This window comes from Typopeltis vanoorti, chromosome 20, assembly GCF_054136105.1.
Source record: "Typopeltis vanoorti isolate ZY-2024b chromosome 20, IOZ_Tvanoo_1.0, whole genome shotgun sequence".
Taxonomy (NCBI): domain Eukaryota; kingdom Metazoa; phylum Arthropoda; class Arachnida; order Uropygi; family Thelyphonidae; genus Typopeltis; species Typopeltis vanoorti.
Window position 1 is genome coordinate 58,497,183 of NC_143568.1, and position 144,179 is coordinate 58,641,361.

Below are 144,179 nucleotides of genomic sequence, written 5' to 3' on the forward strand. Positions count from 1 at the left end.
TGAAACTCAGGCTGTTGTTGATATGAGAGGAATCTAGAGATATTTCCCTAGATTCGACAATCTTTCACACATGGATGTTAGAAGTTTGAGTCCAGTTCACAATGTGTTGGCAGCCTTTGTCTGAGTTAGCTGAAAAGAGAACGTGGCTAGAGAGAGCGCTAGCTCTAGTCCTGTTATAGGAGATATCTCTACGGTGTTCTTCCAAACGTAAAATATGTGTGTGTGTGTGTATATATATATATATATCGGGGAACAGCCTTCAGATATGGAGGTTAGCTGCGATATAAGCAGAGCAATCTGGCGAATAAGCAGCCGTGGACCAACAGCGACTGAGCTATCAGGGCGTGGGGGAGCAGAAGTAGCAACTCTGTCTCACTTAAAACCTCACAAAGCCCAATGACAACTCGGTGACATGGCGAGTAGTGCCGCCATTAAATAAGTACCTGTTGGGGCCACCGCCCCTGACATTGGGAAGCAGCATTGTCAGTACTGACACAAGGTTGAAGCCAAATGATGACGGAAAAGCTTGTGATCAGAGATTTGCAGATGGCAATATGATTATATTGTGTACGTCTGTAATACTGCGGAGCAGAAAGCAAACGGAGAAACTACTGCTCTACCTTATCTCCAGAACAACCACCATGGCGAGCAAACCCTTACAATATATATATATATATAAGAAAACGATTGAATAGATTCCTCAAAAGATAAGTATCTTTTAGAAGCCTTGAAATCATGAAGATATATCCTTACAATCATGCAGACAATCAATATATTATAAAAGAAAGTAACTAACCATTTCAACCACACTATATTCTTCTACATTCGAGGTATAGAACCGGGCGGCACTCGGTCAGGAATAATGTATCAGAATATAGATTAGCAAAATAAAAATAGTATACTTATGAAGAGTAGGCAAATACTCCAGAAGAAACCAAATACTGAAACCTCACACACAACGATGACGTCATATTTACAGTAAGAAACAATGAAATGAAAGAGATTTATGAAACACAGAATGTACGCATATTTGAGATTTACGAAGGGGGGAGCTGAAAAGTTCTGATAATCACCTAGAACAAAAATTATATTAAAGCAACTCTTCTTATATATCCTAAAAGAAAAACAACAAATTATTACAATTTAATGAAACATGGGGGGTTAAAGGGTTTTAAGATATGTTCTTTCTTGTGAGTGTATCAATTGCTTTAATATAATTTTTGTTCTTGGTGTTTATCAGAACTTTTCACCCTCCTCGTTCTTAATTGCCTGGATGGTGGCAATTACTTCACAGATTCTCCTTCTACGTTTATATAATGTGTTGTACATGGAAAATACAGGCATTCCATGTATTGGAAAAATGTTTATTTATGACTCTGAATCTTTTCAAATTAAGCGAAAGGCAAATAGTTTTTCGCATGACAATATCCATTTTTTAAGAACATGAACGACATAATTTAAAGTCTAATAGTTATAATAGAGAATTGATATGATCGCCTTTACAAGATTTTGAAAACAAAAAAAATTCCCATAACTAAGCAGCATTTGTTCTGTTAACTCGGTGTATTAACAGATTCCAACCGCTTGGCCTCTTTTTCTTGGATGAAAAACCTTGATTCCTACGTATGAGACCAAACTCTACCTGAAAAGTGAAGGAGAGTTAACCGAAAAAGTTCGAATCTCTAAGTACACAAAAACCTTTTAAAGGTTTCTGTGACCCTAGAGATTCTAATAATTTGTCTGTCAAATCGAAAAGAAAACGTCACTGGGGAGACTATGAAAACTGATAAAACAAATATGGAAATAGCAAAGTGTGACGGTGAAAGTGGGATTGCACGTCAGTATTGCAGTGGAGATACATTTAAAGGAGCCAATGTACATACAATTGGGAAAATTACAACAGGTGCTCAAAATTTTGCATTTGAACATAGCTTAATATGGATTTTATAGAACATTTGGCAGTCATAGTTTCAACGATAGAAAGATATTAGTCTTTATATATGACATTTTCCCTCTCTATCTTTGGATTGTTTTCTACGATCTTCACGAATACATACAGATTTTTAATACTCTATTTGAATGCAAAAGTTAATTAATGAAGAGTGTTTAGCAGATTCACTTGAATATTTTCAACACATTTCAGATTATTTTGTTTCGTTAACAGCCAGTTACTGCTAATGGAGCAGATATTTTTGAAATCCATCCCTTTGCTAATGATTTGTAACAGGGGAATCAGATAGAATCACTGAGAAATATAATGCAATACATCACATCTATTTTTTTAAATTACTTATTATTTAATATAAAATTTTTCCCTCGAATTTTTCATCGTGGCAAGTTCCCCATTCCCTGTCTAGAATTGCTCTAGTCTGAAGGCATGCAAGGTGCGTAGAGCACAATGAAAAGCTTGATCAACAGCAAAAATTAGTTGTGAAAATGGATGTTACTTTAAACACGATTTTAATTTTAACACCATTGTGTCATTGCAATTAAACAATGCAATGAAGCAACAAATGCAGATTGAGTAAAGGACACCCAGTTTAACACTGTCTGCCCCTCCGCTTCAAATCCTACCGACTTGTTAGTATATACGCAGTTCAATTGATGAGAAAACTGTATTCAGTCATTAGGTACTCAATTTGTTCTTAAATATATTCTTCAATACGTTTTTAACGTTTCAATAACGTTTTCAATATGTTCTTAAATGGGGCTCAGTTGTCTAATCTCAGCAGGGATGGTTCACAGGCTATTTCTCAGAGAAAGAGTGTTACTCTGAGAGAAACTAGTCAAGAGCACACCACGCAACTGGCCATGATGTGTATACACGTCAAGGTTAGCATTGATGCGAAGTATTGATGCCTTATTAAAAATTGTAATGATGGATACGAAGTGTATGAGGCGCGATGTATTTTATCCATATTGACGTCGTGTGGTTAAAGACTGCACTGATATTTCAATTTCTTGGGCTTGTTTATCTTGAGGCGAATCACCAATCATATCTAATTTCTAACTGAAAAAAAATCATCACAATTTACTGTTTTATTCCACCCTTTGAAAATATGTTGAAAATTGGTTTTAAAGACATCTTAGAATATATACAGTTATATAATCCTGCCACTACAGAATTGCTCGATACATTTACTTTTAGTTCTAATTTCTATCGCGTCTTAGAGACACATCTACGAGCAAACCTTTTTCATGCAAGTAAACAAACCTAAAATAGAAATACAATATACAGTTATCAGTGTTCATTGTAATTGCTGTAGTGTCTTTAAAGCTCATTTTAAATTCTATCTGAAATATAATCAAATATATAATCCCGAATATCCCATTGATAATTGATATATGTATATTTTACCACATAACAGTAGTAAGCAGTTGCTATATACACCATGTAGCCCTCCTTTTTCTGAAATCACACTTCACCTCCTTCCAGACATGCTCTCCACCACTTTGTGATGACATGAATCATGCACTTCGAACCATATTTCTTCCAGACCGACTACCAGTCCATGTACTAATGGTGGACCCACTCGCCTGCATAAAATATTCCAATTCTCGAAAGCGTTCGGTTAAGAATAGCACCTGCATGATGGCTGATTGTCATGTCAACAGAGACATGGTTCTGTTCAAATTGCCATAATGTATACATTTTAGGAAGCATTGTACTATTCAGAAGTGTTACTTATTCATCGGTGTTTTTTCAGGCACTTTAACTACAGATTGGACTAGAAGAAATAGTTCCACCACCATAACATCTCTGCCACAAAATTTTACATTTCACTTTTTTCTATTATCGGAAGGGTGGGCAATTTTGAATTGCTTGTTTGCTTCTGGCCAGTTCGTCTGTTTTGCGGAATAAAAAACGTAATTTTCAAGAAGAAAAATCTTGCCACCGCTTATGAGATTTGCTAACTACTCACCTTCAGTTAAGAAGCCCTTATAAAGGTTCTTTATCCTAGACGGGATTCGCAACCAGATGCTTTCAAAGGCATCTTCGATGCAGACTCAACTACTGAGTTTCTTTTGACTGGGCTACAATCCATACTTTTCCATTAGCTTATAACGTTGAGTAAGTTTTTTGAGACAATGCCGTCTTAAAAAGTTTGCCATTTCAGGGAGGCGCTACTGTTACCTCACAGCTAATTCCAATTGCAAGATAGCGGCTACCGTGCGAGTATGCTCTAAAACAGGTGTCCATGAAGTTAAGTTATTCCTTTTTGTAAGCAGAAGGGTGGGTGGGGAGGCTTCGACAAGTGATATTCACCATGAACTGGTTGTTATGTTTGGCGAAGATGTGATGTCAAAGAGGCAGGTGCGTTTTTGGTGCAATGAATTTAAGCTAGCTGTGGCGACATTGAAGAGAAACTTCAATGTCACCACAGCTAGCTTAAATTCAGGTCTTCATCGAAACAAGTCTTCTCGATGAAGACATTTCGCTCATTAAGTTCATCACTTGTGCGTGAAATTGCACAAGTGATGAACTTGAGTAAGTCCAGTGTTTACGAAATTATTCACGACGTCCTCGGCTTTCGAAAGGTGTGCCTCACTGGTGTCACTGGTTCCTCACTCCGTCACTAGCAATTGACAGAGGAGAACAAGGCAACACAGTAAGGATGTGTCAGGAGAATCTGTTGCGATACAGTGACAAAGGCAAGGGTTTTCTCACTTGTAGTCACAGGAGATAAAACATGGGTTCATCACTTTGCACCAGAAAGCATACAAGGCTCCATGACCCGGAAACATCCACAGTCTCCTACGAAAAAAAATTAAAAACTGTTCCCACTTTCCGAAAAGTCATGGCTTTCTGTTGGTGGACTTCTTGCCGAAGGGGGGAACAATCAATGCAGAGCTCTACTGTGCAACGTTGGACAAACTAAAAACAACATTCGACGCAAATGACCAGGACTCTTGACAAGCGGGCTGATTTTGTTTGCACGACAACGCTTTTTTGTTTGCTCTACATTCTGCGCACGCCACTCGTGAGTGGTTGCGCTGTAATTGTTGGGAAACTCTGCCACATCCTCCCTCCCCAGCACAGACTTAGTGCCTTCAGACTTCCATTTGTTCGACCCTCCTCAAGAAATACCTTTCCAGAAGGCATTTCACTACTGATGAGGAAGTTCACCAGGCGGTGCGATGTTGGTTACTGGTGTGGGAACTGACGTCTTCAGAACTGGTATTGATAAATTGATCTATTGTTAGGACAAGTGCATCAATAAATTTGGAGATATTGAGGGGGAAATAGTGCATGTTTACTTATTTCTTGGTGTATAATTTCAACTTGCTATTATTAAATATCCTCGAGAAAAAACAAACAAAATATGTTACCTTACTTTTCGGAAACCCCTCGTTTCAGTGTCAAGACCAGAAACGCCACTTGGGACAATGCCCAAGAAGAGGTGTAAACGGTTTTAAAACAGTTTTAGAAGTGTAAACAGTTTTAAACTTCAAATTTACACTATACAGATGTAGTCAGTTCTAGGAATATATATTAATTCCTTTATACAAGCATGCATCGCGTCTGATGATTGAAGATACATATCAATATATTTCAGTCTAAAAGTATTACTTCATATCTTGTAGTTTAATTTTGAACTTTTAATAAGAGGTTTAGTTAATCAAATAATGTGTTGGTTTTCATAAATCTGTGTGATATTATTGTCAGCTCTCATAGTTCATTTCTGATATTCTTCTTATCTCTCTAATTCTGAATATATATATGTGACTTGGTACCTTGTCACATTTCAGTTTAAATTCTGATTTCATAGATGAAAAGTGTGGATATCACTAACTTACAAGCCATCTCATCTATTTTGGCCAATTCTTCCACCAAAGTGACAATCGATTTCGCTACTGGAGTTTAGTTTCTTAGTGTTACCTCAAATGACATTTGAAAATCTTCTCCAAGATGTCTATATGACCTTTGCATTCCCATATACTGAAATAATATTACAGTAGCATGCGCAGTATTTTAATGTTTCACCCGAGAGAATCATTTTTAAGAATCACGTAGCGTTGGCAGATCATTGTTTCAAAATGCATTGAAGCATTCGGTGTTCATATATATATTTTTTTGCACAATGACAAAGGATCCTAGTCCAGATCAGGAGGCATCTCCTCACCATAAGACCGCTATCACCATACTTAGCAGATGGGAATATATACTCTAGTACATAATGTTCATATGGCTTCCCCTGTATTCCAACATTGCCATGTTATGTGGTTCAAAGAATGTGCACCGCGATCGATTATTTTCTATCAAAAAAAAAAAAAAAAAAAAAACAGCTAACGCCTTTTTTTTCCCGTATATACGGGAGTAGGCGAGGCCATTTAGCCCTATCTAACTTTTGGAGACTGAGTGGGCAGTTCAATCTCCACTGGTACCCAATCAGGGACAGATGGCCCAAGGCTATCACTAATTAAGCGGTACGCAGTGAAGAGAGACGGCTCAAATGTGCCGCCATCTCGTGGTCTCTAACCCTAACACAATATATTTAATGTCTGAAATAATGTGGGTTCTACGGTCGATTTTCTTGAGTTTACAGGACGAAAAACCCGAGTTTCCGGGAGGAAAAACCTGCTTGCCCGTGCCAGAGATCGACTAACTCGGGAACCGGTCGAAAAAAGGCTTAGAAAAATTTCCTCTAGTCGCCGACTAGACTCGAAACCAAGACTTCCTTCGTGCGGCCTAGCGCGGTGGTGTGCAAACGCCACATCCACTGAGCTACACAGGCTCTTTGAGCTACACTTTTTAAAGTTTTATTGTTAAATATGTAGTGAAAAATAGTTTTTTTTTCTATTGGAAGGATTTTTTCATCAAAAATATAAATAAACTTGTCGAGGAATACATGGAACTGTGTAATAATGAACTCAAAGCATGGCCTTAGATTCCTCGGTGGGAATTCTAAATTATCTCCTAATCCGTGAAACAAAAAACGTTACAGTTATAATACTGAGAATGAAAAGGATTCGTATTTGAATTAAACCATTTAGAATTTGTGCAGAATGCCACCGCAGTTTAAATTTAACAACGATGTCGCTTGATTGGAAAGAGTAAGATTCTCGTTCTGGTAAGATAAAAATCTTCATATACGAATTTTCAATCAAAGGTGAAGATCGTGGATTACAAGGGTGGTCCAAAATGTTCTTGGCCTAACAATGAAAAAAAAACCGAATTTATAATTGAAACATTATTTTTATTTTTCAACATAATCTCCCTTAAGACTAATACATTTACTCCAGCGCCATTATTCCATCCCTGTAGTGGTTCTTAGTAAGATCTGCAAAATACCTCTCTACAGCTGCAATCACCTCTTGATTCGAAGAAAAACGCTGACCAGCGAGGAAGAGTTTTAGTTTTGGGAAGAGATAAAAGTCGGAGGGAGCCAAAGCTGAGGAATCGTGTGGATATTCCAACAATTCATAGTTCAGATGCTTAATTTTCCCATTCCCAAAACACTTTTGTGGGCAGGTGCATTGTTCTGATGAAAGATGATTTTTTTTTCTTCTACAAACCGGGTATTTTCTCACGAATTTTTTCATCTAGTCTGGTTAAAAGATCGGAATAATATTCCTCGGTTATAGTTTTACCCTTTTCAAGAAAATTAATAAACAAAATGCTTTTAGCATCCCAAAACACCGATGCTATGATCTTTCCTGCTGATAGAACCGACTTTGTCTACTTTGGCGCTGAACAACCGGCTTCTGTCCACTGTTTTGATTGCTGTTTGGATTCTGGTTTGTAATGGTGAATCTACGTTTCATCCATAGTAATATATCGACGCACAAAATCAGTTTCATTCTTGTTAGAAAGCTCCAAGCACTGTTCATAGAGTTTCATGCGAGTGCGTTTTTGTTCTGCTGTGAGCAAGTGCCACACCCATCTTGCACAAAGCTTTTTCCTTTGCAATTCTTCATGCAAAATATATCCTACACGTTCTTTTGAAATACCTATAGTGTCAGCAATTCCACTCACTTTGACTCGCCGGTCATCCAATACCATATCATGCACTTCATGAATGATTTCTGGTGTTGTCAGACTTTATGGATGTCCTTCTCGTGGATCATCTTCAATGCTGGTACGACCACATTTAGACTCGGCAGCCCATTTCTTAATTATCGAAAACGAAGGAAAAGAGTGCCCGTAAACTTTCATGAACTTCGAATGAATTTCTTTTGGCGTTAAATCTGTCTTTTACAAAGACTTTTATAACCACAAGGTACTCAATTTCATCCATTTCAAGGGATGCAGACAACACGTTTGCTTCAGACAGCTGTATAAAACAAACTACTTGATAGAATGACTTGCAATTTCAACTGGATGCTTATGAGAGGGGTGCCAACTTATAAAAAAAAAATCGTGCTGATAGTGTTGCAATCTATGGTCGAGGCCGAGAATTTTTCAGACCATCCTGGTATATGGATCGGACAAGACACCTTTTTTATTTTTCCAGAAACTGGGAAATTTCTTCTCTAATAAAGAAAACTGTTGCCTTCACACACACGCACCCACACACCCGTATCCACACCCACGCACGCACGCACGCACGCACACACACACACACACACACACACACACACACACACACACACACACACACACACACACACACACACACACACACACACACACACACACACACACACACACACACACGTGAATAGAATTATTAATGTATGCCAACCTTATTTTACATTAACTAATACTCCTTGAAGAACTGAGAGAAGAAATGAAAAGAAAGAAAGAAGTTGAAGCAGAGAAAGGAAGAGAAGGAGAATTTATATGTATTTTCATCAAATACAGGAAAACCTCGCTTAACGCGATTAATTAATCCATCAATTAATGCGCGATAAGCGAAATCGCTTTAAGCGAATACAATATATAACAGGAATAATTATAATTCATCCATCAGTTAGCGTAAATTTGAGAAAAAAAAGCTATATTAAAGGATAAAATCATCAAAGTTAACAAAAATCAAATGCTTAAATTTTCATTTGATGTATGAACATTTGAATGAGTTACCTTTTTACAAAAAAAAAATAAATAAAGATATTTGAATAGTGCTCGACTTTTTCATCTTGTCATGCAATTTGCGATAGTTGGCGATTCCTTTATCAAGATTTCGGAGGACCTCGAAGCTTCCTTCCATATCAGGATCAGCATCAAACAAAATTTCTTCAGCATACTCAATGTGATTGAAAACTAGCTGAAGTTCTTCTGCAGTTAGCTTCTTAGTCGTAACCTTTTCTTCTTCTTTGTACTCCTTATCTTCTTCTTTTTGATATGCACGTTATTCTTCTAGTTGAAGGAGATTATTCTCGCTTAACTGTTCTGAATGGGAATCGAGCAATTTTCTCACATCTTCATTATCCAGTTCATTAAATTTAAGTTCTTTTCCAGTTGTGCTGATTTCTTCAATAATGTTATTAGCTGAGTTATTAAGGCCAATGAAATTTCGCATATCATAAAAAAAATCGAATTAACTGATTAATCACTCGCTTGACGCGGGAAATAGTATCATTTCATTCAATCGCGCTAGCTAATTATCGCGCATAACGAAATCGCGTTAAGCGAGGTTTTCCTGTAATGGAAAATGATACCGCATTCTACTAAGTCTGTCTTTGAATTTCTGCCTTGTGATGATCAGTTATCTTTTTCATGAATTTCAGTACTGAATCACGCTATTAGGACACCCTCATATTGCTATATGACAAGAAGTAGAAAATTTCACTCTTACGCAGCATTAGCTACTTATGCAGACACTTTAAAATGATAATTTTCATTAGGCCAAGTTTTTCACTCTATTGTTATCAATGTGCGACTAACAGGTGCACCATGTATAACTTTTTACTGACAGTGATTCATCCATTTTGGCTCATATCGAGTTTAGTCTGTGGTCTTGTTCGCCGGAACATCACCAAACATTGAATTGCTGTTTTGCATAATGCTTAATTCGCAACAGTATATCTTGACAACCCCTGTGGAAGAGGTGTTTTGCTCTGCTATGAAAATACCTAGTTACACTACTGTCTTCAGGTATCGAACTCATAGTAATAAATAACATTTACGGCATCAGTACTGGATTTGCATAATAACATCTAAATTCAAGAAATTCTGATCTCAAAAATTGAGGGATTTTGAAAAATTTAAAAATAGTAAAAATTTTGAAGTTCTTAAAAATATTAAGAATTTTCTACTTTGCGTTTTTTACTCTCATCTCAATGAATTATGTTTTCAGGATTCCTGCACCAAAATTTCGTTTGAATTGTCTTTTAAATTTGAATTTATGAAATTTATAGCATGTCTGGTAAGCTCATGAATAAGCAACGTTAAAAATATCTAACTCTATTTTTTCTCCATTCATTTATGACGGAAATAAGTACGCAGCTTCTAATCACTTAGTTGTGATTCTCCAGTTAGTGTGTTAGTTTGAGAATTGCAGTTAATGAAATTAATGAAAGAATTGATGAAAACTATTATATCTGTGTAAATAACAAAAATAATAGTTTTCATTAAAATTGACAAATTAATAAAATATTTCACTTTCTACAGTGCAGTTTCTTTTTAAGAGTATCTGTGAAACATTTTCTCTCCTGGTCATCTCAAAAACTTCCTTTACAAATAGTTTGGCAACCCTGTACATCGCTATTTTAACGTTTATCGACACGTCTCGCAAAAGTAACATTCCATTTAAAAAAATACACGAACACATTTCTTTTCATGGCCGACTCTCGTGTACCTGTCAAATTACACTACATCGAGTTCATGAGCAAGCATGATCCTATCATAATCCTCCAGCTATTTCTTTTTCCTCTTTTAACAATGGAGTAGTCGTTATTCATAGCGCAGTACAAAGCAACTCGTAGAACTGGCAGTAACGTGAGTTTGGATTACTAAAATGAGTAAGGACTAGAAATTTTTACTGGAATCTCATATTTAGCGCATATTTATAATAATAATAATAAGACAAAATGATATTAATTACTCATGATTCATTAGCTCTGTTACCAAGATTTTAGCTGTACATGCTTGTGTAGCAACAGACATTAAATTCAGATGTGCTAATTCTTCCAGGAGGAACTTCTCAGCAGTGCATTTAGAATGATTTGCATTATTTAGTTGAAAGACCCGAGTTCAAATTTCGTATTGAAAGCAAGGAGGAGCTTTTATAAGACCTTTTCAAATGAAGAGGAATTGGTCGATTTTAAGTGGAAGGGTTCCTTTCTAGAAATGTGGGGTACTTTGCCCAAGCAAAACAGACACGCTCCCTGGAAAATACCCGCAGTTATCAGAGATAACACACGATTCATATTATTAGTTGCCGTTGTATAATACCAGAAACAACTTCCAAGAGAGAGATGAACATATGCACATAAGATTCAGTATTCTAATAAAATATGGCTTTAATTCAGGGCGTTTTTTTTTCAATATTCAATGCAGGCAAATTCGATATATCAGCAAAAATTTACAAAAGAGGCTAAGTGACTACTTTCTTTTAAATGCATGATTTTGTAAATTAATATATAATTTTTTATTAAATATAATAATTTAAAACTCACGATTATTCTTCAGTTTACGGGACGAAAAATCCAAAATCCTCCAGTCGGCGACTAGACTTGAACTTAAGTCTAATAACAAATAAAGCAAGCCTTATACTCTTCTTCCTTCTTGAGATATCACTTTCCTTTTTCTGAGACAGGAATCAGATCCAAATCAGCAATAGCATTATTTCATTACTAAATCACTTCCGGCTTACTCACCTAGTTATTTTTTCAGTAAGTTTACTAATTTATTAGGAAAATTGATTACATTTCTAATAAATTTTTTCCTCTCTTTTTTTTTTTTTTTGGATGCAGACAGAACCAGAAATGAATTAAAGAAAGCTTTAATTCCTCCAATATTTCGTCTCTGTCACAGAGACGCACTCTAAGCGGGATATTTCAGAAGAATTAAACACACACACACACACACACACACACACACACACACACACACACACACACACACACACACACACACACACACACACACACACACACACACACACACACACACACACACACACACACACACAAAGAAAGATTATACTAGAAGCCTAAAGTTCTGAAATGGACGCTCTTTGTGGGGTGCTGCAGCACGACCATTGGTTATTAAATAGAAGACTCAGTTATCCATATCATGGGGAGTTTCACACAACCATATTTACTAAGTTGGGTTAGTTTTTAGTATCTGCTGCTGATTTAAAAATTCATCTAACTGAAAGAACACAAGAAAGAAATTGATCTGACACCTCGATTATGGTCAGTCAGGTTCTAGCAGAGCATGCTATTTGCACCCTACGAGAACAAAGTTATTTCATCACAGTAGGAAATAAAAATGTTATTATTATTATTTTGAAACCGCACATCTGATCTTAAAAAGCATCCTGATCTCAATAAATATGATTCAGCGAAACTTCCCCATATGAGAAACTGTAAGACCCTCGTCCACCAATCAAGGCTGCTTTTCGTTCCCCACAGAATGTCTTCCTTATGCTTTCAGTCTAATCTCTTTTACTTTTTTTGTGTGTGGACACGTTACAACTGTTACATTGTATCCTCGATGATATATTTTATTTAATTCGTTCCTAGTGCCGTCTTCGTTCCATGAAATCGGAAATTAAGCTGTAAATGCATAACCAATTTTAATCATAACTCTGTTCAAGTTATGATTAAAATTGGGGTATCTAGCTATTTTTCAGATCAAATTTAAACTAGTTATGTCTTGTTATTTAGTTTCATTGAATGTAAATCAGTTTTTGCGTTTCGTTTGCAGTGTTAATAATTGATGAATAAGTAATTGAAGTTGTTATCTAATCAAATCTCTAAGTGGAAACTGCAGTTTTTCAATTTTATTGACTCCTTGGACTTGACTCCATAGAGGTGTCATGTAATAATAATAAAGATGATAAGAGTTGCAATAATTTCCATACTAATCTAATCAGTATATATATATATATATTAAGTTGGGTTAGTTTTTAGTATCTGCTATATATATATATATATATATATATATATATATATATATATATATATATATATATATATATATATATATATATATATATATATATATATATATGTGTGTGTGTGTGTGTGTGTGTGTGTGTGTGTGTGTGTGTGTGTGAGTTTTCTCCGTATGATCTCGCTGATTCTCACTAGATGGCACTGATTACATTCTGCCTACCTTCAGTTTATTATTTCCTTCCATGTTGACTGATTAGGTGAAACGTAACTAAATTCACACTAGAAAAATATCGGTGATGTTTTAAAAGAGTAAGAATTTATCCCCTTATATGTTGCATTTAAAGAGATTGCCAATAAAAGAATTCTTAGATCAAGCAAAACAATAATGTAATCCCTACACATTAACACAATCAGTCTTAACTTCTCTCGTTTGCTGAGAATTGCATATTGTGCGCTCGTCACGCCCTCACTAGTGACATTGACGAAACAGCTCATAGAAAACTTCAGTGGAATGAATGTATGTATGTAGGTAGGATTCTGTTAATCGTTTGAATTAGAATTCGGCAGAAGTATATATTTATATTTACAGTTTCTAAAATTACGATGCAAATCCCTATACTATGGACGTATTTTTATCTTAGGGATTTACTTTCAGCGTAAAAAGAGACACTTTGACTGCCGCGCTGTGACAAACGCGTACTATTCCGGAACACGCACGCCATCGGCGCTCACGCATCGTACTACGCCTGCTTCCTTTCTTGAGAAACATATTGCTGAGTGCCGAAACATAGCCAAGGAGAAAAAATGGAGTATGCTCTACGCTGATAATACGTCACTGTGCAGTGGTGCAAATATTTCTGAGATTTCACTGTACCCTCTTCCATATCCACTCAAGAAACTTCTCTGAAAGCTGATGTATACTACAGATAGTCAATCAGGTTGGAAACTTGCGACTGCCGCTGGTCTTCTGTTTCTAGTGGTGCATTGTTTTGGTAAGTCTATCTGTTTATATTTTTCTCACAGGTATTGCCTTCCGTTATATTTCGGGTCATATTTGACAGTAGTTAGCGTTATTTCAGAATTCACTTTGGTTTTAATCGTTTGTAATATTCCATATGTAAATATAGAAATTTTCGTGATAAACCAGTGCTGATACCACAGATTTTAATTAACATGTTTTGATTAGCTTGTAATAAATTTTATAGGCTTTCTTCATCCCTCCTATCCGAATTCATAAATACCCAGAACCATCTGCTGATGAGGTATCAGAAATACGCATTTAGTGAATGCAGTCCCAGTTTATGAATACTGCTAGTTTCTTCATCATTAAAAACCTTCATTCATCATCATTTATAAAGTCGTGAGCTTATGCCTCTGCTAAAATGGTAGTATCATTGTAAACACTCTTACTTGGAGATTAAACAATGAAATTAACTTTCATATACGTGCAAGGACCTAGAGAGAGAGAGAGAGAGAGAGATCTTCTAAATTTAATTTTTGTAATCAAAGTTAGAACTCTGCATGCAGAGTACTGTAGTCAATGACCACAATTGTTACAAGAAACATCAAAGCCCAAATTCGATCTTCTGTAACTTCGGTTCCAAGTTACATGTTATTTATGCACCACTTTTTTCAGAGAGAGATATTCACAAAAAGTGAAGCGACAATTATAGTTAATGAAATTACTGAAAGTAGAAAACGATTCCAAGTGTTTTTTTTTTTTTTTGTTGTTTTTGTTTGTTTGTTTACCTTCTCGGCAGACATCTCTACAGGCGGGATTTCCCAACCGATTTCGACGAGATTTGGAATATAACCATTCTTACGTTACTTGAGGTTTCTTTGGATGATTTCAGAAGAGAGGGACCAAAACGGGAAAAGGGACAATTGTAATGAAGAGGTTGAAAAAAGTAAGGTTACCCAGAAACCTCTACAAAATATAGCATCGTTCAACAGATTTTAATCAGTTATTCTTCTGCTGGTTTACCTAATTTTATAAAAATGTCTGGTATCTTCTAAAAGTCATCTCACATAAAGCAACTTTGTGAATAGTAAATTGTACAGTATATAGAAATATATCGCGGCAATTTAGAAGCAGCTGCTTGGCCAACAGTATTGTTTTAAAAATTATTGAAATAAAATGCCTCTGAAATTCCAGCAGCATGATAACAAGAGTAACAATAATACAACAGTAAAATACAATAAAAATAATGTTAGCCTAGCAGCTCAGGAGAAATTTATTATGCCTAGGGATCGCTTGCTTAAACTCGGATTAATCTCTGACTCGCGTTACTGTGGTATGCTTTTAATGGCAGGTAATAAAAAACCGCTGGATTTCGAAATTTCAAACACTGTATTTATTTTTGGGATGACATTAATGATATAATTCTATAATAAGGAATTTTTTAAGTGATCATTCGAGGCAGAATAGTATATGCTAGTGAAATGACAAAAAATTGGAGATAACAGTCACGGCATCTCGAGATACAAATCTCTACTTCGTACTTTTTCTCCTTTCTTTCCCTTCCTTTGATTTCGATTTATTCCAAAAATTGTCTCACTGAAAGGATCAAGAATTTGTTTCCAGTGGAAAAAAGTTAAATTGACTGCTGTTCGATAAATTGCAATAACTACTTCAGGCATTCCCATAGCCTTTCGAATTGACTCTGTACAGTGATGTGGCATCAAGTGGAGAAGAGGTCGCATTCCATACAGACAAATTTTGAACTACTATTTCATCTCTTCAAAATATGTCACGTGTTCAGTAGGAGTCGGTTCACGAAACTATTCCTGGCAGCAACACCTGTTTTAACGCCTTCTCATGCCATGCTCCGAAAATTACTTTCGAAAATTTGCCACTTTTTTTTTTTTTTTTTTTTTTTGGCTTTGGACATTAACGTTCTCATTATTGAATATTTTGTGCAGCCCTATGTAGGGAGTACACGATAGGACTGGAGGTTCAGGTGAATATATGACCATAAAGAAGAACTTCTGTTTTATGCGTCGCTGAACAAAATTTTCCCTACATCATAACAGATCCTTAAGTATGTGGAATCAAAATTCATGTGGTTGTCTCCAGACCCGATTAGCTGTAGTCTGACATATGCGGTTGTCTCCAGACCCGATTAGCTGTAGTCTGACATATCAGACTCTTCAACAAAAATAGTGCATGGAATGCTGTCATTGATCAGCACTCCATTCAGTATTTTTGTTGTAATAAACACTTCTGAACTGTTGAAATCCTTAGTAATAAGGATTTCAACAGTCAATAAGGATTTCAACAGTCAATAAGGATTTCAACAGATTCATGCGAAACATTGATTCCCGATCTTCATCTTTCTCTTTCACCCAGAATTCTTCTTTCTGTTGTAAATTAGTTGTCTTAGTATCCTGGTGAAGACTGCCTTGGACGCCATCTTTGTTGACATACCAGCTAAAGTTAGATATTATTATTATTATTATTATTATTATTCCTGATACCTCCAAGGAGTCCGAAGACTCATCGCGGGAGGACACCTACAACTGTCTCTACACCTAACCTCTACTACGAATCATCTCCATCAACGCCATCTACCGCCCACCTCCAACACCACCACAACTAGTAATTTTTGTCTGTAAATTGCGTGTGTTCTGAAGGGCCGATTTGTATGTATGCGGGATGAAAAACCCGAGTTTCCGGGAGAAAAAACCCTGCAACCTCCGTATGAGATCGGCTAACTCACCTTCGATTGTTTTAAAATTCCACAATCTCTTACCGGTCTTACAGATAAAGATTTCTGGAAGTCATCAGTTAGTATCGCTTGCTGCTCCTCTTCTACTGTTTCTGCAAAATGGACATTGTCGATACAATTTTTTTAAAATCCAGAATTATATATTTTATGCAAATGATCTGTTTATAGCATGTTAAATTGCAAACTATTTCGCTTCTATGAAATCTCCAATTTTCGTGTTGTTCATTTGTTGGATAAAAATGTCAGATAACAAGTCTGTGTGTTTTCTGTAACAAAATTTATTCTAACTTTCTCTACAGTAGACTTTATGTATCTGCTCCAATGTCTTCATCTTTCTAAGAGTTTGCATGTTCAACCTGCTTTTGTGAATTTTTCTGTTTGTTTGTTTCATTATTTAATTAAAAGTATATAATTATTTAAGAAGGTTGGAAAGAAAGTACTGGCATGATTATCATACCTAGGAAGACCGTCACCAGAACACTTCTGTGTGCATGGTACTGATAACTGCTACTCATTGAGGATGTAAACATCCACTTAACAGAACAAATGATGCGCAGAGAGAGGTAGACACGAGACATTAGGGTGGGTGAGCGTCGACTGAGCCGCTGTTAAGCCATGTTTACGATGGTTGAAAAATTCTCATGAATAAAAATCCATTGAAAGAGAACGGAATGTTAGTGACTGCTGGCGTAGTCCACGGTAAGCGTGGGGGACCAAGCTTTGCTGTACAGAATGGACGTACTATGATCTTTACATACATTTTGTCAAGGTCGGAAGAGTCTGCACGATAATGTACGATCAGAACGCCCTTCTATATTTTCAAAGTTGTCACTCTTGTAGTCGGTACCGCACGTGGACAGAAGAACCATCGGGAGAGGTTAGTGGCTGCGCATTATAGTTACACAGAATGCATGAAATCCTTTGAACGCGTAAGAATGGTCCCCCCCACACACACCATCTGACCAGTGCAGTAGTGTCCTCGTTTTAATCCCTTATGTGAATAATCACTTGGAACAATATGCTTGTTAAAATGATGCAGTCCTACAGCACTGTGTCGCATGATGTAGGTGTGATCATAAGAGTCTGAACCAGAAGTCTGCAAACTTTTCCTGAGAAGGGCTATATTTCAGGCTTCGCAGGCCAAGAGGTAAATCGAGTATAGCATATACTCAGATATAAAACAAAATTTACTTAAAAATTTTACATTTTGTTAATAAAAATTAGGTGAAATATTGACAACATATGTATTTCATGTGCACACACACACACACACACACACACACACACACACACACACACACACACACACACACACACACACACACACACACACACACACACACACAATGTTGTCAATATTTTACATAATTTTTATTAACAAATTGTAAAATTTTAATGTAAATTTTGCTTTCTAAGTACATGATATACTCGATTATATACGAATATATACGAAAATTTGGTCGAAATCGGTTACATAATGCGATTTATAGAGGGGGGGTCTGCAAACAGAAGAATTTGGATCATAACTGAATTGGGAATTGTATTTTAGTAGAGATAACCGTTATACACTCAAGCGTTTTAAGAGATGAAAAAGCCATCTCGAACTCGAGCGTTTTCAATTGATACATAGCGGCCATAAGTTGTTCTAATTATTTTCGGCTTTGTTACTAACGAATACATGAAAAAGAAGTGATGTTATTATCTAAAATTTCAAGTTTTTATTCACACTATAGTCCATTATATCCATCTTTCCATCTGTACGTAGATTTCCATCTGGGCCTCTCCAAATAGAAATATCAAATTTCTACCTAAAATAAGCAAGCGCTGTTCTAGAGAATTCAGATTAAAAGCATTTTACTGCCGAAATGAATTGCTCTGAGAAGCTCTCATCTTTAGTACGAAGAATAAGAAACAAAAAGCTGTGGATCTGAAGTTATCAGCTTTGTTAGAAAAATCATGTTATTTGTCTTCTCTCAGAGACCAGGCAAAAGCCTTAAGGGGACAGAGCTCGTGTCTTTTAAGTGGTGCAAGCCCAGACAACTTCAATATCGAGGGTTGTATTCTTATAAACTCTGTGGTCTGTTTCGAAACTTTCCCTCTGTTCATTCGGCTATGAAATAAGGAGGGGTTTATAATAGCCTCTATTACTATTAACATATTTTATTTGCATGTACTCTTGTGTTGATCGTGTGCTTTGGTGGGCAACCAGTTTTAAAAAAATTCGAGTTCCTTTCGAGATGATAACAGATAAATGCAAAGACAACTCTTTAATCGGTGGTTAGAATCAAATCTGTAAGGCCATTCTGACCAAGATTTATGGAACTTACAGAAGTCTATTCAAACGCTCGATACTTTAAAAGTAATCTAAATTCTTTGCTGTTTCGATTGTTGAGAGATACTATTAGGGATCGCAATATGGATAAAAATTACATTCATTTGATCCTGATCAATTAGATCCTGATTGTCCCTCGGGAATGATCTGTTTCATAAGACGAGTTCCCCCCCCCCATCGCTATATGCTTTTTGTACTCCCTTCAAGCGTTACTCATTCCTACAACTCTTCCTTCCCAGTTACGACCTATTTTTATGCTTAAAACCTAATACTAGAAGGTATCATATACGAGTATATGCTGTATATGTATAATATATGTTAATATAAAATATTTAATCTTTCAAGTTAATAGCATATATTTATACATTTTAGTTATAAAGATAAGATATTAACCATAAGTTATAAATAATAATTTATAAATTGTAATAGGTAATTATACTTATTTAGCAACAGTACATCTAGATCTAGTAACCGAATGGAAGAACTTCGGACGTGGCAGGTGGAGATCAACTACCTCTCGATTTCAAGAAAAAGAAAAGAAAAAAAACGTTACGACTAAAAGTCACGAAGTCATTGTTATGAATATCTACGTCCCTCTGTGCCTCCGGAGTATGCTCTCCCAATCTTCACAGTCAAAGACTTTAACCTTTGACTATGGAGAAAAACGCAAAATACTGTACTTATTTGTTGCTTGAAAGAGGATTAAATTATTTTCGGATTGAAACTATAACAAGCTCCAGGAAGTTTAGTGACATCTGCTGTTAACCCAAGTCCTGTTGCGAGTCACTGAATACTCTTATTACAAGAATCATTAGGACAGTGTTCCATCTGCTGTAATCCCTGCTCTCTAAGCTGAAGATTATTTGTCTGCCACTTTTCTTCCATTGAGGTATTATCCCATTCCATTTTCTTTTCGTGTTGGGCTCAGTATCATGTCACGGTTAACTAATTTAGCTTCTTAGAAACAGCTTACTGCTTGTGATAAGGCGGTTAATCCCATCTGCATCATATGTGCTGTGTTTGTAAATTGCTTGTGTTCTTCTGGCAGGTTTGCCTGTTTTACAGGATGAAAAACCCAGTTTCTTGAAAAAGAAACACTGCAACTCCGTATGAGACTGCCTAACTCACCTTCAGTTGAATGCCCTGATAAAGGCTCTTTGTATACCAGAAGACTTTGTATACTTTGTAGACCAGGTTCGATCCATGTCTTTCTCATCAGCATCGACTGAGCTATGGATGTTGCTTTGTTCTATGCATTGTTGTTCTAAACTGAATTGTGATGTTGTCTCTTAGTTAATAAGTTATTTGTCAATGGTTTTATCTACTACATATAAAAAAATAAGTGATGGCTCAAAAATATCGCATTAAAATGTGAGCCAAAGTAATAAAGGAAGCAAGAGGGCGACTGCAATTTCGAAGTGCAATCAGGCATTATAGTTTTAATTGTTGAGAATATAAAATCCTCTCCGAATTCTAGCAGTCCAGTGGCTGTCTTCATGGATATTTCTCCAAATTCGGCTTTCTTGCTTCCTGTTGGTATTTTTTTCTAAATTCATTCTCATTATATGCCCAAACTTCAAACGGGAATTCGCAAGCATTTCTCTGATATCATCATCATCATCATAACGCTAATTACGGATATAGACCATATTGGTCTGTTCCAGTCTCATTATCCATCTAATATCCTCTTTTGAGGTCTACCTGGCCTTCCCTTTCTAATTGGGTTATAGTTTATCAGTTGTTTAGTTTTTCTTCTGTTGATTTTATTTTTAGTTCTTTAAAAATATATTCGCTTTTTTTTGTCTAATAATGCGTATTTTGCAGTTCTGCCCTCTGTCTCCAACATTTAAACAATGTTGGAGACAGAGGGCACTGTTTTACTCCTTGATCTGTACATTGTTTTTCAGCCATTTTTTGATTTATTATTATTTTTATTTCATTATCTTTGTATATATTCAATAGTGCATGTAGTAAAATATTAGATATATTTATTCTTTGTAATATATCAAACAGTATGTATCTTTTTACTTTGTCAAATGCTTTTTCGTAATCTATAAATAAAAGATGAGTTTCCAAATTAAATTCTCTTCTTTTCTCTATAAGTAGTTTAAAACAAAAAGCTGCATCCATTGTAGAGCATCCTTTTCTAAGTCCATTTTAACATTCTAATATTTTTTTCACTGTACATTTTCACATTTTCATTAAGTATTCTACTATATATTTTGCAGCATGTATTCAATAAACTAATACCTCTATAAATAGCAAGTTTTGTTTTATCACCATTTTTAAATATAGGTATTACTGTACTTGTATTCCATTCTGTTGGTATTTGTTCATTCGTATATGTTTTATTTAAAAGTTTTAATAATCTATGATGAAATTTGTTTCCAGCAAATTTATACAGTTCGGAGTTTATCCCACCTTCTCCTGCTGATTTACCATTTTTTATTTTACTTAGGTTGTCTTAATATCCTATTCCTAAAATCCCAATCCTAATATCCTGTTCTTAATATCCATCCTTTTTATTTGTTTTTGCGAACATTGTTCCTGAAAACTGTCTATTGCTTGTACTGTGTTTATGTCTCTATTTGTTAGTTTCCAAAATAGCTGTTTTTATTTGAGTCTCATTTCATATACAGTCTTGACTTTGAGAGAGAGTATTAATATTCCCCACCGCAATAGTTTTCTACTAGTTGAAGGCAGACATTTTCAATACTGATCAACCTGCAGCACTAAAGAAGCCATCTCACAAAAACGTGCATTTTATCTTTTTATTTAGTTATACAGATGTCGCGTTTTCTACTGAAGAGTGCAGCTCTCTTTCCTTCAGACTGCTGTTAAATTTTTTTTAAAAAGTTTTCATCTCAAACATAAAAGTTTACAATTGGGGTTGAATGTCTTTCAGAATTTCCCTACTGTCCATACCTTCTTATCCCTACCAATCGGCGTATTTATGAAGATTAAATCTCTTTTATCGAAAGGAATCCACCGAGAATTTGCCTTTACTTTAGGGTCGTGTGTTCAACATTGCCCCATAGGACCGTAAACAAGATTATGGGCAAGAACTGAAAGGATTTTCATATCGTCGTCAGGGAGACCTTTCCGAAAAGAATGTCCATTAGACATGTGGAGAGGAAATTAGAGAAGTCACCGAAAACCACTGTTTGCACATCCCCACGGCTATTCGTTCGGTAAACATTTCTTTGATGATCTCTCTCTCTCTCTCTCTCTCTCTCTCTGCAGGAGACGAAGATCTTTGGGTGGAGCTGAATTTTATTCTGAGGAAGTGAGAGAGAGAGAAGTGATACGGCACTTTTTTACCGCAACAAACTAAGCAGTTTAATCCTGGTTTGAAACCTTATATTGTTATAAATATTTTTCTGTTAGTAATAATAAAGAATTTCACTAGAAGTGCATTAAAATATACAATGGAACCTTATTTAACTTGATAAAAATTTGATAAAATTTGATTAACTTTTGATAAAAATATTGTTGTTATTATTATTATTATTATTATTATTATTATTATTATAACGTGTGTCTCCATGGAGTAACTCATCGCTTTGTGCCCAGAGAAGTATAAGCAGAAACCTGCAGACGTTAAAAGGCTCCACTAGATGAGCATTCAGTTTCGAACCCGTTTTAAATTAATGAAATAAATTAATATCCAACATCTCACTGGCATCGGTATCACAAGAAAGTTTCTTTTTTCTTCCTTGTGCAGGAAGTAACTTTTAGATTTCCTATCACGTGTAGGATATATATATATATATATATATATATATATGGAAATGCCAACTAGTGAAATCCTTATGTTTTGTTTTCAGTTCTGAATCCTTTGATATTCGATAAACATTATGTGTGTAAATAGAATATATCTTGTTCAGCAGAACATTACAAGGAAGAGAATAAAATTCATTGGCACTTGACTCGAATAAATAGAAGTTGTACTTGGTAAATGACGCATTGCCCTTTGGTTGGAAAGACCTTGATTTGCATTCTATCCAGGATGTGAAAAATAGGAAAACTCATGCCAATCGTCTATTTTAGCGAAAACATAAACAGGTAGGTGGTAAACACTAAGTCTGTGAAAAATTATATTCACAGACTTAGCCGTCTCTCTCTCTTTTTTTTTTTCTTCTAAATAATTGGTAACTCTTTGGAGAAATGTTTAGGAAGGAAGGCAGCTCATAAAACACAAGCGAAAACTAACTCAGTTATTTTAATTTTACTGAATGTGATTGTGACCCGTGTCTTAACAACAGTTTCACGAAATTCCTGAATACAGATGGATAGATCAAAAGCTAAGTAGTTCCACTGAATACAATAAGAGATTTAACTTGCACGGGCCAACTAAACTTTTAAAGAATGTTTGAAAGCATATCCGAATGGGGTGGATTAATGAGGGATAATCAGTAGATGTTGCTGCATTTTTATGTTTTGGGAAAGATGGGGTGATTAAGAATGTTCATTCGGTTGAAGTATATGCATAAAATGTCATGAGAGAGTGTAAGAATAATGGAACGGTTTAAATGAAACACTTGTAATTGAAAATAATTATTAATTTTATGAAGAGGTAAAATCTTGACGTTTTGTTTTATCATTAATTAAAGATAAACCTTGAACCTTAAGGGTTAATTCTCTGTTTTGCTTCAGCAAACTAGTCGCATACTTCTGACAATGCCTCCCTCGAGAAGATTTGCTGGGTTCGTATATTTACGTCGAATTTCATTGCCTCAAAACTACAGCTGACTTCCTGTTTCTCGTAGTAATCCTCTCTTTTTCTCTTTACAAGAATAATAGAGTAGAAAAAATAGACAGAATACATTTTTAAAAATTACATCTACCCTGGCCAGACTGTCTTCAAAAAAATTTGATAGTTACACTGATACTATGCGCCTAATAAAACAGCATGCATGCATGCTTATAGTTGTGTTTGAAAAATTTCCCATTTAACTTCAATGTAGAAATGCACGTTCGTCAGTAATCGATGCATCATTACTCTCTTCGAAGTTTCTGTATTTTAGCTTCGTTTCTGCATTCTAGTTAATTTAAATGTGAATAAATTAATTTAGAGTTTTGCTTACAGTCACTTTTCAAGTGTTCAAAGTTTGCTATTATGCTGGTACGTTTCCTATAGATTCCTACCCGTGAGACGTTCTTTTCGAGGTGGAAGGAGTTTATCAGGATCTGCAGTTAATGAAAGCATATTCAGTATTTATAATTTTTAAAGGAAAACGGAGCGAAAACAATTTTTCCAATTACCTTGTTACAAGAAAGAGAAGTAGACATAACAGTCCAGAAATCATACAAATTGCCTATTTGCGTTCTGTTGGACATAAGTGCTTTCTATGGTTTCATGTTTCTGATAATATTTTCTTCTTCTTCTTCAGCCGCTTTCCATCAGCTGCTCGATATAGGCCTCCCCCCTCAAATTTCCAGTTCTGCCTCTCTTCATTATCCACCATCTCATCATGAGATTCTCATGTCAAACCTTCGTAGATCATCCCTCCATCTTGTTATTTGCCGATCTTTGCTTCTTTTCATTCTCTTGGTATCCACTCAGTGCTTAACTTCGTACATCTTTCGTTTGACAATATACCATGGTCAGTCCATCTTTATTTACATGCTTTCCAATACTTCACAGGATCTTCTTATCCTCCAGTCGTGTCTCTAATTCTAGTATTTCATATTCCATCTCTTTTATTATGCGGAGCATTCTCCTCTCCAGAGTTCTTTGTGCCACACGTAACTTGTCTTCCAGTTTTTAGGTCATTGCCCATGTCTCACTTCCATAGAAAAATACTGGAATAATGCACATATTAAATAGCTTTCTTTTTAAAGCATACTGGTAAATCTCCTAACATATAATTTTCATACAGCCAAAATGCTCTATTTCCGTGTGTGCTTCTTCTACTTATTTCTTTATCTCGTTTATCCTTAAAACTAACTAATTGACCAAGGTAAATATAGTCCTCTGCAATTTCAATAGGATTGTCTGCTAATTTTAGTTCAATTTGATCTGAATTTGTGTTTTAGTTATATTAATCTTTATACCGTTTTTCCTGCTTTCTCTGTCAAGGTCATTTCACATTTCCTGAGCGTCTTTATTTTTCTCTAAAACAGCTATGTTATCTGCAAAACGTAAGTGATCGAGATTCTTTCCATTGACGTTAATTCCATAGTTTTCTCCACGAAATATTCTTAATGACTTCTAGTGTAGCAGAAATTTTCTGCTGCACGGCTTATTACTTATATAACACGTAATAATGGGATGTGACGTACGATTGGAACGACTTCATTGGAACGATTTGCTTTTGGTCATTAATTTTTAGGGGAGAGAGTGATATTTTTTCAAAAGAGGGCATGGGTTAAAAGAAGTTGAGAGTTTGATTTTTATTTCTTAAATTAGCAAAACACTAAACTAGAGACATTGCGACGTATATTCGTCTAAGCATAGAAATAGGCTGAAGAAAATAACTATTTCTTAGTTTGTCCTTACGAATTATTAATACGAAGGTGAGAATTGAAGAATATGAAATAGCATTCGTTTGATGCTGAAAGATAGTATGGAATTCAGCAATATTAAATTGATTTGCAGTAGAAAGTTGCATATTTCGAATTCAAATTTCGAAGTGGTGCAAACGTATAAACAGCTTATTGAATGACGGTCTAGTTAAATTTAAACTGTCTAGAAATTATTGGAGTATATTGGATAACGTGATCAGGAATTTTGGAAATCACACTGCATACCTTTAAATATGTATTCAAAATATTGCAAAAATATCGATTACTTTATTATTTTCATCGTAGAGTTCATTTAAGGAATTTATATGGCCCTTTAAGAAAGTCAGATTGTAATATAACCTAATAAACGGCTCAGATCCGTAGGCTCAGACATGTTGCAAGTTAATCGAGAAGCTAAACATAACCACATAACCTCTTACATCAACAAATGTTGGATAGTCTGTTTCTAATAGAAAGAAGTCAAAGACCTTTTGTTCATTTATGTCACGAAGCACGTTCCTTTCGATTTATATCGCGATTTGCAATGATTGAATATGATGACTTAATAATAAAATATTAATTACGGAAATTATGAGTATAATTAATGAGTAGACCGTGCAACTACCTGTGAATTTATAACTAAAGGTATAGTAGTTTGGGCAAGTACTAGCCTGAAGTCTCCATTAAGAACAAAATCTTAATTCCGAAAGGAATCCCATTCTTCATGACTAGTCTATTCGTTTACAGGAATGCATCGACCGAGGCCGTGATCTCATCGTCTTAGATGAAAATTTTGGTTAACTGTATACTGAACCAGAAATATCGACTTTCGTTGTCTGATATCCGCAAGCCAAAGAAGGCCCAGAGTCATGGCGATGACTTAAATTCCATAACAATACTTTTCCAGAATTTTCCAAGTGATTTTACTGACTATTTTGGCAAATTATGATAAAAATGATACTAATACTGTATTTTATAAATTCTAAATCTTGGGCATAAAACATCTTAAAACGTGATGAGTTTAATTAATTTTCACGACAAATGATCTGACTTCAGGTTACTGATTATACTTGTTTTTTTGCCATTGTGATTCAAATGCTTCTGTCGTTAACGTTCATTAGATTGTAGGGTGCACACAATCAACGAATATTCGCTATTCGGTGATGGAGAAGCATTTTTTATCATTAAATTTCGGATTTGTCAAAACAGATTGTATTCTTCCAAGAGGTACACTTTGGTGCTGTAATCGAATCACAAAAAATAAACCTGAAGTACGATCTCGCGTGAGCTTGTCAAAAGTTAGATGGTGAACGTGGTAGCCTAAATGGAAAGAAGAAAGAGAGAGAGAGAGAGAGAGAGAGAGAGAGAGAATCCCAAGTTATTATCTCTATCACGCAACTAAGGGTACTATTGGATAAAAATTTTACATAACTACACATTTCCTTTAACCATCAGAAAGTAGCTTCATTGTAGAAACAAAAAACTCTCATTCGAAACTTATATGGCATTCGTGGCAGAAGAAAGAAAGAATACAATCATGTTGATGGAGATACGACACACCTACAGAATGATTTACAATGAGTTCAAACAAATCTGAAAAATGCTTCCGAAAAGATTTATGTAACGAAAAGTTCGATTTTATTTCTATTCCGATGGTTACTGCCGATAAATAATATCTGCGAGGAGAAATATTTGTTCAAGTCGCTTCTAATGGGAAATTTGCCTTAAAATTAATCACTGGAAGTATGGATTAATATTTAATTGCAAAAGTTTTAAATATTAATATTTTTATAACTAATATTTACTTATGTAAACATCACCTCCGTGCAATTTCTTGATTCAGAGCAATAATTAGTTATGTGATTTTGATATTTGATAATTACTCCCGATTTCCTTTACCTTATTCGTTATTAGGAAGTATTCCAAACTCCATTGTTTGTCTTTAATAGCGTCTAATGGCTGCAGGTTTCCTCAGAAATGGTCCGGAACTTGGTTTCAGAAAGGAATTCAGTCAGAGATAAGGATAGAAGGCGAAATTTTTTCTATTAAAGGAGTATGCCTTAATTATACAGGTGATATGTTCCTTATAGAAGACAGGTAAGATATATGTACTGATATATTTTTTAGTTTATCATTTTATTTATTTCAAATTTTTAATTTGTATTGTGATTGAAATCAATAAAAAACTTCAGTAAAAACTACAAAAAACTTGGGTAGAACCTGGGTTCAGACCAAATACGAGTTATCAGGAGCAAATTTTCACATCCCGATAGTAAAGGTAAATAATTGAGAAATAATGGATATATAACAAGGACCTGTAAGTTTTGTAGATCTGGAAAGGCATGATAAGCTGCCGATGTGTGTGTGTGTGTGTGTGTGTGTGTGTGTGTGTGTGTGTGTGTGTGTGTGTGTGTGTGTGTGTGTGTGTGTGTGTGTGTGTGTGTGTGTGTGCGTGCGTGCGTGCGCGCGCGCGAGCAGTACTAGTCTTCAAGATTCTTTAAAAAAACTGATTGTACATACGGTGAAGGTATATATGAGGAATTCGATAGTTATTCACAACGATCACTTCTGTTGTCTTAACTCTCTGGATTCACGACAGTTGGGTGATTAACGTTATCTCTGGTGACTTTACAAGTAACGCACACCAAAAAAGTTTTTATAAGCAAAGAAAGTACATTTTTAGATATCTTGCGGTGTCAGGACTCTTCAAAATATTATATGGTTACTTGAAAGACTCTACTATTGAACACAAGAATATTATCTAGCATTGTTAAGATGCTTATCTCGATTAGTTGTTTCTTCAAGAAACAGAAAGATTCACTTATGTAAGAAGGTCTTGCCCAATCAAAATACCCGAGAGAATTTCAGAGGAAGCTAAACGATACTTTTTGGATTAAGTTGATATTTTTTTTTATCTCAAAAGTACCTCACATGCAGTCCAACACGAATACTTGTTGCACGTGCGTTGTCCTAGTGTCTCTTTTCTACTCTAAAGATGGTATGCAACGGAAAAAAAATCGATCTCGACTTCTTTCTCATTAATAGATCTAAACCCGAATGGCTGCCTTTTCTAATAATCCCTTTTCTTTTTCTTTGAAATCCTTGAAAGGACCAAATAATGATATACGACGACAAAAAAAGGCTGAAAGAAGTAGACCACGTAAATCTGTAACGATTTACGTGGTCTACTTCTGCTTCTTCGCTTAATTATGAAAATAAATGGCTTAGCTACCAACTTTGTACTATGAAAAACCAAGTTTCCAATCTTAATTTCTTTTCTTTTCTTTTTTTTACTGCACCTTTAAAATCCATACAGTTATATAACATAGAACAGCCCGTGAGAATCCTCTAGGACACGAAAAACCTTGATTAAGACTTTTCAACTGAAGATGAGTTATCCAGACTCATATGGAAGGAAAGGTTTCCTCAGAAACTCTCTGGTTTCACAAAACAGGAAAACCAGGAGGAGAACAAATGTGAATAATAGACAATATATTGACCTGACAGCATAATAATATCTCATAAGTCCATCTAATCCAATCTAGGATACCTAAACGAAGTACTTTTTTTATTAAGAAAAATATATACAGTAAACCAATCTCAGTTCGAAATTTTCCACGTTATGCAAAACGTATTACGGGCATTTTTTTTAAGAATTAGATTTTACACAGCTTAAAAATATTGATGCATAGTAATTTTTTGCGCCTCCGTGGCTTAGTCGGTGTAGACGAAGCCCTTTGGTTGGGAAGACCTGAGTTCGATTCTCGTCAGTGACGCGATGAATCGTTATCTGGTTTCTTTCGACGAAAGGTGAGTTTTCCAGGTCTCATACGGAGGTAGGTTTTTTCTTTTACCCGAAAACTCGGGTTTTTCGTCCCCCAGAACAGGCAAACCGGCTCCGTGAACACACGAATCTACAGATATAGGACACACCGGGACGCATAGGGTTAACCACCTTATCCTCGATACGGTTGCCAAAGTCTAAGAATAGCCTCGACACCTTAAAAAGGTAGAAGAGGGAGGATTAAGTGAAGTAATTTTTCCATTTTGATGTGCTTTCGTTGAGAAAAAAAAAAGTCGAGAAAGAAAGAGGGGAAAAAGATCATCCTTTACGATTCTAAGTATATCCATAATATAAGTCGAAACCTGTATAAAATGACCCAGTGATTAGAAAAGTATCTACTTAAGAGGAGTCAAAATTTTGAATGAAAACATAAACCATTTCTTCTTTTAGAGCCAAATTTGGTGGCGATCGGTTCAATAGTTCTATGATACAAGCTCAGAAAGTCATAACATGGGGATGGATTAATTATCATCAGGAGTCAAAATTTTGAGTGCTCCTCTGATCTTCCAGTAGTCAAATGCAGCTGCACTTCATAGTTTGCTGGAGGCAATTCCAAGGGTTCTCGACATATAAGCCAAGAACTGCATACAGCGGTACAACCCAAAAGGAGAAAAGTTCAAAATCTTGGGTCTGGTAGGTAGTACAAAATGTATTGGTAGTTTCAGCTGTGCAAGTTTCTAAAGCAGAAACAAAAATTCATTTCGACATAATATAGTAACAATTGTCACAGCATTGACTTTTAAATCATGGGTTTCTTTTTTTAATCTGACTCCCATTCACAAAAGGTTGAAAACTTGTAGTGCATTAACCGTGACTTGGCCAATATTTTTGGTATTTATTTATTTTTATTCTTAATCGCGAAACTCTGGTGCTCTAGAGACCAAACGTGGAACTTTTATAAGTCACGTCATGCCTCCAATAAATGAGTCATTGGTCTGACACCGAATGATAAATTCATCTTCCACCTAAAAACATTCACAAGGATCCATGTCCACTGCGGAATTCGAACCCACGGTCTTTTGGTCGGAGAGATGATATGATGATATGCTGTCCACTCGCCCACAAGCGTATTTTGAAATTTACTCTTATTATTGCAATAGTTAGGACTAAACTTCGACCTACTTTCAAGCTAGTTTGAGGTTCTGGTGAATGTGTACTATAATAATCTCTTCTGCACACGTGTATGTACAAGATCGCATCGTTGAACCAATTTCAAACGAATTTGTTAAATAATCTTTTCTTACATTGTTTATGGCTCGACTGAGAATTACACGTTTATACTGTGTATGTATATATAAATGAAGATATATGATATTTTCTAAAAAAAAAAACACATGGTTTTCATGTTCTGTGTGAATAAGTAATGAAATAATAATAAACATTCATAAAAAATGGCATTTCATGGCTGATGTAAAATTTTGACAGATTTTCAGAAGTAAGTGTAGACATAAAGTTTTTTGTTGACTACTTTTGGCGCTGAAATGATCCGCATGCAAACACACAAACTTTCGTAAACAAAACGGGGATGTGAATCCCCATTTTGTTTACGAAAGTTTGCTTGAGCAAATGAATACAGGACATTTTTTTAAAAATAAATTTTATTTATTTTAAAATAGAAGTTACTCTCAACATCGCAGAAATAAACGCTTTCCAAACAATTCTATGGCAACCGAATTCAACATCACATCGCTGGGCTCGCATTCGAACGTGGTGCCTACAGCATTTCGAAATCTGTGTTGATAACAGTTTTTTGGAAAAATCAGTTTATATCATGATCGAAACAAGCGGAAGAAATTTAACAATAAATTTGCTTTCATCGCTAAATTATATTAGTGAACATAATATCTTAATGTTTCTGTCAATTATACTGAAGTGTATTAAAACTATATATATAAACGCAACTGTAGTCCCGCCGAAAAATTTTCGGCGATATTACCTTTCGAAAACAATGTAAGAATCAATAATCGTTACGCACCAACGTGAAGTAAGACAATATTTTAAACCTTAGGTGGTGTAGTTAGCTAGGTAAATATCGATTTTTGCCAGACTCGTAACGGTTTTCCATAACCACAAAATTGTAGCGATTATTTTGCCCAGTAGTCGGCATCAGTGAGAGTTGAGTATTTCGATATCGCGCTGGATAAAATACGAACCTCTAAACACATTTAGATGTTTTCGCGCAGAATTGTTTCTTTATCTTATTTGGCGTTCGATAGAAGCTGTAAGACTGGCAGATAGAAGGAAATATCTTCTGGAATATGGATTTCCTGTGCAACCAGTTAACGGGGAAAAAAAAAGGAAAGAAGTAAGTGTTGAGCAGCTGCAAAAGATTGTGATGGGGTATTGCACGGTTGGCTTTTCGCTAATGGACTCGTAGCTAGGGAATAAATATTTAACGATATTGTGTAGAGATATCGACAAGCTAAGGATGTATAGCTTAAGTAGGCAAGGAAGCTTCGAAGCTGCTAAAGTGAATTATGGTGGGGAATAGAAAGGACGACTTTTAAAGGTAACACGATTTTTAACTGTAAAAGACTTCGCAGCGGATTAAAAATTAAAAGCCAGTAGTTTCGTTCCCCAAATAAACTGCCTTAATTCGGCTAAACAAATAAATGTTATTAACCGTGTAGTTCTATTTCCGAGCGTTTAATTGTAGAGTGAAAGGTAGTTAAGAATTTTCCCAACTACAAAAGTAAACAGATATGTAATTAAAGCTAATTATCTCGCTAAGAAAGCAAGGTTGAGTAATGAGTTCTGACGCAGCCCATTTCTTGGCACTCTCCTAAACTGCTTCTCTCAAATTAACGTAGCCGACATTATTATCGCGTAATAATCAAGTTCGAATTTATTCAACTAGTCGAGAACTCTGGAATTTTTTTGAACACATTAATTTCTTGGAAATCTTTTCCGGAGTGACTCTGTTAAACGCTATATAGAAAGTTGTTGCGTTTATTATCAGTGGAAGACATTGTTATTACTAATAACTGCGGAATGCCCCGACTCTCTTTAATAGCAATTTTGGAGTTGCGGATTCCAGAAGCTTTTAGATATCTTCATTATGTGGATGTAATAAGAATATTTTTGAGACTCATAAAAGCCTCCAGTAAGCAATATTGTGGAACTAAGTTTGAATTGGCGTGTTTATTCATTCAAAGTAATTTTATTTCGTAAACGGTCTTTTGAGAAGGATAAGGACATCTTGCCGTGTTCGCTTCTTTCGCCATCCAGAAGGGTTAAATTCTTTGCCATGATTACATTTAATGAGAAGTAAGAAGGTCGAAAGAGTGGTTTAACACCCATATACAAACCATATGAAACAGTAAAATTAACACTAATAAAGGCAGCAATTTATTCCTTAAAGTCATATATTTTAGGTAGAGAGAAATGCGTAACACACTTCGTATGTTATCATATTCAGAAACTTAGATTTCTTACCGCAAACGCAACTAATTTCTTATTTGATAGGCAGTCAGACATGTGTATATGCATCTGTGTTTAATAAAGCGAATTAAATATTCATGTTTGAAAAACGAATGTTTTTGATAGGAGCATTTAACCATATTTGCACGTTTATGCCACTCTGAAGTGTGTATACAACAGCAGTTCACACACACACACACACACACACACACACACACACACACACACACACACACACACACACACACACACACACACACACACACACACACACACACACACACACACACACACACACACACACACACACACACACACACACACACACACACACACACACACACACACACACACACACACACACACACACACACACACACAGAACGATAACCATTGGAAAAGTCCAATGTTTCAAATTCTGTCTAAAATACAAATTTTAGGAATGTAAGGAGTTTTCAACCAAGGTTGAATATTCAGTCTCATTATGGAGGTGGAAGGTTGAAAACCGAAATTTTCATCCTGTAAAACGGACATATCAGCTAGAGAAGCACGTGTATTGATACACTGATCAGTATATCAGATCACCACCCGCTACAGGGTGAAGGCCGCTTCCATTGCGGGGAGGGTTGGGTCGACTACTCCCATGCTGACCAACAGTGGTGAGCTATGGAAATTTTAACAAAGGGCTCGCATCGTAGAGCACAAAAAAAGCCGTATTCCTCACAAAAACTTTTATTAATACAGCTTGTGTACAAATGCCAATCAAAAAGTATGAGGGGGACAATCAACCTGTAAAGGCTATGATTTTTAAAGAAATATTTCATGAAATATTTGCACACAATCATCTGTGTTAATTTATCTTACCTAAGAAAAACATTTTTTAACAATCAAAATATAATAAGAATAAAATCTTTTATAATCGCACATATGAAACAGTCCGCATTTTTTATAAACAAAATAAATTTCTTTTGTTTGCGATAGAAATTTTTATGACAAACTATATATAAATAATAAATAAATATTATCTGAATAAAATGCTGTCTTGGTTCGCCGAGTGGTTAGCGTGTTCGCTTTCCAGCCAAGCGGCTTCGGGTTCGAATTCCACCTTGGGCATGGATTTTTGTGATTGTCCTACAAACTTTGTTTGGAAAGGGAATCTGCGAACCTACCACTTATTCTAGAAAAAGACATCATTGCCAAAACCAGGTGAGGTACGTCAAATGTGAATTTTTTTTTTTTTTTAGTGATAATCAACGGTACCAATCAAGAGGAATTATTTTATAGTCCTATTTATTTACATGCGATTACCAAAAGTGAATTCTTATTTGTAAAATGGTAGTAACCGTAACTATAATATTTTATTTAATAAAATCAATTTGTTAGGTTACCGTATGAGTTTGTCGCTTAATATATTTTAAAAAAATGTTTTTTTGTAATTTCGTTTCGAAAAAATAAAAAAGTAAACAAGAAGAACAAGGGGCTCTCAAATTTGAGAAAAATTTAACAAAGTGCCCGGGAGAGCCCTTTATAGCTCACCTTATAGATCAGTAATCGCCAAAGTGGTCGATATAACATTGTTAGGGTCGATTCGGGCTCAGGGGTCTATAGAAAAATATAAGACATCATTGTACTGGTAATATTTAATTCGGTTAACTTGGATTACCTCCATCCTGAATGACAACGCAATTAAGAGTGAATCGTGGGAACAGCGACATGAATAGGACCTGTAAGATGGAGCAAGGTCATGAAAATCGTTATGGAGGCCAATCAAGTAGGCCAAAATGACGTATTTACCATTAAAGGGATGTCGGTGGGTTTATATAGATATATTTTATATATTATTTATCCTTCCTATCAAATATGTAATGTTAAGAAGGACGTCAAAACAAAAACGTATCCCTTTGACGTTAAGCCAATATAATAATATATACTGCATTATGCATACAATAAATACTGTAACTATAAAATAAACAATCTAAAAACTCACATAATCGTCTTTTTTACTTGTCCTATTATAATTACGTAATAGTAAAATAGAGGGGGTCGATAAAAAGTCAAGAAACGCCTGAAGGGGTCGACGGTCAAATAAGTTTGGCTACCCCTGTTATAGATGGACAAGGTCACTGGTGACCTAGTCCAACTTGGAAGAGTGTGTAAATACTTGGATGAATAAGTGTATGAAGGCAATCACAAACATTCATGTCGGGATTCGATCCCGCAGTCTCTTGGCGGGAGAGGGGATACGCTAATCACTCGGTCAACCACGCCAGTATGTTATGTTATATATACAATGTATATATTTAAACATTTAGACACATTATTTGCTTCTTAGTATTGATAAGTGAAAATCTATCTGCCTTAATGCATTTAAGAAAAATTTAGTGTGAGGAGGTATTTGATCCTACGTAGCTTTAATTTCAATTAATTTAATGTTAACAAATAAATTTAACTCATGTAAACGCACTACCTGAATTTATAATATGATTTGATTACAAGAATAGACTGGACTTCAGTTGCCTTCCAGTATGTCTAAATTAAAATAATATTAAAAAAGTAAAAGTTGATAACAGACTTTGTTAGCAGACAATAAATGAATTCCGCAATACTAACAGTCGACTATCCCTTTGTGAAGTAAGTTGAAGTGTAATTATTATATTAACCACTGTCTTATATTAAGCATTCAAAGTTTACATTTATTTCTTGTTAATTTTCAGCTTATTTAAAAATCCTTGAAAACAATTGCTACTAGATTATAATGACATTTCTCAATAAACTGTATTTCAAAACAATATTTTTATTGTAAACCGCTTTTCTGCTCTGTTTTCTCATCTGAAGTAAGCGAGGCGATTTACGAGTTTTGTTTGTTCAGCTTGAGTCTAGCATCAGTTACTTAAAGATTTGGAATAATGATAATTGTTACATTGTGTGCGATTTCGCTCAGCAAGACTTAAAGCATTTCCACTACTTGCTTTATGATACACAGACTGTTCGCTGAAATAGAAAAAAAATGTTAATGAAGATCCAAATCGGTGCGCTTTTAAAACGTTCCATTTAATGGACTAACTCTGTCAAGTCAGATACGACATACGGGGAAGATGAACAGTATTTAAAGTATGCTCGTGCAATCTGCTTCACGAGTAGATCAATACTATTGAATGCCCGTAATGGAGAATCAATAACTATGTAGGAGCTTCATTCGAGACTGCTGAAACACCGAGTAGATGAAGCATTTCCATAGAAATTAGTATTCATCTCAGATTTCGACTTAACGGCTCTCTGCCAAAAGATTAAATTTTAATATCCAATTAAGCCTAATCGCTCAAGCATTCGGTGTTTTGAAAACCTCATTTGCATAGAGTTGCTTTTGTGTTTTTTAATCGACTTGAAATTCTGTAGTCTCTATGGCAACGAGACGCAGGCCGAAGAAGTTAAGCAGTCGCACTAGTAGAGCGAATTCTTTTACTGCTGCAGCAAACGATCCCTGTCCCAGATACAGTCTTATATTACAGTTGAACATCTTGCAGTCGTTACCATTTTGGCATTTATATCTTTTAACTTTCATAATATCTTGTGGAAAGAGATCACTAACTACGTACTTTTCAATTGTTTGCGATTTGTGCCTTGCATTTCTCGTTAAATGAAACAAGTATGGAAATAATCTGAGTAATATAAAAAGAGCACTTTGATACATGTTTCGAAACGTTCATAAGAATGCAGCTATTCAGGCATTCCCAAGAGCTTCTGTAATAATGAACAATCATTATACAAACAGTGACCCTTCATTAGTATAGCAATGGAACCCACAGTCATTTTGGACTTATGTCCTGTAGACGGTTAATTTCTTTGTTACACACAATTACATATTCGCTTGTTCGATTTTACCACTAAAACTAATTAAAAACAAATCAGAGAGGTGAGTGACTTACCAAATTGTAGAAGAGATCTTAAATACCAAATTTCACTAAATTCTCATCTATCCAGAGTTGAATTATTATCAGAAAAAATCAGCTAACACTTTTTTATTCCGTATAGGGAGTAGGCGAGGCCTTAGCCCTATCTAACTTTTGGAGACTGAGTGGGCAGTTCAATCTTCACTGGCAGCCAATCAGAGATAGCTGGCCCAAGGCTATCACTAATTAAGTGGCACGCAGTGAAGAGAGACGGCTCAACAAGTGTCGCCATCTCGTGGTCCCTAACCCCTAACACAATATATGTAATGTCTGAAATAATGTGAGTTCTACGGTGGATTTTCTTGAGTTTACGGGAGAAAAAACCCCCTTGCCCTTGCCAGAGATCGACTAACTCGGGAACCGGTCGAAAAAAGGCTTAGAAAAATTTTCTCTAGTCGACGATTAGATTCGAAACAAAACTTTCCTTCGTGTGGTCAAGCACCCTGGCGTGCAAACGCCACATCCACTGAGCTACACTTTTTTTTTTATGAACAACTTTATTATCAACTTTTGCAATTATTTACATCATAATGAATTATATATACAATATATACAATTGTAATACCATTATTTCAATCGAAGTTTCATGTTATATTATATCATCATCTTATAATGTAACAGTTGTTACATTACTGTTCTCTTAAAATGCCTTGACTTCCTCTACTTATAAACAGGGAATCTCATAACTGGTATTTACATACACATTACTTTCTATTACATCAATTAAGGTATATTTCAGCTTTGTTAGCTGAAATATACCTTATTTTTTTTTATTCTCTCTCTCTCTCTCTCTCTCTCTCTCTCTCTCAGTTGCGTTTAACACTTTTTTTCTTTAAGGAATATACAGTAAATTATATTTACATACCATATATATATATATATATATATATATATATATATATATATATATATATATATATATATATATATATATATATATCACACTTATTATATATTTAGCAAACTATATATTCTACAAGATAAATCATATATACATCTAAAGCGAAATAACATTCATATGCAATCATCTACAGAATTTCTTCTATTATATTACAAGTGGCAGTTATAATCACATACAAAGCTCTCACGTATGTTACATAAAATTCCGCGTCTTGTAATTTTCCTGATAGTATTTTTTTTTCTTCTTCAGTTAAACTTGTAACACTGAGTTCACTATTTGCATTGAAGTAGGAGAGCACGCTTTTTTTCCTGCGGTAGGAGATCTGTTCCAAGTGACTCAGGCGCTGTTTCCTCTGATGGAGATGGAGAGCTGGAGAGTTAGTATCCTTCGATTTTACTTCCGATTTGCCCATGTCGACTAGGAGTGATGAAGGTGTCGTGCTGTTGTTGGTTGGAGGGTTCGCCTGATGGAAGGTTGGAGGTTAAGTGTGCCCATTCTTCTATAGTCATTCTTCTAGACTGGACTGAATTGGTGATCTCCTCCTGGATATAGTGATGTATTTCGATATGGTTCCGGGACTGTCTTCTCTTCCATACACTTGGTCGCACCTGTGAGCCCAAATTGCGTACATCGTTGGGATTAGAACAATTGTTTGCACGCTGTTTATATGTTTTCCTTTTAGCCAGAATAATATTTCTTCATTGAATTATTTGATTTCGGGTCTTTTAACGCTTTCAAAGTTACTTCTGCTTCCTTGCAATATAACATTAGGTGGTATAGTGTTTCCGGTTCCTGGCAAAACTGACATGTTGCTTGCCCTTCAAGGGGTATACCTTTAGCCACTATCCACATCTTGATTGGTAGGCAGGCATGGTGCACTTTAAAGAAGAAGGTTTTATACCTTGGATGTACTGGGAGCTTGAAGACATTGTTTAATACCAAACTGAGTGTGATTTGTCCTCTTCTATGTTGTGGTATGGGAATGATTGTTTTGCTTAGTTTGTAGTATGTTGTTTTTGTTTTTTGACTTATTAAGGTTTCAGTGTTGATGCGTTCTGTCACAAATACGTATTCCTCCGCCATCTCTGTAAACATTCTGGGAACTCTTCCGTGAATCTCTGGCATTGTGCTGATTATTCTGTGTGGAAGGCATTTCTGTAGGAATGCTATTGCATATCCGTGATATGACTTAGTGTTTGCTGTTTCTGCAGTCTTGGCTCTGTTGATAACTATTTTTAAGTGGATATTAAGTAGACCTAGACCTCCGGCTTCTAATTCGTGAAAGAGCGTTGTTCTCCTCATCGGTTCGTACCGAGAGCCCCAGATGTAGGTGGCGCACAGCCTGTGGATCTTGTCTTCCCATTGCCCATGGTACGGGATGTTGTTCACTTTGTACCAGATGCGAGAGGATAAATATATGTTGCATATTCGCGCTTTTCCTCTTACAGATAGTTGTCTCGGGCGCATGGTATTTATTTTCCACGCAACAGCTGCGTGGAGTTCTTTCCACTGTTCTTCATACGTTTCTGGGCCGCCTATTTTAACTCCCAGAACCGGTAAGTATTCCTGAGTTCTTATGCCTTGAGGAATCTCAGGGTTATTTTCCCATTTTCCTATTAGCATGCAATGAGATTTATTCAGGTTTACTTTCAGGGCAGAAGCTCTCGCAAAAACATCCATAGAAGAGTCAATGAAATCTAGTAATTTCATTGACTCTTCTATGGATGTTTCCGTCTCTAGGGTTAATGTGATGTCGTCAGCATATGCCAAGTCAAGCAATATTTTTGCTTGACTCTCCCCGTGAATGTTTGTTCCTTTGATTTCTTTGTTGGAGTTGATCGCTCTGATGATTGGTTCTAGTGCAAGGACGAAGAGGGCCATAGAGAGGGGGTCTCCTTGTCTCACTGAGCATTTCATTTTAAAAAATGCAGATAGCTTCCTGTTCACGATTACTTGACTTTCTGCATTCTCGTAGAAAGTTTGCAGCCGGTTCCTAAATTTTGGGCCAAATCCCATTTCCTCCACAACTTTGAATATATATACACGTGGCTTATGGTGTCAAACGCTTTTTCTATATCCAAGCCTAGTAGGACACAAGGTTTGTCGGTCAGATTGTAGTACTCATATACTGATCTTAAAGGAGTAATTGTTTCTGCTATGTTTCTGCCCTTAATTGCACAAGTCTGTGCGAGAGATATTAATTTCTGTAGGTACTTCTGTATTCTATTGGACAGGAGTTTTGAGATGATCTTGCAATCGTAATCGTAATCGTAATCGCTTTATGTCTTTCAATTTCTCTGTGTCTGAAGTTTTCGGGATAAGTGTGATGTACCCTGTGCTGAATCTGTCTGGCTTTATTTGTGTTTGGTATATTTATTGCGAATATTACATTCTCATAAATAAATGCTCGAATTTTGGAAAGTAGTGCTTGTAAAATTCGTTCGTAAGACCGTCTTCTCCTGGGGATTTCTTGTCTGGTAAATGTACACAGGCTCTCTGAATTATAAGTTCAGTCATTTTGGACTTATGTCCTGTAGACGGTTAATTTCTTTGTTACACACAATTACATATTCACTTGTTGAATTATTATCATTTCGATTTTTTTTGTCGGATTTTGTTACTAAAATAATCCGATGTAGATTAAAGCAGTTTGAGATATTTTAAGAAAAATTCCAAACATCGAATTTCATTAAAATTCTTCCTTTCAGAGGTGAAGATGTGATATGCGTTAGGATGGATAGTGGTGCCGAATAAAAAAAAGTAACGAATAGAGGTAGGTGTTTGGGCCTTTTATAAACCACCTGAGAACTGAAACAGATGAAACTCTCAATCAACATAAACGAGACGGTTTGAAACTGAGACAAGGAATTTTATTTTTCATGAGAACGTCGATAAAGACTTAAGACTGAGGGAACGTATGCGGAAAAGAATGCATTTAATTGTCATAAATGTATCCGTAAGAATACTATGCCAAGATGAAAAAAATGGACAGTACCATTAATAGATTTTTCTGCAATTAGCATATGTCAACTCTGATTATACGTTGATAATTTTAATTTTAAGGTAGCCTCCAGTTAAAATTCCTCGATAAGCTTTAGTTCACATTTTATTCATTTTTATAAAAACTGAAAGTGTATTTTTGATCCTCGATTCATTAGAAAGCTGTCTTTTCTTAATGAGTAGTTTTTAATCCCCATCCTGGTTGGCGGAGTGGATGGCATCTCCACTTTCCATCCCAGAAGATGTAGGTTCGATTGCCACTGCTGGCATACATATTTAAGAGTGCCTTCAAATGAAGGATGAATTTCGTCAAACTATATGACCATGCTGTTCTGAAGCATGCTTGAAACTGGCTTGAAAAAAAGTTTTGCTTAATCTGTTTTTCAGAATTATCTAATAGTTAATCAAGGCACTAAAATATTTTAATAAATATATTTGAAGGAAGGCAAGAAAGGTATTGACAGATGTCATTTATACAGACCTGGCATTTTCATAACTTCTTAAACTGAATCCTGATTATTCATAGGTTGATTAAATGGTTCTAACTTCCATTAAAGTTTCTACATTACTACTGTTTGGCATTGTTCATAATGTTGAAAGAAGCAGTGGTGTAACGCCTGCCATGAACTAGTGGTAGGCAGAACTCAGCATTCATTAAACGACAGTTCGCTAGTATTGTTCAATTTAAAGATAGTAGGTCACGTACATGGATTCTTTCTCTCCTTTGTTTCACGCATCATACTTTTTTCCCATCTGACTTTTGGCTGTTTCCAAGAAGTCATTACGGAATTGACACATCTTTTGGTTTTTGAAAACTTTACTACGCTCTATGGAAATGAGTGGCTAAATAGAAATATGGGAAGAGGAAGAAGAAGAAGAATGAGTTCAATTATATCTGCATATCTGATGGAAAAAGAGAGAAATAAACTCATATTGGGTTATAGTGTATTGTTCTGAGTAATTTGTTTTCTGTCAGCAAAGCTACTTTAGTAGTGTAGTTCACTCAGGTTTATTAAAGTTTCAAAGGGAAAATAACTCAAAAAAAGTGCCTTGCCTTTGTCAAGAAGGTGCCTGCTTTTATCGCCTCTTTAATTAGCAGCTAAGCATGCGATCTTGGAGACCCGACATCGAAAAGGTAAGCTGCCTTTCATACTCTTATTTTCTTTTAGAAGTTTAAAAATTTTAAAATATAGAGTCTAGGCAAATGGGTCTGCTAGAAGCAGTTATGAGAAATCAAAAAAGTTCGTATTTGATTAGATATAATACGAAAAAAATGCAATTACAAAATCAGATTATATCAGGTTAGTTCATTTGTTACGTAAAGGGTATTTTTTACCACGTCTATCAATGGTTAATATAAATGGAAACTGCTGGACTACTGAAGTGTTAGCCAAAGTGAGGATTCAATTATTTGTCGATATATAAAGCTATGAAAGGCTTAAAATAAGCGAACGTACCCTAAGCTTACCTTAATTTTAATGATTTAATGTGTCATTTAAATGATTTTACACGTTAACAAATTCTTATCAGAGAATGGTTAGTAAAGACAAGAAAAAAAGCGACTCAAATTATAAAAATATTATAAAATTAAGGATACGATAAAGAAAATTGGTCAACCATAATTTCAAACATTTTTTAAAAAAATTAATGTAGATTTCAATCTCAGTTTATCGAATCAAAGTTCTTGTTATAATCATTAAATTACAGAGGCAGAATGCAGTTAAATGAGAACTCCCGTGAAGTTAATATCTGCACTCCTGCTTATTATTAAGAAAATGAATGAGGTATTTCCCTCTTCTTAATTTTAAATATCTTTGAACGTACATTTTAAAGCATATACAAATGATTTAAACGAATAAAAATCTAATATTGTTAATATCCGTTAAGAAATATGTTGCGCTCTGATTATTTTAATGCTGTGGATTCGCGACATCACATTATCAATATTTTAGGTAACATATTTATTAAATAAAAGCTTATTTGGAAATAAGTGTCAAAAGTACAACAAAATTTTTATGACGAAGGCGCCAAAATGATTCTTGACCTCACAAGTTATGAGCAGTAAAAGTTTCCGGAGCGAGCCAGGGGTACGCCCTCCCTCGTGGTATTTTTGCTAGTGACAAATGATCTCGTTTTGTTAATAGTTCTGGCTACAAGGGATGGTGACTGAAGCGTGCAAGGATAGACGACATTAAGACCGCAAGAGGGTTTCTTTACTCGTCACGTTGTGTGACTTTTGCGGTCAATGATGCTATTAAACCCCCCAGCAGTTCACTCGCTGTCTGTCCGAACCGTGCTGCTAATGTTGGTGACTGCCAGGAAATAATTTCCGTCTTCACAAGAAAGTTTGTTTGGCTTCATTATTTACAATTTCTACATTAACGATTTCATTACAGGAATAAGTTTGGATGACTTACGATTAGTACAGGAAATAATTTGGTTTGGGGAATGTTATTTAATTTCACGATTTCCTGCATTACAACAATCTCATTAGGCTGAAAGTGGAATAAAAACCTTCATGGATTGCGAATGTACACGACATGATTGCCATTCGGTGGGTAAGCAGACATTAATCAAGTTTAATGTTGCTTGTTGTTTTTTGATATTTTAAAGCATTTTATACGCTGGACTTTTTCTGTCAAGATACTGGAACTTTGGAATATGATCCTTGAAGTGGTCGAGAGATGGTTTTGCTCATGTATTGTTTTTATTGTAATTCTGATACTTCACCTTTGTAATCGGTTTGACAAGTGTCGCTTGGTAGAAATAAATGTTCATGGATAGATAAAAATGTACGCTAGCTTTTTGTTATTGTTATTATTACGTGGTGACACCTCCAAGGAGTCCAAGGACTCATCGCAGGCGGAGGCTCTATTCTATTCTATTCTCTATTTTCATATTCTGTTTTTGCTTTTGAAATGTAAAGCGCACGAGCACGCACGCACAGAATATATATATATATATATATATATATATATATATATATATATATATATATATATATATATATATATATATATATATATATATATATATATATATAAAGACCTCTAGGGAGTCAGGAACTCATCGAGGGAGGCCACATACTACACGCACCAACTATCAATACTTATTCTTGAATTCCTTTATACTGCTTGCACACGCAACATCTAATGGCAATCCATTCCAATCACGCACCACTCGATGAGAGAAAAATCCAGCTTCCATCCCCTTCTTAGTGACATTCATTCTCAGCTTCCAAGGATGCTCTCTTGTACTTTTTCTACTGTTCATAATATGAAAAATTCCATCAACTGAAATCCTGTATGACCTTTCAGAAGTTTGTAAGTCTCAATCATATCACCTCTCTTTCTCCTGTTTGCTAGTTCCTTCAGTCTACAAATTCTCAGTCTGTCTTTATAATCAGTATTCCATAATCCTGATATCATTTTTAACACTCTCCTTTGTACTCTCTCTCTCTCTCTCTCTCTCTCTCTCTCTCTCTCTCCAATTATCAGAAGCACAACGGAAACCAAGAGACCAGACTTGAGCACAGTAGTCCAAGTGAGGTCTTATCAAGGCCTTGTAAAGAGGCAAAATGACATCCTTATCTTTGCATGTAAAAGTTCGTTTCAGCATTGCCATTATTCTCTGAGTTGTATTTACAATTTTTGCTATATGACTTTTGAGCTTCAACTTCCTGTCTACTAAAACTCCAAGATTCCTAACCATATCAGTTTCTTCAAGCATAATTCCATCAATATAATACGACCTTGGATATCTAATCACACCAAAGTGCATGACTTTACATTTATTAACATTGAAATGACAGCCATTTTCCCATGCCCACAATTCAGCCTATTCAAATCATTCTGCAAATACTGCATATCAGCAGCACTCTTGATTACCTTACTTATCTTTGCATCATCAGGAAATAGCTTTATATCACATGTCAAATCCTTCCCACTATCATTAATATACAGATTGATTAACAATAGACCAAGGACTGATCCTTGAGGCACACCACTGGTTACCTTGAATCTTACAGGTTCACATCCCCAATATACCACTTTTTATTATTTGTCAGTCAGCCATCCTTTAACAGAATACAGTATTCCATGCTGTATTCTGTTAAAAGCCTTAGCAAAATCCAAAAGTATCATGGTGTATCCATTCTCCTTGTTCAATGGTAACATTATTATAGATGTGAGTAAGTTGCTAAAACATGACTTTCCCTTAGCAAACCCAAGTTGTTCATTGCAAAGTAGAGATTTTCTGTCAACCAATTTCTGAATGCGAGCGCTAACTAACTTTTCCAAAATCTTCAACACCACTCCTGAGATACTTGTTGGAATTATATATTACATGCAAGAATTATATATTAATTCTTGCATATAACAAGTCGACTCTAGATCCGTGTACCTCAACCTTAGTATTTCAGATCTACACAAACATTTGTTAACTTATCTTAATTTTGGTTTAAACTGCAACGAAAAAACGGGACAAAGGGTATAAAACGTTTCGAAATGATGTAAATATTGAGAATATCTAATGAACTACGTCGAATCGTCTCAATTTTGGTTTAAATCGAGCCAGTTTTGGTGGAAAAATTAAGTACAACGATTCGAAATTATATAAAAATTGTGAATTTTTAATGACAAAGGGAATACTGTCTACAATACATTTTATAAAAAAAAATTCTCTAGGTCCAGGTTTATGACAAGGAATGACATAAGAATACTATTGCGAAAACTTTGCATCCACACAAGAAAGGTTATGAACATATTGTGCGTCACTACCGGTGGTGGTTTAGGATTATATAAACCAGAAACAACTGCCTCTAAAGACCAAAACATGTCATGTTAAAATTCATCTCCACAAAGAGGCATTCAAAAATATCCTTGCCCACGGCGTGATTCGCATGTACAGCGTCTTGGATTTCGAGTGCAGACTTCCACTTGCCTAACCAAGCAAACGAAACTGGGCTCATTTATTTATCTATAATTGGTGCCAAAAGTTAGCACGTAGGTTATTTCGCCTACGTACTAACTTTTTGAAATAACTTTTTTAATTTTTGCAACTTCATGTGCTTCTGTTAAGTTTCAAAAATCAAGCTCAATTTCTTATGTAGGGCTGCCCTCTTGTTCAGTCGGATTTAGATCGGGTCCTGGGATACTAGTTGGTTAAACAAAACTCACTGTTTATAAAAAAAAGATTCCTACACATGCACCCTTCCATCGTGTTTTTTGAAAAAATAAAGGAACAAATAGACTGTTAAAATAATTATTGCCTTTCCTTTTTACTCTGAACTATTAGCCTTCTTAAAATTTGACGGAAACGACTGGTCTTAAATGGCAAATTAAATATCTCGACTATGGATTCCATTATATATTTCTGATATTCCTTTGCACACAATTCAAAGGAATGCATTAAGCAAAGGTTTCCTTAGTTTTAAACTAATTTTCACTTCTAATTTCATATTTGAAAGTGAGGTAAAGACATGGAACTATCAATTCATTGACTAGTGTAATTGACTGGCACTGTAAAGACAGCAAAAATGTTTGCTGTCTCTGACAAAATGATATAGAAAATTTATCAGCTAATGCTTTGCCTTCCTTTATGTCTGTTTCTCTGTCATTTATATCACTAAAGTGTGAAAAGAGTTGCCTCAGGGTACAAAAATTTCACGGGAATATCTTTTCCGATCAAATTATTTTACAAATTTTGTTTAGGCTACCTTGTGATGTATTCGTTGTTCTTTCTATTACCTAATGCAGTACTTCAGTATTTAAAACCGTTTTCATTGTACTGTTTGTGGCATATTTTTAACTTTTTATGTATTTTATATCTAAGTTTTGAGTAGAGTGTTATTTCTTATTGTGCACAAGGCTTTGTTACTTTTTTGTGTATAATTTAGCTGGGACTGGTTTTCTTTCTTAATAATTTATACTTTAATGAATCTATTATGAATCATCGCAATAGATTTTTATCTACTCCCAAGAGTTATCTAGTTGGTCTTAGTTTATGTCTCAGTGTGCACGTACTTTATTTTGGAGAAAAAGAGGTTCTAATTTTTTTTTTGCCATTCGTGCCGTTTGAAAAGTTAATTTAACTACTATTTGGATTCTGTTTATGTTATATTACACATGGTCCAAACACGATGTACTACTTTTGACTTCCTAATTGCAACATTTATATATTTTCGAAGTAATGAATATATACATATATTCAAATGTATCTATAAATATGTTTATTTATAAATATATAAATATGAACATTGGTGAATAGGAAATTTATATTTATAATATAATTTATGATAACATTGTCAACTTTAATGTCATGTATTCTATTTTTAGTTATCTATTAAGTATCGAAAATGTCGATATAAAGTGACATTTTCTTCTGTTTCCATTTTGATGTTACTAACAAGTATAGAATTCAAGCTGTAGATTTCTTATAATCTCTGCAGTAATCACATACTTGAGACCTCCTTAGGACGTTGTGAGAGCATATACCGCCCCTAGGCAAATATTATTTCCTCCCCTCCTCTAATTTCAAGAAAATATATAAAATTTATGATTTTATATATTGCTGGCTTTATGATTTATAACATTTTGCCCATTTTTGCTACTCTTGAAACTTGCTATTCCTAGGCATTTTGCATAGTGAGTTATAACAGCCATAAGCCTTCTAAATGGCAAAATCAATTTCTTCAGCTTTAATCCATATTAATTTTAATATTAAAGCTTCAATTCTACATCTGGAAGAATAAGAACAACAACCCCCAACTTCAGAAGAACTGAAGATAGAAACCATCAAAATGAGTATTAATGGAAAGGAAATCGAACTTGCAGAAGAATCGGAAAAACACCACCTGGACGTAATTGGCATTACTGAGACAAAGAAGACAAAAACATATGAGATCTTATTAAATAATAAGTATAGGATGATATTGTCAGGCAATAAAGGAAAGGAAGGAGTAGCGATAGCATTCAACGCCAAACATGAAGATAAACTTCTTGATTGGAAGGCAGTTTCAAGTAGAGGTATGTAGGCAAACTCCAAAATTGGGACATGGACAATGAAACTTATTTGTGCTCTGGTCAGTACTGTCGACAGGGTGTAGCATAGAGACAGCCTGTCTCACGGCGCGGCTTAATAAAGGCTCTCATTTAGCCATATTGCGGTAGTCGCCGTCGCTACGCTTACAATTCCTGTTAGCTTAGCAAGTGCGGAAAGAAGTTTTTCCAAGCTTAAACTGATTAAAAATTATTTGCGAACAGCAGTGACCCAAGAAAGATTGGTTGGTCTTGGCCGCTTGAAGTTAGACCTAGGTTCTAGTCTAGTCGCCGATTGGAGGAAATTTTTCTAAGCCTATCTTCGACCGGTTCCCGAGTTAGTCGATCTCTGGCACAGGCAAGCTGTTTTTTCCTCCTGGAAACTCGGGTTTTTCGTCCTGTAAACTCAAAAAAATCGACCGTAGTACCCACATTATTTCAGACAGTGATATATCTTGTTAGGGTTAGGTACCAAGAGATGGCAGCACTTGTTTGCCACACTCTTTATCGGCGGCTGCTATAATTAGTGATAGGCATGGGCAAGCTATCTCTGATTGGCTACCGGTGGAGATTGAACTGCCCACTCAGTCTCCAAAAGCTAGATAGGGTATAAAGGCCTCGCCTACTCCCTATTAGGGAATAAAAGGCGTTAGTTGATTTTTTGATCGTTTGCATTAATGTTTCTCTTGTAATAAAAACAAAATAGCCATTGGAGATTTTATTATATTTTTGTCTTATAATCCATCAGGAGCGATATTTAATTGTTTGCCTCAGGGCGCGACCTAATCAAGCGACGGCCCTGACTCTGGTCCACAGAAGGTTCTTCTAAGGAAGAATTGGAGGGACTTTTTGAGTCAATTAGAACAAACAGCTTACATAAAGAAAATGAAAAAGTGGTTCTTGTTGGAGATCCGAACAGTTGGAGTAGGAAATGCATCCCACACAGCAAACGGGAACGTTTGGGAAAATTTGGAGAAAAGGACAAAGTTAATAATAATAGTAAGTATTTGCTGGGCTTCTGATCAGGTCATAGACTAGTCATTACTCGTACCATGTTTCAACATAAAGATTTGCACAAGTTCACGTGGAGAGAAGACTCAAGAAATAAGAAAAGCCTCATTAACTCCGTCATTATTGATAGGGATATGTTCATGCTGGTTCAGTATACAAGAGTGTACAGAGGACAGAGGATTTTAAATTGGAAGTGACCATTACTTAGTGCTAAGTAGGATGAAATGAATATCGCATTGAAAAGAACAGTAGGTAAGAAAGTTTTAAAAAGAATTAGAGGTGAGCAGCTTTTACAAGTAACCGTAGACTCGACTATACAAGCATTATTGAAGAAAAAATGAAACAGATTGAAAACAACAACCAAACCTTAGAGTCTCGGTAGCAAACGCTGCAGAAGACATTGATTCAGCTAGGTAGGTATGTGATGAAGTTGTCTGCAAAGATAGAAAAATTAGAACCCCATAGTGAATACAAGGTTACAGAAAGCGGTCCTGTAAAAGAAGAAAGCATATCAAAAGCTCCTAGCAAATAAGTCAGCAAATGCCCTAAAAGAATACAGAGAAATATGTAAGAGAGCTAAGCTATATGCAAAAGTAGCTAAACAAAAGTCATGGGAAGATGTTGGTAAGAATTTAGAAAATAAATACCAGGATGGTGGCAGAATGTTCTGGAGGCTATTGAAAAAGTTCAGAAATGGATGAAAGAGTATTGTAAAAGGAATCAAAGATGATAAAGGTGACATGAAAACAGAAGATGGGGATATCCTAAATGTCTCGAATAATTACTTTGAAAGACTGTTAAATGAAAAAAAGAAGTGAAAGAACCGTACTAAAATTTTTTCAAGAGGAATGCAAAGAGGAGTACATATCAATATTTGAAGTAGAAAAAGCCATTAAAACTTGAAATAACGAAAGGCAACTGGAGTAGATGAAATTCAACTACAAATACTCAAGTATCGAGGTAAAATTTACATTAACTACATTTCATAATTTAGGGGGCCTGGTCAGAAGGTAAAATTCCAGACTATTGGAGCAGAGCTCTCGTAGTTCCGTTTTTTATAGATGGGAACTATGAGAGCTCTGCTCCAATAAAGATGATTGTGAGAATTACAGAGAATTTCTATACTAAGTATTCCAGGTAAGACATGTAGACATACTTGAAAAGAAATTGAGAAAGATTGTGGAAGAGAAACTTGGAGAAGAACAAACTGGGTTCGTGCCAAATAGAGGTTGTCAAGACCAGATTTTCACTTTATGAGAAATAATTGAGCAATTATGGGAATATGACAAGGATCTGTACTTAAGTTTTGTAGATCTAGAAAAGGCATACGACAAAGTGCCCGGAGAAAATATTTTCAACAATTATATGCGGTAATTGGACATTGTACAGAGCAATACATAGTCTGTATTTAAGTTGTCAATCAGCCGTTAGAATTGAAGTAACAGGAAGATGGTTTGATGTAAAATCAGGGGTAAGACAATGATTCACATTATCTCCACTCTTATTCATCATCTATATTGATCACATTATGAAAGAAAGTGGCATCAAGCCTGATATTACTGCAAGTCTCCATGATTCACTTACTAAATTAAATAACAGCTGTAACAAATTTGGCATGAAAATCAGCAATAAAAGACCAAAACTATGAAAATAGGCAAGAATATAGAAAACTTCAGCTGCATTCTGAATGGAGATCCTATAGAACAAGTAAAATATTTCTGCTATTTAGGCACAATTTTTAGTGAAGACAGCAGGTTAAATCTGGAAATAGACAACAGAATAAGCAAAGTTGGTATGGTGGGTAGTCAGCTGAATAAATTTATATGGAATAAGAAAGAAATTAGCCAAAACACAAAACGAGCAATGCACAAGACAGTGTTCAATCCAGTTTTACGTTATGGATACGAGAGTTGGGCTAGAAATAAAATAATTTATCAAAGACCACAGATATGAGGATTCTGAAAAAAATTAGGAGAGTGACCGGTTAGAAGCAATGTCAAAATCATATTAAAATTATGATATTAGAAACGAACTTGACATTGTTGGCATTCAAGAATGTGTCAGCAGATCTAATCGAAGGTGCTATGGCCACTTAAATAGAATGAGTGAGGAAAGGTTAGCAAAACAGGTGTTTGATGTCAAGTTAGCAGGAAAGAGACCCAGAGGAAGACCAAGATCTAGGTGGATTGATTCAGTCAGAAGTGCCTCAGAAGCATGAAATGTTAGATTATGACAAAGTTAGAGTGCTCGCATATGATAGACTAATTCGAAGGAATTTGTTGATAGGAGATTAATGATAATTAATCTCCTATCAATAAAACCAGTGATTTGAGGGTACCAGGACTTCCTCAGAAGGGGGAGCCCTGGAATCTCCCCACCCCCAAAGAAAAAGAAAAGGAAGTAGAGCTCGGGCGGACCGAGCTCCACTTCCGAGCCGGGCCAGAGGAGATCACGGGTATCATGTATTGGCGATCATTGCAGATGCTTAGTCATAGGTCGTATGCGATGCGTAGTGTGCATTCTCAAATCGTCTACTCACCTTTCCCCCCCTCAAGATTAAATTCTGATTGCGCCACTGATGCTGCCATATTAACCTGAACACCCGTATCAGGAAATTGATGATGATGATGAAATATCCAGTTGACAATGTTAATTGTCTAAGACTGGAAAGTAGAAAAATTCTCCTTAATTCTACTAGATGTGTATATTTATAAAAATGACATCGTAGATATTGCCTAGATTCCACTGGCATTATTATCTGTAAAACAGTTTTGTTTACTATCGGTTTTGTGAAGTTTGAAGTTCTCTGCTCACTTGATTCTCTATCTCCGAGAAGTACCTTCTCTTTTCAAATGGTTTAACATCTTTACCCGCAAAGATATTTATAGTACATTTTCTGTTTACGTTAATTGATTGTTAATAGTAGATATTTCAGGCTTACAGTAAAGTACTCAGTTGCAGTATTTTTACCGGCTTCCCCTTAATATTTTGAAGTCAATACGTTTACAAATAACTTGGCTTCATCTAAACCTAATTAATGCTTTGATAGAACGGTTAATCCAATCTTCATGAACTGTCAAAGCTCTGGCCAGCGTATCTGTTTGGGTGATGAAAAAGCTGAGTTTCTGAGAGGGAAAACCCTACCACCACCATCACACCGTATGGGACTGGATAACATAGTCATCTGAAAAGCAAGTTAGAATGCAGTCTGGACGTTATAAGGTTTCTCTTGTCCCTGACGGGATTCGAACTCATCCTTTTTCAGCCAAAGGGCATTTTCGATACCAACTGAGCAACTGAGTCTCAAGTATATTTTACCATATGTCACATTTTTATCGACATCAATAATATTTGGTTCATAACTAATACGCTAGTAACCTTTTAGCCATATGATTTCAGTCACTTTGCCATTTGGCTTTAGTCACAACTAGCTTAAACGATGCTTTTTATTAAATTTAGATGACTTTTTACTCGACTCCTCAGAAATGCCGCTTCCAGGTTAGTGTGTATTAATGATTAATTCGGTTATCTGCTGTTATGTAAAATAATTCCAGTCGTAGATTCAAACGTGCTTATTCCAGCCCAAATTGTTATTTTTAGTTTTACTTCTTTAATTTCCTGCATTAGGTTGACAGTGACAGGAAATCATCTATTTTGACGGGCATGCATTCAAGGCGAATCATTCCAGTCTCTAAAGACTTTTTTTCTGAGTATTTCATTATGTTCATTAAACGAGCGTTACACATATCCTTTCCGACAGCGATTTCTGCAATATCCAAATCATCCAGCCTGAGTTCATTTCCCGGAGGCCATTGAAATGACGTCGTTGCCGGACACAAAGAAATGACTTCCCCTATAGAACTATTTTCTTCACTGTTTCTAAATTGAACTCTCTCTCTCTCTCACTTTCAGTTAACAAACTTTCGGTGAAAAGATAGGTTAGCCACATTTTCGATGAATATGCGGCTAACTAGCTTCTATAGGATTTGAATTGTTTCCCTCTGAATGATTTGAATGGAACGCTCATATTATGCCATTTATCATTTTTCCATTAATATATTTTGTAAATTACCTAATTATGCCAAATATCACATAATAACGTGATATTAAAATATTAAAGAACTTTATGAACGTAACTGTTATACGACACATGAATTTTGTCGTGTGACGAATCATTTTTTTTTCACTTTCACTTATAATGTTTTCACATGTAATGGCTTAATAATATTTATAAGCAGTCATATATGTGCGTAACTGATGTAACATTTATTTACGTCGGTTATGCAAATGAGCAATTTAGAATATTTTGTAAACTAAAACGTTAGAAACATTGAATGGTAGTAGATCGTGTTTTTTATTTTCTTTTGTGTTTTCTCTATGACAGACATATTGATCTAAAAGATGCCTCGTCCCTAAATTTAATAATTTTAATCTTAGCATAATTAACGTATCGGTTGATTCATGTGAGCGTCATGTCGCTAAATTCGTCGTATAAGCGAATGCGGTATCATATAAATGGGCATTAGTCATAATTGAAAATCGTTGTATGAACGGATCGTTGTGAAGCGAAACGGTACGGCAGGGCTATATATAAAGGAAGAATTTTTTTATATTCAAAAATAACAAAAACGGAATTACTCTTTAAGTTTATTGTATAAATTAAAAATTTTAAATTTTTAAAATTTAAAAACTTTAAAAATTAATGCGAAAATTGTTATTTACAATTACTAAAAAATTGCGATTCTCAGGATTGCAGCCAGTTTATCTCATCTTAACTCAAGAACTTTGGTTGGAAAGAATAGGTTCGGATTCGTCTAAAATGCAAAAATCTGTTATAAAGACTTTTCAACAGAAAGTGTGCCGGTGATGGAAAGGGTTTTACTCTAGGAAACCCAATTTTTCTTCTCGCTAAATTTCTCAAATCTTCCTAAAGAATGCAAGCCAGTAGCAGGCATAATATATTGGCCCATTTCCTTAGTTGCTTGGGGCGTAATTCAAAACATCGCAGCATGTTTACTCTTCTGATTTGTTTGCAATTAAATGGTGATGCAGAAATAGATGTCTGCTTTAAAATGTCTATGCTCAGAATCACGTAACATTAAAACAAATCACCACATGAATATATCTTTTGGTTCTGGAAATAGAAGAAAAGTGGTGATGAGCGAATCTAAAAGTGGTTGGTCTATTCCTAGTTCTAGGAGACGGATGAGGGTCCTTACTCATAGGAACTTTAAAAAAATCGGACAGTATGCATGTTTTCTAGCTGTTTTCATAACATGTCTATCTGATATAGCCTATGCAGATTTTTCATAATCATTATCTGTCGCAGGAACCTACAGGTACAAATCTACTATCAGAATCAAATAGCAGACTCTTTCAGAGATTTGCTTCAGTCATTCAGTTGATGAAATCAATTGTAATGAAATCACTCTTTGTGCAAATTGTTAAATATAAATTTTATTAGATTAATGTTAGTGCTTACGTAAATGGACACAGGAACTATTATCCTTAAAAACGAACTTGAGGGAGAGGGGCATCAGCTCAAGATTTTCACATCTACAACATCTACTGATCTTGGTAAGTGGAATGTTATTGAAAGTGAGGCATGGTCTTTCTTCTGAGAAAGACTTGAGTTTTCCTGAGTCTTAATCCCCCGATACACAGTTTTGCATTACAGTAAATACCGGATTTGGTCAAAATATGGTATACGATCTGTTAGTCTGCTGTTATCAATTCCTGGGCTAGATTTAGGGGTTTAGTTGGGAGAGAGCATCTTTCAGTTCAGGTTTGGAGACGGATGGAAAAATATAATTTGCTGCCGAACTGTGGTAGGTTGGTATAATAGTTTCTATGTAATTCATGAGTGTTGAACCCCGCCAGAATTCTTCCCAGCTGTCTCATACATATAATCAAGTGTTTGTTGCTTACGTTTCTTTTGCTTTGGAATGCAGTTTTGAACAGAATTCATCAACAATTCGTGGAATATCTTTTGTTGTGATCTAAACGTGATGCAAAACAGCAGTTGTGTGTCAATAAGTTAAGAAAGCATTTTTTAAACTGTCATTTGCATAATGTTTCAAGATAAGACAACAGATTTATAATACCTCTTCGAAAATAGTAATTTTATATTAGAGAAAATTTATGAATTAAGTTTCTTCCATAAAAAAAAAAACAAAAAAATTCTGATAATGAGGCTTTCTTTCTTTTGTAGTATAATTAATTGGGCCCATCGTACTGAACGCATCTCTAATAATAAAACAGAAATCTATTGTTACAGAACATGTTATTTCACTCCAAACAAAAAGTTTTCATTCCACGTATAACGCTGAATTAATTTTACAATACATAATTTTATTTTCCAGAGAAGAAAAGTGTTTTCGGTGTGTTGGTATCTATGAGAAGCATACAAATATCTTACAATATAGAGAAAGTAAGTACAATAATTTTCATGCCAATCTTCACAGTTTGATTTATGCACAAACTTATTTATTGGATTTCGGAATATATACTATTTTAAATACTTACATTCCGCTACCATTTATGTACAGGTTGGTCTCGATTAGTGCGGATAATGAATCATATGAAGTGGTCACATTATTCGCACTATTTGAGCTTATAATTATATCTAAAATATGGTAATTGATTCCACCTGAACGCAAATAGGCAACGAAAAATTGTAGATATAACTTTTTATATGTTGTTAATGAAATACTACAGTTAAAGGCTAAAAATTAATATACTTATAATTTAAATTCATTGTGTTTATTTATTATTTAAAGAGAGTAAAATAAAAACAAAACATTCTAAATATGATTCTGAAGATAAGCTTACACTGACGAAAAATCTGTCTTTGGACATATTTTAGCAGGATAGACTGAACTGTTTTTTCTTTCTTAGAAATTTAAGTTTTGGAATGCATCCTTTGCTACAATAAACATTTTCATCGACGTTAAATATTTATTTATTAGTGCATCCACCATTTTCGATTAATTGTTAAAATACTGTATCAGGATATTTAGATACTGCGTTCTCATTTTCACTGGCCGCCTCACCGGTAATTTTAACGTTATTTAGCTGAACTCGATTTTTAATAGATCGAACTAGCATTGCATTAAATGTTTCTTCTATTGCATTAATTTTTTTTTCGCTCTCTTTAACAAATTTCAAGCTTTTGTCTGAGTGGCTCTGCTAAGGAGAATGCAATCCCCAATCCATACAGTTAAAAGACGCTCTGATAAGAATAATATCATTGTAACACTTCTATTCCTTGTAAATGTTTGAAAACCACAAAAAAAGCTGATACAACCTTACTCTTTTCTTTTATTTCCCCCTGCGTGTTTTAAAATACTCTGTACTGTAGATTCAGGCATGTCGACGTCTCGTCCTATTTTCGAGTTGCTATGATCACGCCCATGTCGTTTAACCACATCAAATGTTTGCTCTAATGTAATGACAAAACTCTTTTTTCTTTTGCGTTCAGTGTTTTTTATCCGAAGGAATCTTCCTTTTGTCCATCTTGATAAGGGTACTTCTTAAAAATAATTAAAACAAATCGCGAATGTAACGTGCAGTCTAAAGTAGCAGCGTCTAAAACCCTTACTCGGTAACCTGAACTGTGCATGCGCTAGTTTTGCATTAACTGAATTTTGGTTCGCATTTAATTTGTGTATTTGGCTTATAGAGAGAAAAACCTTAAAAAGCCTCAGAACTTGAATTACTATGAAAGTAATAATTTTTCTTATGTGTCAGATAAGAATAATATGCCGTTATTGTTATTTGATTTCATAATAAAGAGTAATATACACCGATAAAATACAGACTGTTATCTGTGATAACCAGATCTGTAGTATTATATATTATATGCAGTTATGCATTATGTACATGTATTACATTATTCGTCAAGTATAGGAACTTCAGATGATAAAGAATAATATGATAAAGATGATAAATTTTAGGCGGTTTCTCGCCTAAAAGTGTCGCAGCCTGTCGAACTACAGCGGAACTATTAACGCCTTTACCCCCCCCCCTCAACTCCAAGCCCGCGAGGAATTAATCTTGTTGGAGCGCCAGTCGTGTGTAGACATTCTTTTTTCTTGTTTTCCGTATGCTCAAAACTTTTTATACTTTAGTCTTTCAGTTCTGATATCCATAACCCACTCTTGGCTATAACAAAGAATGAGTTTCATTTCAGCCTAGTTTTCAGGTTCCTTTTAGCTCTCAGTTCGTGACCACGCCATGTATGATTTCAGAATAGGTATGTCAGGTCAAAATTCTTGTTTATGTATGTGTGGAGGGGGGATGATGTTTGCAAGCGCGCTTTAGTTATTTTTTCAGGATTTTTTTCAGTTTTACTTCATAATAAAACACATAGCCTATTGGTTTGGATGGAACAAAGTATTCTATTCCACATTACCCCCAGAATGTATTTTTCACAATCTTTGAATAAAAAGAAATAAAGCCGAGATAAAGGAATTTCATAAACAGCAATTGAGGTAAAACATTCTGGGTTATATCAGCACAGAGAGATTTTCCTTTAACAGTTTTCATTTTATCTTGCAAAAACAAAATAGTATTCCGTATTACCCGAAGTTCCTCTATGTATTGTATTATATTCTCGTCCCCTAATCGGCAGCAATATGGTCCTGCAGGCAAGTGGCCAAACCAAACGAGCGGCAACGTATTTGGAAGATCTAGATCTGCTGGTAAATGATCTCTCTCTTTCTCTTTCTGTACTGACTATTTTTATGTCTTCATGGAGAGAGAGAGAGAGAGAGAGAGAGAGAGAGATTCTGAGCAGCAGTATCTTAGGATCAAAACAGTTAAAATCACCATTTATAGCACCCTAGTGTATATCTTAGTATGCCCAATGTTCAGAAAGATTCATAGTTTTTTCCTTTTCCTCCCAACCATGATTTTCTTCCTTTCTGAGACCTTAAGGATACTGATGTAACACACAGTCAAATAAGGAAGAGAACGTCTCTTTTTTCTACTCAACCAGAAACTTTAAGAACTGAAGTGTAGTTTCTTCAGAAGCTGATTTGAAACTAGAATGATTGGCATAAAAAATTAACATGAATAGCATCTGTGCACTTCATTTATGACTTTATTAGTCTCTCTGTCCGTCTCTCTCTCTCTCTCTCTCTCTCTCTCTCACACACACACACACACACACACACACACACACACACACACACACACACACACACACACACACACACACACACACACACACACACACACACACACCACTTAACATAAGCAAACTTGGCAAAAAAAAAAAACAGTTAGTGGTATACGTCAAGATCTTTTCGCATTAAAATTTTTCTTGTTACAGAAACGCAAAAAAAAATTATTTGAAATGTTATCCTTTTGAATGTTTGCATTAGGATATTCTTCTGCTGACCACTGATTGTAGTCAGCAGAAGAATACTTTGAAGAGTGATCTCACTGACTTTTGTTGCGTAAATAAATCTAGGAATTACTGTAAATGTATATATAGATATATAGTTCTCTCCACTAACTACGTTCCCGTAAAATGTAAGTTATCCATTTCTTATTATTAAGAAACGTTTAGAAGTTAAGGTAATTTTTTCATATTATTTTGAAATTTCATTGCAATGTTTTCATCCTTACAAATTAATTGAATTATCTTTCTAGCCTACTGTGACGAACACAAAACGCTACAACAGGCATGTGCACTACTCCACGTGGATGCCCATTTGTATTCTATGTTTAGAGGTATGTCAAATAAATGATGTTTCCAGTAAACGTTACATTATCAAATTTTTCTCTCTGTTTCTCTCTCTCTCTCTCGCACGCACGCACGCACGCACGCACACACACACACACACACACACACACACACACACACACACACACACACACAATGGCATCTTTCGACTTTCTTCTATCTCGTTTCTGAAGGAAAACTTACATGTATTTCCTGTTCATTGAAAAGAAATTCGCAATAACTGCTCATTAAGTTGGTGTTATGCTCTTTACAGTTTCATGTGGATTCAGCGGTTTCTTTTATTAATAAGCGCCTATTGAAAACTTAAAATAACTGTCTTATCTGTCTATTTTTTAATAGACAGATAAATAAAACAGAATTTGAACTTAACAGGACGAAGTCCTTGCACGAGGTTGTTTTTTTATCACGTTGTTTATGATGAACACTTATTATAACGCTCAATTGTAATTTTATTTATTATATTCATTCCATTAGTTTTTACAATTGTTTTTCTTTGTTGAGCCTATATGGATTATCAATAAAAAGCAGTTCTGAAAAAAAAATATAAAGAGATTTTTTAGACAAAGCCTAAAAAATCTCTGTTTAGGCTTTGTCTACAATTTTCTAATTATTGAATTAATGAAAGAAACTATTAGATAGTCCACTGTACCTACCCAGTGCACGCTATCGATAAACTGATGCCGATATATTCTGGAAGGACATCCAATCTATTATGCATGCTAAAAAAAGCCCGTTTGATGGTCTGAAAACGATTAGACTGTCACTAAATTAAACTGTGAGGAAGATACACTGATTAAATACCCCCCCCCGTCATAATTCTCCTACTCCCTTACTCCAAACACTAGTTATTAATGAAAATGAAGCATGACAGTCGGGTATTATGCAAGTGGAAACTTTCCAATTTGGAAACCCAAACACTTAATCGATATTCCCGTATATGTTTATCTCGTGCTAACCTTACATTCATCGTTTTCTGCAGCATGTTTATAAGAACAAATAACTGATTGCAGGGACTAATTTGATAGAAAACTACAAATGTCACTGATATATGATAAAATTCAGCATTATTGCAAACTCGAAATTGATACGTTCGTAGCAGTTAAGAATTATTTTGCATGTATATAGGATTAATATATAGGAATATATGTATGTAGGATACAGTTTTTAATTTGGACTGTGTTTTGTAAAGTATAACTATAGGAAGGTTGGTGGATAACCTTCTTAGGGAAAAAGTAGTCAGTGACGAGAATCGTCTTGCATAGAAACTATAGAGATTCCAATAAAAGGTCTTTGAAACAGCAAGAACAGGTTGATTGCGAGCTGTTTTTCTTTCAGCTGGTTAGAAATTGATATATAAAACATCAGCGTCAACAATAAACAGACCTGCACAATGTCTTTTTAACATGTATATTGTATTTAGTTGGATGTGGAGAAGCTTTTAAGTCAGTTGTTTAGATCAGCGGCTCTCAAAGTGTAGTTTGCGGACAAGTAGTGGGCGCGTGATTTATCCTGGTGGACCGCGAGAGAATTTTATTAGTAAATAATTTGTTTTATCATTGTTTGTAAATTTTTAGAATACGATATGTGAAAATTCCCATTTTTTTTACATATTTCGTTAATTTCAATATAATAATATGCATTATATTTTACCACATGTATAGCTCAACATGTGAGTGCATATTGGTACATGAAATCAGCCATAGCACGCACTCCGAAAAATCCTATCCTAATTTTACTCTGGGTTAATTTTCCGCTAAAAATATTAAGGTTATGTATGTTATACCAGCTATTCCACTATTTTACACTTACGGGAAGTATGCGATAGCTCATATCTGGTGGTAAAATATGACATATCCATAAAGGGTTGGGTTAGTGGGAGACTGACTAAAGTCAGCTGCCCACTAGCCCAGCCTTGCATACTCATACTTGTATGCAAGTATGAGTATGCAAGGAACCCTTGCATACTCATCGAACAAGAATCGAACTGAGATCTTTCTAGAAGCAAAAACCTTTCGTAATACACTCTCATTATATATATATATTTAGTATTATAAACTTTGTAGTATTATTTTTATGTTATTTGTATATTTTAGTGCTAGATTATTATACAGAGTATATATACTCTGGTGAGTAAGCGACGCATTTATTTTTACGTTGATTTTTTTAAAGAAATATTAAGTTTTTGTGTTTGCATTTTATAGTGAATGCTTCACCAGTCTCTTGTCCGTTTAGAGGACCGTTTACGTTTTCGTACACTTGGGAAAATGGAGATTGTAAGTATCCTCTTTCAACACTGGACACATGCAGCGAAGATTTTCGTCTTCTGTTTCGGTTTCAAGCGTGCGCTGATGTTAAGGGATCTGAGAGCAGCGGTAAGGCATTCAACTCTTTTCCTGTTTAGTAATAGCAAACCAACTTCTCTTGTTATACCTTAATAAAATCTATTACGAAACAAGAAATAAGGTGTCTAGAGAACTTTTAGCGAATCTGTCTATCATTGCTTCAAATGGCAGACAAAATTTTGTCTACCATTTGAAGTCTACCAATATTACATTTTTGATGAGATAAAAAAAAAATGTTAGTCACCGATCATGCTTATCTAAGACTTCCTTTTAGATCCATTTCGAATTCTGCATATAGTTGCGTATATTTGCATACGGTTGCATGTATATGCATTTAGCGTTGCACAAATACATGCACATAGTTAAATTTTCGAAGCTGCGAATAATCACACCATTGATTCTCAAGATCACTTTAAATCTACTTTAATATACACTGCTTGGAAAGAAGTCAATTGATCCCATAGTGTGAGGAACAAACAGACATGGCGCTCACCTTAATAAGATATAGGACCTCCTTTCGCTCTGATGACTGCAGCAGTCCTACGGGCTATATTTACCACAAGCGTACGATAGCGGTCAATAGGAATTTTTGTCCGTTCTTCCTGTAGGTATGTAATGAGGTCCTGGGGCGGACGTCCCTAAACCTCACCCGAAGCTTCAGTTCATCCCACAGATGTTCAATAGGGTTGAGATCAGGACTCTGTGGAGGCTAGTCTAGTCCACGAACGACGCAGTTACAGCAGCTTTATGACACGGTACATTGCCTTGCTGAAAGAGACAATGGTCAGTTCCGTACAAACGCCACAAAGTAGTTAGCATTGCATTGTCCAGAATGTTCAGATACCTCTCCAAGGTCGATGTTCATGGCACCACAGAGGTCCGAGGCCAAACCAGGAAAAGCAGCACCATACCATCACCTCCGAATTTCATAGTTCTGGTTACGCACTGTGGTAAGAGAGGCATCCGTCACACATCGATCTGCTCGGTAGAGGGTGTAGCGTGATTCGTCGCTCCATAACATAGTTTTCCAAGCTTCAACTTTTCCACTGCACACGCGCTTTGCACCACCGAAGTCGACGCTGCATATTGGTTCGAGTAATGCGGGACTTGCATACTGCAGTCATACCATGGGGACCCGTGTTGAGTGAGCTTCTGTTCTGAATGCTTTTGTGCAGATTCGTGTTCTAGTCAATGTCCAGAACTCCGCTTTCAACGTGTCGGTGTCGGCCGACGAATGATAGTTTTTACATATTATCCTTCGGGCTGCACTTGCAAACTGCGCAGCAAGGTACAAGGAAACGCTGTTGTATCTTGATGTACCTCCATGAACGCTAAATGATTATAGTTTTGTACCTTGCTTACAGTAGGGCTTGTCTTAGAGTTTGTCGGCTTTCCAGCATAGGCTGTCATTTTGTGCAATCAAATTAGTTAGTATAACTGCAACACAGTAGAACACTCGAGATCATCTGTGACTGAGAGCATTAAATGATGGAAACGCGATGGCGAAAAGAAACCGGATAAACAGCCAGGCACACTACACAAAAATGTGTGCAGAAAGAGACAAAGAATACTAAAATGAGGTGTACTTTTCTCTCGTCTTGCATCAGAAGATTTTCTAAACCAGGACTTTAGAATTTCCACAGCTATAAGATGCATAACTCATCACAATTGGATGGTAAATAGTTGGACACCTATGGTAAGGTTGACAAATTGCTATGCACACTTCTTCAGATGAGATGGACTATTTTGTCATTGCTGCCAGCAGGATTAGGTAAGACTGGTTGGAAATACGGAGAAGAAATTAAGCCAATGATGTCATTGAATTATGTTGATTAATTGCGGCAGGTTTTGCAGGTTTGTTTGTTTCTTACGATGAAAAACTCGAGTTTCCATCTAACTCACGTTTACCTTGATTCTTTGGGTATAAAGCGGAATTCAAAGTAACTTCTCTCAAATCAAAGGACAAATGTTGATGTTCTTGCGACTAACCCACGGAAACTGCTAGAAGAATGATTTACCAGTGATTGTCCTATCTGTTAAATGTGGGGGGGGGAGGGGTTAAGACCACGTGCTGATAATCCTAGTTTCGACTATGATCCTTTTCGTAGTGCCAAGAAACAACGAATGTTATATAGACATCTGGACATTTTACGGTACTTTTTTTTTTGTCTAAGCTGTCGCGATCGCACCTCTATAGAACCCCCTCCCCCAGCTTTGGCAACACATATATTTCTATAATATATCATTTCAGACTACAAGGAGCGTTGAAATATCAATTGAGAGTGCAAATGGGAGTGCAAAGTGGCACTACCCAGCAGAGATCCGATACTACACATCACTTTGGGGAAAAATTAAATATGGAGCTGAGAGCAGACCAACATAATCAACTCGACTATACAAATTATAGTGAAGAAGAGAGATTCGCGGATTGGGCCTTATTTGTCAGAAGTACTGTACTTATATTTTTATGACAACACCAACCACTAAAGGAAAAGTGGAAACCTATAACACCTTAATACCGTGCTAATCCCATATTACCCGAGAGCCCTACTCTAAAGACTAAACAGGTTTTTTCACGCCAATTTACGTCTTCACTAAGCAAGGTATTAGTCTCATCTGTTACCTAAAGATCTCTCAAGCATTCATGTCACAACTGGATTCGGATATGCTTACAAAACTGTCGGTTACAAAACTGAGAAACTATGCACGTAATGTAAATGATTTTTATTTCGAACTAAAGATGCTATTATTAAAAATGATCTACATTGCTAATATAAAAGCATGAAGGGAGGATAAAATGCTGGAAATAATCTAAGGAATGTGATCAGTAGATCCATATACATAACATTAGAAACGGCTAGTTTATCGTTGGATGAGTTAATGTGTATATAACTGTATGTCAATGGTGCAATGGTTCTTCTGCCCTATGCAATCATTATGGCAGAAGTAAATTTATGAGTATATTTATGTCCGTGACTTGGAATTTTTATAGGCCATTTACAAGCTGCTAAGCTAGCCAAAAGTTGATTTTCTTTCCGGAAAGAAAAACAATTGACTTTTGGTAAACCTCTTCAATAACACTTTAATATACATAATGCACAATATTGTTCTTCTGATTTTCCATTTTCGAAATTATTTTTGTACTTTGCTGAGAAACAAGAAAAGGTTATTGCAGTATCGTCTATTACTTAGTATATGATCGAATTTTTGTTCCCTGTAATTCTGAAACCATTTTGTAAAATTCTGCAGATTCTGCGCATAAAATTTATATATATAGCAAAAGAGTGTGTGCTCGCAAAATCTTTTCAAGAAAATTTAATAAGCAGGCATTTTTTTCTAGATTCATTATTTGAGCGTCTTATTTTTATTAAATAAAGTGTTTACATCTTATTTGAACGAAATAAAACGAACATCCCTTTATGGAAAAATTGCCTAAGCTATCTGATTAGTATTTGTTGCCGACTGTTCCTTGTAGTTTCTTCAGTGTTTATCTGAAAAGTAATAAATACGAGTTATTTGTTAGAAAATGTTGTTTGCTTTGATAAAAGCAAACTGTCGGTCTTCAGAGACTGTCGGGCAGAAACAGGAGAAGGCTCATTACTAAATGCATTTTCCTTCAGAGTGGAATTAAATGATGTAGCGAGAAATTTATTTAATTTTTTTTTCAGGTTTATCTTTCAGTTTTCATTTCCAGCTCATTAGCTGGGATAATTTTTTTTTAAAATTTCGTCCCACTTTGCTAGATATTTCGTTTCTCAATATATTATTTGTAAAGCGGTAGTAACAGAAGAAAATAATTGAAAGCACGTCCATCATTTTTTTTTCGTTAAAACAGAAAAGAGAAACGAAATGAGCATTCCTTATGTTGTTCATTATTTTTGCATATTACAAGAGCACATCTTGTGCTTAGAGATATTTGGATCATTAAAACATTTTTTTCTTTCTTTTAGTTCCATTTCGCTGGATATGAAACTGCAGAAAGATATATAATTTGAAAAATGATATAACTGCATGCATTTACGACGTACATTTTTATATGTATATAAGAAATACTTCATTATGAATAGGCATTTATTAATAAAATTATATACTAATAAATGTTAGCGCCAAAGGCTGTTCAAATATATCCGTATATACTTTTTTTTAATTATTTTTTTATAAAAACGTATTCCACATATAACCAGATTTCGATGTTAACCGTCCCTTCATTATTATAGCAGTTCAGAATATGTTTGTGCAAGTTAAGCCAAATGCTTTTGCTAGTCTCATAGATTGTTTGTTTTCATGAAGCAACAAATAACAAGTTTTAATATGCTACGATTTTTATGAGGTTTGAATTTTGTTTTTAAACTGAAAAAACGACAAGAACATAAAAACTCCATAGGAATTATGGAAAACATTATATGGGTCGTTTTTTGTGAGATATCGCAACTTTTTAAGTAGGTTTTGTCAATAAAAAGAGGGCAGAACCTCATTTGAAAATGATCCGTTCTCTGTACAATCATCAATGTCGATGAATTACGAAACTGCAGAGAAAAACGTTCGTAGTTTAGGCGGAATAATCAACAATTATTGTACAGAAATACGGTAAAATTTATATTTTGTGACTAAATTTTCACCGGAAATCTGAATTTAATTCGACTTCACTGTGTTCAGATTTTCGATTAAAAGTTTGAATTTCTTGGGAAAAAATCGAAGATTATATTTCCCCCGCCCCACACAAAGTTTATAGGTTCAACAACATCTCAATCGCTAGGTGTGTGAAGTTCGTCGTTCTCCTTACTCAGAGACCATCTGCCGATGAATACAACTTGGCACTGCAATCTGGATCACAGAATTCACATAACACTTTATTTTTGCTTTGAAGCAGACACTGAGGAGGAGCAGTCATGTTTTAAACATTTCCTTTTATCGGTAGCGCAATAACTGCTTACCGAACAAATCAAGAAAACTGTATTAAGTATTCATCTTTCATTTGTATATTCGGATTCTTATAGTAGTAGTTTGTCTTTAAGGTTTTAAATTAAAATGCTCTTTAATAAAAGGTCATTGTTATCTTAATTAAAGTGAACCTTTATGTCCTAGTGGAAGAGTTAACTTGTCTCGCTATCTGGAAGGAAGGATCATCTCATTATCTCATCGGGAAGATGAAGAAGCAAAAACACACCGACGCGAATGAAGATCATGAACAAAGCTACAGATGTTTCGTAAGTATTGATTTATTGCGTAGCAGAAATTCTATTCACTGGAGGTCATCTTAGGTTTCTGTATTTCAATGTAGTACTTCCTCCTTGAGCTGTTAATGTTTCAATAACAACCTTCTTTACATTCTAAATTTTGCTTATTAAAGGATTTATTTATAATAGCGTATTCTAAGTGTTTGGTGATATTTTCGTTAGGTATTCTTAATTGTTCGGTAGTCAAAATTTTATGCAAACGGAGGTGGTATGAAGATTGTGGATGATAGCATATTTGTGTAGTGACCTCACTACAAGCAATTGAACTTAAAGCCCTTTTCGGCTTATGTATTTGTAATAACACATACTTTTGTTAAGTGTTGAATCACTTTTCTAATTGTGCCACCAGAATTTCTGACTGAAACCAAAAACTGGACGACTCCATACATTTTAGCAACGATTCCAAATACTGCCTGGTTAGCCATTTTTCAACGAACAGCCTTTCAATATTTTCTGCGGGTAAGAAAGTTTATGAACCCCTGTAGGTGGTTGACGAATTTCCTAGCCCAGTTCGAAGCTATTTACCCTTCTTATTAACTTAAATGAAATGACTTAAAACCTCCATGTTATGTCTTTAGAATAAGGAAATAGATGCTTATGTATTTTATGAATTGCGCCTAAAAATGTTGAATTATTCAGTAATATTATTTTGCTACAGAGCTCCTTTTCGGTGCGTTTCATAAAACGTGTAACCATGCAGTTATCCGCATATGATAACGCCGCTCTCATTGAATAGACTTTATTGAAATTTTGTATTTGAATAATCTTTAAAAACTTGCTGTGGCAAATTAGGCAAAACAATAGCAAACAATTATGCAGTCAAAATCTCACCATCTAGAGAAACGTCAAAATGGCTCTAAGTTCAACTGTTGTGATAATTAATCATATCACTATACAAAAATACTATTGCGATACTCACGTGTGTATTATTGCGTCATATAATTTCCAAACTTGTTTGTTGTGTTTTATTCCTTAAGATAAACGAATAATAGGACTATTCCTCAAAGCAGGAAAAATGAAACTATTATTCATATACAATGAAATAAACAATGTCAAACAGATTCCATGAACTGGAAATGAAAAGTAGAATTAATTAATGGCAGTATATAATTTTACTCTTTAGGTGTACGACCATCTTGCCAACAGATCGATCTACCAAGTTTCTCAGTCGGCTGATGCGTCCTGTGATGGTATTGTGTCATCGTGGGAAGGTTCTCGAATTATGACGCTCGTCAAAAGTATGTGAGTGCACCTCTTCTCCTTTGTAATTTGAACGTGCTCTCTCTTGTGTCTTACGCGTAATTAGAATGGAAGAGACGGCTTTTGAAAAGTTCTGTGAGTGAAAGCGCTTTATTTAATGTGGAGAGTGTGGAAAGAGAGAGTGACATTGTTGAATATTCTAGTTGAACTGTTCATTTGAAATAACATTTCACAATGCAATTGTTGTCGTGTAAGTTTGTGCTGGTAGTAGTAGTAGTGAGAAAGGCGTTATAAACTAAATGAATGATTCTTAAACAATGATTAGTTGGCACTCTATCTTAACATTCTGTTATGCACAAATTTTTTTAAACACTGATTCAAGTGCAGTTAATGAAATTAATTGATAAAAGTGGTTATTAAATTGGAAATAAATGCTTAAACCACTAGTGATAAGAAGAGTTTCAAAATGTTTCTATGTCTGCTATGACCATGTGCATGGTATATGTGTAGAGCCTAATTTAAATATTTAAAAAAAAATATATATATATATATATTTGAAAGCTTAAATTTGAAAAATTATATATATATATATATATATATATATATATATATATATATATATATATATATATATATATATATATATATATATATATATATATATATATATATATATATATATTTTTTTTTTTTTTTTTTTACGTTCTTGTTCTGACTGATGGAGAGAACAAAGATTAAAGCTATAGAGTACACAAATAAGGCGTTGAAAAATTCAGTAATAAACTTGTGGATTGAATACAGTAGCTGATATCCTACAAGTGACCAATTCGTCGAAAAGCATATTTCTCTCCATATAATTATAAAAAAAAAATGCAAAATTGCATTATAAAATGGTCTTTATGATATTGGAAAATTCTGATAATTTGCGTAGTACTACGGTCCACCGGCCTGGTTGACCGAGTGGTTGGAGTATCCGCTCTCCAACCAGCATGCTTGCCGGTTCGAATCCCACCGTGGACATGGTTGTTTTCGAATGTCTTTGTATGGGAGATGAATTTCATCCCCCGGTATGAAGCTGCCGTCCTGTGTTATTGGAGGCCTGAAGTGGCTTGCAGAAGTTCCATGTCTGGTTTTTAGAGCAAGGTTTCCGGACAGTGTAAAAATAAATAAAAATACAAAATAAAATAAAATAGAAAAAATATTGCTTGAGAAGTGCGAGATAAAGAGATCGTAGGTTTTCACTAGATCATTTAGAGTCAGTAAAATGAGAAAGTTTAGTCTTTGTGATGTGATCAGATGTGCTGAAATCTGCAATTTTATTTACAACATTAAGTCAGCCTCGCCTACTCCTTATACGGGAATAAAAAGGCATTAGCTGATTTTTTAAGTCGGCAATGAATAATAGTGCTTTAAATTCACTGTTTTTATAAACCTTCTTTTAAAACACAGAAATCTATTTAATACTGTTCCTAAATCATACCCTTTTCATAACATTGTTCTGCATTATATTAATACCTGCGTTATTATTAAAGTCCATTAAACCATCCACATATTGCAATTCGTTTTTTAATTAAAATTATTTTTTTTTAAAAAATAATAAGATGTTTTTTTTTCTCCCGTAATCACTGAATCTTTATTTTTTTTATTCTTTTATTTTTATTCTTGTGAATAAACTTCTTTCATTTTTATTAATATTACTTGTGCATCTCTACATTTGGACTCCGCTTATTACTGGGAGGAAATGAAATCTGCCGTACAAAAAATACGATAAAAATAAAAGCCGTGCGTTTTGAAAATTAAAGTTTATTACTGTTTGAAGTTTGATTGCCGAGATTTCTAATTCGACGAAAATGGATATGTGATATATAAAGGATATGTAAAGACCAAATAACCACTTTAGTTTGCATCGTTGCGTTGGGATAGAATGGTTAATATTATCTTCAATAGTTTATACTGCCTTTATCAATTGATTTCTCTTTTTCTATTTTGTTGTTAAAACAAACACACGCAAGGTTCAGGAATAAAAAATCCTTCTACTTCTGTCTTCCGCACTGTCTAAATCACCTCAGACTTTTATAAATGGTCTTCGATCCTGGGCGAAATTCGAACTCTAGTCTTTATAGCAAACGGATATGTTTGTATTCGGAGCCACTTATGCACACTTTCCACCATGGATTTTATGACTAAAATACAACGTAACTATAGGACACTTCTTGGTATGTTTGGTGAAGAAATAGTTCAAATTACAACCTTCATCTCGAAAAGTGCTACCATACTTTACTGGATCCACAAGGACTAATCCTTGAACCTTATGAAGGAAAGCTCGAAATGCAAACAATAAACAGTGAGATGCCGCTTGATTTGCTAGAACTAGCAATGAGCAAATGGATGATTACTGTCGCAATATTATGTTTCTGCATGACAACGCTTGTCTCCATATTTCGGACTAACCAGTTGAAACCTCCACTTTCAAGTTTGAGTCCTACAACATCCTTAATAGGGCAAAGTCTGAATTCTCACGTCCAGATTTTAATCAGATTATCTGATGAGGTCAGGTAAAAGCACTTTCACACGCCGTCATCATTCAGTCAGTGATGAAGAAATGAAAATAGCGGTACATGCATGGCATGCTTTTTTTAACTGCTGATCTACTTACAAAAACTTGTGCGTCGCTGACCACTGTATATTCAAAACCAAGGGAACCATGTTGAGAAATCATTCACTTGTACGTCGTTATACTAATTTTAATGAATAGATTGAAGATACTTTCTGACTTGGGCTGTATATCTAGATTCCTCCCCCTTCCCCCCAGATAACAGTTATCTATTCTATATTCGCTTATTATTATTATATCACACCTCCAGGGAGTCCAGGGACTCATCGAGGGAGGGCATCAACTCTACAACTCCTCGTCTCACTACTCCACCAACCTTCATCATCTAACACCAACGCCATCTACTGCCGACTACCACCACTAGTGCTTTCACAGACAATCACAAACATCCATGCCCACTACGGGATTCGAACCAGCAGCCTTTTGGTTGGAGAGCAGATACGCTAACCACTCGGCCAACCAGGCCGGCACTTATTCGGACTAATAGTCTGTTACAGCCACCTAATAGAGCTTCTTCTAAACTTACTTTTTGATAACGATAAGGCTATTAATCACAGACAAAGAAGGCCACAGTCTCTTCTGATTTTTGAATTTTTTTACCTATATGAAATATTTCATATTGGTATAAAATTTGAATTTTATACTAATATGAAACTTTGTATGAAAATTATAGTCCTGGTTTTGCTGTTATCGTTTTCTCGAAATGTGTTTTTGTGTAAAATTTATTTAAAATTTTACAAAACGTTTTCTGAAACCATTTAAATCGCTCTCTCCCTTGTTACTTTTTTGTTTGGAATTCACTTTTTGAGATGCCTTTTTATATTACATGGATATTTTACATGGTGCTTTATTGCTACAAGACAGTTCTATACGCATAGTTACACATTGTGTGTAAACTCCTAATCTATAAATGCGAAACTGATTCACAAGTATTTCTGTATGTCGTATTTTCTAACTCTCTTTTTATGTTTTCTGCATTTAAAAAAATTTTTTTCTCGTGTTTGCGTCATTTTCATTACTTTTACACAATGTTAGAATAATTGTAATAATTTTTTTGCTTCATTTTCACTCACTAAAGTAATTATGTTGTCAAGTAGCGTGCGATTTCTTACCTCTCATGATTCTTTAGGCAAGCATCCTAGTTTTAATTGCGAGTTTCCGTCTTGGGTCACCAGTTCTCATCGCTGGCATACTCTGGATAGAGGAAAATCGTACATGTTTACCCACAAGAATAATACTTTAAAAATTATCCACACACATTCGCAGCGCGAGGAGGACATCAAAATGATATGTGCTGAGGAGATAGATGCATCACCTAATTCGACAACTTTGATCGTCTACAGTATGCAGGGATGGTAAGCACTTTTTTTTGATTAATTCAATTTGTGAGTTTTCTTAAATAGATTTAAATTAAAGTGAAATAGTAATAAATGCCTTCATAGAATTTTAAAAGTAAACAATAATGTTAATAAATAGACTCTAAGAATATGATCGTTACAATTTATTTATTTATTTATTATTATTATTAGAGACCTCCAGGGAGTCAGAAACTCATCGAGGGAGGCCACATACTCCACGTATCAATTATCATACTTATTCTTGAATTTATGCACACTGCTTGCACTCACAACACCCAATGGAAATCCATCCAATCACGCACCACCCTAGGAGAGGAAAATCTATCCATTTCTTAGCGACATTAATTCTCAGCTTCCAAGGATGCCCTCTTGTCCTCTCCATAAATTAAAAAATTCCATCAATTGAAATCCTGTATGACCCTTTCAGAAGTTTGCAAGTCTTAATCATATCATCCCTTTTTTCCTGTTTGTCATCAGCCTACAAATTCTCAATCTGTCTTCATAATCAGTATTCCACAATCCTGATATAATTTTCAACACTCTCCTTTGCATCCTCTCCACTGTATCAGAATCACAACGGAAACCAGGAGACCAGACCTTTCATAATAGTCCAAATGAGGTCTTATCAATGCCTTATAAAGAGGCAAAATAACATCCTTATCTTTATAAGTGAAAGTTCATTTCAGCATTGCAATTATCTTTTGAGTTGTATTCGCCATCTTTGCTGCATAATTAGTAAACAATGTTTCTCATGGAAGAATTACATATATATACTGCCAGGGGTACGCGAAAGATTTTACGGATACGAAACGCTTTGTTTTTATTTTTTACTTTTTTGTATTTTTGTCACTATATTATCACTGATTTGTGCATGTCTATTCTATAATGAACTTTTCAATAATTAAAAAATCTAAACCAAGTTTTAAATAAAATGTGTTTCTTGGCATGCATTAATAGACTTCTGCTAGTCTAGTTACAACCACGTGGTTTGAATTGTTTGCATTAGAAGTTTCAATTCAAATGTTTGGAATTACAGGGTTGGAACTCTCTGGTAAATTTCCTTTGTGATCAGTTTTATTATTGAAAATTTAAATTTCATAATTTTTTTTTCTACTGTACGTATATTGGATTCGTATTTAATCATATACACTCGTATTTATAGATTTATTAAATGCCTTTAATAATTTAATAAAACGTTTCATATGTTTGTGAAACAAATGATTATCACAAATATTAATTAGAACGTAAATGCTAAAAATAAATACCGTTAAAATTATCCGTGTGTTTGAATGACATATTATTATAACTTCTCCCAAATTGTCTTTGCTTGAGAGGAAGGGGGTACGTCGGAGTTACTAAAATTTTAAAAGGGATACACGGGTATTAAAAGCTTTGGAAGCAGTGTTCTAAAGTATTCTTGTAGCCAAAATGGTATTTATAAGCAATGCAGAAATAACTTGCATATTTGTGTCACGTGGACATATTCCCGATGCCAACTCTTTTTTCTCATAAGAAAGTTATTTTTGATTTTGGATTCGTTTTCACTATCCATTTATAAGCGTATAATCCCTTAGCTATGGCCGGACAGTGTTTCAGTAAAATTTGCTATTTGTGATCTGTACTAAATGTTGCTGAACATTTCAATTTTGGTTGAACACGAACTATTTTCGAAGACAGTATCAGTTAAAACGATCTCCGGGAAAAAAAATAACAAATGCATTTCGCAATAGCATTATTATTTAGTAATCATTGATTTATTGTAACAGATCAATGTTCATTCGTATTTTTTCCCTTTAAGTACTTGCTGACAACCATTGTCAAATACAATTTTACATCGTTTTACCTACTTGGAGAATAATGACCGGAAGATACATTAACAGATAGGCAAGTTTAATTAATTATAATTAACTGGCGTTATTCTAATTAATATTATTCACAACTGAATTTTATTGGAAATGAATCAACTCTAAATAGTTCGCCAATGCTATTTTATTTGTTTATTTTAATTGTTTTTGTATGTAGTGCGAAGACGTTCATTAATGGCGAATGTATCCACATTACATGATACTATCTTTCATCATTGTGTGTCATTACAACCCTTATATGATATTTCGTGAATTTGGACATTTCATATCTCTTTCCGTTTTCTATACTAATACTTATAACGCTTAAATTTTATGAAATCACTGTAAAAAAAAAAAAAAAAAAAAAAAAAATTCAGACCTGATGTCCAGTAGAACTTGAGATCAACTACATGTTCTCGGGTATATTCATTTTCCATTTGCTTCTGTAAATAAGTAATATATTTGAAAGGAATATTTCAAAAATATGGTTTAAATAATCTAACAAATAAAAAAACCTTGCACTATCTTTTTTAATATTTCACTTTCTTTGGGAATATGCTGTTTATAGAGTTTTTTTTTTAAAATCTAGAATTCTCTTCGTCATCCGAAAGTAATCCGTTGGAAGAGATTACATCCATTGCCGTTCAGTTTTTTTTATTTATTCTTTTTTATGTTATTGTCCTTTTGATCTTTACATTGATCATCCGCTCTTCTCGTCTACGCACTTCTCTTGTCCGTAATATTTTATCATTGAATTATGATGCAACAGTTATTAATGTTATCTACAAGCCAAGAAGAACTGTTTTGGAATTATATGATCTCTTTTAAATTTATTAAAGGGAAACTTTTGTAAAATAATTATAGAACAGTTATTAATAAAATTGTGATTATAAGAGACAAAATATTTTTTATTTTCAGTATAAATGGATTTGTGTGTCTGACTTTCGTCCAGAGGAATAGTCATGTGATAGAATTACAGATGGGTAAGTTTGTTTAAAAAGGAGAAAAACGGCCATTTTTTTCTTTGACTACATTGGATTTTTTTTTTTACTGTTAGTTATTTGAACTTCAGTTACTGATCCGAAATCAACTATTTGCTTCTAACTAAACAGTAAGACAACAACTCTTCATATTAAGTAAAAGTAACAGCATTTAGGATGGGAGCCTCCGTAGCTCAGTCAGTATAGACGAAGCTCCTTGGTCGGAAAGACCAAGGAGCTTGGGCTTGATTCCCGTCCAAGACGTGAGGAATCTGGTCTCTTCCGACTAAAGGTGAGCTAGCCGGTCTCATACGAAGTCAGAGGGTTTTCCTCCTCTGGTTTTTCGTCCCTCGAGAGCATGCAAACCGGCCCCGTGAACACGTGCTGCTACAGTCAAAAATACCCCCCCCTCCCCTCAGCAGCAGGTTCGGCGTCAGGCCCGTTGGGGAATGTACTAACAGTCACATCAATGTAACACGTGGACCCTGCATAAACGCGTAGAAGAAGAAGAAGAAGCATTTCGTTTATTCATCCCAGCTGTGATAGAATAAAAACAAAGATTCACGAAGATTCATTATTTTTAATTTGGAATATTTAATTTTTATTCATAATCCCGCAAGAAATTCTTTGGTGGATTTTATGGTAATTAAACAAGAGTATTAAAAGTCGATAACCATGCCAATGAGAATCGGTAATTCTGTAATACACTACTTCGAAAATGACTTTTTTCATTGCTTTATATATTTTTTGTAACAATAGAAAAAAAAAGCATTATTATTATGATCGAGAGAAATGATTCTGAGCAGTTCAATGAAAAAAAAAAAAAAAGAGTGTGCTCTCAGATCGACGTTTATTTATTTATTTATTTTGTTCAAACAGAAGCAAACTATCGTCGCTATAACATAATAATAAAACTAGCATTTTAAATAAATCACGAGGCCCAAAATAAATAAAAAAATACTTGCAATCTACCCAGAACATTTAACATTTAAAATATGTTAAATAATGGGGAAAATGCCGTCCTGGTTGGCCAAGTGGTTCATGCATCCGCTCTCCAGCCAAGAGGCTGCCGATTCGAATCCCACCTAGGGCATGGTTGTTTGTGATTGTCTTTCACCTTCGCACGTTCATTCATACAAATATGTATGACAAATATCTCCCAGGACGGAGTGGGTCACTGTAGTGGGTGAAAATTGAGGCTGATCGCCAATGAGAAAAATGATACTCTTAAAAAAAAAAGTTGTAAATCTGAGGGTATTGTATAAAAGCAATGTTTAAGAGTTATATAATTTTAATTCTGCAATTGTCCTTACTTGTCATCAAAATTAATGACGTTTTATACAATACGCAAGTATTGTATTTTATTCAAGTAAATGCAATACTCTGAAGCAGTACTGTTTCATACAATATACACGTATTTTTACAAGTGCATACCCTACTCTGCGTAAAGATAGGCTAACAACAACTTATTTTATGTAAACTTAACGTTTCATAACTAACTTTTATTATGATTTTATAAGTAATTCATCATATTATTATTACACATGGGAAAGCCTTTAGGTGGTAGATGATTATCATCTCTCAGTGTGAGACCACCACATTTTAAGCCACCAATGTGGCTTGAAATGCCTTGAAACATTTCCATATTTGTTTGTAGAATAGTTTCCGGATTGTATAACCCTTAGTTCACTTTTGGTGACAAGGTTCTATGGTATTATTATTTTTTTGGATGGATTAATATTAAAAATATACTTTTATATTATACATAACCATAAAATAAATAGTTATATATAAAATATAACCATATATTTTACATATCATATCGCCAACTAGTTATAAAATACATTATAGTATATATCATGTATTTATAAATATATATCTATTTATATATATTATTTCTGGGAAAACTCCCATGTTACTCCTCATTATAAACTATTATAATACAGCTATATCGCCTGCTTCAGTTTAGGAGTACCCCTGTTTAAATGTCATTGGCTATTTACTCATGGGTTCTTAGGGCATTATGAGTGTAGATGTACTAAAAAGTATATGTAGCTTAAGGAATAGAAATTGCACATACCTTTTTCTGGGTGTTGTGGCTTTTCCTCTGTCTGCGATGTCGAGAACTGCAGGGTGTGTGTGTGGGGGGGGGGTAGGCAGTTTGGTAGAATAAGTTAGAAAAACCGGGTTTTTTTTTTTCGTAATATGTAGAAACATATACTTTTTAAAAGTACTTTTTAAAAGTATATGTTTCTACATATTACGAAAAAAAAAAAACCCGGTTTTTCTAACTTATTCTACCAAACTGCCTACCCCCCCCCCACACACACACCCTGCAGTTCTCGACATCGCAGACAGAGGAAAAGCCACAACACCCAGAAAAAGGTATGTGCAATTTCTATTCCTTAAGCTACATATACTTTTTAGTACATCTACACTCATAATGCCCTAAGAACCCATGAGTAAATAGCCAATGACATTTAAACAGGGGTACTCCTAAACTGAAGCAGGCGATATAGCTGTATTATAATAATATCTATTTATATTATATATCTGTGGAGATCTGCAAAAATGACTTTTTTGCAGATGTAAAACCACGAACAATTCCTAGCTCAGAAGGGCTATGAACTTATGTAGCTATTCCTATTGAAATGGCCGGCTGACGTTCAATAGAACGTTTCCTGTACTGAAGTCAACACAGTGACGTTTGAAAAGTCACTGGACCGTCTGGTATGGAGGGTGTTGATTCAAAGGCATGTATGAGAATAAGACTGAATGGCATGGCCTTGAACCGCTGCTTATCGTGATCTTGTGCTGGTATTGTGTTCGCTACTTGGTCACGGCTACCCTAAGGAATGGAGAAAAACATCAGTGATCTGTTGCTGTTTAGAATCACGCGGGGAAAAAAAAATCGCCCATGTAAAACGTGGGAAAAAATGCTGGGAGAGAGAGAGATTGGCAGTAGATTCTTATGTTACTATTAAATGTAATTCTATTTCAAAATGTATATTATCGCCATGAGGTAAAATGTTTCTTAAAAAAAAAAAAAAAAACAATTCAAATCCTTATTTAGTAATCATTTAAATTTCTAATAATGCATATTATTTATTTTGCTAACAATCGTATTCGTTCAAAAATAATGGTTTAAACATGACTTAGAGATTTAATCATATTTATTTTAAATTAAACTAAAATATACATAAACTTTTGTTATTTGAGAGAGAGAGAGAGAGAGAGAGAGAGAGAGAGAGAGAGAGAAAGAAAGAAAGAGAGACAGAAAATCTTCCGAAGTGCAAATTATTTTTCTATAATTTATTATTAAGATTTCATATTTATTGTACTTCTTTTTGTAAGTTAGTCAGTTGATTCACATGCTGTTTTGTCTCGAGTTTTATTATATGACAATATGTCAGCGATAATTCTTAATGAGAATAGTCAAAAAAATTCCGTTTCAAGACTTTTCATTTATTTTCTATGACACGTGTCACAAAGCTGTTTCCCCTTTCTTCCTCCCAAGTCAGAAGTGGCATGTTTCCGAAGAGGAAATGCAAATACGTGATTTTGTTTTTAAAATTTCCAAGTAAATTTACATTAGGAGTAACAATTGAATTTGTTTGTATTCAGCAAATTTTCGAATTTTTAAAAAGTTTTCATATTTCTAATACTAGTTAAGATGCTGTCTTTTTAATCTGAAAATACTGTTCTATGAAAATTCTTAACTGCTTGGTGACATTTTAGTGACGCCACAAAATGTCAAAATTTTTGAAATTTTTTCTTTTTATTCTTCTTTTTATCTTCTGAAGTTAATGATAAGTCAACGATAACTCCCTTAAACTGCACATATTCCACTGATTACAACTAAAAACTGACTTGCTTACATATATCATGACTCCGATATATTAAACAGGTGCTGAATGAGAAATTTGTTGAACATCGAGAAATTTCTGCAGAAATACACGTGTAACCATGAGATTATCTGAAAGCATAGACTACAAATTATGAGAGAATAATAGTTTCCATTGGTCATGGATTGTTTTTTTTTCTGAGTTTATTGCAATGGAAAAGCGACGAATATCAAAATCAATCTTTAAAAATAAAAAGGGTCAACAGTGATTAATTACATTTTGAAATACTTAATTACACCTCTGTATTAATACCCTTTATCTCAATTTTTTTCAATTTCATATTATTTCATGAAGGAAAATATTCTCGAAGACTCCAGGATTCTTGCCTTTCCCCTTACTACGATTCTCTCTCCACGGAATATATAACGTTAGTGAGTAAGTATTCGTTCCTGTTGAGTATTCTTTCTAACTTTCTTAGATTTCCTAAACTATTAAGTATTAAGAAGACTTTAGATAAAATATTTAATTTCTAGAATATCCAGTTTTGGAGGCATAAAGACATTATTATATTGGTCATAAGCAATGGTGCAATTAGAGGCTGGAGATTAGTAGTAAAGCATAGCACAGAATAAGAGTCATTTGGAAAATGGCAGGTGGGCAGATACTGCCTAAATACTTCAACATGATTTAAGGACCTAATGCACTAATGGCTTAAGGACTTATTATAAACTCTAAAGCACAATTTTCGAGTATTACATGGCATTTATTATTTCAATTAATTTTCCTGTTAGATATTTAGTTACCAAGCGACCTGCCATTTCTAGAAAATCTGTACATTTCAGCGGTCTTTCCAACGTTCATTAGATTTTGATAATCAATCAAAGTCCAGTGAACGTTGGAAAGATATTTAAAGATATAACCAACTCTCACTGAAAATGAGCTTGGTTTATTCATTGCGTATAAACCTAAGATTTAAGGTTTAGTGCAGACCTGGAACAAGATTAAATATATGGTTAAATATATGGCTCTGGTTCCATTTCATACTTCGCATTCCCAAGTATGAAATGGAACCAGAACCAAGTAGAACATTCTGTAGAAATATCCTTGCGAAATGGTGGAATGAAGGAATGTTTTTTACAACGAAAAGGCTTCAGCTAGCAGACGAATAATGAAGGACATATCGAAATTATTCACAGAAATCAGAATGTCAAGTGTGGAACCAAGGCTCTTTTACTGTGCAATGATAGGGTTAAAGCAAACAGCGAAAAACTCGGATAAGTGGGGAGAAATAGAAATGTTATATGTTTAGATACCTAAACATGTGCCATTTTGATAAATATTTTAATTTAGCATTCCTAGTTATTGTCTCTTAATTCACTGGTGCACGCATAACACCATTTTCTACTGACCCAATTATTTTATCTTGACCGAAAGTGATGTCTCCTCTTTCTAACCTTATTTCGAATATGCATTATCTTTCGGTTATTAATTAAAATTTTGAATTTTAATTAATATTCAAAATTTTATTCAAATTGATGAATTTGAATAAAATTTTGAATTCAAAATTCAAATTGATGAATTTGAAGCAGATTCTCTAACAGAATGCCTGCTGCAGCATGTAGTTTTGTTTAAAATTACCTCTTCTTTTCATTCTCCAGAAAATTTTATTTAAGCCAACTTATGGAAATCGGTAGGCAGCTGTTATTCACTCTTCATTTCGAGAATTGAGTTGCATAGTGTCGATATTTTAAAGTTGCTGGGTTAAATCAGTTTCTGTTCGGATAATAAACTGATTTATCTGCAAATTTACTTATCTCGATTGCTCAGAACTCTGAAAAAGAAAAAAAAATATTCAAAAATAAAAATGCTTGGTGTTAGTGACTAGAAGAATCGTTCGTAATGGGAAAAATATCTTGCACTATAAGAGTTGCATTCTATACGTCGTATACTTGAATACGTATTGTTCAAAACAATTCGTATTCAATTCATATTCGAAACAATACGTATTGTTCCATTCTAGCCATCTGTATACGATGGCTGGAATGGAACAAACGGAACAATAACTCAGGAATGTTAACATTCCCTGGTTATTGTCAACATTAACTGAATCACGTCGTTAAAGTACAAAAATAAATTATTTCTCACTTTAGCTAGTTAATGTTCACATGAACGGGTAGAGCATAGTATTTGTATGAAAATCCGTTAAAATTTACAAATTAGGGGCAAAAATTGGTGTTGTGAAGCAATTATATAGCCGATCACAGATCTGTGAGGGGCATAAAAATCATTTACTATGCAATTCGAAATGCCCTCAATTGTTAAGTTGTACTAATAAATAACTAATCAAAATTGCCGGAAGGAAGCCTGCAGTTATTTTTATAGTAATTTCAATTTTGAATTTGTTTCCGTTTTAAATGTTTGTACTTTAATTTAAAATTTAAATATGTTAATTTTTTTACTTTTTATTTTCTTTATTTTTCAAATAAAAGTGTCTGATCATCTAACCTAATGGTACACAAATAATATGTAACTTGTTGATAGTAAATTGCATACGTGAAATGCATCACATGAGAGGAAGATAGGTACTCGTTAGGTAATTTTTCTGTGTTTAAAATAAAATTCGAACTTTATGTAACGATATTTAGTTAATGTGTACGTGAACTAGTTAGTTTCCACATTATCCAGTAAAAGTTTTTCTGAAACGAAATTTAAGTGCACAGATTTCGTTTCAGAAAAATAACTCATATTATAGATATGGTTGGCATATATGTTATAGATCCTGAATGCAGAATGCCAAAATATTCCAACTATTAATGTAGCATTACACATTTGACTATTCATAGAGGAAATCGTTTAAATCAAATTCTGAATTTAAACGATACCCAAGTCTTCCTATTTGGGTACTCTTTTAGTTACAGCTCGGTGCAGCTGAAAGGCCTACCAGAACATACAGCACTTTCCGAAAAGAGTGAATAAGAAGTAGAATCCCTTACCTTGGAAATGCAGGCTGTGATGTTTATATATTTTTTTTTTCATGCAAAACGTTTAAGGAAGAACGGCTTATTTTAAGAGAAGGCGAAACTACTCGGAGTTTAAAAACGCTGGTTGGTATGGAAGAGGTCTCAGATATAAGTGCGAAGTTAGAAAAAGATTTTAATATTTGAAATCGATATATTTAGAGAAATTTAATACATTTTTAAGCTATCAAATTACTTACTATGTCAGAATTTCTACTTGGAATAAATCCTTTATTTGTTTTTAGTTGCCATCAATGTTTTAACATCTTTCGCTTAACATTCATATTAAGATATATTTCCATTTCTTTTAATTAACATGACTGTTGATCTGTTTCTTAGCACCGTCCGCTACTGCCTATACATGTCCTCACCTCGCACACACAAATGGCCTTAGAATTGAGGCAGGCAGAGTTCAGCTTCGAACAGATCTGTGCCCAGACAGTTCTGCTACTGTGGTGGGCTGCAGAAGCGAGCAGACGCTGGACTTCCTGGCTGCTTGTTCCAACAGGCGGGAACACATGGGTAAGTGTGCAAATATCTTATTATAATTGGAAGTTATAAAAATACTATTGTCTAAATTACTGTTTATTTTAAGTAAGTTTTTTTTTGAAAAATAATTATTTATTTTAAGATTTTTTTTTTTATTTGTAAAAGCGCTATTTAATTAAGTTTCATAAAAGGGGTTTTACAAATTCGCCATAATTGAAAACCATTAAAAATCGTATAATTTTTCATTTTGAATATTTCAGTTTGCGATGAGCACACACATTAGTCAAGTAGAATTATGAGCTATTCATTCAAACTAACAAAAGTGAAAAATGTTTGCGGTGTTTCTTTATATTAAAAAGGGGTTCTTACACGAAATATGACTTTAGCATACGAAAGATTGTAAACTGTGGATGGTCTGATGCACTTTTAAAATTTAGCTGATTTATTTATTAATATAATCTGAAACCATGCTCAAGGGATTGATGGTCTCACCTTGGGAGATGAAATTAATTTCCCACTTTAAAGACAATAACCGATATTCACGCTCATGGCGAGATTCAAAATGACAGTGTATTGGTTGGAAAGCGAGTATGCGTCCAATCAGACCGGTGAGTGTGCAATTTTTAATTGTTTAGTGCGTGTGTGGGCACTACTGTAAACGGTAGTTTATAGTAATGCCCACACACGCACTGGACTATAATACGCACTGGGTTACACTCCACAAAATCCACTTTTGTGGATTGTATTGTAACCGGATATTCCCCTTCTATAATAGAAAATTCCATTCAAATACGAACACTCATCAAATAATCCCAATTATTCTTCTTAGTCGAACATTAAAAATGCTGTTTGACATAATTAAAATTTAAGATATAGATCACACGAACAAAAATCATTAGGTTTCTTGAGTTCCAGCTACAGGAGTTTGCATAGTATAAAGATATTGTCTATTGCACAGTTGGTGTAAGCCACAGGCCATTACGAGGTATCGTTCAACTTTCAGGAGTTAGTATTTCTGGTTCATACCATTCAGTTCTCCTCCTTCACTAAAAGAGAACGATGTCAATTTCATCACTAAAAGAGAAAGATGTCAAGCACTTGAACAGACAACTCCGACGTACTTCGGCTTTAATTTTTCCTTTGTCATGCGTGAAGAAAATTCACACTAGGCGAGCAGCATACATTGCAATGAGCAAACATGGTTTGATCGATTAGTGTGAATTTTCTTCACGCATGACAAAGGAAAAATTAAAGCTGAAGTACGTCGGAGTTGTCTGTTAAAGTACTTGACATCTTTCTCTTTTAGTTTTTGAAATGCTAGGGACTAAACAAGACTGATCCATCTAACATAGCCGTGATGAAAACAAATAGAATAAACTGTTTATTATAGTATGTTGTTGCTATCATGAAAATAATTTCATTTTCATTTTCAGTTTGCTGATTACAATGTATGCTGCTCGCCTAGTGTGAATTTTCTTCACGCATGACAAAGGAAAAATTAAAGCCGAAGTACGTCGGAGTTGTCTGTTCAAGTGCTTGACATCTTTCTCTTTTAGTGATGAAATTGACATCGTTCTCTTTTAGTGAAGGAGGAGAACTGAATGGTATGAACCAGAAATACTAACTCCTGAAAGTTGAACCATACCTCGTAATGGCCTGTGGCTTACACCAACTGTGCAATAGTCAATATCTTTATACTATGCAAACTCCTGTAGCTGGAACTCAAGAAACCTAATGATTTTTGTTCGTGTGGTCTATATCTTAAATTTTAATTATGCCAAACAGCATTTTTAATGTTCGACTAAGAAGAATAATTGGGATTATTTGATTGAGTGTTCGTATCTGAATGGAGTTTTCTATTATAGAAGGGGAATATCCGGTTACAATACAATCCACAAAAGTTAATTTTTCATGCTTAAATTTAAACTTGCTTTTTGGCACTCACAACATAGACACATACTAGACATCAGATTAGAAACCTTTACGCAGATGTACGTAAACGTCACTTACACAGCGTATATGCAAAATACTTGGTCACGTGGGTCACCATGTGTTCTAGGCAACTATTAAAGAATGATGCTGGCCGGCAATGGTCAATAGTGTTGATGACAATAGAAAAATGGGATCTTTCGGAGTTCGATAAAGGTCTTATTATGGGTGCCCATCTGGCTGGAGCCATGATTTTGAAAACAGCAGAGCTGGCTGATTTATGAAAAGTTGAGATATCTTCCAGGTGTTTAATCAGTGGGAAAATAACCCATATTGCTTATTCAAGAGGCATAACTGTGGTCTTAAGACAGTCTGTCAGGAACGAGATAGTCGTCGTCTGAGAAAGCTTGTACGGACAAAACAGAATTTCCTGTGTGCAGCAATGTATTGGCAGTCGCTAAAGGAAGTCCAACTCAATATCAAATAAAAATTTCTAATTCAGTGACCGGTATGTGTAGTTGAAATGGCTAAGTTGACTGATCGCCGTCATTATAATGCCCCTACAGCAAATTCTAGATCGACGGCAAAATATTATATTAAGGCTGAATAACATGTCATCTTTGATATTCATCGCCATGTATGATTAATGGTGTCATTACACCATTGTTCAATAGTATTGTGATTCACTTCTCGTGCAAATCAGTAATCCGAAATTTCTCCGAAATCATCAGTGACTCACTCGGTAGAATTTCGATTCATCTTTTCCATTTCTCGTGGTATTTCATTACTGGTATTTCATTTCATCACTAACAGACCTCAGAGTTAGAGGTCTGTTAGAGAATCTCCTGAATGTGTGCACATTGCCTTGGTAGATTAATGTACTTTGTGGATTAATTATTCGCAAATGAAATACCTAACTGGTTAAAGTGAAGAGACAAATGGTAGGTGTTCAGTGATGCCAAAGGAATTTGTGACGCAGTACAACTTGTGGGTAATCAGAGCCCACGTTATTCCGAACTGTTTTTATCAAGCATGAACTCCAGGCGACCTCAAGCGTCAGACTGCCATAGTGCGTGTGAACGCTGTCAGTTAGAGACGATGAGAGGTTGTGTTTTATTTTTGTTTGTTACTTGTGAAGTTAAGTGGCGTAACGTAGTGGGGTGTGTATAACAGGCGTGATGCAGTGTGAAAAGAAACAAAGCATTGTCTTCCAACACGAAACGATAAATGTTACGTAGACCAGAAAATGAATAACGTACAGCAAATATGGTTGAAGAATTTGACAATTGCAAATTACAATAAGCGACTTAAAATCGAATTTCTTTCTTGAGGAACGATTCAGAAACATTTGCCTTTAAATGAAGCAAATAATATATGAGATGACGAAGACTTTTATTCCAAAAATGAATTTTTTTTTACTAATTTAGAGTATTTTGTTTCTTTAGCTGTTTTCTAGTCATCCTATTTTAATAAAATATGTCGATTTTTCATTTAGAATCCAGTAATCCGAACATCTGTATAATGCAAGTACACCCTTGCTTTAATCATTTCCGATTCCGTTGTGTTGTTCTTTAATAAAGAGAGACGAGCTCAACACCCAAGCCTTTGGTACGGCACTACTCTCTTTCCACAAGTTGACTTAATAATACCTAAAACCAACCAGTCATATTAAGTTTACGTATGGCACGATTTTTAATCATGATCTATCTGGAAGTTAAAGTCTCTCTTTACTTCAAAGGTGTGACAAAATGCAAAAATAAGTCATAGCACGAACTTCTCTAGTTCAGAAATCGCTGCATCATTCAGAGTGACTACACATTAAAAATTCGGATTTAGTTTACACATTTTGAAGGTGGGGCGGAACCGACGTAGTTCTTTATGTATGGTATAAGTAAACGGAATAATTCTAGTTATCGAAAAAATCATCTTATGAGTTATCATCTAATTTTTATCTGCACATAACAGCCATTCTTTGTTTATTGGGATAAATGGACGTTAGCGAACAGAATAAAAGTTTGAATCACAAATGATTTCACAGGCCCACTCATCGGTTATTTCAACCCATTTCAACTACAGTCCTTTCGGGCTCTCTTGACTCTGAGCTTGTCGTTAAACAAGCTTTGCGGTGAACTTTTTCTTTGATGGTCAGACACCGCACGAGTGTGAAAGTACCGTGCCAAGAAGGAAAACTTGAATCTGGTTCAGTGCTGTTTAACTGCATCAACTGGTAAGATTAACAATCGGCTGTTCAACTTCTGTGAGTTGATGCAATTTGTCTCGTTGCTCTCGTAGTAATGATTTAAAGAAATAATTGTTATTTTCCACTGCTGCTCTTTTGCTCCTACATATTTTAATAAGCCAATGTTCTCTTTTTATGAAAGTATAATCTTTCTTTTCTTTTCTTTTTTTTCGAATTTTGATAAATGAAGATTTTCTTCTCAATGTTTACGTTAAATTTAATCAACTAGACTGTTCTGTTTATTAATTCGCACATGTTTTTATAGAGCCTCGATTGCTCAGTAAGTATCGATGATGCCGCTGCCCTTTGGTCGGAAAGAAGGATTCGAATCTTGTTTACGAAGCAAAAAAATCTTGATCAGGCTTTTTCAAGTGAACGTGAATTAGGTGGGTGAATTTTCCCTCTGGAAAACCTATTCCAAAAAAAAGGAGATAAAACTCCTCCAGCTGCTCACTTCAGTCCTTTCCAAAATAATGAAATTAATGGAGTGGCTAATGATTTCAAGAAATCTCTCTTTATCAGTTAATCAGCGATCACCAGTAAGAATTCCTTCATCTAGATCCACGGCTGATCTCTTAGCCTACATCACCTTCTACTGGACGCCTGCATGGAAAACTACGGAGAAATACGTGCTGTCCCTCTTGATATTTCCAGAGCTTTTGATCATTTTGGCATCGAGGCCTGCTATGAAAATGACCATCCTCTACTTGTCACCCTCTGAAATTGGGTAGCCCAGCTTTCTCTGTATTGTATTGATGTGATTACGCCAGCCTCCCTCCCTGTATAAACACCTTCAATATCTCATCAACAGCGTCCTCCGCCTCTAACAACTAGGAATTCTTTCCCCTCCAAATGCTGATTTTCACCCATCTAGTTATCAACTCTACACAAATCCCAAATATACCCGTCCTTAGAATACATTTCACATGTTTGGGGTGACGCTCCTGCAATCTTATTAAAAATTCTCGATTCTGTGCAGCGAAGAGCAGTTCGGCTCATAGATGACTCCTCCGTCAGACTCACCTTAACCTCCTTCTCCCAAATTGTTTCATCTCTCTATCTTTTCTCCAAGCACTTCCATGTTTGTCCACTTTAAAAAAAAGAGTAGCAGCTTCCCAGCATTATTTTTCAATACAGCTGCAAACACACCACACCGAATGTTTCTATTCCTATTTTATTACATCTGCCTCTCTCTTCAGGAAGAGCCTTCCTCATGAAGTTATCACAAACAACAACTACAAGAAAATTTTTGTGAACTTCTTTCACAACCCTCACCTGTTGCGAAAGAAGTTCATACACGAAACTGTTGTGCTGTTATAGCACCAAAGAGGATTAAACATTAAATACTCCGGAATCCTTACTCTAGGCTTTATCCCTTCAATAAGCGTGGGGGGGGGGTTATATTTGGCTATGAAAATTATCTCCCACTGTCACAAAGTCTGGACAGCCAAACTGGCAAAGTAAAAGTGAAAATAAAGCAACATTATTATTTCTTTATACACGCCATTTTGACGATATCCATTCCAAGTCTGTCTTGTTTTGGATTTAAATTAAACATTCGAATCAGTCTTATTAAGAGTTTTATCATTTTAAGGAGGTTTTTGAAGTTGACCATTTAGTGACTGGCGGGTTTATTAGTAGTGTTGGTCAAACGAGAAATAGCTCTGGAATAGAATGGAATTCCAGATTTTTGAAATGTGGGGTAGATTAGACGCCACATATTTTATGCGAAGATAAACTAGCAGTATTTATCGAGGAAGCGAAACTATCCAGCGCATCCTCAAACAAGAATATTGGAGGTCTAGCGTGATATCGAAAGTAAGATCAGTTGGAATGTTTTTTATTTTATATTTTTTTTGGTGGGGGGGGGGTAAGGGCAGTAAGCAGAAGTCAGCAAAAACAGAATTGCGTTTCCTCATTGGAGAATATAATAGAGTTTGGTATTTACAACGAAAGAATAAGACAGGTTAGGAATTCATAAGTTATGTGACATTTATTTTCATTTAATTATATTTATTTAGATATGCTTGTTTACTATGATTAAGGTACAAATATAGAAACTCCAATTGCTACTGCCGGCTTCGGAGTAACTGGCAAAACTTATAGATTCGCTCCCAAATGTGGGGCTCGAGTCCCCTGAGGTATCGTATTTATGGTGTCTCCAACCATCGCATAGCTGACAATATAGAGCAGTTATTACAAATTTATATTTATTGATTATTTCCTGTAGGACTGGTGTCTGTGTACGTGTGTGTGTTCAATTTGGACCATGCGGCGTGTTCCCGACGGCCGTTCATCTGTTTATGTGTGTTTCAGATAGTAACACTTCATTTATCCTTGAGGTGTTGATGTAATACGAGTATTCTCATTATGTGCATTTTTATTAAAAGGAAGTAGCATTTTGCACAGTATATATTTGTGGTTTTCTGTTTTCTATAGCATTCAGCTGTGAGGGAATGTGGGAAGAAAATGGAAGGAATTATCTTGTTGCTGGTTTAAAAGGATCTAAATCTAACCTCTGTTTTGTAAGTGAAATATCCCTATTAACACTTTTTCTTATATTATACGTTTATTAACTGTTTTATTGTATTTATTCCCTTATTAACTTTGTACTGTATTTATCCCTTAGTAACATTGCGTAATTGATTCATATTCATATTAACATTATTAATACACTGCACATTGCGCCTTTTTAACATAGTTCTGTTAACATTCTTTAATATTCTTCAAAACCAATGCCAAGATAGTAAACGGAAGAATCTGTTCTTGGACGCAATGATGAACGAGAGTTTATGTACAAGAGTCTTCCAGTGATATAATCAGTACAATGCAATTCGGAATAGTTTTCCATCAATCACGTGTCTTTTTATGAATCAGATATTTACCTTATATAATGCTCAGAAAATACTGGCCCAGTCTCTTAAACTAATTTCTTTATTAACCACTCTTCCGATGTTTTTCACGCATCAGAAGCATGTGTTATTAGGATTATATGGTAGTAATCATCATGATGATAATACATCTCTCTCTCTGTCTCTATGTCTTCTAGTATGCTGTATAAGTTATGTTGTGGCCACTCTGATGTCCCTATAACCTTCTTTTTTCTTTTTTTTTTTTGTACTAACTAAAAGAATAATTCAGAAAGATGACAGTTTTGGCAGATGCTCTCGAAATTTCAAAGAGATTCTGAATTCTGAGAACGAAGCACGTTTATCTTTTACTTTTCGTGTCCTTGTCTTTAAAAAAAGGGAAAAAAAGCTCACCGATACTCCAGGTACTGCTGCTCGTGCAATATGTATTTTAAAAATAAGTCTAGTACGGTTATTTCCCCAAGAGCGTGAAAAAGAGCCGAGCAGGATTACATGCACACGAACTGTCTGTATTTTTCTGTATAAAGTTCGATCTGGAGTAGGCCATTTCATATGTATTTTCGTTATTCATCTGATCATATGCTCTTCCTTGGTTCCAGTCGGATCGATTTTATTGAAATTCGGTATTCAAGAGGCAAAATATTAGTCGGATTCCTTTTCATTCAGACAGATTTAATTGAAAATTGAATTTAATTAAATTTGTTATTTAGAATCTCCATCGCTATATGTCCATTGTTCGGTTTGGGTTACATTTAGACAAGTTTTTTTTTTCAGAAATAATTTTAAATGAAAGTGTAATTTTACTCCTGCCGGATGCCGAATTTAATGACATTTCGTATTTGGAATCGTCACTAATTAATTAGGGCTTTTTTTGTGAGTCATATACGTTTCTGGCTTTAATTGGACCATTTTAGTGACAACATGGAGACAATCATAAAATGAAAGATGCATTTCATAACTGCGTTTTTTGTAAAGTGACGCTCTTCAAAAGAAAGAAATAAAGATGGAGAGAGAGAGAGGCGGAATTAGTTGCAAAATGCAGAGATAACAAAAGAGTGAGAACGAAGAAGGTGGATATCTATCTTACATGCCACCAGGCAAGGACAGGTAGTTACTATGACATGTAATATTGCTTTGCTCAGTTTTTGCCAAGAAAATGGCTCAATTTTTCAACAACCAATGAGTTGTTGAAAAAGTTCCATCCAGAACAGAGCTGAGTTGTTTCTTTTATAATTTCGATAGGTTTTTCCAAATTTGGCATCTGCAAATGATCAAATTAAAATGAAAATCAAAAATGTTGGACAACTTTTTCTTATGGATCCCAAATAACTAATTTCAATAAAATCCTTTTAACCAGATCGAAGGAATGACGAAAGAGTGAGAAGGGAACAAATCTAATAGGTGTTTCACATTTTATGAAATATTGTCTCCAACCATTTCATTACTAGATTTTTATTAGTTAGAGGCGAAGACAATGAAATAGGCGTTGCATAAAGCTGACAATGGCATTGTAAGCTGAAGAATATTTTCTCTCTCCCCAGTCTTGTAAGCACATGTTCTAAGATTGCAGATCACCGCATTTTTATTCCTTTCTTTCCTGGTGGAATATTGTAATCCCTAAAAATCTCCAAGAAATAACTGCAATTCCTGTTATAGTGACGGTATTCCTCATATAAAATAAAGAAAACTGAACATCGTAAGCAACTACATGCAAAAGTTTTCTTTGGAGTAGACAAGATAATGAATCATGCCCGTATCCTGTAATTTTTTTAGAGATTTACTTTTGATAATTCTAAACAGTATTTTTATAACTAACATATTTCACATATTTATTTATTTTTTTTGATCGTTAGTAATTTTCCCCCCAGGGATTTTACTCTTTATATGTGAAATATGTTTTTTTTTCACACACTGTTATGCAGACATGAGTAAAATCCTTCAACAAAGAAATAACGAGGAGAGTTGAGTTCTCTGTGGCTAACACAGTTCTTAGGCGAATCCTAGATTGATCTATTTCAAATATTCAGTGAAAGTTTACTTCCTACAATAAATATTTAATAAATTACAGAAATCTGAGTAAATTATCTGGCCATCTTTGACTAAATAGCATGCTTTGATTCATTTAGTGTATTTTGATATATATTTTTGGGATCAACTGAAGTCTGATGTATACAAATGCTTATTCGTAACTTGTAACGGCATAATTAAATAAGCTCATTAATTTCACGCGGGCTTTGCGTTGGTAATTGATTACTTTAAAAAAAAAACACCAGTGTTTCTTATGAACGTGAGGTGCTTCTAAAATTCATATTTTCCCCATCATTTCACGTGAGTTAATTAATTTTTCAAGTTGCAATGAACGTTAATAAGTTTTTCTCTTTCCAGCCCACTTACAGCACTAATACATTACAGGTTGTGGAACCTTTCACGTTCATTATCGACATAAAAATGAGGTTATTGTTTCTTTTTGGTAATCAGCTTAACCTGAAATTTCATTTTTATCAAACAGGTTTATTTTTCAATACCTAAAGTCACAAGCTTGTCAGGATTTTCCGATACTTGTCAACGCAACATCCTTCCAGGCGTTCATGGAAATCTCACCTTTAATATCACCTCCGCAGGTAAGATACGAAGTCAAATAATTTTATTATTATTAATCGCACTTCCATTTTAGCAGCGGTTGCATCGTGTTTGCCTTGAAATAATTCAAGAATAAAAACTTGTGCGGTATCTGAATAATTTTCAGCAAACGACAATTCACCTGCGTCATACTATATTCTAATTTAAAAGAGATGGCGATAATGGATATTCAATTGTTGGCTCATTTATCATTATGGGGTGGGGAGATAACCGTCATTTTGTTAAATATATCGTTATTTTGGAAAACTTTAAATTTTTCAAATTAGTTTACAAATTAATTCTTTTAAAGCTTACAGAATTCCCGTGTGATATTCCCTTGGCGAGAACAGATTTAAGAATAATAAAAACAACAATCAGTAAAGAAATTCTAAAAAAATGAGGAGTTAGAATTCTAGCTACACGCTTTCTCAAGTAAAATTTTAATTATGTGACTTATTTTCATAATTTATTTAAATCAAAGTTAACTTTATTATAAATGTAACTATAAAATTCTAGTTAGAAATTTATTTTACAATTTTAAAAGAAATTTTAATTATTAATAAACAAATGTGGAATTAAGATAACTTGAAAAGGAACTCTAGTTGAGAACGTTACGAACCCAGTTTCAAGTTTGTAAGGGACAATTTTAGTAACTTAAAAACACACGTAATAACCACGGTAATGACTATTTAATTCGTAAATATTTCATCCCAAGTATCTTGGGACATCACCAGTACTAGTCATTACTGTGGTTAGTACGTGTGTTTTTAGTGATGAATTCACCACAGGTTTCGTTATATAAAAATTTTTAATGTATAATGTATAATGTTAATTTCTTCTTAGATGATACACTTATTTATGTATCTTTATTTTATTAATTCCTGTTTCAGTGTCTTGAATTTCGGTTGATCTTTTTTTTTTTTCCTGGTTAGGCGAATGCGAGAAGTTGTTGAATCATGGTGTCATATGTAAGTGTTGGTCTCCAATACTCCCCTTGCTGATGCTGCTCTGGCTGCGGTGACAACACAACGGAGACTGCTCAGTTCAGTGCCTACACGAAGAATCAATTGTGTGACTCAGGTCTATGTTGCAAATACAAGGAAGTGAAATGTTGATTGAAGTTATCATTCATGTAAGGAGCCGGCCAATCCCTGAAGGGTCCTTGGAACTAAGGGACCAGAAGAGTCTTTCATTTTTTCCCCTCTTTGTATTTACAAATGTTGAAATATTTGTGGGATGTACGAAAATTAATGTTTTTCTACTGTAAATAAACCCATCTTTCTCTAGTTCCACTCATTAATTAATCAGTCCACGTTTCAATACCCAATTTTCACGAATAAATGTTTGAAAATATAATTGAATCAGACGGAAACAAACCTTCTGTATTACGCCTAATCCCAGTTTTGTTAGAAAACAGTTCAGCATTCAAGTTATCGAAGTGCCACCGAACTTCGGTAACACGAATGCTGAATTGGCTTATCACAAATGCAAAGCTATAAATTTTTGTTTATCCTTCGGTTGTGTTTTTACTCATCTGCTCTCTCTACTAACAAAATCAAAATCACTTGTTTCTAGATGTAGACTATCGCACTTTTGAGATAGTTGCTAAGTAGGTTTCCTTCTATATGATAAATGCAACATGCGTGTGAATGAAGAGTTATTAATGCGTTACTCATCAAAGACCACAAACTTTTGAGCTATTTTCTTGGACAACTTTAGAATGTTTATAAGATATGTTTATAACATTTATAATGGTTTATTAAGCAATTTTACCAAGACGATTCCTGACTGACCACACGAGGTGCATATGGATGGGGCGGCTAAACCGCTCGCCGTCTCAAAATACTGTTGTATTACTGCATTCTATATTATTTATAACTGAAAAATTGTTTCAGAGACATTTGGTTGGAATATTTTTTTGTAGACCTTCCCATTGGAGACAGCAGGAGAAACTCAGAATTGAAGCAGTTTTGACTAAGTTCGCTAGTAATAGGATGCTAGTTGAGAATTTTAAAGCGTTCACCTTGTCCATCTTCCCAACTTTCGACATTCTCATTAGCCTGACTTAAAGATCGCTATTCATGAACTAATCAGTGTGTTGGGTCTGCTCGTCCACGTGTTTGCGAATTTATACGAAGACTTTAACAAGCAACACCTACTGCGTAGTCTTGGTTTTGAATAAGAATAACACGGCTGTAGTTTCGCATCGTCTCCAGAATGGATCTCTGTGACTTCTTTTTGTTTCACAAGATGAAACTTCAACTGAAATGAAGGCGATTTAAGGTCGCTTCAGAGATCCAAACAGAATTGCTAGCAGTGATGAACGTGTTCTCAACTGAAGACTACTCATGTTGCTATCAGTAATAGATACGCTGAACTCGGTGTATAAATTCGATACTAGAGTCGACTTTAAGGCAACAGCGATCTGTAACTAAGTTAACCCTGTACTTTGTTTTTTGCAACTTTTATTATGCAGTAAAAAGAAAGGGGTCATTAGATTTTAGTTAAAGCCTGTTGTATGTATATTATCAAATGCTGATCATGTTTAGATGTGTGTGAGAGAGAGAGAGAGAGAGAGAGAGATTTTTAATGATGAAATCATTAAAAAATAAACACTTGGTAACTATTGATGGCACTTGAATATCTTGTGACTGGAACTTTTTCTCTTGCTGGACATGTCCATTTTTAATTTTTGACAGAAAACACGATTTCTGGCATATGAAGAGTTTATGAATTTTGTTCCATCATTCTGTAAAACATGCATAAGAAGTCTACATGCCGATTCTTTCATGCGACCTACCATGGCTCTATCAGGATCATGGTAAGTTGTGCATGAAGGAAATAAAAATACAAAATAATTATCAATAAATGAAAAAATGTATTGATAATTATTTATTTAGTGATTTATAAAAATCACTAAATAAATATATCTCTTTGTCCATCCATGATATTAATGTACACGTTTACAAACCTTTTAACATATAAAATATTTTTATTTTACATTTTAAATAGCGTGAATCTTTCTGTAATTGTTGTTGTTACTAGCGAAACCGATTTAACAGAACACGCTGACACAAGTAACACTGTATATATAAAGTATGGCTGTTTTTCTCCCTTCAGCTGATTGATGATGCCCGATAATTATTTAATATAAGGAACTTTGCTACAATACAAATCCATGATTAAATTTTAGTAACGGTTGGACAATGTGATGTATATATATATATATATATATATATATATATTTAAGACAAAACGAAATTCAATTCAAACATTTCGCGAAACAGTCATACTATTATTGACAGAATCATCTTAGCAGAGGACTTATTACTTTTACTTAATTTAGAAAATCACAGATATTATTACGCACGTATAGTATATGCGAGAAGATAAGTTTCCATTGGACAATTTGTAATAATTATACCATATTAATGAAATTAATATTTGGTAACACCAATGACACAATTATCAAAAAAAGTAGTGGACTCAACGTTGAAATAAAATTTTTGTTTTTGTTTGAACGTTGTCTCTGAGGACATACATCGTCGTCGTCTGAGCAATTCAGGTATAGGCTTTATATGTCCTGTTCCTGCTCTGTAGATGACGTTGGTCTTTCCATCTTAGTCTTGGACGTCCGCGGTCTCTTCTTCCTGTAGTTTATATTTATATGCTAGTTTGGGAATCCTATTGTTATTCATCCTTTCTATGTGGTTAGCCAATTTTGCTGATATTCTTCTATTTCTTGTATGATATTTCTTGTATCTAATCGTTCTCTTATTTCTGTGTTTTGCTTTTTATCTAATCTAGTGAGTCCCAGAAGAGGTCTTAAGAAACTTCATCTGTGCTGCTTCCAATCTTTGTCCGTTTCTTTGTTTTAGAATCCCGGTTTCGCTTCCAAATTTGAGAGATGGTTTAGAGGTCATGTTATGTAATCTTAATTGAGTTTCTTTAGTCATTTGTTTTTCAAAATTTCTTTTAATTATGCCATTCATTCTCTTGTAAATTTGTAGTCTTGCTTCCCACTGTGAATCAATATTATATTGTGAGATTATATTTCCCAAGTATTTGAATTCTGTAACTTCTTCAATTATTTTTTGTTAAGCATAATTTTGACTTTTTGAATTGTGTCTCCACACATTTCCATAGTTTTTGTTTTTGTTTTTGAGATTTTCATTTAAATTGTTTTTTGCTATTTCATTTAGATGGTTAGTTGCAATTTGGAGTTTATTTTCTGAATTTGAAATTAGTACTTGATCATCTGCATAAAGTATTGTATTTAGCTGTTTATTATTTGTTAGTTTAACTCCATATTTGACAGTTGTTTTCCATTCTTTTAGGATTCTGTTTATACAAATGTTGAATAGGATTGGGAATAAGCCACAACCTTGTCTTACTTCTTTATTTATAGTTATAGGTTCTGATAATGTTCCATCTGCTAATTTTTGTTTCTCTTTATAGACTTTTTATTGCATTAATTAACTGAGGAGGTATTTTATCGTCTTGTAATATTTTCCACAGTAGATTTCTGTTCAAGTTATCATACGCCTTTTTCGTAGTCAATAAATAGAAGAAAAGTGGGCAGATTAAATTCTTTTCTTTTTTCTATGAACTGTTGCATTGTGTTGCAAAGGGAGAGGATGCACAGATGCTGGAGGCATCTATGCATCCTCTTCCTCTTCTAAAACCACACTATTATTCTTCTAAATAATTTTCTGTATATTTAATTAGCCTGTTCTTTAAAATGTTTGCATATATTTTAGGTGCTGTTATTAAGAGCGTAATGCCTCTGTAATTTCTACATTTGTCCTTGGGATCTTTTTTGTGAATATTTATTACTGCTCCCATTCTTTTGGGATCTTTTGATATTTCCAGATATTATTGAAGAGTTTAAGTAGATTTTATTTTAAGCCATTGTCTGCATATTTAAAGAGCTCAACGCATATTCCATCTAGGCCTGGGCTTTTTCTGTTTCTTGAATTTATAAATTATTTTTCTATTTCTTCTGTACTTTCCTGTATATTGATATCTTCAATTTTATGAGTTTTGTCATTGTTTTGTATTTCTTGTTTTTCATTCCACAATGTTTTATAGTGTTATATCCAATCCGCTTTGGAAATTAGACTATTTCTTAATTGGTCATTTTCTGCTGTTTGTATTTGCCTAAAAATTTTAAAACCTATTCTTTGTGGTCCAGTAATATCATACTCTAATGAGTTAACATATTTACTCCAAGAGGACATACATATATCTAAAATTATGAAATATAAAAATAAACATGCTACAACTCTACGTGCATTCGCGAAGGCAATATGTAGAAAATAAGTGTTAATTCAAGAATTTATAGCCATTACTCTTTTATAGGAATAATCCACGCCTTTAAAAGGTTGTTTCGCAAGCTGAGATACAAATGTCCATTTTGCTTAAAAATATTTCATCCGAATTGCTTTTAATTGCTAATATGATAATTAACGATAATTAAGACAGTGTTAATGTAATAATAGCACTGAGGTAATAAATGATGTTTATCATTTCATATAATTGATTTAATTCTGACTAAATGAAAACGCTGCGATGACTTGTCGCTAATGATTTTCTTATCTGTATTTGATTATGAGAAAAGATTCATTATATTTACGGATTTTTATAATTTGACTTCTTCATATTATTAATACAGAAATGTTTTTTTGCATACGAAGTTTAAGAACCAAAGCCTTAAAAAAGTTTCCCTCGTAGATTAACCCATTAAGGTAAAGAAGTGTAATTTTAGCATTCCTTGCTAAGGCAATAAACCGTCAAAGTCATCGTACAAGAAATTTGGTTTTGCGTTGCTTCTAACCACATACCTCCTCCCCCCAACTTCGCGAGCACCAAGTGTTATTTATTCTAAATTAATCCTCTATGAAGACATGTATATCCGATAATGCTACACAAGAACCACACTTTGTAGCAACCGTAGCTACGATCCATCATCGGAGGGTCATATCGGGAGATGCAATTTTGCTGGCACTTCTAATGAAATTTTTAGTCGACTGCGAGCACGAAGTGTTGTGCCCTAACTGCTCAGAGAAGTGCGCTTTACACGTCCAGGCATCGAATACACCGAAAATTGAAATCATTAATCACACCCGTCAAGTCTTGTGTCACGGCATACCTGAAAGCGGCAACGCACAGCCATGAACTAATTACGGCACCTGCTAGTGTCAACAGAGGGACCTAATGCTTATGCTAACAGAGGAGAAAGTAAGACAAGATAGGGTTTCAGCTCACGAGACATGCTTTCATGTGCATGGAAATTACTGAAGGTCGACCACGTGACACATTGGACCCAAAAACGAGTCTCACATATGAATGAACGAGGGACATGAAGATGCCTAACATTTTTTTTTTATCTTCCATAAAGAAACTGGGATTTTTCATCTTCAAAAGAGACACGCTGACAGGAGGCCATAAGCAACTGACAATCATTAGTAGCCTGTGGTCGTAACTGCGTGTCATCCTATTGGGAAAACGTCTTAAAAATTAAAGCAACATTAATTTTACCCGAAGAATAAAGCAAATTTGCACATAGATCGAGTTAAAGAAGTTTTATGTCATTTTCAGGATAAGGTTCACTACGTTTTCCTTTTCCTGCTATAAAGTCAATCCGCTTAAGATAGTTATGTTTCGTTTGTTAAATTACCTTTGGCCTTCAGTCTTAAAATACAGGATGACAAATTATATGAATTCAAAAATGACAATCATCACTCAGTCGTGATGTATCTTCACGACTAGACTACTTGTATACAGAGGCTGATGATTTTACATCAGTTCCTTAGTATCCCATAATGCAACCAGGCTACGAGTAGCCCAGCTGTGAAGATACTTCAAGTGCAAACTTGTTTCCTTACACTCGGACAAAGGATGGAAGAAAAAAATTTGTTGGCTAGTTTAATTTAATTTGTAGCGAAGTGAAAAAAAAAACTTTCAACAAAAAAAGCAGTATTTTTTTTACTAAGGCGGATATGACACTACGCTTCCCTTTCCATGACAATGAGAGGTTCCGTTTGAGTGCCCAATAGAACTTATGCTACTTGATCAAGAACGAAATAGACGATATTTCACCACATCCAAAACTCTAATTTCAAAACCAACTTTGTGTGTGAGGTGTCGGAGCTGTTATTGTTATTATGATTTGAAAAGCCAGTGGGGAAAATTAATAAATAAAACTGTGCCAAGTGCATAATATGTCTTTTCTTATACGTAGAAGTTTTCAAAGTTGATTTTTGTCGCGTTAAGTGATAAAAACATCTAAAACCATAAGTTTCACCATGAAACTATAAGTTTCACCATAAAACTATCCTATGTATTGCGCGCACACACACACAGCAAGAAGAACGTGAACTTTTTCATGACGAAACTTTAACACCGATAACGATGTTTTAACGTCACTAATACTATTTGTAGTCTATCCTTCAGACTGTTATCTCAATAGCCTGTTTCTTCTTCTTCTTCTTCTTCTGCTTTTTTTTTTTTTCTCTGTGGCATTTGAAACGTATCCAGACGAATTCTAATTTTAGTGTATAAAGATTTTATGATGGCTAATATTGTTGTCCCTTCCTGATATGGTACGTAAAAAAAGTGCATTTAAAAACCATCTTAAGTTGTCTATAAAGAATGGACAGAAGTGAACTTTATTTTCAAAGTTAAATAAAGAAACATGCGTTTGAACACTCAGATTTATTAAATGTTATCAGCGGAATTCGAAATGAGAATTATTTAATGCTAACCCGAATCAGTGAAAATGAAAACTTTGTAAATTTCGATTTTAGTGAATACTTCACTTACAAAGAAATTCAAACTGAATGAGCAGTCATTACAAGTGTATGCGAGGCACGTTACTTGTTCGCATTCATTTAGAAGACTTCGAAAGCATTTCCATTTAAGTACTTTAAATTACACCCTACATGTAGGAAGTCATTTCGCATTTATTTTCTTTGTAATGACTTTTCTAACAAACGATGTAGTATTCGTTAGGCTAAGAATGATTGCGTTTCATGCAGTACTGTGACTTTCCTTTTCTGGTAGTCTCCAGTTGCCATTTACTGGGATCGTTAGCAGACACTGCAGTTAATCCTACAAGTCCTTAAATCACGCGATTAATCCTTGATGTAACTCATATTTTTACATTAAACTCTCATCATTTTCCATATTAGCCTTGCCCATTATGCGCAATCAATATCTTTGGACTGTCCGGTAGAAAAACAACTTGCGACGGTGTGAAGGCGTGAAAATAGGCAGATAATACAAGTTTTCTCAAAATCGGCAAAACATTTTTATTCGTAAAACTTCCGTACTGGGTGGAGTGGACTAGACTGGGGGTTTCGGCGCTCTATTTAATGTGAGAAATGTTCTCATTAGGAATCGAATGAAGCATAAGTTGCTAACCGTAGACATTCCTGAGGCGTTAATCACCTTTTAACTTTCCTCTAATCTCTATAATTTTCATTTAATCAAAGAGACAAGTTCAAGACTCAAATCATAGTTCCAGTGTGACTAGTGGTTCTCGTATGACGTCATGAAGCACGTGTCGGATGCATGCCGTTACTTAATTAGCTCGTTCAGTTTATGCACCAATTTTCAGTACACACGGAGATTAACTCAGTTATCAATCTTAGGAATTGCAGGAGCCCTGAATACATGACAAGAGGTTTCAATTCACAGCAGACGATGCAGGGCATTAGTCGTGGTATTACAGTTCTGGGAAATGATGAATATTATAACCAGCATATAATCAGAACACTCATTTTTTGTCTGTGGTTACGTTTTTGTTTTATTTCCCTTATATTTTCTTTCCACAATGTATTAATTTGGAAACGCACTGATGATTTTTCACTAGTACTACTGCCATCTGTTAATTATTCATTTGTCAGCTTTCTTTTCTTGTGATATCATGTAGACCATTCTTAGCGTGAAGTTTCAGTTTTTAATATTATTATTTTTAGTTCCCCCACAAACACACTCAGGATAATGAATTCGGAATTTTTATAAAGGACGTATGGAACACTTTTAAGGATTTTTTCATTTGAATATGAATTGGTCGGTCTCATATAGCATAGGTAGTTTTTCTCTTGGAGAAAGTTTACCCACCCACCGTTTTTTTCTGAAAAAAAAAGACATATCGCTGGGAGAAATCATACACAATTAATAAATATAATGTACTGACTTCACTGCGTAGTTTCTAATCGAACTCAATATCGGACAAGGCATCCACTAGTAAAATGTGAAAAAAAAAGTCCATTTTCCTATGCACCTTTAATATTCTATCTCCTGTATAACTTTAATCATAGACTTTAATTAATTAGTTTCGGACTCCTAACTTCTCTCAAGCATTTTATTCCATAAAGGGAGTAGATGCAACTCTTTTAGTCCTAACAAACTTTTGGAAATCGATGGGCAGCAAGTCCTACCTTTAGTCGCCACCGATAGCTGAGTTAATGACTACAGATGGTTCTGAAGACTTAGAGACGAGCCATGACTATACCGGACAACTGTCGCCATCTTGTGTTGTTATACCCTAACTAGTATTATTGTGTAAACATGATTCAATTAGCTTTCCTAATAATTTTATATTCTTATTTCTGAGTTGCGGGTTAAGCAGCGGAAGTACTGGAAAAAAAAATCCTACCTGCGTGTCAAAAATCGACAAACTTTGGAACTAACTCTCAGAAGGGCTAGACAAAGTCCTTCCATTTGGCGACTAGAATTGAACCGGTAACTGTCTTTCTTCTATTGATCTAGAACTATGGAAGCAGAAATGTTGCCACATACTACAGAGGCACATATAAATTTCTTATTAGTTTTTAATTTCTTCTCTAGTCTAGTTATTAGCAAATCACTTTTCTTTTGTATTTTTCTCTCAGTCATCTATTCTTTCTGTTTTATTTTTATTTTTATTTTCATTATAATAATCCTACTACGGTATCACCATTTTTTATTTATCGTTTAAGCCAATGGAGAATAGAGTTTGATCGGATAAATCCCAAACTAAGCGCCTCCGTAGCGCAATTGGAAGGACAAAGGTACATTGCACCCTTCGATTAGAAAAGAACTGAGTTTGATTCTCGTCATGATGAGAGGAATCTTTATATGGACTTTTTCAATAGAAGGTGAGTTAGTCGATCTCATATGGAGGTAGCGGGGTTTTTGCTCCTGGAAACTCAGGTTTTTCATTCCGCATACAGAGAAATCGGCCCTTCAGAACACACGCAATTTACAGATAAAAAAATACCAGTTATGGTAGTGGGCGTTGATGTGGATGATTGGTAGTAGAGGTTCGGTGTAGTGGTGAAGACGAGGAGCAGTACAGTTGCTGTCCTCCCGCGATGAGTTCTTCGGAATCTTTCGAGGTGTAACGAATAATAATAATAATGATAATAATAAAAACTATTAGCCCTTCCTCATTCGTTTAGTATCTAGATAGATATCTAATAACAGGGGCACTCCACGAGAAGGTTAGAATTGTGCATCGGATCAGAAATCCTGAATTGCTCTCTTCCTTACATGCTTTGTATAGGTCTCCTCCAACTTATTTAGCATTGACCCTAAAGCAACACTCGACAAGCCTTCATACCAAATCTGCAACAGATTTAGTATGAAAACCAGTAATAAAAATAAAAATAAAATGAAATAAGCAAGAACATGTAAAACATGAACTGCATTCTCAGTGAACAACCTATAAAATAAGTGAAATATATCAGCGCTTTAGGCACATTTTAGTGAAGATGACAATAGATATGGAATAGGTGGAACAGATATAGAATAAATAAATAAATGCTAGAATAAATTGGGAATCAATTGAATAAATAGTTCCGAAACATGAGAGAAAGTAACCAAAACACTAACCTAGTAGTATTCGAGACTTTGTTCAAATCAGTTTTAATTTATGGATGTAACAGTTAAGTTAGAAATAAAAGACTTCATCAAAGACTGCACAAATCAAACAACTACACATATGAGAATTCGGAGGAAAAAAATAGGGGAGTAAACAGATAACGCATAATGGCAGAATTATGTGAAAAGATGGAAGGATTTTAACATTGTTAGCATTCAATCATGTGTGAGCAGAGCTAATCTAAGGCGTCAGGAATATAAGAATGACAGAGAGAGAGAGAGAGAGGGGAAGAAAGTTAATCAAAATAGGTATTTGATGCCATGTTGGCAGGAAATGGCCTAGAGGAAGGCAGATGTATTGACGTAGCTAGCACTTAGAAGGCCGAAATATAGGAGGTAAGAATATAATTTGGAAGAAAGTTGTTGATAGGTAGCGAGTAATAATTTTAGCTTAATCATGAATTACTGTCTCAGTAACTTGTCATATGTCTGTCATATTCCTATATTGCGATATTCCTATATCGCCTTCCTCTATTTTTGAAGATTATCTTATCAGTTTAGTTAGTTTCTGTTTTACTGTTCAAATATTTCAAACATTTTGATCTTATCTTTTCTAATTTATCAGTCTTTTTTGGCTTTTTCTTCTTTTTTTTTTGGGGGGGGGGTTCTCCTGGTTGCATTTTCTCTCTTCTTTATTCATGCAGTTTTCAAATGTTTCTCTCCCTTGTATTGTTTATCATTGAATTCACTTCAGTCAAACTCTTTTACATGCATATTTATTGGTATTTAATACATGGCATGCGGGCATGTAAACAATCGCTTCATCTTATAGGCGGACATCTACAGATGTAAACAATTCCGGGTGAGTAATGTTACTGCATGTGTTTTGAGTAGAGGGAAACGAATTGCTAGAGAGAGAGAGAGAGAATGAGACCGTGCCAAGAAAGAATTAACGATACCCTCAATATATTGCAAAGAATATATTGTGACTGGAATGTGGTTGCCATAGAAACAGTACACAGGGATTGCCATTTTGAAAGATACAGCTCGGATGCCATTGATCATTCCAACAATAAAGTAAAACGAAGGTTGACCCACTCCAGCAACATCGGCAAGAGAAAAAATAGTTTTTACGAACTTCAGAGAAACCTTCCAATCCATCTTTTTTTTTTTTTTAAGATATACTGTGTAGGTCAGTTTGCAAATGTACTGATATGGTTTTTGAGTTATCCACTAATGGACTGCACGTATAAACATGGATGAAGTAAAACATCGTACGAAAGGAAGTGAGGCATAGCGTTCCAACAAATGATTATCAAGATCAACCAGTAAAAATACACTATACAAAAACAGTTCCCATTTATTTATATCAGATCTGCAGAAAAAAGCAAAACTTTTTTCTTTGAAGTTCTTATTTGTAAAACCTACAACAAGGCTCTACACTTTGTAAACCTCATTTACAGTTTCCATTCTTGTCATAAAGTCATTAAAATCCTATTTAGTTAGTAATGAGTTATACGATTTGGATACACATTTCCTTTGTTTAAAAGTTTAAAGATTCAGTACGTATGTATTTAATAGACTAAATTATTTTTGTAAACTAAATAATATTAAAATGCATTTTAATTAATTTTTAGAAATTTCATACGAAGTAGTGTTTGTATCCAATAAATTCCAATAAAATAAGTTACATAAGTTTTTTTTTAAAATAACAATAATAAAATGATTACAAAAATAATATGTAACGCGCAGTCCATAGGGCTGCTACGGTGTGGGCGATTATCTCTATATTAAATAAGTACTTTGTATTATTTTAATTAAACTAAGTTTGAAACTAATGCGAAAGGGAAGATGCGAAATTTAAATCTCATATTTAATAGTCTAATGAAGTGTTTTCTATGGCCTGTCAGGGCCAAGTTACTTGGCCCTTGAAGCCATTGAGCCTAACAGGAAATTGCATGTGTGCTTCAGGCCGCTTTGTCTGCTTTGAAAGATGAGAATCCCTTCTTTCTCCATGTGAGATTGGCTAACTCACTTTCAACTGAAAATTCCTAATTAAGATTTTTCCCGTCTTAGACGGGGATTCGAACCCAAAGCTTTCCAAACAAAACGATTCGGCTTTACTGAGTCAACTACGAAAGTTCCAAAATTTAAATAAAATATTTATATTTATTTTAGTACCTTTGTAAACAATTTATAATATTTTTATAAAAATCAGGATGTTTACATTTAAGACTGTAGGTGATATTGCTTCAACTAGTTTGCAATATAATATTAAAAATGTAAAGAATTTATTTACTTACAATTCCGACTTCGTCAATAGTGGAATTAACGAAAGTATGAATTGTTCTGTATACTGTATTTGTATCAGTAATCTAATGTCTGCCATTTCTGTCACCCCGCATAATGGACAGGTGAATTCTAAAATATTAACTAGCTCCATGCGGTGTAAATTATTATTATAAATTTTTGCCAATGAAACTCTTTATCGATCCCACCCATATCGCCGTTGTCCCTAAGGGATTCAGGACCCCTCACTTTAGGAATCCCTGGATAGTCTAACGGATAACGCTTCTACTCTGGAACCAATAATTGTCAATTCCAATCACAGTGCGAGGATCGTTGTTTTTGTATGTGTTCGGGTTGGTTGTACATGAATTTGTTCACCGGGTGTGAGACCGCCGCTACTTTGCTTATGAAAGGCCTGAAGTAGCTTGGAAAAAAGTTTCGAATTAGTTGCTTAGGCCTTAGGCTAAAGTCAAAAACCAAAAATAAAGAAGTTATATATTCTTACGCTTGAAGACTTTGTTATCCGAAACCTTGTGATCCAAAGTGATGCTAGTGGATGTATTATTAACTACGAAATTAAAATTTTATCTGATGCCCTTTAGTCTATTTATCAGATGAAATGTATTAAGGATTATTCTTAAACTTAATTTATTATTCTTATTCTCATAAATAACCTTGAGATTCGAAAATTCTTTCCCTAGCCGAAGATGGAGATTTCCTCCACAAAACAGACTACCGGGCCGAAACACCCTTTTGGAGGACAAAATGTATTTAATTTTAGTTCCATGAACGCGATTTCAGGTTTAGTGAACGCATTCAATTTTGATTGAATCATGATGACAGAATTAGAATATTGAAACAAAGAAAAAAAAACCCAAAAAAATCAAATGCTGCACCGAATTGATCAGGGAAAGATGTCAGTAGTTGGCTCCAAGTGAAATTCGAAATAAACAAATGAGTTAAGACCGATGCAACACCGATTTGAAAACCTAATTCTCAATTGATGAGTCACATGGTTTTGAGATAATGAATTTATTTATTTATTTTTAAACTGAAGTGCTGAAAGTTCTACACTTTAACTACATCACAGGACTTTTACTTAATGCGCGCTGCTCTTTTTGGAAAATGGGCGGCAGAGAAAGCAGTCGGTGTATCCAGTGAAATGGATGCATATTACTCTAATAACTTAGTTTGACAGAGAATGATTGATTGCCTCCAAGTTAGTATAAAGTTCGTGATGTACTCTTATTTTTCAAATGCACTTTAGTCCGCTCAAGTGAAGACGAAACTTTTCTTTCCACAACTTTATTATCGCCAATAAAGATCGCGGAAAGGTTTTGTTTTTCGTCTTAGAAATAAGTGTTCTTTGTATGAAGGGCATTTGTTGTCCAAACTTCCTTTTTAAAGTGCTATTTTGTTTTCCAAAAATAAACCTGCGGAAAGAACAATCGCAAAAGTACAGAACTTCTGCCTATCATTTACTAAGCGTGACACAAAACGCCTACTTGTATTATTAGTATCTTCCTGGGCAAACTTATGTCTGCTACATATGACTTTGATTTTGCTATGTAAGAAACACGCTTCATACACCACATCCGTATACGCCATCAATAGCGTTTCACTGAGATGCGTGTGCGTACTCACGCAAAATACATGAACATGCGCAATAAAATTTCTGTCGAACGTTTTTCCAGAGATAATGCATTTTTAATATCAAAGGTAATAAAAATTGTTATGACAGTTTAACAACATTGACTTGACTATTTATTCGAAAAAGAAAGCATAAAATTGTAGCAATTTAATCGACGCGAATAGCTCAAAAAATAAATAAACATACAGTGGGAAGAAACTATATTTTATGGTTTCTTCATTATTTATTTTATTTTATTTATTTTTATTTATTTTTTGAGCTATTCGAGTCAGGATCTATTATATTAACTTGGTTGGGGTGTGGTCTCATAGGTCTTATATTTACTTGAGCGCCTATTTTTTTTTTTTTTTTACTTGAATTAATAGAAACAAAGAAACAAGAAACTAAAGATAAAAATTATTTTATATATAAAGTAATTAAATAAAACAATTAAAGTTATGCCATTAATATTAAATAAAAATAAAAGCTAGACAGATTTTAGTGAAATTTGGTACTTAGAAAACGTTTACTACACTTTTTCGATCATTTCAATTTAGTTTTAAATATAACTGCTTTTATGGAAAAAAATAGGAAATGATTTAAAATAACAACAAAACCAACATCATAAATAAGCCAGAAAAACTTCATGTGCAACTGCAGCGATAAACAAAAATGCTCTGCTAATATGAAGAGCCAAAGGCTTCAATTCGGCGACATAACTTGTTTAAGTTAAGAGAAGGGATGTAAGTTCTGTTCGCTACAAACTTGGTATTATTAACTAGGTCTACCCTCACTGATGAGACCTCAATAAAGGTTGAAACCGGTCTGGGTAGTGACCTTCTCTCATAATGTAGAACAGTAATACAGCTCCTAGGAGCTAAGTTCACATTATGGTAAATATCAAGAATAGTGATCGGACCTTGCTCCACCTTTGACATGAGTTGCCTCAGCTTGCACTACCTTCAAGGGTCAGTTGCAGCAATATCCAGGTATTTGCTTACGCTTGGAATCGCCAAACTTTATATAGTTTCTATATTCGGCATGAAACTCTTTGAGTTTCTTATTCGGCTAAGAAACAATATGGGATGTAATATCCCTTAACTTAAACAAAAATGCTCTTACATTCTTATATATATATATCACAGCGCTATACAAGAATGCTAACAGCACAAAGCACCTTTTCATTGACTCAGATCGTTAACATACTTGTCCACTTCTATTTACCCTTTTTACTTCTACTACTACGAACTTAACCACACTTCTGATATTCTGATTGGTAATTACTTCACTAGTATCATTCTGCTAGCGGCATTTTATCAATTTCAGCATGATTAGTAGTGTTCTATCAGGATTAATAGACACACAGAGAGAGAGAGAGAGAGAGAGAGAGAGAGAGAGAGAGAGAGAGAGAGAGAGAGCATGTTTGACCACAAAAATATTTGTCTTTTTTTAAGCGAAATGTTACTTCACCAGAATATCATGAAAGGGAAGACACACACACACACACACACACACACACACACACACACACACACACACACACACACACACACACACACACACACACACACACACACACACAAAGAATAAAATAAATGAATTATGTATTATTGAAAACTATTAATTATTCACTATTACTGATTAATTACTTTTTCACTAACAAATATTTCAGTTATGCTATTAATTCCGTGAAACTGGGATATTTGCTGTGATTTTATCTATTTGATATATCCATTCACGAAAATGTAATTTGCTGTTTTAAATCAACTCTCTGGAGAGGATTTCCTTCCTTCTAAGAGTGAAATGAACTTTAAAAAACTGGAAATTTTCAACACATGTGAGATCCTGCCATACGATTTCTGCTACAAAATATACAAGACCGACAAAAGAAAGATGCAAATAAGTAAACATATTAAAAGTTACGAAATCCAGACTATATAACGCTAGTATTCAAATGAGCGGTTGAATATATTAAGAGTAGAATTATAGACTACACGCAGCCTACTGTGAGTAATTGCAGGGCAAAATGCCAAGTACATCGGCGGAACCATTTTTCATTATTCTACACTTATTCATTGATCCGGCTGAAGACGCTACACATTGGGATCTTGGGGTTGTCTTCAATATTAAGATGTCTTCAAATTCAGATGTCTTCACTTCTTCGTCTTAATATTAAAAACATATTATTAGTGCATAAGAATAATAGTAACAGAACAAAAAAGTATGTCAGCATACTTTTTGAATCGAATATGCAGATCATGTGTGTTACAAGTTGCAAACAGCTATTGTAAAAAACTGATGAAGCCTGAAATGGAGAACTAAAATAAAATTAAAAAAATCCCTAAATGAGCTATGTTGTGTAAACAATTAGAGATTTAGTGAATAATATATTGTACGTTGTATCGTCCATGATACTCAACATATGTTTTATATTGAATATTTCCAGCCCATTCCTTAGAATCACTGATTCTTGAATGTCTCCATATTTAATCTTCCTTATTTGCAAAAGTAACTTACATATCTCGTTTTTTGTGACATTTCAGCAGTTAATTATTATTTTTTATCACTAATTTTTCCTCACCATTGCATCAGTAAGGTAGGAAATGGAATAAACCCTTTTTAAATCAAGATTAAGACTCCTATTTTCTGTCTGACTTCTTGAATTATACACAGCAGGGTTAGCGAGCGATATTATTTGAAGACAATTCATGAGATATTAATTCATGAGATATTAAATCAGCAGGCAAATACTGTTGACAGGATTTATCGTAATACAAGATGAGAACACTGTCAAGGTCAATACGCAAAAAATAGAGTATTCACTTCTTTGTACGTCACAACAGAAAACATCATCACTTTATATACTCCATGATCCTCTCAATCATCAAGATTACGATTTGCCTGAATAAAACTAAAGCTATAGAGCAGCGCAATAAAGCTTTTCAGCCTATTTGTCGAGTAGAAAGTGTCTCCCCCCCCTTCCAACCTGTGGGTTAGAATGCCAGTATGGGCAAGGATGCTGCTAGAGTCTTTAGGTGGAAAACAGTTTCCTTCGCTCAGTGTTAAACCCTGCTTATCGGATTCCTGAAGAGGCTTTACGAAGTTCTGTGTTTCGTCTCTAGAGTAGGATTTCAGGATTTTTGAACCTTCAGTCGGTCTATTATACTACCGTGCTATAGGTTTTCTCTATTCTGCGGTCCGATTCACATTAAAAATAAATAAATTTCATCAAGCTTGAAACGAAACAACAATCACCTTTTATTTTTTCTTTTATATGGTGACTGGATGGATAAAGCAGATCTGAGAGAGAGAGAGAGAGAGAGAGAGAAAGAGAGAGAGAGAGAGAGAGATTTGTTTTTAGGAAATAAAGAAAACATTGCATAGTGTCGTAATAATTCCCATGGATTTTCTAGCAGAGCAAATGACAATTGGTTGCTTCGAAAATACTAAAATCCAGCTTTCCTATTGTAAATTAACGAAAAAAAATCAAACATTAATCTTTAAACGTTGACTATATTGAGTTCATAAGTATAAACTCATCCTCCTTTTTTTTTAATAATGTGAGTTTTTCATGTTAAATCATAAACAACCAATAAAAGTAAAATATAAAATGGTACACGTAATATTAAATGCTGACTATGCTCAATTGGGGTACAAAATTCTCATCCATAACCAATTACTTGGCTTCAAGATTTGCATTTTTTTCAGTCAGCTCACAATTAGACAAATGTTCATCACTCCTGTATAATGCGGAAAAGGGGAGCATTTATGATGGTTTTACAACTGTTGATGAACTAGCAGGGGTCACAGATTTTCTCTCACAAAAGAAATACTCCGACTGGAGAATACACGGAGTTATATTGGCCACACGACTTTACATAACTGTGAAATTAAAACCAAAATACGGATAATTTTTCTCTTTGCATAGATGCTACACACAAGAATTTGTGTGATTTTAGTTCGCAATGATGTTTAATCGTCCATCGCAAAATATTCTCACGTGAAATTTAATTATGCGTAATTTAATCGGGCTAAAGAATATTAAAAAGTCATAAAATACGCATGCACTGTTAACGTTCATTTTCTACTGTCATCTGTTTCTTTTTAGTAATTAAAACGATTTTTTTTCTTCAAAAATGACACTTACCATTACAGTTGGAATATTTGCAGAAGTGATTGGAATCGATAAACTTTTGATAATTTTTCTAGTAAATAAGTTCCGGACGAAATTAATCACTCGAATTTCTGTGTAGAAACCTTTCAAAGTTTTCCGAGTCAATTTTATGAGATGTTTTTCCTGACTCGCGCACTTCTAGTCAGAAAGAAATATGAATTGAAATGCATTCAACTTTTTAGCAATTTGAATTTCATGCTCTGCGAGCAAAATACTCTTCCAATATTTCCGTCATGCTTGCAGAAACCTATAAAAATTATCGTTTTCCATCATTTCTCTCCCCTCCTCCCCTCTACACAGACATAGATGTAATATGAAAAAAATATGACTGTGGGGAAGCGGCTTTCTAAGACAAACTTCGCGGCTGCCTTACAGCAGTTGTTCCTTAATAAAAACGTACCAAGGAATTTCTAATCCTAAGAGCAGGGAAGCGTGAAATGCGAATGTCGGCCACTTGATTAATGACAAGAAAATCCAATTGTTTTTCAACTTTCTTGTCCGAAGTCTATCAGGACCTTGAGAAGTGTCGAAGAACATTTGCACACCCTTGCAATTATGATTACATGCTTAGTGCTTCGTGAAAACTTTCCACTCGAAAGTTTTTAGGTTTTAGGCTTTTTTCTCGGAGTCAAAAAACTCACATCTTACTTCCATTAATACGTGACGGAGTCCTCTCATAAGTGTGTCATAATTTAAAAGTGCTTTTTAGCTGGAAATATTGTGGAAAACTTTCCTGTTCAAAAAAAACAAACAAGAAACAACGTATTATAAAAGTATTCCTATAATCATGAAGTAGCGTTTTCATGAATTGCAGAACAAGATTTCAACAGTGGATGCAAATCTGTTTTATAACGAAGTCAAATGCATAAAAAATAATTTATAGATTTCTTATATTGTATCACGTGTTTGCTTTCATCGGAAATCTCTGCCAGTTAATGCACTCCATCTTAGAATACAAGAAATGGTTAATTACTCCCGTATACCTAGCAATAATTCCCTATTTAAAGCTACCTAAAATAAACTATCAAATGTAGGTAATTATATGGATACAAATGAGGTATAGAACTAAATGACTTTTGGATCTTTCTTCGTAGTACTTTACGGTTTGACTGCTCCAATAGGCTCTCATTTTAATCTTCTATACTAAAAGGAACGAACTTCAATAGCTCAAGTGGTTTTGACGAAGCCCTTTAGTTGGAAAGACCTGGGCTCAAATCCCCTCTATGTTGCGAAGAATCTTTATCTGGGTTTTTCAATCAAAGGTGAGTTTCATATGGAATTTTTCTCCCAAAACTCGGGTTTTTCGTCCCACAAAACTGACCTCGTGAGCGTAAATGTTTACAAAGAATACTATTGGACAAGAAAGGTAACGGAAAAACATTTTGCTCTATAATAATTACCTAGAAAAGTAACATTATTAACCCACCAACCACTAGGTTGAGGGAAGTCCTTTAGTGTCTTTAGTGGTACAATTGTTCCTGTGCGCATTTATGAATGCTGAACAGAGGAGTATAATCGGGAACCATGTTCAAAGAGCTACATCAAAGCAAAGAAATATTCTCTGATTGATTTTATCTGTTAGTAAGCACTAATTATGCAGTAACAAGTTAAACTTGGGTTTGAGAAAGAGGAATAAGAGAAGACTGATACTTGTGAATGCTCTTTTATCAGTCTATAGTGTTGGTTCCTTTCGTTACTGAAAATGAAATAAAATACTAAAAGGAAAACGTATTAACCGGAAAGAAGGGAAACCTCCAGGACAGATGTGACTCTAGGTCATATACTCGTAGAGTGGGTTGGTTCTAGAGCATCATTTCTCAAACTGTGGTACATGTACCACTAATGGTACATTACGTTATTTTTGGTGGTACAATTTTTACACAAAATATTTAAATAAATGTTCAGAAAAATGTATTTTAATATTGTAACGAGTAGACTGTTCCAGGAATTTAGCTTGGCGAATCGAATAAAACGAACAAATAAATTTTATTGCAGTTTTATGTGAATTTTCGGATGCGAAGTCTCATTAGCGTGTCATAAGGGTTTTCATAATTAATATTTATTTTGAAACAGTATTTTATGGTGGTACATGCTTTTATGGTGGTATATATATTTTTTGATTCTTATTTAAGTGGTACAAAATTTAAAAAGTTCGAGAACCCCTGTTCTAGAGGATCGCCTCTCTAAGAGTACACACTAAGCTGAGGAACAACAAAGTATAAGTGCGATTTTGTGGTCCAGATCTGCAGGACTCATACACAGTCATTCTGGCTCAAAACAACCTCGATCACTTAAGGGGGAGTTCGTTGCTGTTATTAATATTTGCAATTACAATAGAGGCAGATAAAGATATGAGACCAGTGAATTATGTCTATTAATTGAGTGCTCATAAATTTTTTATCTGACTGGTTTGTCCGTTTAGTGGAGTGAAAATCTCGAATTTCCGGGAGGAAAAGCATTCAATCTCTGTATATGAGACGGAATAACTCATTTTCTTCTTTGAAAGCTGTAATAGAGGTTTTCTTCGCTTCCTAGACGGGAGTCGAACCCAGGTCTTTTCAACCAAAGGGCATCGTCGATACCGACCAAGATACGGAGGCTCTGAGGTACGGAGAGAGAGAGAGAGAGAGAGAGAGATGGGAAGATGTCTGATATTTTTTCACAATGATGCTGAAGCATCAAGTCAGACATGGATGAGCCTATGTCAACGAGTAGGACCCAGCCAGTCTGCTGAGAACTTCATACTGCACGAATCAAATTGCTACACAGTTCGCATGCTGCTATCTGAAGTGTTTCAACAACCTCAATCACTGGAATGGAAGGGCAACCATCACTCTGCTTATAAGGAGACCATTTTCCAATAAATGTCAGTTAACGTGACAGTTCGGAACTAAAGACATGAACTGATTCCATGTTTTCAATAATGTAACACTCGGCGCACTGTTGTCATCCGTGGTGAAAAATACCACAACAGGGATTCTTTCAATTATATATTTTGAAATTTTCATAACACTCAAATCTTTCAAATAAAAATGTTAACAATTTTTTTGAGTTACCTTTTTAAATGCATAACACAAAAGTAAATACATAAAAAGTAATCGTTCTGACCTCGAATATTTTTAACCCCCAGACAAAGACAATATTACAATTCCCAATTTGTTATGCAGGAATCATTCGATTGTAAGATGAAACTTGAAATTCTCTCTGGTAATGCCGAATAATTAAACTAATGGAATAGAATCCTCTTTATAATTGCACACAGTTTATTTGATCAAGGTTTATAATGAATTTCTTTATGCCCTCAGGAAAAAAAAGGTTCTTCTGACTTCATGCAGACATACAGTCAAGGCGAAATCTATTTATGTTTATATTTCTTTCGAATTAATTGTATTTAAATTTACCTTTTGTAGTTAAATTTAATCGAAATGGCTACACTACAGTTCGAAGATTATATAGAAACTGTTAAAAATGCGACGGAATTTATAGACTGTTTTCATTTCAGAGAGCTCTGCATCCTGATTTAAGAAATTTCATTTACTTTTATAAGGCTTTTCTTTTCTTTCTTCCCCCCCCCCCCCCCCCATTCAGTTGCACTGAGCGGGAAAAGGCAGCTAATCCCTAGATACAGAATTATTTCAAAATTTCAACCTCATTATTGATGTTTCCGAATAAGAATTTTATAAACTACAATGAAAGGAACTGTTGTAGAAAGAACCGTAATTGTTTTGTAAAGAAAACTGATTTACTTAAGTCTAGTGACGATTCAAAACAAACTGAATTCATACAAGTTTAATTAGAACACACACACACACACACACACACACACACACACACACACACACACACACACACACACACACACACACACACACACACACACACACACACACACACACACACACACACAAATGCTTATGTTTACATAGGACATCACAAAAGAGCTTTGGTTTGCGTACTTCGTTCGACTCTGAGCGAACATCGAAGTGCGAATGCAGTTAGAATCGAACAGTTTGTTTTTTAAAGAAATGATTTACAGGAAGTATCCTTTCAGAAATAATTGACGACGACGCGCTGAAAAGCGATCCTGTCTGTGCTTCTGCAAGATGCTCACTCTGTGAATTCGTTTAAAGTTTGAAGAACTGACTGCAGTGATGTAATAAGTGATTTTATGAATATTTTTCTTCTTTTTCTTATTTTCACCGTAAAGGATTTAGGTTATGTGGTCTAGTCTATCCCAATTTCATGCCATATGTTTTTTTTTTTTCCCTTTTTGTCTTCCTATGTTTTCTTCTCATTCATTTTATATTCATAATTCATGAAAATATAATTCACCTTTAAAAAAAATCTAAATATATTATTTATGAATTAATATAGTAATATATTTCATAAACTGCTTCAGTTTCATAAACTCGGTGTAAAAATTAACATAATTAATTAAATCGCGTACTCTGTTTTCGTACGAAATCCTTATCGAATAAACGTAGGAGATATAACGAAAATCGATGGCGTTCAGTCAGTCATTTCTCGAATGTACTGTTCAACTACCAGAAGGCGCTGTGATAGTTCTGCGACTTTTTTTTTTATTTTATTATTTTTTATGTGACGCCCCGGAACGAAAGGTTATACCCTATAGTGCATTGGTAGGGTGAGTGGGATATGCATTTTTTTAAATTAATTTCAATTTTTTTGTATTTTATTATTATTATTTTGAATAATCCAAAACCGTGCTCTAGACACTTGACTTGGAACATTTTCGTGTCGGACGATGAAATGATCTGTCATCTAATGACATTCACAAATACCCTGCTGTAATGAGACTATCGTGTGTTGACTGAAGAGAGAAATTCGTTCTAACTGTGAGCCAAAAAAAGTAAAATTTAAAAAAGTAGAAAAAAATCGCCGTTTTTGAAACTAAACTGAATAATAAAGCAGGACGAAGTACAAAAACCTCCTCTCTGATCATTCATTTGTTTTGTTAACAATTTCAACGATAGGGATGATAATCAAAGATGATTTAATTATTATTTTTATTTTTTGTATTACAACAGCACTCTGAATAATATCGAAAGAAGTACGGTTCACCAACTAGAACATATTTGAAAATTCGGGGGTCAGAAGAGCAAAAAGGAAACCATGAGAGTAAGCGGAAGTGTAAGAGAGCAATCGTGTAACGGTGATATATAGGATCAAAGCTAACTAGAATAAAAGGAGAGTGATAGCAGAGTGCATTTGGCAAGAAAGAAGGAAAGAACCAGTGAACAGTGGTGCCAAGAATCGGCGCTGTTAAGAATCTGTTCCATGTACAAAACGATGCGAAACATTGGCGTGGAACAAGAAAAAAAAAACAGCTAGAAAAGGCTAATAGGTATGTCAATACGAATGGAAGGAGGACCATGAAAAGAAGCATCTCAGAAATGAAGACAAAAAAGTAGATGGGAATAAGAAAATTACTGAGAATATGACAAAAATCCGTAACAAGAAACGAAGAGAAATATTGGCAGCGGAGAATGAGTGGTGAACATGGAATAGTGTAAGATTAAGCAATCAGAATATACCGGTAGATGATGAAAATCAGGCAATCGTTAATTCATTGCTGCTCAAAAATTTATGATTTCCTGAACGGAAACCTTTCAGTAAAGTAAAAATTGTAAAATAAAATTTAAATTTTTATATCCTGTAAAATGTTTGTTCTTTGTATTCTGTTTCTGGTAGATTAAACATGACAACAGCGTTTGCAGATATTAAGAAAGCGTGTGTAGAAATATGCTCGTGAACATTTTTTTTTTTTTTTTTGAAACTGTGATTATTGATGAGCTGGACATTTTGTGAATTCTTTTGTTTTTGGAAGCCAGTGAGTGGAAAAGACATTTCGCTATTACAAACCAACGTTTTTCAATATACTTTTATGATCTATTGAATACAATAAAAAAACCTATTGAATAGATTCAGAAAGAGCTGTAATATTTATTCCTTTCAGACTTGGCGAATATCAGTTTCCTAACATTGTCCAATACATCAACAAGATGCCACGTAGTAGACAGAGAACGCGTCAGTAAGCCCTCGTGTCTATCTATATCGGCGTTTTACAATCCACAGCTGTCCCATCTTGACTACTTTGAATATATTGAGATACGTTTTCTGTTTTTGATATTACGTTTCCCCCTCTTTCAGAGTTTCTTCTTTGAAGATATGTCGAAATTCTGAAATGACTTAATCGTCATTTACTCACTTTTACTATTAATTTTAAACTTATCATTTTATAGTTAAACAGGATATTAACTTCCGATTTCAGACATTTCTTGGCTTAACTGAATTAAAGGAATGACTTTTAATTATTTCATATATTTGAAAGGATACTGAAAGAAAGAAAGAAAAATGAATCATAATATAATGAGTATTATAAATAAATAAACTAATGACCTATAAAGTATAATGATAAAAATAATCGGATATATTTTAAATATTTTCATATAAATACAAAACAAATCCTATGACACCTAATTCCCAAAGGGAGCAAGTAAGTGGGCCTCCTTCAGACCTAACGTTTTTTTGAATATTGCTGGGCAATCAATCTCTGTCCTTTAACCATTACTGATGGTGAGCTGGAGGATGTTAATGAATCAAGACTTTTTGGGGATAGATTGCGGCTTATAAGTGCCGTCATCTGTTTGTCATCATCCCAACAGATATGTATTACGTCTGAAACAGTATGAGATGTACAGTCTATTTATTTAAGCTGCGAGGATAAAAACCTGACTTTCAGAGGAAAAACCCTAGTGCCTGTGTCAAACTAACTCGGTAACTGGTCGGAGAAAGAATTAGAAATAAAGGATTTTATTTCTAATCGGAGACTAGAATCGTTCGATTCTAGTCTCCGATTAGGGTTCTTTCTTCAGGCATTCTAACGCTATGAAAGCAAACACTATTTTCACAGAAATCCTTTTTTTAATATTTCAAATACAGTATATATTATCTTTATTTACTATATTAATTAATTTATTAAGTTTAATGCACTTTCTTACGAATTAGCTTATTAAGTACACACATATGATTACGAAATGCAGAGGTAAGCAAATATAAAGATTATGTTCACGGCAATTACCCGCTTTTGCTCTTAATGAATTGTCATTTATCATAATAAATCCTGAGTATGTAGCAAGTCAGCTTTTTTGCATAGATTAATTCTAATACCAAAAAAGCTCAAAACAATTAATACAGCAAAAATATAAAAAAAGAATCCTGAAAAGATGCATTTCACGATAGCGTTCTCGTATAACGACCCGTTCATTATCACAACTGCACTCAAGAGATGCCACTCAAGGAGCGGGGTCCCCTTCAGACCTGAATCTCGTGGGTTTATTCGAGGTATATAGGCGTGCATTATATGCATGCGTTCACTTCGAGCAAGCTAACATGTTCTCGAATTAAACCATCAAACCTCCAATGTCATATGTACTAATTAGATCACATGATTAATGACTTATTTTTCAATATAAATTAAAATTTTCCCATATAAGGAATTTAATAATAACTATATGGATAAGTGTATGCTGACAGAGAAAGCTTTTCATGACTTATAAGAGAATAACTGGGAAAACACTCTGTAGATGTTAGAACATTGTCATCATGAATAAAGTTAGATAACATCATTCGGAACATAATTGGCCACCTCTTTCGAGAATAATCTTCCAATGAAAACTGAATCTCTGAGGATTCAGTTTTCATTTGGTGATTAATAACCGCATGCTGTCGCGTGTGTCTTTCTTGTATAATTTATGTTAATTGAAACTGGCTTGATAAATCATTACCTTGTTTTCTTTCCATTCATCCTGCTGATCCCAGCGAGATAAGGAGAGTCACATTCAGTCACGTTATGTAAGCAGAAGCTAAAATTACTTCTTTAAATGCTTACATTTAAATAAATTTCTCATAATTCCTGCTCCAGATGACAGGCTGTAGATGGAAAAATTACTTCCCGGTGTGATTGCAGAAACTGTTTTGGGAGCTCTCTGATTCAGAGGCTCGCGAATTCCCACGAAACATTTCAGAAATCTCCGCACTTTATGCTTGTTTCCTTCAGGTTTGTAGTTTTTAAATTCCTGTTTTCCTCTACTAATAGCAGATGTATCATCCGCTATTATTTACCATCTGCTTACACCCGGGAGAGTTTCTACACCTGCAACGGAAGCTACAACCAATCGATGAGTAGCGACGATTCTGTTGTCAGCTCTTGATGATTCAGAGCTCTTTCCCGAAAGATTTACTGCGCGTTATTAGAAATAATTCTCCGCTCCGTCAGGACAGGCACCATTCTTAGGAATCTTCGCCTCTACGCATTAAGTGAATGAAAGTGCACATGACAGAAAACCTTCATGTTCAAGTGAGAATATTAGAATTTTGTCAGAATCTCGCAGAACATTTTAGTTTAATTACTGGTACGTCAAGCTTTTTTTTAGAATTGTTTTAGCTCCCAAAAGTCATTCTCAATATACACCGAAAGAATTTGCATTCCAAACTTTTTTTTTAATCCTTTTTGATTATTTTCTTGATAAAGTGAAATGAATTTTTGGATAATCGTTTAAATAAACATCAACTTCCAATATTAATCTTTGCTAATACTAATCCTCGCATTAACTATTACGGCGTATTTATGTTTTGTGAACTTTATCCCAGTGATTGTTTATCTTTGGTTCGGGGGATGATTATGTTCATCTGAAGACAAACAAACAAACTTGTATTTTAATGATTTCATAATTTTTCTCCCTTTTATGTGACTACCTTTTTGAGAAAGATTTCATAGTTAATTTGGAAATTAATTAGTAAATATTGAAAACCGATATTAGTTTAATATTTTTCTAAGTGACATATTTATATTCATATACACTGCTTAGAAAGAAGTCAATGGTAGTGTGAGTAACAAACAACCATGGCGCCTAACTTAATAACATAAAGAACCTCCTTTCGCTTCGATGACTACAGCAATCCTGTGGGGCATTCTTTCCACAAGCGTGCAATAGCGATCAATGAGAGTTTTAGACCATTCTTCCTCTACGCATATAATGAGGTCCTGGACTGTTGTGGGGCGAGCGTCCTTTGACCTCACCCAACGCTCGAGTTCATTTCAGAGAAGTTCAATAGGGTTGAGATCAGGGCTCTGTGGAGGCCAGTCAAGTGACGTGACGTTCATATCCACAAACGACGCAGTTACACCAACAGCCTTATGAGAAGGTGCATTGTCTTGCTCAAAGAGACAATGGTCAGTTCCGGAGAAGTGCCACAAAGTAGGAAGCATTGCATTGTATCTGAACATTCTGGAATGTTCAGATATATCTCGAAGTTCAATGTACGTTGCACCACAAACAGAGGTCCGTGGTCAAACCAGGAAAAACAGGACAATACCATCACACTGCCACCTCCGAATTTCATAGTTGGGGTTACACATTCTAGTAAGAGATAACCGGGTATCCGTCATCCCCCCCCCACCCCCGTCCATCTGCTCAGTAGAGGGTACAGCGTGATTCGTCTCTCCATAACACAGCTTTCTAAGTTTTCGCATGATACTGTACAGACTCTTCGCACTACTGAAGACAACGCTACATGTTGTTGTTTCGGGTAATGGAGCTTATATATTGCAGTGCTATACCATGGAAACCCATGTTGTGAGCTTTGGTTCTGAATGATTTTGTACCGATAAGTGTTCCAGACGATGTCCGGAACTTTCCATTCATCGTATCGGCCTATGAATGGCGGTTTTACATATTATCCTCCGTAGCACCCTACGGTCACCTTCGGTGAGTATTGTGGGTTATCCACTGCAGGTAGCACTTGCAGCTGACTCCCACCGCTTCGATCTCAGTATGGTATCACTAATTGTTGACCTAGGATGGCCCAATTTGCCAAATAGATAGGCCTTCAACATGGTATCCTATCGCCATGCGTCTTTCAAACTCGGTTAGTTGCCTTCTCGCAGCCATTTTACCTGGACACAGTCGCACTGACTTGGAGCCCTCTAATTTATACGACTACAAACACGTGACTCGTTACATGGCACGATTGGGGTTGTCCGTTGACTTCTTTCCAAACACAGTGTATCCCCTTGCACTGATCAAATGGAAACCTATGAGCCTGGTTCAGTATTTCAATAGATATACATGAAACACGGAATTCACTACTTGTGCTACCTTTTGTAGCAATTGTGTTGCACAGAAACAAATAAAGATCCCACCGGAATACAAATTAAAAATTTGTTTAGCGATTTACACTTGAAGGTTTAAATTGGTAGAACCGAATGAAGTATTCAACTTGATGCTAAGCTGAACTCATTAAAAAGTTGCATCGGATCTACTCTGTGATTGTTGCCAAAGGCATCACTTTACAAGGTGGCCACCGCTTTATCACAACTGTCATATCTATTATCAGCATAAATAATTTCTTTTAATTATTTGTGTAATTACTCGTATAACGGACATTTAAACTGTTCGCTTAATATTAGATGTGATATATTTTAAAACTATGGAATCTTTAAAAAAATGCCACATCAATATGCATGTAATTTTCAAGATATTTATGCGTACATCATTTCAGATAAACGTACCAGTATTGCAGAAATGGACCAGTTGAAGGTATCCTAGCTACATAAAAAAGCATGCATCTAAAGCAATATACTCAGCTTTCAACTTCAAAACACTGTTTGCATAATCTGTCCTTCAAATCACCAAGCAAACAGAAAACAGAATGCACTAGTTAGAAGTTATCAAAAAAAAAAAAAAGAAAGAAAAAAAAAAGAAACGCAGGCATTCAAAATGAACAAACTCCTTGTAAACCTCGAATAAAGTATCTTCAAGTATTTGTCTAAATTAGCAGTTCTTCAGCAATGTACTGAAGATTGTACTGTCTTGAGACTAGTACAAGACAATACATGTCTATATATTGTCTTATACTAGCACCTTCTTCTTCTTCTTCTTCAAGGCAGTCTTTATAACAATAGTCAGAAGTATTCAGTATTCTCCATGATATTAAGATCAGGATTTCCAAGTCAATTTTTGAGCCAACATTCGACATCCAAACAGTTTTTCTCAGTCCAGGTGCTTAAACAACAGAAGGAAAAACAAAACAAGTCCCTCGTCACAGAATTGCTACGGTTGGTTCTGTGAAGTCGGTTAAACTATCGCTGTGTGACGTACATTGAGAATTTCATTCCACTAAATCCATTCAGACCAAGAAAACATCTCGAATACTACACTTCCATATCGTCTACCAAATACTGCAGTCAGTCGTGACGAAGCAGTGGATTAGGTAATATTCTACCATTCCAGATGCCCAAGGTTAAATGTAAGGCGTGTTAATTGGTTGGTGGTACGATTTGAATCATTCACATGAAATGTTTCAGTTAATCTTCAATCCAAGAATGATACGTAATGCGCATCAATCCAAAGGAAGTGTTTTGCATTTATTTGTGTCACGTGTGCGTGTGGGTGCTATTCATCACCTCAAAATTCGTTATGAACATTCCTTTTAGCATATGAAGTTGTGATCTCAAGTTTTATATGAATGCTCTTGGGAATTTCTAAAAAAATATTTCTTATGTGTTGTACATGAAACATGTTGTACCCTCAGTTTTTTTTTTAAACTTAAGTCAGTGTCCACATCTGAAAGTTGAAACTGTTTCCTCTACAAATGCTTGCAACTATCAGTTCCTTAGATTGATTGCTTTTTCAGTGGATATCCAAATGATTTTGAGAATATCGTTATACTCGTATAAGTTATTTTTGTATGTGTTATTAATGATGAAACATGAAATTCCTTCTCAGAGATAGATTCAGGGATAGTTAAAAAAATTACAATCTGTGCAATCTTTGCAATAACATTTTTTCAATACTGTATTTTCATTGTCACCAAAGAGACTTTAGTCTTTTGATTATTTTTACAGTTTTTTAGTGTTTTCAAAAGGAAGAGATCTTTACTCCTTGCTTGTTAACGCTTATCATTGCCGGTTGGTTGTATATATACGTAAGATTATATACTCTGCTTCTTTACCCAGACACCTTAGTTGAGAAAATCATCTGTGATAATTGATAGAAAGATTCATTATTTTTGTTGCGATTTACATTTTCTATCCATAATATATAATAAGAATCAATCTAATTAGATAATGGATCGGCGCTTTTCTAACAGATGGCATTTATTGAGCCTGATGAGGATATCTTACAAAAACTTTTTATCGGTTAAAAGCATATTTAAACAAATGCAGAATTGTAACTTTTCGGTAAAATTCTTTTATCAGAATTATGCTCTGAGGATGAAGTTTAGATGTTATTTCATTTGAAGCGTCCTTAGCTCATTCGGCATCGACGATGCACTTTGGTTGGAAAGACCCCCGAGTTCCAATCCCGTAGGTCGCGAAAAATCTGCGTGAGTTCTTTTTCCCTTTTCCTTCTAACTGACGTAGTTAGCCTGCTTCATAGAAAGGCTCCGAGAGGCAAAACCCGGGTTTTTAGGTTTCGCATCCTACAAAACAGAGAAACTCGCCAAAGAACAGTCGCAGTTTACAGTCATAATAAAAATCGGCCTCATAGCCTTAGTTGCTTTGATTATAACGCCAAATAGTTCCTATTTTTGTGAAATTATACTTAAAAGAAAGTTAAGTCCTGTAATTCGTTAATATGCCACCTGATATTCCAAAAATAAATAAAGAAATAATAAAGTAATTTGTTTGGTAAGCTATTTTGACAATAAGTATTTGGATAACAGAGTTCCTTAAATTTGGAAAGAATACTGTAACTTTTCTATAGTGACATTTATTATAGTGTGAATTAACTGTGAGATTTGCTTCAGCGGAGAATCAACATGCTCACTTTTCACAAGAGAGGATGATGTCAATGTGCAGACTACATTTCCTTCATTAACCCTCCTGGATGCAATTTAATGTTTTGCGAGCGCATCTGGCTCACGAGTGAACGTAAACTTTTGACAGGACACGTGATTAAAACTGCCTTTCTGTGCCATGTTGGAAATATTAATTTCTCCGTTGGTCTATTGAGGAAGTTGCGGTGGCTTAAAAGGATCTAGCGAAAGAAAATGACTGAGGACGAACAGCGAGTATGAATCAAGCGGTTTCATTTGCATGACACTAAGACATGGCAGGTCATTTGTCACGTGCGAATGATCATGAAACTCGCACTGCCAACTGTGGCGAATCAAAGAAACATTATTGAGTTGGGTGATGGCCAATAGTCGTGATTAATGGACTCGGATGGTCTCGGAGCACAGAATCCTATAAATATTGAAGCACTCTGCTCTTCTTGACACAATACGGAGTAATGAAGAATGGACAGAAGCGTGTAGAAATCGTACACTCAGCGTTGATTGCAGAAGACAAACTCAGCTAAAAATAAATAAAGTAGCCTTCGTTTTTCATTATTTATTTATTTATTTTTCAAACTGAAATTGGATTTTGGTAGCGTATGATTAATGCAAAACCTTGCACTTATCACATTAACAGGAATGAAATTATGAGTACGTGTTATGAATTTCACTAGTTGCAATGCCAGTTTACAAGTTTTTTTCGCTTCTGGCCACCCCATTTACTCAGAAATATTAATTTATCTTCTGCAGTTTCGTCGATTGCTATTGCGGTGGTTTAATAGGATCTTGTTAAGGATATTGATTGAGAGGGAAAGAGACCATAGATCAAACGATGTCACTTGCACCATGGAAACGTTTGTTTTTAGTTGCGTGAGAGAAATGATACATTTCTGTTCGAAAGTAATCCACTGAAAAGCATTGCGTTTATTACGTCTCAGGTTCTTTGTATTGATTTGCCAATTCCTTACCAGATTAGGAATATTTATTGAAGATGAGTTAGCTGGTTCATAGTTGGTAAGATGGGTTGGAATTATGATCGAAGCAACTATTGCCTACGTTGTGAATGATGAATTGCATTACAAGCGGCGTTTTCCGGCTAGTTTACTTATTTTGTGAGACAAAAAAATCTCCATATGAGACTGGCGCTAACTCATGTTCAGTTGAAAAACCTGTATGTGTTCCTCGAAGGAATTCTAAGCCAAGTCTTTCTAACCAAACTCGAATGTGTGCTACGAAGGCGTGCTAAAGCAAGAAGAAGAATCGAAAAATAAAATTTAAACGACCCAGCCCCGTATCGTGTAGAACAACTGCTTGCCTTACTATCGGGGTGTTGGGATTCGTTTATATCGAAAATTCTACCGCTTGATTCTCTGTTACTTTATATACACCGTTATCAACTGTTCGAGAAATAGTCAAGGCGCTTGGATCTAATACTTGCTGTAGATCAAGAGCGTTGTGTTGCTTTGTGTGTAGGCAGTAGACTCTTGCATCAAGATTAACTAGTATCCACTAGAATATATTTTCAAATGATGTCGCAATCGATAACAAAAAGAACCAAAAACGCAACTCGGCTTAATTTGAGCCTGTGACCTTCCATGCAGAATAACATGTTGCAGTAGAATTCCGGGTAAAAAGTTTACTTCGACTTCAAATGTATTCACTAGATGTAAATGCTGTGCAACACAGATCGATCGATAAACAGAAGGCCTTTGATGGAAATTGATGAAGATAATCGACTTGCTCAGCATATATCAACTCATTATATTTCTGTGCCGTGAAAAAAGTGCATAAAATGTTGCTAATAATGCATGGAAGTACGTGATCACCTACAATACATCTCCCGATGTTGTTGCACAATGCCTCCAGGGCGAGCTAGCGAATCCGTTTCTTTTGCCGTCTCCGTTTCGTCGGATCAATTCTTCACTTGGAATTCCATGCACGTGGGCACAATGCCAATTGCCTGCGTTGTTTGCCAGCCAAACGGGTACCGCCCGCCAGCACGCGTTAGTTCCCTTTATTGATACTAAAGGGAAACCCGACAAGACAGTTGCAGATGTTAATCGATCTTATCCTGACACGACCAGACAAACGTCCCTCCCCAAGGGGAACAAAAGAACAGCCAAGATGAACAGCTCCAAGAAAATCCTGCACTTTTCTCAGGTAATAAGACGCTGATTAACGTCACTTAAGTAAATATAAGTTTCACCACCAGGCGGCACTTTAAATCGAGAATAGTAGAATCGAAAATGGCAATTTCAGTGCCGGTTTCAGTGTGAGGTACTTATTAAACTGTCACGCTAAAATACATTATCCCTTCTTCCACCTTCCGTTGTGCTCGATGCAGAAAACTGTTTGCTACTGTAAATTAGCATTTAGTATGCCGATGTAAAAAAAAATTATGCTGTTTACCATTGACTCTGCTTACTTATAGATAAAGTCAACTGTTAGCACTAAGGATACCTTTATCAGAATAAGCGACTGTATGATAAATGGTTATATATTAATACATGGTGCTAACGTGCGCGGCTGTAATGGTGCTACGTTATTTTGTGACGTGCACAGAGAACAATGAACAAGAATCGTTCGTCTTCATCAGGTGTCATAACGAACCACAACTGGATGGTGGCTCGGTTATAGATATATGATGAGCAACCAGTGAGTCACATGAGCGTCCCTGACTCCTTCAACGTAGCGAACAATGTAATTTTTTTTAATAAAAAAAAGTGTTAAGTTAAGCTTATAAAATAATTTTCTTCTGTAAGACAATATAAAATAATATTTAAAACATTTCAAATTAAAAACAAAATATTCACTTAAAAATCCAAAAGTACTTATGCAAACTCCGAAATAGGGAAAATTTGTGTTAGGGCTGACCCTTGATGTTTGAGAGACTTGAAGATTCGTGATGAGAGTTGGCACCTGAATCTAATTAGCTGCGTGGGATTTTTAAGGATAATTATTAGTGACATTTTAAAATTTTGCAAAATCATTAAGTAGGCTGGTACGTTAGGAAAAGATTAATTTTTATTTAAACGAATAACACTTAAAATTCAACATTTAATATTTTTATTTCACCTGGTGATGTACATTATTTATTTCTGCATAGCGCATCTGTTCTCCAACCCTTGGATAACTTTAAGTGTCTGCACGTCTCTATTAAGACCCAACCGCAGCCGAAGTCCCAACCTTAATGATGTTCCCCTAGGGTATAAAAGTCGCTCTCAACTTCTGCAGATGGAAATGCAGACGCTAGCCGAAAGTGGAGACACGTACGCACAACGCTGACACAGTGCAAGGTCGAACCCACCATCAGAATTTGCTGCTGCATGTTACCCGGCGAACTAACCAAAAATAACGACTTCGTGAATCCATGGACCAGTCAACCAATAAAAATTGGAAAGATTTAGTTATGATTTACTGCTCCTGATAAAAGTTTAATAGCGTGTAGTGATACCAGCATGATCGGCAGCTTTTCACATTAATCAAAGCATACACCGGTTATATTCCAGTCACCATTTTCTGTGGTCCACCAATGTTATCGAATGAGTGTTAAAAATATACCCGAAATGTACTTTTCTGTTCTGCATGATATAAAAAAAAATCAAAACTCTAAAATTGCCGCTAGCGTTTTACAAACTATATATGAAGGCAATTGGATTTTAATTTAAATGAAAAGGGCTATTATGGTTTCGCTAATTAATCTCCATTATTACGTCAGGATTTCTACCAACACGGACTACTAATTTCATGTTTGTAGCTAATAGCATTATAATAGCTCTGTAATATAAATTCCCTTATCCTGGTCTCTGAAGTGACAGCTGAAGCAACACCTGAGGACAACTGCAATCGAGTAGAAAATGCGCATTTGATATAGGATTGACGATATCATTCTCAATAGAAAAGCAAATCTTTCTACAGTTATCTCTATGAGTTTGTTTTGGCAATTGGTGCTGGTAATGAATAAAAAACACCACTCTCAGTATCATGAATTTTCTGAACCCTTTAATATTATCTTTTGATCACTCACTCATTTCATTGTTCGAAATGAAACAGTTAAATACGAACGTCATCACAGCTGGTTTAACAGCAGCCGATGCCCAAAAGTACTGTAATAATGCGTATATTGTTGGTAACGCAGAATTGCGTCGTGTTTGAAATCAAGACGTCATTAAAGAATAAAACTTTGCATTGAGCATGCGTAATACATATATTATCAACCATGAAGGTTATTTTCTTGATCATAAATTAGTAAATAATAATATTTGGTTTACCGATCAAGTGTTGATCAATTTTATTAACTGAACCAACTAGTTTCGCCACACTTATCTGTTGACATCTTCAGGGCACTTACATATAGGTTTAAACAATCTCACAATTATGCGTAACTGCAAAACTGAACAAGAATATTTTTTCAATATTTATAAAGAGCAATCTGGTGTACAAAGAGTAGGCTAATACGTAGTGTCGTTGTGTATTCCAAGAACGAGAAACAACATCGAAAGTTATTTACCGAAATTGTTATTTTTATAAATATCAGAAAAAAAATATTGTACAAAACATTTCTATAGATTAGTTTCAGAATTCACTTTCTTAAAGAAACTATCCTTAGACGTATGGATCTGAGAGTGTTTCTTACATTTCCTTATTCATTATCATTAATTTCCTTAATAAACCAGCTTTAGAAGACACGAAGTTTAGAAATAGCCGTACACTGTCGTGTATACTAATTCATACAACCACAAATGTCGAATTTAGGATCTGATGATTGTTATTCATTTTTGGGGTTCCAGACTTTGTGCATATTTGATCAATGGACACATACCGGATTAGAAACGTCTCAGAAATCAGTGATTTTCGTATACGCAGGCATGCGACTGCCAATACCGATCTTCTTCAATTCCCTGTGCATAGTTCGGTGAGATTTGGGTCAGGAACAGCCTTCATCAAATGTTTCCGTCAATTGCTGCACAAAAGAAGTTTTGTTTGTCCGTACAAGCCTTCTCGGTCGAAGACGATCTCGTTCCTGACAGACTGTCTCAAGACCAAAGTTACGCCCACCATAAGCCCTTCACCGAAGTCAGAAAGATCCTTTGTTTTTCCCATTGTGATCAGCACCATTGACGATTACTGACCAGCAGCATTCGTAAATAGTTGGCTAGGACACGTGGCAAAGCACCTGACTAAGTATTTTGCATACAAAATGCAAAATACCTGCGTAAGGGACGTTTACGTACTTCTGCATCAAGGTTTTTAATTCAATGGCTGGTATGTAAGAATATATTGATTAAATAAACACTTGCTGTAGTGCAAAATCAAGGACGTTTACAGTGGATACCAATTATTCTAAGTAGTATGAGATCAATTCGTTAGACTAAAAAATCGCCTTCGTCTAAGAATTAGTCATATTCAAAATGTCTGTCTGTCTCAGTTTCTTTCTTTGAACCGTAGCCAGCACTAATGTCATGTTTTTGTAATTGGCTAAAATTAATGAGTTTGTGGAGTCGTGCAATTTGTTCTGAAAATTTCCACGTGCTTCATTATCTGATATCACCGATAAACAATGAATTTTGTTAAAAAAAAAAAAAAGAGGTCGCGCTAAAAGCAATTCTTGATGCTGAAGTAGTAAATTACATTGGAATTTTCCATCAACCATAGTTTTTGACTGATATGCAATTTACTTTTTACTCGATTATGAGTTGTTTTTTTTTACTCAATATTTTATGTCATGGTATTACGGCAATTTGCCAACTTGGGCCCACTAATATGGCATATACGGTATGTTGCATCTTAGTTATCTGACAAAAAGTAAATAAAGTTACTTAAATTAAGGGGATATTAAATCCCACATTGTTTTAAAACCGAATAAGAAACTCAAAGATTGGAATCAGAGAGTTTCTTGCCGAATATAGTAAACTATAAAGTATCGGCGACACTAGCGTTAGCCAATGCAAGTGATCCTAGTACGTAGTACAATACCGGACGACTCGTTGCAAAGGTGGGGGAAGTTCAGATTGCTATTCTTAGGTATTTTCCATAATGTAAAAACACATTTCCTAGGAAATGTATGCTGTTATTACATTATGGAGGGAGGTCACTACCCAGACCGGTTTCAGCCTTTTTTGAGGCTTCATCAGTGAGTAGCTAGACCAAATACCAAAGTGTATAGCGAAAAGAACTTATATACTCTGCGAACGAGTTTTCCAAACGAGTCGTCCGGTATTGTACTACGTACTAGGATCACTTGCATTGGCTAACGCTAGTGTCGCCGATACTTTATAGTTTACTATATTCGGCAAGAAACTCTCTGATTCCAATCTTTGAGTTTCTTATTCGGTTTTAAAACTATGTGGGATTTAATATCCCCTTAATTTAAGTAATGTTTTCATTGCCGAAATGAAGCTTTTTAGCTCTTTATACTTAAGTAAATAAAGTGTTTTATAAACAATTAGAAAAATTATTATAGCGTAATATACATACAAAACTCGTATATGAATTGTGCTCGAAGTTGAAATAACAATGCCCATAACACAGTTAAGTTAAAAACCAATGCAGCACTGTATACCCTAATGACCAATGCAGTGAAAAGGGTTTCAAAGCTGACTTCTATCTTTTTCTCTTCGTAAATTATCCCAAGTATACTGGTTCTAAAACCATCCATGCTTCTGCCACCATTCTGATTTTCATAATCCATTTTCTAAAGAGCCTTGTTTCCGTCGTTTATCTAAGCAGATGGCATGGTTTTAGATCCCATAAAGCAATCAAGCCGGCCAAAAAAAATGCACGCAGTTAACATACAAAATGCACTCACCATAATTAGTCTTAGTTGCTTTGGCTGTAATTCAGGACTCATTTTCATCATGGCAATCAGCGACATTGAGGAAGTGCCGGAGAGGAAAGTTTGGAGAGCATATGATGAAATAATATTGCACAAATAATTTCTTTCTTAATTATCTTGGCACGAAAGAAAACAAATTTAGGTTACCAATGAAGGAACGATACGAAGTACATGAGTTTCCTTTTAAATGTAAAATATTAAAAATAATTAAATCAACTAAACATTTTTACTGGCCTGTGCTTTATATATTCAATTTCAAAGTAATTCACTTTTAAATTTTTATTTTTATACTTGTTTTACAAGTTTTTTTTAAATAAAACTTGAAAAAAAAAATTAGCGCCTACTGACTACTGTTTGATAATTCACGTAATAATATCTTCCTTGAAGTACGTTTGACACAACATTGAAGGTTACTAACATCGACACCTCTTGAATCCTGTGTTTTAAATATGTTTATTCTTGACCTTGAAGGCCTAATTCGCCTTAATGTTTAAAGCGAATAAGTAAACGAAGCATTTTACTCGTTTATCCCAATCCATTGCTCCAATCCTCTCCTTCCGTTTAGACTACAGTTAACATATTATTAGCAATTAATTGGTGTGTTTTAGTTTCAATAATTATAACGTTTCATAAGTTATATTAAATTAAAAAAAATATAAATTAGTTCCACATCGTACCATGCAGGCGTTCGAAACCAAATCTGATGGAATAAGGTGATGAGTGCATATAATTTCAGAGGTTTATCAAGTAGAAATTGAAGTGCTTGTTTTTACCAGGAGCATCAGGGAAGGGATGAAAGGAGAAGTTTTGGTGAAATGGTGCAGTGAGGGACGGTGGTAAAAGACGGTGGTTGCATACAACAACGTATACAATGTGTAGCGTCAAGAGATGTAAAGCAAAGAAAAAAGTCCACAGCAATAATTATTTCCGATAACAAAGAATTGTCTTTCTATGTGCACTTCTTTTCTTTTACTTTTCATTATTCTTAATCAAATGTCCAACTCCAAATTCTTCTTAATCATCTTGACAGTTAGATGGTCGATTATCTGGTTACTTATAAGATTTTCTTCTGTTAAATCTTGATTGTTTCTACAATGTGACAATAACAAGCATAAAACTGCTTTTCAGAAATGCGAATTTTACGTCATCCCCCCCCCCCCCCCAAAGTTCACCTCCCTTTCTAACCGATCCATTACTCATTGACTGATTACTCACTGCAGAACGTTTTGGCTTTTAAACCTTGACGAGAATAAACATTTCTCCAGGCCAAAACAAACAAACAAACAGACAGAAAAAAAAGTGGGATCAGTTTCGTTATTGGATCTCTTCTTCATATTTCAGAGTTCTCTTGAATACTCATCCCTTTATGTCTCTTCGTTGATTTCTTTTCGAAACATAAACTTCGGGCCAGGCTCGTCTATTACGACGCAGGGCATGCGAACGTGTTAAGTCTTCGGTAAGGTTATCGATAAATCAAGAGGAAGAGCAATGATAGTTTTCCGTAGTGAGTCACTACATAGTTTGGAAAGACGCGCTTAGTTTATGTGGTTGAAGAAACTCCCTGGGGCTACGAGGTTGTTTTCATCACTCTCATAATGCCTATTCGTCAGCGCAACCTCACTGGCATTTCGGCAAGTGTGTATTCCCCACGTATTGAACGCCCCATTCTTTGACTTTTATTTTCATTGCCTTGACTTTTACTTCGTAGTTCAAAGATAAAATTCGCAATACGTGAGTCTACACTAGCGACATCTATCATCACTTTAACAATCACATTTGTTAAAAGCAACGTTTTTTTTTATCCATTCAGGTCAAGTTTTCCACGTTACTGCAACAAAATACGAATTCTGTCCCAGTAGAAGCCTCATAAAATATCAGTTTAAGTTTTTTAGAGTTTTCTTTCGCTTTGATAAGTAACTTCTTTTTTTTTTTTTTTTACAACAGCACAAAACATACTCTTAAATGACGTACCTAAGGCAAATGCACGTGTGTGTGTATGTCCGCGCGCGCAACGACAACTGTTATCTAACGTAACGACGAGTTCCACCCATGTGGATTTGAGTGATTTCTATCTCTTGTTTTCGAAATTAAGATTCCCATGCGTTTTGAAAACAAAATCTTTTTATGCTGATTTAAGTTTGATTCCTAAGTAAGCGTGTGTCAGTCGTTCCCTTATTTTATTGTGCAGTAAAATCGAGTAAACAAAAAAAGATGGATAATTTATGCTTTCTGAGATCATCTTGAGTCAGCGAAATTTTATCTTGAAATTAAAAGAGATCAATCGTATCAGATTGAAAACAAAAGTGGCTGACAAGAAAGAATATTCAGTGAAACATTATATTTTATGTCATCTGGGATTAAACCGGTGTATACAATACAGATCGTTTTGATTCATAATAGCTGTATTAATAGAAAAGCACATCCGTTAATATTAGTTATTTTTGAAAGATGAATATATGAACAAAACGACAAAAATAACGGAATAAGAGCTCCGCGTAGAGGTTATCTTTAAATGATGGGAGATTAGGAAAATATGATGTTTCGTCAAATGTCAACAAGAATGCAGCCAAAGAAAAAGAAAAAATCGAACCATTTTATTAAAAATAATAATTTTTAGATTCAAAGCACAGCATCTAAACATATTTAAAGAATATTAGAAATTGTTTAGAAAGCTGAATTATCTTCGTACTATATGAATTTATTAAAGTTATTCTTAAATAAGCATTCTTTGTTTTACTTACTATGTAGTGAAAACAAAATTCTCTAAGATTCCTTTTCTGATTCACTTAAATTCCTCTCTTAGTCAAATTTTGCTTTCTTCACTATTCTTCTACTGTGCGCTTTATACCGCTTATCAGCTTCTGATATATATATATATATATATATATATATTTTTTTTTTTTTACCATATTCCTTCCACAATATTTTTTGTTGTAGGTCTTCTCTTCAACCCTCATAATGTTACATTTCCAGTAACTGTTTCCTGATTTATCATCCTAAGCCTGGAAATACCTTCCAGCATTGCTTTCTTCGAATATATCACTAGCTCGGTTCTTTTGTACTGCTGATTTTTTTCCACAGCATTTATGCTATTATGGTATGGTTTCAAGATGTCTTCTCTGAGCTCCACGTACCCATACTGCCTCCTAACAATTTCCATGCCTGTCCCCTTCTAAGTGATTGGATGATCATTCTCCGCAAAAGCTGAGGGAAACGTGACCGCTGTAAAGACGGACACATCGCATTACTTTCAACGCTCTGAAATCGCGGCTGATACATGGTTTTAGATATTGTTATCGAGTAAGTGCACTAATATCTAAGATGTTAGATATTAGGAAGGTTATTAGATATTATGGATCTCAAGTAACGTTTGTCGTTCGTTTCTGTAAAACAACAAACAACATAGACCCTCTTTATAAAAAACCTCGCTGATTCCCTTTCTCACCTTCCAAGGATGACTTTTCTTTCTTTCTTTCCTCTACAATGTATCGAAATTTCTTTCCCTGTCTTTGTAAAACCCCTTAACAAAATTACACAATACTATGATATCTCGTTTTCCTTCCAGTCGGCCAAACTGTATTCCACATTCCCTCATTGTCCATCATCGTATTCAATATTCCATGGTCCTCGTATTATCTTAGTTATCCACTCACCCTATCATCACTTTAACAATCACATTTGTTAAAAGAAACGTTTTTAACACACTTTCCTCTGTGTCCACACCATTCTGAAATTCAACCTGCGCACATTAGTACAAATTCGACAGATTAAGGGCTTCTCTGAGCCTTCGTAGCCTAGTCGGTTTCGACGGTGCTCTTTCATTGAAAAGACCTTTCGAATCCCATCTACGACTTGAAGAATATTTATTAAGGCTTTTCATCTTAAGATGAATAAGCCAGTTTCATACGGATATATCAGGGTATCCCCCCCCCCCCTAGGAAACTCAGATCTTTCATCCGGCAAAACGAGGTAAAACCGGCCAGAAGAACAAACCCGATATCCACACAAAGATACTACGGGAGTAAGGATTAAGCACCCTATTCTGTCGGATTTGATTTCGAAAGCCGGTATGGTACGATGTGAATCTACGCGGAAACGTAAAACAGGAAGGCTGCAGTATTAATGCTGAAATGATTTCAGCCTTACAATACTGCGGCCTTCCTGTTGTAATATTTACAGTAATTTAAGATTTTTTAAAACACATTCCCCCCCCTCCCCTTCGATGGTGTTAACGTCGGTGATCAACTTAGTTTTCATATAAGATTCATTAAGACTAATTCATTAAGTTCATTAAAGGTTAATTAAATTGGCCACACCTACTGACCCCTGATGTAACGAGCAGCTCCCGATTTCCTAAATAACACGTTTCTAGATACGGTAAACGTGAATATGGTAAATCCACATATGCTGCTATCGCCTCATTACTTCACTGGAATATTTGAACGCCATTTTATTTTTCTAGAAATATTTGCTTTCGAGATTATGCTTGTTATTATTTTTTTGGTTTCGAGACTTTGCTGAAATATGTGGTCGTGAGATTATTTGGATTCGTGTTGGCTTTAGAGCTACTTGTTTTGCGGGAAACGACTCTCGTTTTCAAATTACGACAGACGAAGTGGAAAATCGCTCTATCAGTGCTGATTCGTCAAATATAATCCTTTTATTTTTCAAAGATCGAGACAATGAAGAGCTGCAAAGATAACAATTAAAATTTTTTTTTACAGTAAATTTACAATAACCTATAACTATTAAAGTATTTTTGTAATTAAATTTATTAATTTAATTACATAATATTTTAAATTAGGAGGGTCTCTATGACTCAGTCAATAACAACGAAGTCCTTTGGTTGAAAGATCAGGGGATGAATCCCACTACTCGAAGAGCCTTTATAAGGACTTTGAAATTCAGTTATTTGGTCATATGGAGATTTGTTATTTGACATATATGCGGCATTTTCCTTTGTGCTTTTTGAGCCCACAACATACATTTCTATTACTGCTTCTTCTACGTCCAGATTTTTTCCCCCTTTATTTCCGTTGTTACACTGAAGTACCACGTGAAATGAACTACGCTAAATCAGAGAAATATTCCAAACTTCACAGGCAAGCGATTCAAAATTATTAGAAACTGCCGTTAATAGTTCAAATCGTTAAACTAAAAGACCACTGCAAAGTAAAACTCACTTCTACGCGGGTTAATTCTTTAACGAAATCTTTATCCCTTGATAAAGATTCCAAAAATAGTTCGTAATTAATAAAGAAACGTTTCTGTTTATTAGCATTTTCCTATTCGATTCCTTTGTTGTTCGTCTCAATTGCACAGAATGTGATCTGATCTTTGGAATCGAGACGTTCGCTGTTCTCATTTAACTTTCTGCAGAAAACGGAATGATAGAGAATAACTCCCATTAGGAATTATCTGAGATTAGACTGTCAAGAAATTTCATCGTGTAGATTATCAGGATTACAAAGGTTTTAAAGTAAAGTCCTCTTCGATAAAGACTGATGATGTGAAGTTACGTAGGAGTGCAAGGAAGTGCTTACCATTAACGATATTCCCGAAATAAAAGACCGAACCCCGTAGGGCTGTTTTAAATGTTAAGTTTCTAAATAACAGCTGTGATGCATTCAAAGTGAACCATTAAGAAACGGATCGTTGTACAGGGATTAGCGAGAATGAGACATCATGGCGCGGCCATTATTCAGAATCACGTGACAAAAAAGATTTAGAATCTTATTACGTATAGTGCATTAGGAAGTGCTACTCTTTGTCAACAAGTGTCTCGATTGTCATTAAATTCTCTTTAGATACACACAAACAATAGCAATTATTATGCACCTACAATTATTAATTCAAAACATTTAATCCTAATGCTCGAATAAGATGTCGCGCATTTATCTTCATTTATTGCCATTCATTTCACCAGTCATTTATTTCATGGGATGTCATTTATTTATTTTTATTTTATTTTTGTTTTTAAATAAAAAAATCCAGTCATTTATTCAATTTATTTCAGACTTGATTTTATTTAATCATTTGTAACTGAACAATACCAAAAAGTTCAGGACAGGAGAGCATATCGTATTATTTTATATGTTAATTTATTTTAACCTTAATTACTATGCTATCTGCTGTGCATTTCAGATGAATACAGATTTCAAATTGGCTGAATATCTTTAGTTAATGGCATAGTAGATTAAGACAGCAATAAAACCGAATCATATTTTAGTTGCTTCTTGTTGGACTTGCTCTCAAATTGTGTATTTTGTTTTCTATAAATATTTTATTCCCCTAAAAATGAAAGCATGAGTTAAACAAAGAAGTTTGTTATGTAAATGTTTCAAGATACACTTGAAGCGAATTAATTGATCTAAATGATAATGGGGATCTTTTAGTAGAACATAAGGTTATTAGAAAATCATATTTATATTTTACGTAAGCTTTTCGTCTGAGGATGCATTAGTGAAAATCAAAAGTGGAATCTTTAATAGGCTTATACAGTCGAGAATGGCAAAAATGGAGTTGATGTTGGAGTGAATTAATATGCCGAAATTTTCTTAAAGTGAAATCAAAGGATGGCGTTTGATGTAAGTACGACTCTGATAATGAATCCATTCCAAAAGTTTCGAAATGTGTTATTAACTTAATGTGTTTCGAAAAAAAAAATATACAAAACTTTTATGCATGGTATGATTATGATTTGCATAATTTGTGGAACAAATGCATTAATGGTCTCTCTCTCTCTCTCTCTCTCTCTCTCTCTCTCTCTCTCTGTATTGCACCAGGCAGCAATGAAATTCGGATAAAAGAAATAACGCGTGGTGGTCAGATTTAACCCCCCCCCCCAATAAAACATAGAATCCTTGCCGGACTAATGGTTCTCTATCGAGAGAGAGAGAGAGAGGGAGAGAGACAATGAGTGAGACTTATCTTAGAGGTATTTTCCTTCTACAGAACTTTCAATGGCTATCCAACCAGCATAGATGACCTTTTGACCTCTACTGTCAGAGTACTCCATCCCCGAGAGAAAGATGTGTGCTATCTCACTTTCTTTTATCATCTTCTTCTTCCTTTCACAATGAAACTCTGTAAGGTTCTCCTTTAGATTGGCCTTGTACAGACAGATATCGGCGTGTGCTATTTCTTTACCCCCCTTGTAAGAGAAGAAACTTTTATCCTCTGCAACTGTAGGGCGACAAAGTGGAAATCTCGCGCCAGAACGCCTTCCTTTCTACGCGTGAAGCATTTGATGTTTTGAAATGAAAGTTATTTATCAAGGAACACAAAGGTTTCGTTTTTGGTGGGTTAAACCCTCAGCGAAATAAAGATAATACGGAAAATGTTAACCGAAATTTATTTCTTTGCACATTGTAAAGAATTTCTTCATTCTATGTCAAGTTCCAGAACTGACCAAAATAATGCATATAAGAAGCTAAAACTGAAAGGGCCTAGTGGTAATCATATTTTAATTTTCACATGAACGTAGAAATAGTTAATAAAACGACATTAAAACTATATATATATAGTTTTAATGACTTGTTTGTCTTATATATATATAAGACAAACAAGTCAAGTTTGCGCTTGCACGTAATGCAAGTCTAGCTGACCCTGCAGGTAGTGCAAGACCAAGGTAACTCATGGCAAAAGTAGAATAAGCTCTGATCACTAATCTTAATATTTACCCATAATGCAAATCACATCTCCTGGAGGAGATGTATGATGCTTTGTATTAAAGGCAAGGGGCCACTACCCAGACCGGTTTCGACCTTTATTGAGGTCTCATCAGTGGGAGCCAACCGGTCTGGGTAGTGGCCCCTTGCCTTTAATACAAAGCATCATACATCTCCTCCAGGAGATGTGATTTGCATTATGGGTAAATATTAAGATTAGTGATCAGAGCTTATTCTACTTTTGCCATGAGTTACCTTGGTCTTGCACTACCTGCAGGGTCAGCTAGACTTGCATTACGTGCAAGCGCAAACTTGACTTGTTTGTCTGTTTGCTTACTTGGGAAATGGAGTAAAACCAGGTTTAAAATAACTTGGTATCTTTAACATTTACTATACTCAAGGTAAAAATACTTTCTACATATATATATATATATATATATATATATATATATATATATATATATATATATATATACACTGAAAATTGCAAACACACCTCTCAATAACATGACGCCCTCCTTTCACTGTGATCTTTTTTCACCTTCTAGGTATAAGCTCCAGCTTCATTTTGTGTGTGTGTGTGTGTGTGTGTGTGTGTGTGTGTGTGTGTGTGTGTGTGTGTGTGTGTGTGTGTGTGTGTGTGTGATAATACGAAACTGATATTTTGAATTGTTTCTTCCATCAACATTGCAACCAATCTATGTACTACTTATGGATAGGCCATCGCCCAACATTCAAGTTCAGTCCAAATGTGTTTTACGTTTGGGATATGAATCGTTTGCTGCTTCTACTGAGTTAGATTTCGGTATTCTATGCTCTAAGTAAACAAAAGCTAGAAGCAGGAGAATGTGACTATTAACCGCTATGTTCTTTGATCGATTTGTCTGTTCGTCTGGAGGAAACACTTTGCCATCTCTTTGTGAGATCGGGTAAGTCACATTCAGTATAAAACATCTCATCCGGGATCCTAACCTTCCTAAGACCGGATCAGAACCCAGGTCGCTGACACAAAAGGGCACGTTTCGAATGTGCGACTACGCTACCCAGTGAGCAGTTAATGACCTCTGGGGAAATTCCTTGTAAGCTGAAATGAAATGTAGGAAAACTGGATAAACGAGTAAGTTAATAAAATACTAAAGTGGAGGCTGTTATGATATGTTATCCATATTTTATGGCTAAATATAGAAAGAAAATTTGAAAGTTTATTTCTGTATTTGGCTATAAAATATGAATGGATCAATTATATTTGCCATTTTAATATTATACTTATATACCAAATTAAAGCCTTTCGGCTCTTTACGTTAATAATTAATTCGATACACATGAAGACATCTTTTTCCCTGTAGTATTCCATAAACCATTGCTATGGTGCAACCCCCTCCAGAGAAGCCTTAAGCAAATATTAGTCTTATTTCATCGCTTTGCAAGAAAACCATAAAGATGATTAGATCCACATAAAAAAAAAAAAAGATTTTTTATGACATGTTTGCCATTTTAATAATATTAACCATTATTAGCTGTTGTACATACCACTTTTCATTTTTCGAAGTTATGTAACAGTTTTTAAATAACTTATTTTTTTACCTCTTAAATTCAGAGTAATCGGATCAGAACCCTGGTCTCAACGAGAGTTTGTGGGTCAGCGTAACTACTAACGAATAAATGGAGGGCTATTCTTACTCGGTGCTATTCACATGTTTTGGTGACGCGGCTTAATGACCAGTTTTAAAATTGATATTAGTCCAAAAAAATAGGGGGAGGAGAAGAAAAAAGGACGGGAAATTAGCGTATTTTATACTAAGCACAAATTTATAACTCTGTATATTGGCAAAGGACCAGAATTTCGCTAAAGGCGAAGACAAAACATGTAGTATACCTACTAAATAGGTGTACTGCGTGTTTTGGTAACACTAATAAAAAATTAGTTTCGACCACCACCACAAGTCGCGATCTGAAATCAAGCCCCCAAACGCGTATCTTAAGGGGGGAAAGCTGAAGAACGATGAGGAAATCTTCATATGACTTATAAGGAATGCAAAGAACCGACCAGGGCTTCTAACCTGTTGCCCAATCTTCAGATTTTCATGGTGTTCCTCACAACCTTTACAAGCTCTCTTCATGGATAATATATTATGCAATTGTATTCTGCACTGACTTAAAAGAGAGCATAATTACATGTGAAGGTATTATACCCGTTAGCGTTTTTCTATAACTTGTCTAGTCATAGTGTATTACAAGGATTTTCTTGGCCACAATCTGAAATCGAGTTCCCAAACGTGGTATCTTAAGGCGCAAAGTTCAAGACAACTAGGAAGAAATAGTGTCTCTTATCAACTAGAAATTTACAATTCTATCCTGAGAGAAATTCTTGGCTTCTCAGTCTCTTTTATCTAAGAAAACGGTCAGTATCATGTGTGAATTTTAATACATATTACAAAAAAAGTCGTTTTGGTATTGGGACTGCTCTCTGGGCGGAAAGACCTAGGTTTGAATTCCATCCAGAAAGGGAATAACTTTTATAACAGCTTTTCAGTTGAAAGTGAGTAAGCTGCTATCATATAAAGATGGAAGGATGTGCTAGTGATTCCGGAAAAAAAAAAAACGACTAAGACAACAACAACAGTAGTCCGTCGTTTTTCTGACACTTCCCCTCTCCCTTGTGCATAGATTTGTTCATGGTTTGTATCATCTTGTCACGACTGATGATAAACTTTGGGACACCTGGACGAAGACATTTTGAAACACATTTTACATTTTCATCAGCACATTTTTAATTATTGTTATCACTATTGTTTTTTATTTGTAAAACAGACCCTTTAAAATTTATTATTTTTTTAAATATGAGGGTTGAGTAAGTGCCCCGCCTGTACAGTCCTGTGTAAGTCGACCTATTTCATGCTTCAAATTTTTCTCCAATTTCTTCTTAATGAGCCAAAAATAAATATGCTTGTGATAGACTCAGAAAAATCTTAGCGATAAATATTAAAAAATAATATATTATGAAGATAAAATATTATAACATCCTACTAACGTTAATATTCTTTGTAATTTCACTGCACTTTAGCCTTTAGCCTACATCTGAGAATGAATCTGAAAGATTACTAAGCACTTGAAAAAAGGACATTTTTCTCTTCGTATCCATCTATGATTTTAAAAATATATTCGGTGATGTTTAGATTTTTTTCTAATGAATAAAAACGAGGTTGTATTAAAATATTCTTAATATTAAATTCCCATCATGCCCTCCGTTTATTCGTTAGTAGTTACTCTGATCCACAAACTCTCGTTGTGATCCTTTCTTGTGTAGCATTTCTATACGAGTTTTCGATATTTTTACGTTAATTGTATTTCTAGACGGTTACTGTAATATTTTAGGAACCAGTTTTTATTAAAAAATTTCAAATGCCTATCAGTTCACCAATATCAGTATCCGCTTGTCACCAATATCAGTAAAATTGTCGTTGCACAAATGTTATCCCAATAGATTACATCAGCGGCTTTGACGTATAATTTAATATAGATTTTAGTTCCAACTAGAATTTTTTTATTTCACATCACCCTAAATGAAATTGCTCACAAGTCAGTATTTCATTCACTTGAAGTGGAGGGCGGGGAGTTTCTATATTAAATTTTCAAAAATCAAATCTCGACCGACTCCCCATCGAGCGTTCTTTTACGTATTATTAATGAGATTAATTCAACACTATTGATCATTCCTACTATATTTTTTCATCAATCATAACCATGAAAACTTTATATCCGTCTACACACACACAATCTTTATTTCCTCGTCCAATTCTTCCCCAAGGTCTTACAATCCCCCAGGCCTTTCAGTTTCCAGTGACGTAATTTTGCGTCATCAGAGTGTGAAATGTGGGAATCGAATGCTCCGCGTGCTGTTCCCGTGTTTTCTGGTTCCGTTATTTTTGAAATAACATTTCTAAGTGGAGCGTTACAACGCTATGCGAATCGTGTTATTTCGCGTTCCTGATTCGGCGTTTAGTTTCTGGTTCAGTAGTAGGAATCATGGGCAGGCAGCATTGCCTTCTGGGATAATCTGATGAGCAGAATTAAATGTTTTGTGACATAAGAGCATCTTGATAGAAAAGTACATACATTACTGTACATTATCTAACGAATTTATTCCTTTGAACGATGATGAATCCAGTCTTTAGAGATGCGAGTGGAATAGACATTCTTTCAGTTCAGAATCGCAAATGCATCAGCAGCTGTATCTGCTGATGATTTATGCATTCCAAAGCTATCCATAAGTATTTTCCATGAATATATTCTCGTATTTCGAGGGAAATGCTATAAAAAGTAATGAGAACTTCATAGTGGGCTCGCTTTTCCCAATTTTGGGAAGTTCTTTTATTTGCGCCTTTCGCTGTTGTAATATTTTAAAATATACTGGATTTAATGTTGACAGTTGCTTTATATTTTCTCTTGAAGGAACATTAATGGCAATTATGCTCTGTCATTGTCATTTCGATCTATTAGTTTAATATAGACTGTATTGTTTTATTGTTTCATCTTTCAAATTATTTTGTTTCCCATAACTTTCCACGCTGATGATGAGTCGAAAATTTTGGGCCTGTGAGAAATCCTCCTTTAATTTTCGATAAGTTCGTTCTTGTTCCTTACTTGATTTTGTTCTTTATTTAACAAGAAATACATGCAGAGTAAGCTAACTGTTCCTGACTAGCGATATATGACAAATGGTAGAACTATTGTGAAATCTTATATACTTTAGAAGAAGAAAAACCCATCTAGGCATGGAGGAGGGGCTGCTGGTTCTCCGGCCCATCTAGTTAGTATCCCGTTAGTATTTTACCGCGCTATGATAAAAATGAATTAAAAAGAAGGACTATGATGGCAAACGATTCGATGCGTAGGCTATGTAGAAGGAATGGATGTGAGTTTTTGGATGTGTGGAGTGAGTTTGAGGGAAGATTGGATTTGTATAAGAGGGAGACGGCCTACACCTGAATGCGTTTGGTATCAGGAGTCTAGAAAAACTAATGACTGGTATGAGACCTAACGCAGAGAGTCAGGGAAACTAAATTATAAAGGGAGGAATGGTGTGAATGTGACTGTAAGAGCGACAATGTTATATAACTAACTGTTTTAATGATGGGAATGGGCTTTGTCATGGAAATGTTGAAGGCGAGAACGATTTTAGGTTTGTGTTCGTCCGGTTCTGACCCATCATATGTGTGCAAAGATGTCTACATTTGTAAAGCATTAGAGAAGAAAAGAGATCTGCAAGTTCGCAGTCAGGCAGACTGCGAACAAGAGTATACAAAAGAACAAACAGGTAGATTATTATGTCTGTGCACGAATGCTAGGAGTATCAGAAACGAAGGGGTAGAGTTTGTTGCTTAGTCAATATTTTACGACCTCAGATTGTAGATATTAGTGAGACCTGACTATCAGAATCAGACCTATTAACTGGTATTGAGTGTAAAGAGAATAGTATTTTTAGGAAGAATAGGAGAGGAGGAGCGTGCTGCTAATGATTTTGGATGACTTAAATCCAGTTAGAGTCGAGACTTATGATTGTAGTAATACTACTAACAATATTTCAGATGGCAGTGAGTTTGAAGCTCAGGTATGAGGTGGAATCTAATAAGACAAATTAAATAGTGGGGTGCTGTTACGGACTTGGTGGATCGGTTGCTGGTGATGAAGAAATGATCGCCAAATAAAAGAGAGGAGCGCGAAAAGAGTAATCATAATGGGAGACTAATTATCGAAATATGATTGGGTAGCAGTAAAATCTCATGAGAAGAATGAAAATGCATTTATTGAGCTGCTGCGGGACAACTTCCTCAAGCAGCATGTGACAGAAGGAACTCGAGGTCAAAGAGTGCTAGATTTGAGTATAGTGTCAGAGGGGGTTTCAGTTAAAGACGTAACTATTCTACATCCGGTTGGTGACCGTGACATGCGGTACTCACTTGGGAAATGACTAAGTTTATGAATGTTTCATTCAGAAAAGGTTACATGCTGAACTACAAAGCAGGAAATTATGACCAACTGAGGAGTATACTGAGTTCAGTTTAATGGGATCAGGTGCTGGATGGAAAAAATATCAACAGTGCATGGGAAGCATTTAAACAATACTTAAAGGATGCGATATCACAATTTGCCTCAAGAGTTTGAAGAATAAATAGGGTAGGAGTCAAATGGATGTGTAATCTTATTAAGCAAGAGATTCGTAAGAAAAAGACAATGTGGAAGGAATACCTTTTGCATAAGGATGACATCCGTTACAAACGTTATAAGCAGTAGGCTAGAGTAGCCATACGGAAAGCAAAGTATCAGTATGAAAAGATACTGGCTCTGCGAGCTAAAGACAACCCACAAGAATTCTATCGATATACTGCATTACTTGCAGCATATCGATAGAATTCTATTGAAATCGATAGAATAGTAAAAAAAGAATGAATATGAAAGAATAACTCTTCTAAATCCAGATGGCGTGAGGGTTACAGATGCAGAAGAGGTTGTTCAGTTAATGAGTGCCCATTTTGTTAAAAGCTATCAACCTGGTGAACGCAACGTTGAGCATACTCTTACTTCTTCACAAGATGAAGAAACGTAGGTGTGTGAGGCCGATGTATTAGAGCTGTTGCACAAACTGAATAAGAATTCAACAATAGGGACTGATGGAATATCAGCACGTGTGCTAAAAGATTGTTCAGCTGAACTGGCCATTTCTTTGACGAGGAAGTTTGATCTGAGTCTCAGAACAGGGAAGATTCCTCAGGAAT

The 144,179-nt window shown here is 34.9% G+C and overlaps 1 protein-coding gene across 1 annotated transcript; it reads left to right on the plus strand.

Moving 5' to 3' along the window:
- The first annotated feature begins 13,741 nt into the window (after positions 1-13,741).
- LOC150095468 (uncharacterized) lies at positions 13,742-92,245 on the plus strand. The gene is made up of 14 exons (XM_090410577.1): positions 13,742-14,000; positions 27,525-27,672; positions 55,101-55,168; positions 58,396-58,476; positions 60,691-60,861; positions 65,917-66,038; positions 67,192-67,306; positions 71,012-71,237; positions 74,003-74,067; positions 78,264-78,344; positions 81,266-81,448; positions 88,023-88,108; positions 90,963-91,074; positions 92,005-92,245. The coding sequence occupies exons 1-14, from the start codon at positions 13,922-13,924 to the stop codon at positions 92,091-92,093; spliced, it is 1,626 nt and encodes a 541-aa protein (XP_090266703.1). The 5' UTR covers positions 13,742-13,921; the 3' UTR covers positions 92,094-92,245.
- Positions 92,246-144,179: the final 51,934 nt, after the last annotated feature.

Bases quoted from the DNA above. Each gene is read 5' to 3' on its own strand.
- LOC150095468 (XM_090410577.1), top strand. From the start codon at position 13,922: ATGTATACTACAGATAGTCAATCAGGTTGGAAACTTGCGACTGCCGCT. The intron at 67,307-71,011 runs GTATGTGAGTGC...ATGATTCTTTAG, and splicing joins AATTATGACGCTCGTCAAAA to GCAAGCATCCTAGTTTTAAT. The intron at 91,075-92,004 runs GTAAGATACGAA...TTTCCTGGTTAG, and splicing joins CTTTAATATCACCTCCGCAG to GCGAATGCGAGAAGTTGTTG.